This window comes from Chenopodium quinoa, unplaced genomic scaffold (genome assembly GCF_001683475.1).
Source record: "Chenopodium quinoa cultivar QQ74 unplaced genomic scaffold, ASM168347v1, whole genome shotgun sequence".
In the NCBI taxonomy this organism is placed as follows: Eukaryota; Viridiplantae; Streptophyta; class Magnoliopsida; order Caryophyllales; family Amaranthaceae; genus Chenopodium; species Chenopodium quinoa.
In genome coordinates, this window is record NW_018743292.1 from 8581779 (window position 1) to 8703674 (window position 121896).

At 35.7% G+C, this 121896-nt stretch overlaps 8 protein-coding genes and 3 pseudogenes across 10 annotated transcripts; 4 read left to right on the top strand and 7 right to left on the bottom strand.

Annotated features, from left to right (window-relative positions):
• Positions 1-12927: 12927 nt before the first annotated feature.
• Positions 12928-18274, top strand: LOC110736866 (formin-like protein 11). The gene is made up of 4 exons (XM_021917198.1): positions 12928-15529; positions 15617-15807; positions 15922-16157; positions 16233-18274. Exons 1-4 carry the CDS (start codon positions 13908-13910, stop codon positions 16959-16961), a joined length of 2778 nt encoding a protein of 925 aa, XP_021772890.1. The 5' UTR covers positions 12928-13907; the 3' UTR covers positions 16962-18274.
• A 2507-nt stretch (positions 18275-20781) lies between these two features.
• On the top strand, positions 20782-24053 carry LOC110736867 (luminal-binding protein 4-like). The gene is made up of 6 exons (XM_021917199.1): positions 20782-21051; positions 21317-21584; positions 21731-21942; positions 22124-22846; positions 22974-23211; positions 23340-24053. The coding sequence occupies exons 1-6, from the start codon at positions 20997-20999 to the stop codon at positions 23830-23832; spliced, it is 1989 nt and encodes a 662-aa protein (XP_021772891.1). The 5' UTR covers positions 20782-20996; the 3' UTR covers positions 23833-24053.
• A 295-nt stretch (positions 24054-24348) lies between these two features.
• On the bottom strand, positions 24349-32015 carry LOC110736869 (ATP-dependent DNA helicase Q-like SIM). Of its 2 annotated transcripts, none has more exons than XM_021917201.1 (8): positions 31687-32015; positions 30323-30793; positions 30017-30236; positions 29795-29905; positions 26833-27022; positions 26398-26701; positions 26060-26286; positions 24349-25799 (listed from the first exon to the last, which is right to left on the bottom strand). In XM_021917201.1, exons 2-8 carry the CDS (start codon positions 30753-30755, stop codon positions 24804-24806), a joined length of 2481 nt encoding a protein of 826 aa, XP_021772893.1. In that variant the 5' UTR covers positions 30756-30793; positions 31687-32015; the 3' UTR covers positions 24349-24803. The 2 variants fall into 2 exon arrangements, with proteins under 2 accessions (XP_021772893.1, XP_021772892.1); XM_021917200.1 differs by having other exon boundaries at positions 30323-30844.
• Positions 32016-53581: 21566 nt separating this feature from the next.
• Positions 53582-56662, bottom strand: LOC110736871 (annotated as a pseudogene).
• Positions 56663-56799: 137 nt separating this feature from the next.
• Positions 56800-60544, bottom strand: LOC110736870 (cinnamoyl-CoA reductase 1-like). Of its 2 annotated transcripts, none has more exons than XM_021917203.1 (6): positions 60036-60544; positions 59688-59857; positions 58437-58631; positions 57976-58138; positions 57693-57879; positions 56800-57599 (listed from the first exon to the last, which is right to left on the bottom strand). In XM_021917203.1, the coding sequence occupies exons 1-6, from the start codon at positions 60082-60084 to the stop codon at positions 57446-57448; spliced, it is 918 nt and encodes a 305-aa protein (XP_021772895.1). In that variant the 5' UTR covers positions 60085-60544; the 3' UTR covers positions 56800-57445. The 2 variants fall into 2 exon arrangements, with proteins under 2 accessions (XP_021772895.1, XP_021772894.1); XM_021917202.1 differs by having other exon boundaries at positions 60023-60542.
• Positions 60545-63760: 3216 nt separating this feature from the next.
• LOC110736875 lies at positions 63761-71570 on the bottom strand (annotated as a pseudogene).
• A 3024-nt stretch (positions 71571-74594) lies between these two features.
• LOC110736874 (histone H2A.1-like) lies at positions 74595-75785 on the top strand. The gene is made up of 2 exons (XM_021917207.1): positions 74595-75194; positions 75292-75785. The coding sequence occupies exons 1-2, from the start codon at positions 74988-74990 to the stop codon at positions 75523-75525; spliced, it is 441 nt and encodes a 146-aa protein (XP_021772899.1). The 5' UTR covers positions 74595-74987; the 3' UTR covers positions 75526-75785.
• A 386-nt stretch (positions 75786-76171) lies between these two features.
• On the top strand, positions 76172-84419 carry LOC110736872 (putative protease Do-like 14). Its single transcript, XM_021917205.1, has 11 exons — positions 76172-76339; positions 76463-76571; positions 77455-77559; positions 77643-77825; positions 77906-78033; positions 80956-81167; positions 81459-81540; positions 81913-82055; positions 82212-82332; positions 83737-83829; positions 83961-84419. The coding sequence occupies exons 1-11, from the start codon at positions 76325-76327 to the stop codon at positions 84075-84077; spliced, it is 1308 nt and encodes a 435-aa protein (XP_021772897.1). The 5' UTR covers positions 76172-76324; the 3' UTR covers positions 84078-84419.
• Positions 84420-84828: 409 nt separating this feature from the next.
• Positions 84829-89361, bottom strand: LOC110736873 (autophagy-related protein 18a-like). The gene is made up of 4 exons (XM_021917206.1): positions 88224-89361; positions 86974-87181; positions 86118-86244; positions 84829-85252 (listed from the first exon to the last, which is right to left on the bottom strand). Exons 1-4 carry the CDS (start codon positions 88902-88904, stop codon positions 85156-85158), a joined length of 1113 nt encoding a protein of 370 aa, XP_021772898.1. The 5' UTR covers positions 88905-89361; the 3' UTR covers positions 84829-85155.
• An 8454-nt stretch (positions 89362-97815) lies between these two features.
• Positions 97816-99678, bottom strand: LOC110736876 (annotated as a pseudogene).
• Positions 99679-100411: 733 nt separating this feature from the next.
• Positions 100412-107918, bottom strand: LOC110736877. Its single transcript, XM_021917208.1, has 3 exons — positions 106134-107918; positions 102876-103178; positions 100412-102786 (listed from the first exon to the last, which is right to left on the bottom strand). The coding sequence occupies exons 1-3, from the start codon at positions 107320-107322 to the stop codon at positions 100919-100921; spliced, it is 3360 nt and encodes a 1119-aa protein (XP_021772900.1). The 5' UTR covers positions 107323-107918; the 3' UTR covers positions 100412-100918.
• Between the last annotated feature and the right edge of the window lie 13978 nt (positions 107919-121896).

Below are 121896 nucleotides of genomic sequence, written 5' to 3' on the forward strand. Positions count from 1 at the left end.
ACAAAAAAAGTTACATATGTGGCTGGTCACACCGTGTAGTCGAGATTACTTGCTCATGAGTTACTTGTTTGGTTAAGGGTTACTCAATCGATTAGGGATTACTCGGACGGTCAGGGGTTATTCGGTCAGTGTTTGAGTGTTTCTCAGCCGGCCACACGATATGGCCAGCCACACAGAAAACGCACTGATTTTATTTTATAATTAATATAAATTTTTTGATCTAAAATAAATTGCAATTCTTTTTTTTAATTGGCTAAAATATAACATTTTCTTATGTGACGCTCTAAAATTAATCTTACGTGACATAATCCTATTGTAGCATTTTGAAATTATTAATATTACGTGGCGATCTTTTATTATAATCATACGTAGCACTTTAAAAAAAAAACTAATCTTACGTGACAAAATTCGATCGTAGCGTTTTGAAAATACTAATCCTAAGTGGCGCTTTAATAATTTTTTAAAAATTAAAATCCTAAGTGGCTTTCTAAAAATTCGGGAAAAAAAACTCCTCTATATATATATATACTAGTTTTGTGCCCCGGGCGATGCCCAAATGGTTGATAAAATTTTAAGATAACATTTTTACTTGGATGTTAAATACGGTCAAATTATTTGTTCTGATAATGTAGGATATTTGGACATACAATATCATATGGAGTGTACTTTGTATAGTTTTGTTTGTAAATAGATATCTATGTTATTATTGACTTGAAATTATTTTTATTGAACTTCAATTATTTTCGCTGAATTGAAAGTATTTTTACCAAACTAAAATTATTTTTACTAATTAAAAGTTATTTTACTGATTCTCTAATATTTTTTTAAAATAAATTAAATAACAATACATTTTGTATGCGGTTAACCACACCATCTGGCCGGACAAAGTAACCCATATAAAACTAATCGAGTAACCCCTGTAATACTAACTGAGTAAGCTCTAACACTGACTAACACTACATGAAAACAACTTGATTTTGACAGAAAAAATCAGTCGGAAACATCGGAAATTCCGTCGGAAAACGGTCTTCCGACGGAATTCCGTCGGAATCAGTCTGTCGCAAAACTCTTTGTAGGAAATTCGGCCTTTTCCGACAAAATTTCCGTCGAAAGGCTAGTTTCCGACGGATTTATTTCTGTTGGCGCTTTTTTTTTATTTTAATTGAAATTCCGTCGCAATTTTCCTACGAAAGTTTTTGTCGGAGTTGGAGAGGTTTTCGATGGAAATTTCCGTCGAAAGAGATATATTCCGACAGAAATTTTCGTCGGAAAAGTCAATAAAAAAAAAATAAAAAAAATTGTCCCACCCCTAACCCTTACCCCACCCAGATTCACCACTGCCCACACCCCTGCTCACCACCCCAACCCACCCCACCGCCACCCCCTAACCCACCAGATCCCACCTCACACTAACCTTCGCTAACCCGCATCCCAACCCACCAAAACCCCCTTTTCTGACCCACAACACCACCAGCCCACACCAGACCCCCCCAACCTAGACCTGACCCCCCACCCCACCAACCCAGACCCGACAAAACTTCCCCCACCCACCCTGACCAAACGTACCCTACCCACCCTAACCAACCACCTAACCCAACCACCAAGAAAATACAGAAAAAAAAAACCAAATTGGAAAACGTCAAACCAACCTAGATCCAGCCCCAATTCCCTAACCCACAAACCCACTACCATCGAAACCACAACCCCCAAAATCGAAACAACAACCAAAAATCGAAAAAAATAAACAAAAAAACTTGAAATCAAACAAAATAAATATACAATTATCTTCTGAAATTAATAAAATAATATTACAATTATATCAAAAATTTAATTATAATCAGAATTGTTTTTTTTTCTAAAAAAAAAAACCTAGATCTACAGTTGTTGTTGTTGTCATTGTTGCTGGGGCTGGTGTTGTTATTGTTGTTGCGGTGGTGTAGTTGCTCCTGGTGTCGTTTTTGTTGTAGTCGCTGCGTGGTGGTGTGGTTGTTGCGTTGTTGTGTCGCCGTTGAAGAGAAGAGGAGGAGAGAAGGAGGAGATCGAAGAAGAGGAGAGAAGGAGGAGATCGAAAAGATAGAGAAGGAGAATGAAAGGAGAACCAGAAGAGAGGAGAGAGAAAGAGAAGAAGAGAAGAGAGAGAACAAGAAGAGAGGCTGGGAGAGAGAAGAGGAGAGGAAAGAGAAATGAATAGGGATAGGGGAGGGGGTCTGTATATTTAGGAGTGTAGAGTTTAGTTTTTTTTTAATTTAATTTTTTTAAAATAAAATAAAATTCCGTCAGAAATTTCCGATGGAAACAAAATCCGTCGAAATTTTCCTACGGATTTTAAATCCGCATGAAATTAATATATTCCGACGGATTTTTTTTCCCTCGAAATTTACAGCTTCCGACAGAAATTTCCGTCGGAAGAAATTTTCCGAGAAAATATTCCGTCGGAAGCAGTACATTTCGAGGGAAAAAAAACCCCTCGGAATATTTCCGAGGGATTGTCCGTCGCAACTTATCTATTCCGACAGACTTTTCTGACAGACCCAAATTCCGTCGAAAAACGACGTATTTCTAGTAGTGTAAGTAACCCCTATCTATAACACTGATTGAGTAACCACTATAACACTGACCAAGTACCCCCTATAGCAGTTAGAGGTGAGCAAAAATTCCGGGTACCCGGAATTGGAATTGGAACCAGCGAGTCCGGAACCGGAATTGGACCTGGTGGTTCCAATTCCGGGTAATAAATTAAGGAACCGGTTGCAACCGGTTCCAATTCCAATTCTCATTTTTTTGGACCCAGAACTGGTTGGGTACTCGGTTACCCAATATATATTAAATTAGATATATTTTAAAAACAAAAATATGATGAATGAATCTAGTTAGTAAAATATAAAAATATATTATTAATATCTAACATATATAAAATAGCTTCATGCATATATAAATATAAGTATCAAACGCTAAAAATGAAAATGGTTTAAAAAAGTATTTAACAATTATGCACATAAGTGGGTACCCGGAACCAGAACTGGTACCCAACGGTTCCAATTTCAATTCCTAAATTTTAGAACCGGTAAAAGTGGTTCCAATTCCGATTCCGAATTTTAGAACCCGGTTTCAACCAATTCCGGGTCCGGGTCCTAAAATTTTGACCAGGTACCCGGTTTGCCCACCCCTAATAACAGTAACGTAGTAATTCTGATCTTGTAATAGTTGGTGATGCGGTTTGGCCAGCTACATATAAAAGTTTGTGATTAAATATATAATAAATGGATCTTATTTTAAAGAACTTTTTAAAACGAATTTGATGATGGAAATAGAACCGAGTTATAGGATATTTATTTAAAGTTATGATTAAGTTTGTATATATGAAATATTAGAATCTTGTCGACAATAAAACTCTATGCAACAATTTTATCTTCAAAAATCTATCCAAAAAACACTTACTTAGCATCATATGTGTCACAATAATATCTATTTATCTCCTACGTGGCGTGACACTTGGCATTCCAGTTTTTCGCCAAGTGTCGCTGTTGTCTCGTGGCCTGGCTGCGAGACCGGCTTTATTTATTAGTGACTAGTTTTGTGCCCGGGCGATGCCCAGATTGATTATAAAATTTTAGGATAAAATTTTTACTTGAATGTGAGATATGGTCATCTAATGCCTTTTGATAATGCAGGATATTTAGACTTACAATATCAAATAATAGTGTAATTTTTGTAATTTTGTTTGTAAGTAGATATCTATGTTGATGCCCGGATTGTTGATAAAATTTTAGGATAAACTTTTTGGCTTGAATGTTCAATAATACGATCATGTAATCTCTTTCGATAATACAAAATATTTAGACATACGTACGTATCATATCGCTTATTTATAGAATAATGTAAATTTTTTATTTTGTTTGTATACAAATATCTATGTTATTATGGACTTGAAATTATTGTTATTGAATTTAAATTATTTTTATTGAACTAAAAGTATATTTATCAAACCAAAATTATTTTTACTGATTCTCTAATATTTTTTAAATAAATTAAATAATAATGTATTTTGTATGCGGCTAATCACACCATCTGGCTGGACAAAGTAACCCCTATAAAACTGATTGAGTAACCCCTGTTATACTAACTGAGTAACCTTTAACAATGACTAAGTAACCCCTATGTATAACATGATTGAGTAACCACTATAACACTGATCAAGTAACCCCTATAACACTAAAGAAGTAACTCTGATATTGTAATAGTTGGTGACACGGTTTGTCCAGTTACGTATAAAAGTTTGTGATTAAATATATTATAAATGGATCTTATTTTAAAGAACTTTTTAAAATGAATTTGATGATGGAAATAGAATTAAGTTATAGGATATTTATTAAAAGTTATGATTAATTTTGTATGTATGAAATATTAAAATTTTATCGATAATAAAACACTAGTAACAATTTTATTTTAAAAAATCTATCCAAAAATCGCTTACTTAGCATGTGTCACAATAATACATGGCGAAAAATTGCGACACTTGACGCAAAACTGAAATACCAAAGTGTTGTTGTCTTGTGGTCTGGGTGCGAGACCGGCTTTATTTATTAGTGTTATATGATATGATATGATATGATATTAGATTTCTTAGTCATGCATGTCTAACACTTAGTTTATAGCTTAAAAAATTCAAAATATTTTTCACTCCGAACTTAACTTGTGGCAATAATCAATGTACGAATATTTAGTTTTGGGTGATAATCTAACACGAGAGACTTTTGAAACTTAAATGGATCTAAAACTTATCGTATTTGCGAGTGTATATTTTATTCTAATAAACGTCTACTCCGTATCATATTACTACATTAAAAGTGTTGATCCAATGAAATTTAACTTATACCTAATAATATCATAAAATAACTTAATTTAGTATATTCGAACTATTAATAAGAAAAAATTCGATCTCCACACCTACAAAATTAGACACACCACATTTTTTTAAAAAAAACTAATCAAGAATTTTACGTTCATACTTTTAATAGCTAATTAATCATTAATTACTCAAGTATTGTTTAAAATAATAATAGAGTACAGTAATGCATAATTTTGCCTAATAAAAATCAATATAGTTAATCGATATTTAGTTGTCAATTGTCATTAATAAATATTGATCTAACTTCATCCTTTATACTTATATTTCGTATATACTCCCTCCGTTTCCAGAATTTTTGACATAGTCAACATTGCAATATGTCAATTTACTAGTTTGACTTTATTTTTATAAAATTAAATATTATTAATAAAAATTATTTTTAAAAATATTTTTTGAAACTTTATATTATTATCTGAATTATTATGTTAGTAAAAAATTATGATAAAGGCTAATACATAAATAGTGAAAAAAGTCCAACGTCCCAAATATTCTGGGATAAAGGGAATATATATATATTATTTCTAATTTTTTTCACATATATAAGTTTTTTTTTTCTTTCTCTCTCTTCTTCCGTATATAAGTTGATTTAGTGAACTTTCTACTTCAAAATTCCGGCCTTCTCTGTAAGCACAATTTTTTGTGCCTAGAGGAGGGTTCGTTACAGTGAAAGTGTGGTTGGTGAGAATTCAATGTCTCAAATCTCAATGTTTAGCTTGAGACGAAAAAAGGGACGAAATGAAAAATGAAGAAAATGAGAGTTTTTTTTTTTAATAAAATTTGTTTATTACATGGGCTATTGATTTTTGGGCTTTGTTGTGAGTTTTGCCACAGATTCACATATTCTGTCATTAACCACCATACAAAATACTACTTCTGTCACATATTAGTTGCAACTTTAGAATATTTTATGTCTCATAAATAATACCTCAAATTTGCAACTAATATATAACGGAGGTAGTACGAGATTTGGATATGTCATTAATGGGTTGTTGTGAAAAGGATTTAATTTTTATAGTGTTGATGTGACAATATCATATGAATCTAATCACTAAAAATTTAATATTAAAGTTTTCAATTGGTAACTAGACAATGAAGAAAAAGAAAAAAAAAACAACTAGACAATGAATGATTGATCTTAGGTATTACATTATTACACGCAATTATTCAAAACTTAGCTTTCAACTTGGGTAAAACTAAGTTAATCAGAGTTAATACAGTAATTAGGAGTGGTTAGCAAAATCTTAAAATGTGACCTTTTATTTGTTTTGGTCTTTACATATGGATACACTAGGTATATTAAAACGTGCTAATAGTTGCCTAAATTGTTCATTTTGCAAAATTAACGAATTTATCATCAACTTCATTGACCAACTTTACGTCAACAGAACAAAAAAACACTCAGCAACGTCGCTATTATCAGCTTCGCGTGGGTGACGCCAACATAAGAAAAATTGTTCGTACACATTTTACAAACATCTTTATGCTATCAATTATTTATTGATTTTTTAAAATTATTATGATCAATGATTCATTATGAGTTGGTAATTCTCACTAAAAAAATTCATTTTAATGGTTTATAATTGTCCGGCTTCTTTCATCCTCACTCATTCATTTAAAATTACGTACTTTGTAAGGTGTGTGGACAATTTAAACATAATCTATAACTATTATACAGTATAAGATTTGACGCCGCTCATTAATTTTTAATACTAGTAATAAGCTAAGACTTGTTATGTTTTCTAAGGTGAGAAGAGTTGCTCGAAATCAATCTGGTTGTTAACCCTAAGCTAGAGAACAATAGGAAGACTGGAAGACCATTATGGTAAGAGTTCGAGCCTATCACCGACACAAAGGATAGTTTCCCTCCTCACAATTGTTAATACTGGGGATGTTATGTTATCTAAATATGTAGACATAAACAAAATACATTACGTAACGCAGGAGAAATATAGAGCACATAACACGTTGTTTCCTAGCTATTAGAGTATGGGGCCAAGGCACAACTACACTTGATCATGAAAATGACTAATTATAAACATTTCATCCATTGGAAATTTGACATTGAAATGTCTCAAGTTTTTATTGGGTCGTGTATTACGTGTGTACAACATATTATTTTAAAAACAATTAATAACTTTATTTTATTTTATTCATAATAAATGTTCGATATTTAAAATATCATAGAATTTATAATCATAAATGTTAGGATTTTTTTATTATATCTTTTAAAAAGATATAGAGTAATTATTGTAATTGTAGACACTGTATATTCATTATCAACATTAATTTTTAATCTAAAAAACAAAAGAAGTTGTCGTTTTACCCACCAAAAATGTTATCATTACCTTATAAACTAAATTAAACCATGACAAGCACATCAAATATGAATGATAATGATGCATTTTGGGATTAAGTGGGTTACAAACTAATGAATTACGAAGTACATTACATGTAATGTTCTCCATTATCCAAACATATTTTAATCTTAAACATTCAAATTAAACTAAACATGGCGCATCCACTCATAATGACATAACAGCCTACATGCCAATTAAGATAAGAGTGTGCACCTACCCAACTTCTAGAATCTAGATTGTGTCTCCTTACAAAACTTAGCTAGATCGATGACTTTGATTTGTAGCACAAGTTAGATCGTGTACCTTGTATAATAATAATAAGAGTATAATACTAATCCGTACTATAATTAGCACAATAACCAGTAACTACTTTTATAATATTTTTATGATTTTTTTTTGCCTTTAATATTTTTATTAATGGATATATATTTTATGTACTGTTTTTCAATACATAAAACAAATTATGCATACTTCGTAAATATTAAATTAACATGACGATTAATATTAAAGGAGCATACGCAGGGGTAGATCTTGGGGTGACAAGCCCTCCAAGTAGTTGAGGATTAACCCTTGCTGCCCTCCTTACTTTTTTAGCCCAAAATATGTCATATCTTCTTTTTATATATATATATATATATATATATATATATATATATATATATTTATTTATTTATTTTTGGTAAGGAGAAATGACTTATTGAGGCGGAATCTCTCACAGATCCTCCGATCTTTTTTAGCCCAAGCTATACCATATTGAGTGTATGAAGTATACGAATTCGAAGCCCGAATACCAGTACTATATGATTAAATCACATTAATAATGCATTAGAGTAGGCTACTACTTTGTACGAGTATGTTTAAGAGAAAAGGTAGTTGGAAGCAAGGGGAGGAAAAAGGCTAAAGAAAAGTCAAAGGTTACAACTCACAAACCTATTGTCTTGGAGTAGTTTTGAATTTTGATTTTGAAAAGGTCTAGAATCAAAACCATCATAAGATTCAATTATCTTGCATTCTCCCTTGTTCTTTTGATCTTTCTAATTAATTTCTTACAATTATTAATTCTAATTTGCCGTGTTCCGGCTTTTTTTCAAGTGTGATTCAAATTTTTAAAATTTATTCATCATATAAAATTTGTGCAACTAAACATTTTCAGAAGTTTATTTTTTTCTTCCAAATGGCAACTCGCTTTATACTCATCTAAGTTTAGTTATCAGAAATACTGTTTGATTCTTCTTAATAAGTACTTAATTAAATATCAAACTTTATCGTCTTTATGGAGTCTAATATTTAATTCATAATTCGAAATAATAATGATAAAAATAATGTTAAAAGAAAATGAGAAGGGTGTCATTTTGTACTGCCATTATATAGGCACAAATACTTGTTATACCTATATCAAAATCACAAAATGTATGCCTATAGGCTCAAGAACTAAAGGGTGCAATTTTTTTTGGTGCAACTTATATCAATTACAGAATCACTACATTCGTCAATCTGTTTCATTTTATTTTTCCCTTTTTATTCAAAAAGTTCTCGCAAAAAAAGTCAAATGAAATAAGAAAAAAAGGGTTGATGGAGTCATATGAGAGGTAATACTAAAGTTCATATACTGTATTTAAGACAATCAACTCTTACGTGGGTAACTCAATCTCTAAACTTAGGTAAGTATAAATCACGGATTGATGGGATTAACGCCGTAAATCTAAGGCAATTTATTTGCTTGACTTGTGTTTTTGTCGGTTGATTGCATGTTTACATATAGACTATAGGCGATTGATAACGATCTCCTTAATCACAACATCACTCATACTCATTCATAGCTCTAGTTCTCTAGCATTCTTTGCTACCTAAGAAAATGTCATTTACACTAGTACAACCTTTGTATATGTGTCTTTGTAGTCACAAGCTTTTCAAATGAACCTTCCATTGTAATATGTTACGTGCGTCCTTATAAAATAAAATTATTTGAATTTGATATCTTTGACATTCTTTTTTTACATAGTATATATTAATAGTAAGTGTTCTTTATGTTATCATATTGATTAAAAAAATTTACTTATCAACAAAGACGCAAGTTATTAAAATCAACTAATGAAAAAAAAAAAAAAATACTCCCTCAATTTCTAGTTGATCGATTGTCCTAAATATATCAAGTACATACTAAGAAATCCTAATTATATATGTATGACAAGTTCATTACTCCTAAAAAAATATTTCTATTATTCCGTAAAACATAAACCAAAATTCATAGGATGTATTTTAATACTGAATGCTTTGTATAATAATACCCAAAATTCATTTATCCACATTATTTACATCTTCATTCTTCTCACTAAATATTTATTTAAATAATATTCCATATTTTTTAAAAAAGAAAGGTACTGATGCTTTTATTAAAATTAAATAAGGTCTAGCTCCGCCAAAGTAGTGGGCTTTGGGGGAACGAGCCCAAACGTACAAGTTCCGAACTATTATTGGTTTCCCACTTAGCAACTAGGTGCACAACCGTATTACAAGAACGTTTCACATGTTTAAAGCTACAAGCATCAAAAAGCAAGCTAATATACTTCCTTTTTTTTATTAAGTTAGGAATTTATCGACAATTCACGAGTAAATTGGTGTAATAAATGTTAATTAAATGTCTATTATTTTCACTTTTAGCTTCTTATATACATGCAGCACTTAGGATTGCATATAGCTTTTTCCTTAATTGAATACGATTCTTTCTTCGCTCAACATTATAGATTCTTAACCTAGTTTTTGGAGTATTATTAAGGTTGAGTTGGGCTAATAATTTAAAGATGAATCCAGACAATTTAGTACAATCCAAGTAAAGCCAGGCGACCTTTTTGATGGATTAGCTGCGCACACCAGTTAAGAATTTGGAGTTTGTATAACCTGAGATTAGTGGTCATAATTGGTCCAATTCAATAATCCTTCTGAATTAAAAAATTATAGCTCGTAACATAATTTACGTTAATATATAATTATATATAGCAGTTGCATCTCCCGTTTTTTTTTTTTTTTTGGTTTTTTTTTTTGGTTTTTAATATGATCACACTGGAAAGTTCTAATTTTGTTCCCTTTGCCTCGAAATACTAAGTGAAGTTGAATATTGTGAGAGTTATCCATGGTTTTCTATTATCATATCATTAATGACAAATCAATCTTACGAGTATTGATTTTTTTCTATTTAATACAAAATCTATTGTTGATTGATATACCTGGGTAATGATTAATGTTTCTAAATCACATTCACCTAAATTTTTTAGAGCTTAATTTATTCGATGTAATTAACTTTGATTTTTACCTAATGTTTATACATGTTTGAATCTAATTAGTGTTAAAATTAAGGGTCAAGATTGAAAATAATTACACTGAATTTGTAGCCATTGAAAAGTCATTCTATGTTTTACACATGTTTGAATCTAATTAATCTTAAAACTTATTATTTTATATTTTTAATAAGGTGAACAAAATGTAACCTCAACTCTTAGTTTTTTCTGATAAGTATATCAAGTGACAATATTTTTAAGTACTTTTACCCTCCACGATCAAGTGACAAGTTTTCGACAATATTTTTGATGCTAAGTACTTTGATGATACTTTTACCCTCCACGTCTCAATATAATTATTGTTATTGGACTATTGACATGTTTTCCTTAATTTCCTTTGTAAAACAATAAAAAGGCCTTGATATTAATAACACGATCATTCTGGCCCTTTTGTTATATTTGCCAGCCCATTTTAAAAGCCCAAAAATTATAGAGGAGGGTGGGGTCGCTTTAGTTTACAACTTAAAAGGGAGCAAAATCCTGCTATTATGAACTCACTACTTGTATGAAAGTAGGTTGTTGAGTGTGAGGAAAATTATTAATGGCTGTGAAAGCTAGAAACGGGTAGTGAGATGATACTCATACTTTAGTACTTTACTGCACATTAGATCGAGTATTAGATTATTAGAAAGATTACTTTATGGCAATCTAGATAGAGTTTTTCCGTGTAAATATTTAATACTTATTGTGTCAGACGGTCTGACCAAATGTTTTTTATAGGATGAGTTAACTATTAATCTTTCTTCTTAGCTTTTGTTTATTATTGTTAGCATTTAAGGACATCTGTTCATGTTATTCACGTACTCGGATCGTATTGATTTCATACCAATTGATGGATTGTCTTTCCAAGACTTACTAATCACAAAAGGCCATGTGTATAACTATTAACTATACCCTTAGGCTAATGTTAATGTTGATCAATTTAACCATTAATATAGTGAGTATGAATTGAAGATGACACTATTTGATAAGCAATCACGTTACAAACTCCCTTGCTTCACAAAACAGTGTCAATTTAACATAGATACATAGTTTTATTCTAGACGAGTGAATGTGTTAACCATATCAAATAAGCTCGATACAAGGTACTCTTGTTATCAATCCCGTTAGATTATCTATTTGCCTATAAGCTCTATGAGCTATATTATAATATCTAGGCTATTCCATGGCACAACAAAATCCAAATAACGAGCAAACAATATACGAAGTACTAACCAAAAAAAAAAGTGATGGTCCATGGCAAGTGACGGCTAAGTCAAGCCAATATGCTTGTCATACAATATACTTTTATGTTAGTAATGTTTGTTTGAAGGTATGGGCTATGTATCCATCTCTCTGAGATACGTTGTTGTGTGTTTGTTAGGTAAAAGACTATGAGTGCATGTGCAAAGTGGGTAATACTCTTATGCTTACTTCATTGTCTGCCTTAAAATAGCACCAACTATCTAATTTCTAAGGCAACAATTTAATTCTCTAAATTTAGCTCAACAATTTATAGTCAATAGTGATTAATGGTGGCATTGAGCCATTCAAGTCCGAGTTTAGGTTATAGACAATTGAGGACTAAGCTAACTTACCTTTAACGCGAGTTTTGAAAGAGTCAAGCTTAGCTTTTACGTGAATTTTGAAAGAACCAACACGTAATTCACATAGTTGATATTTAACCAGACATCTTGCACTATTTGAAGATAAAGTTGTTTACAACACTTCTTGTTAGATCAACAAGTAGTGTTTACAATGTAAATTTATTCGAATTTAGTTATCAGATTATTAGTTCAAAATATTCATAATCATTACAATAATTAATTAAATCTTGACAATGAGATTATAGAGTAGTATTTCCTAAGGTAAATGAAGCAATGTTTGTTATGAAAATTGGCATCTAAACTAATAGAAATATTGTAAATACATCATGAAGGTCGAGAAAGACCAGTCATACAACACATTAGAACATAAACAACAGTAAAACACAAGTATTATAAACCATGTGCAATCACATTATTTGCGAAGATAACCAATAACAATTTATTTTCCAAACGTACCTACTCGTATTCAAAGGAAACCAACCACCAAAACTCTTTAAATTCATATTCAACAGTTGGCTTGAGTGCACCATACGCACATGAGAATTTTCTTTGCTGTGCGTGTGCCTACATAATTCAAGTCAGATGATATTAATTACCGAATACCAACCACTATATACTCGGGTGTACCAATCTAAGCACAAAGTATATAAAATGAACCGCAATACCCATTTAATTATGTTATGCTCATTTGTTGAAATAGAAAACATACAAAGTATAAATGTACTTTCATACCAATAAGGGTAACACGCAACCCAAATGCACCAAACATGTAAATTTACATTCTATACTTAATAAGGGGACGAGTCAATGTGACAACTAATAGAGTAAATGACAAAAGAACTACCCAATTTTTCCAATACACTAGTAATATGGCAGCAACGTAATCAATCAATACCCAATCTTGCCGTGATATACTGTTCCTAATGTTTCCAACCTTAATTACATGTTATTTTCAAACAAAACAAAAAAAGGTCAATTTGAAGATTCTTAAAAGGTTTTCCTCCCAACTGTAGGGCTAAATTTACCACCTTTCACTCTCCTAAAAACTTTAGGTCAGCTCCCATACAACTACAAGGTAGGCAAATTCAACCAAAAGGTGGCCCACTTAAACTTTTACGTACTCTTGATTACATTATCATGTTAACAATTGTTTTAAGAATAAGGGCAGTATCCCAACTGTGTAAGATTACGACCCATAACAAAAACCGACACTTTTTTCTAGTTTATTTATCATGATAATAATACACACACCATGCAGATAATCTTCTTAAACCATAACTTAAACCCGAAACTTCGAACGTAAAACTATTGGAATACATTATGTGAGAGATGTCGAGTTTATAACGGTTGTTATCAGCGTGCGTGTGTTAGCTTACTGGGGGTTAGGACAGTGTAATTGTCAGAGAGGAATTAATGGAAAGCAGAGAGAGAAAGACAGAAGATAAAACATGAAGAGAAATACATTAAAGATGAGGCCCAGTACAACTACAACTGCCAGGCTCAGGGGTTCCTTGGAGTAGCAATTAAGACTTTCTCTCTCCTCCATTTTTTTCTTCCTTCTTCTGCTAGATCGTCTTCACCTCCCAACCCAACAACAGTATCAGAAAAAAAAAAAAAAAAAAAAAAAAAATGTAATACAAATTAGAAATTAGTATGGTTTTTTAAGTAGAAAAGTTAGGATTCATTTCATTTCTTTGCTTTCTATTTTGAGACCAAAAAGATGAAAATGGAAAGCAGACATCATCATAAAATGTTCACCCTTACAATGATGACAATAATGGTGTTCATCATTGTTATTACATATCATAACATGGGAAGCAGCATTTTAATGGTGAATGCTTCCTGGCAAGAAGCAGAGGGTTTACGATTTTACGATGAACGAAGTGATTACAAGATCAGAGCCATTTCTAGGGAGGATAATAGTGCAGTACTGGAAAAGTTCAGGGCTTTGCTTGGTTTAAGAACCTTTAACAACAAAATGAAACGAAGAGAGTATGGTTCACCTGCACCATCTCCATCACTGAATACAATCGAAGCTGAAGCTCCAGCCCCTGCTCCGGTTCCTGCACAAGCGCCGGCTATCCATACACGCTTGCATCATCTTCACCACCATCATCATCACCAGTCACCCCGGCCTCGGCCAATGCTGCCAGTACACAAGCTTGACAATAATCAGCACCAAGGAAATGGAACAAAAAAGATAGTTACAGTTGCAGTAGTAGTTCCTACAGGAGTGGTGGTATTGGTATTTGCTCTTGGAGTTTTGCTATGGTTTAGCAAGAGAACGTATCGCCATAAGAAGGTTGCTACTGGAACGGCTTCGGTATGTAGCGACCAAGGAGGGGATAGAGAGAGATCAAAGAGCATAACAACTGAAAATTTAGCAAGGAAGGTAACCCAAGACCTTAACTCTGATTTGTTTTACATTGACACTTTAACATCTGTTCTTGAACCGCAAACATGTTTAAGAGGAAGTCCTGATTGTTTCGAGAAATCGATAATGGGAAGCAAGGGAAATACATCGTATGAGAGAAAGCATTCAGAATATGAAACTATACAGATTGAGTCCAAGGAGAGCAGTTCATTGGCTGAAGAGATTATATCAGTTCATGAGTATACAGGATCAAGTAGATACGAATCTGATGATCAGAATTCTTCGAATGCTGATACGATGGATGGCATTGATAAACATTCATCCGAGGATGAATCGTTTCATTCTTTGTGTGATTCGCACTCATCTAGTAATCGTAATATTCGGCTTTCTAATGCGTCATATGGTAGTTTTGGTGATCCGGTGGAACTTTTCTCCCCAAACCATAGTTTACCAGCAAACCCTCCTCAATTAACTATACCTGACCAAGAACAGCCAACCGATAGGATAGAAAATGCTCTAAATGGTCTGCAAGACAACACACAACCGACACCATCTCCACCGCCTCCCCCTCTAGCTCCTCCTCCTCCACCGCCACCACCTCCACCTCCGCCCCTGTTTGCACACGTTTTTCCTTCATTCAAAGATTCTAACTGTTCCAAGGTGGTACATATATCATCTTCAGAATCACAGCAGACCCGCAAAAAAGGCTTCGCTTCACCGCCAAATACTCCAGATATTCTAGATGGTCCACGAAACATTCCACCTCCACCATGTCCACCACCATACTTTAATGGAAAGGCCAGCTCATCTAAAGGTCCCCCTCCACCACCTGGGCCACCTCCTCCACTCACGCCACTAGGGAAAGATGGTGCTCCACTGCCAAAACTGAAACCACTACACTGGGACAAAGTTCGAGCTGCACCAGATCGATCTATGGTGTGGGACCAGCTACGGTGTAGCTCATTCGAGTGAGTATTATATTACTAGTCTCTCTGTCAAAGGCATTTTCTATTTATAGCACCCAATTCAGAGCTTAAAGAAGGATTTTCTTGCAGGTTGGATGAGGAGATGATAGAATCTCTATTTGGCTACAACCTAAAGAATGTACTTGACAATGATGAAGGAAAAAGCAAAAGTCTCTCACCAAGCAAACATGTCCTTGAGCCAAAAAGACTCCAGAACATAACCATACTCTCTAAAGCTCTGAATGCCACATCTGAGAAGGTTTGTGAAGCACTAAAACAAGGTATATCTACAAAATTCACATCTTTATTAAGTTGCAAAGAACAATCAATCATTAATTACTTTTATCGTACTGCATAATGACTCATTAACAAAGTCAAGTATTGTCAATAAGCAGGGGAAGGCTTGAGCTCGCAACAACTCGAGGCTCTGGTAAAGATGGCACCGACAGAAGAAGAGGAAACGAAGCTATCGAATTACAAGGGAGACATCAATGAACTTGGATCAGCAGAGAAGCTAGTTAAAGAAATACTGACAGTACCTAATGCCTTGCAAAGGATTGAAGCAATGCTTTATAGAGCCACCTTTGATGACGAGGTTGTTCACCTGAGGAATTCATTCCAAGTACTTGAGGTGAGGTTCAACTTCAAACCCTATGGTTTTCATTTCACCATTGTACCTTTAATTATTCTCCATTTTTGTCCACAGGAAGCCTGCAAAGAGCTGAGATCAAGCAGGCTCTTCTTAAAATTACTAGAGGCTGTGCTAAAAACAGGAAATAGAATGAATGTTGGAACAAGCAGAGGAGGGGCCAAAGCATTTAAGCTTGATGCACTCCTTAAGCTGGCAGATGTCAAAGGCACAGACGGGAAAACTACATTGCTCCATTTTGTGGTACAAGAGATGATACGTTCGGAGGGAATTCGAATGTCAAACAGCATTATGGGGAAGATAGACCGACACACGAAGAGCAGAACAGTAGAGGAAAAGGAAGACAGTTACAGAAGGATGGGTCTAGAACTTGTGTCAGGTCTGAGCACTGAACTTTGCAACGTGAAAAGAACAGCATCGATAGACTTGGATGTTCTAGCAACATCAGTTTCAAATCTATCAGATGGAATGTCTAAGTTGCTACAGTTGGTAAACAAAAATTTGGATCACACAGAAACAAATGGCAATTTTGTCCATGCCATGAAGGCCTTCTTAAACCATGCAGAGAATAACTTGAAGGAGTTACAAGCTGAGGAAAACAATGTCCTGATTAGTGTACGAGAGATCACAGAATACTATCATGGTGATGTGAGCAAGGATGAGGCTAACCCACTTCGAATCTTTGTTATTGTGCGGGATTTCCTGGGAATGTTAGATCAAGTATGCAAAGAGCTAAAAAGCTTGAAAATACCAAGAACCCCAAATCCTTTGGCTCCATTTCAGTAAATATAAACAGTTTGGTTTGCCTTCAGAGTTGATAGGTTATCAACAACATTTGCTTGTTAGTTAGGGGTTTGGAGTGCTTAGATATGAGTTGATTCCACCAGATTGTGTAATAATATCAATAACTAATATGACATGAGATCAACTGATCAAGTGTGTTTTTGGCTATAACTACAAAAGAAAGAAAGAAAGTAGTCTAACAGCAATGTTCAACACCAAGTAGTCTGTAAAGCAGCATCTATCAGTAGCATTTCCAATGTAGAGCAAGACATTATCTGTTGTTGTATGAAAGCAAGGCTACAACCTATAATTCACACCACTCGCTCTTTTGCTGACCAAATCCATCTGCTTGCCTTGTTTAGTTTCACAATCAATGATCAACCTTTAATGACACTGAGCACCCTTCTCACAATTTACTCTAGGACCCACCTTTTCTAATTCACCAAGAGTTTCATACACACTAGAAATATGATAGACGAGGTAAAAAGGGCAAGTCACCGAGATGCAGAATCTATATGATATACACTCATTGACCCCATATGTTCTTTGGCTATCATCCAACCAGTTACCAGTATCTCAGATATGCAATAAACTAGCTACTGCAGAAACGCGTTCATAAAGGAATAAAAGAGCTATAACTATCCTCCAATCCAACTATACATAACTACACAATTCAACAATCACCATAATTTCTCAAAATCTCAACAGAAACCTCATCAATTCCCAGTACTGAAAGCTTAAATGATACCCCAGAAAAATCTGCTTTCAAGATGACTCAACCAAGGGCAATCACAGAAATAATTAATCTCTTAATTACTTCAAAATAAACCCATTTCCAATTCCAGAATCCAAACTGCTTTACCTTGAATTCAACAAATATAGACCTATCAAAACACTTTGACAAAATACCCTCTTATAATAAACATCCCAGATCATTTATAATCCAACCAAACACTATGCACATTGCACATATCATTTTAGACCTAAATTGCACAAATATACATATCAAAATAAAATAAATCAGCACATATAAAAGAAAATGCCACCATATTATGTTGCATCAAAGAAAACCCACTAAGGCAAGAACAATTTCTGATACAACAAACCAACAAAATCACCATAAATTCATGCATGTTATTAAAAACCCAAGTTTGAATTACAAGTAAAAAAAAGGGAGAGAAACATAAAACCCCTGATTAAGAAGAAGAAAATGTTCCGGCAGGAAGCTCCTTGACAAGAGCAGCAAGAGCTTCTGGGTTGAAACCCAATTCAGAGAGGGCGATTAGGAGAGAGATTGTGTGACGATCAAGCTCTGTGTTTAAGATAGTTGACATCTGAAATACTAGCTCTAAACATTCCTTTGAATTTCTTGCTGCTTCTGAATTCATTCTGGGGTTAAATTGTGTGAGGTTTTTTTTTGGGGGTTGATTGATGATTTGCCCCCCAAAAAAAATTGATTTTGAATTTTAGGGTTTTGGAGTGAGATTTGAATTTTAGCTCCCGGCAAATTACCTTTAGGATGGCTTGTTTAAGGTTTGATTTTTAATCCCCACCTTACTAATATGAGTAATATCCAATTCTAATTGCAACCTTTTGGAATGATATGACTCGAGAATCAATTGAGGTTTGACGTAGTAATTAAGGTGTGAATTTGTTATGATAAGTAAGGAAGTTTTGAATGAGTGATTAGTAAACTTCAAATGAGCATAATTTCAATCTTGTAAAAATTTTGAGATAATTCAAATTAGAAGTGAAAGCTAATCTCTAGAGCTTTTCAATGACAAGGCATAATTTTGATGTCAATGAGGAATATGAAAGTCGTGACATTTTACGATTAACTGTTTAAACTGACACAACAGACAAAACTTCTGTGCAGCTGATGTCCAAAAGTGATCAATAGCTTCTAAATTGTTATGTTTAGGGTAGCACATTTGTGTCATCTTCAACACATCTATGTCATCTTCATCACTTCCATGTTGTCCTGCTAATGCAATATGTCAAGAGTACAAAATTATAATTACCCAATTGAGGTTATTTTGTTATTCATCCTCAAATTGAGAGAAACACATTTAAAGTTAGGGTTTTGTTTTGTAACCCTCGTGATTTAGAGTGGAAATTAGTGATGTATTCTGTATTATTATTGTAAGCACAATTAATTAGTACAATTATTCTTCTAGTTTTGGGTGGTTTTATAGTCCTTAAGTGGTTTGCTTAAAGGATTTTTCCACCTTCCACTTGCTCTAACAAAACCTCAAAGTACCCCAATTCTCATTCAATTCCCATGAGTCAAACTCCTCAGTTAATTTTCATCCATTCCTAAAACTAGGAAAATTCATGATCATTGTTTACCTTATTAACTGGTGTAGAAATAAGGGTTGAAGATATTTATTCTTATTCTAACACAATATTTGAAACATATTTAGCAATTTAGGGTTAAATATTGTAAAATATTGATCATCTCTTTTGATAATTCTAAGAGATTCTAACTATTTAGATTCATATGAAAAGAACTTTTGGAACAACATTATTATGCTAGTTCTAAATATCATGTCAAATGATTACTTAACTAGGATAAATGATGTAGACAGAATTTGATCTCAGTTATTGAGTACCACTTTTTAAAGCTTTAACCAGCTAAAATAATAGTTGATCATCCACACCTACATCTACATCTACAACTACAACTACGTAGTAAGTTGTATTGGTAGTTGAGTTTCGTGATTGGGTCTTATATTTTATTCTATGTAGAGTTGGCAAAAGCTGACATGACTTGAGTTGAATACGGAAAAAAAGGGTTAGTGTTAAGGGTTTATGCAATTTATTAAACAGTTCAACATACACTACACGTTCAATTAAATAGGTGAAGTAGGTGTTGAGATTCCCAACACAAAACTAACACAACTCAACTTCCTTATAAAAACAACTAATAATATATGAAAATGATAATGAATCTTATGAATATTGCTAACTATTTTTAATAAAGTATAACATGACACAAATCGAACTCAAAAAAGGTGGATTAGTGTGACACATTTAATTATATGGGCTGACACAATATGACACGTCATGTTTAATTAAACAAGTTGGGTTAATGTTAAGGTTCTTCAACTCATATCTTCGAACACAAACATCACACAATATAACATGATATGAGATAATATAATAAGAAACATATACCAGCTCTAACTCTATGATTTTTGAATTACTCTATTTAACTTTCAGTTTTTGATCCGATTCATTCGATTTTCTAAGCAGTTAAGTAACTACATCAAACATTCAAATCCATAATCAATTAACTATTACTTAAACAAAATATGCTGGCATCATTAAGGGATACATGTCAACTTTCTATGAAAATTTTTTCCGCCTAAACTATTTTTGACATCATCCCTTTTTTTTCCTTCTATTTTTCATGATTAAATAGATACAATACGTCAGTACTTCTCTCAAAATAAATTAATGAAATTATGATTACACTATTTTACAAATAAAAAATATTAACAACTATTTTAAACAAATAATAGCTATTTAATTCGTGTAACGTACAGCACTAAACTATTTATTACATAAAAAAAAAAGTGTGTTTTTTTTTTCTTTTTTTTGGAGGGGTGTCTCGGGTGAGTTCTCACTTTATTTTATTTATTTTAATATTGCTTTCTCTCACAGTGTCTATAGAAATCAAGAAGTTTCGGGAAATAACAAGTAACACACCAATTAAAGAAATTGCCACCATCATAATACTGACGTGTCAAATTCTAATTGGTTCCAACACTTATTTACAACAAAAGTATGACGTGCAATAAAATCACTGGGAAGAACACTCTAGCAATGTCCTAATTAACCTCGTCAAATATTAAAAAGGTCCTGAACCAACATACAATTTATGATAAGCTATAAATACTTAACGCTCTTCCAATTCTTAATTATTCTCATCATCAAAATCAACATTCAACAAATATTCTCTGTGATCTTATTATAAATTTTAGTACGAAATTTTTAACATTTTTTGCAAAGGTGACACAATTTTGATCTGTAACAATGCGGTGTTCTTCTAAGAATTTGGCATTATACTTCCTTCTTCTCTTTGTTTCAGGTCAGTTTCTCTTTTACCCTTTTAATAATTTTTTGTTACTTGTATAGAGTCGTAAATGATGTAGGCGGGATTTGATCACATCTCGGGTACAAACCCGTATAATTAATCTTTGTTATTATTATTGTTAATGTGTATTTTTCATTAATTTTTCTAAAACTAAAGTACCCATATCATCTTACTTAAATTTTTGTTAATTTATATGCATCTGATCACATTATGATATGGTTCAAGAATCTGACTTTTTATCTTTTAAAATTATTTTCAGAGTTTATGCTAGGAGTGACAGTAGCAGCAGATGATCAAACAATAAAAGGGACAGTAATTGGAATAGATTTGGGTACAACATATTCCTGTGTTGGAGTTTATAAAGATGGTCATGTTGAAATCATAGCCAATGATCAAGGTAATAGGATCACTCCTTCTTGGGTGGCTTTCACTGACACTGAACGATTAATTGGAGAAGCAGCTAAGAATCAAGCATCTCTTAACCCGGATCGAACCGTTTTCGATGTTAAGCGTCTTATTGGTAGAAAGTAAGTCATATGTTCGGAATTAATTGTCACATTGATAGTGTAATTTAAACCCGTAATGTAACGATTTTTTTTTTTTTTTTTAATTTTATTTTTGGACTTATGGTATGTAACAAAATGGGACTTACTATTTTTGGTAATTGATGTAGGTTTGATGATCCTGAGGTTCAAAGAGATATGAAAATGTTGCCTTATAAAGTTGTTAATAGAGAAGGGAAGCCTTATATTCAGGTGAAACTTAAGGATGGTGTTAAAGTGTTTAGCCCTGAAGAAATCAGTGCTATGATCTTGCAAAAGATGAAGGAGACTGCTGAGTCTTATCTGGGTAAAACAGTTAAACACGCAGTCGTCACTGTTCCAGGTAATTTCTTTCGTTTGCCTACAATATTACCTGTCGTTTAAGGTTATGCATAAGTTTTATTTAAGTATTCGTTACTGTATCAGTATTGACAAGTAATTGTACATTGATATTTTACACGAAAAGTTTAGAATGAGAATACTTCAGATGGTTTCTCATAAGATCAATGTCTTTTTTCTTGTAGCTTATTTTAACGATGCCCAAAGACAAGCCACCAAGGACGCCGGTACAATTGCCGGGCTAAATGTGGCTCGTATAATCAACGAGCCCACGGCCGCAGCAATTGCTTATGGTTTGGACAAGAAAGGAGGAGAAATGAACATTTTGGTGTATGACCTTGGTGGTGGAACATTTGATGTTAGCATCTTGACTATTGACAATGGTGTGTTTGAGGTTCTTTCCACTAGTGGAGATACCCATTTGGGAGGTGAGGACTTTGACCATAGGATCATGGATTATTTCATCAAGTTGATCAAGAAGAAGCACAACAAGGACATTAGCAAGGATAAGAAGGCGCTCGGAAAGTTGAGGAGGGAATGTGAGAGGGCTAAGAGGGCACTCAGTAGTCAGCACCAAGCTAGGGTTGAGATTGAAGCTCTTGTTGATGGGGTTGATTTCTCTGAGCCATTGACGAGGGCGAGGTTTGAGGAGTTGAACATGGACTTGTTTAAGAAGACAATGAGTCCAGTCAAGAAGGCTTTGCAAGATGCAGGGTTGAAGAAGACTGATATTAAAGAGATTGTGCTTGTTGGTGGAAGTACTAGGATCCCTAAGATTCAGCAGCTTTTGAAGGATCTCTTTGATGGTAAGGAGCCTAACAAGGGTGTAAACCCGGATGAAGCTGTCGCCTTCGGTGCTGCTGTTCAAGGTGGTGTTCTTAGTGGTGAAGGAGGTGAAGAAACTCAAGGTAAAAAAAGAATTCATAACTCTGCTTCTTTGGCCAGATTTTGCTGTATTTTAGACCTTTTCCTGTGAGTAATTCACTCACTTTGTTATTAACATTAATGGATTTTATTGCATAATGTTGAATGTAGGTCTCCTTCTTCTTGATGTGGCTCCTTTAAGTTTGGGTATTGAGACTGTTGGTGGAGTGATGACTAAATTGATTCCAAGAAATACAGTCATTCCAACAAAGAAATCTCAAATTTTCAGCACTTATCAGGACCAGCAAACCACAGTTGATATTAAGGTCTTTGAAGGTGAAAGAACCTTAACCAAGGATTGTCGTGAACTCGGAAAATTTCAACTCTCTGGCATTCCACCTGCTCCAAGGTAATCATCTCGATCAGTTTCGTGTTTAGTTTATGCTAATAAACTCCTAGATAGACGCTTTATTTTACCTGCATAGTGATTATGCCTCTTTACTGATAAACTTTTTCGTATGTGCTTACTTATTGTAGGGGAGTACCTCAAATTGAGGTGACCTTTGAGGTGGATGCCAATGGTATTCTCCATGTAACAGCAGAGGACAAGGCAGCCAAGAACAAGCAAACTATAACCATCACAAATGAAAAAGGCCGCCTAAGCCAAGAAGAGATAGACCGAATGGTGAGAGAGGCTGAGGAATTTGCCGAGGAGGATAAGAAGTTGAGGGAAAAAGTGGACGCGAGGAACAAGCTTGAGACATATATCTACAACATGAGGAGCACAGTTGATGATAAAGACAAGCTTGCTGATAAGATTGACTCTGATGACAAAGAGAAGATCGAGGCAGCCTTGAAAGAAGCACTTGAGTGGTTAGATGATAACCAAAACGCTGAGAAGGAAGACTTTGAAGAGAAGATGAAAGAAGTGGAAGCTGTTTGTAACCCTGTGATCAAACAAGCTTACGAAAAAAGTGGTGGCAAGCCTGCTGATGACTCTGAAGAAGACGAATCTCATGATGAATTATAGAGTGTATATACAAAATTAAGAGGCATCTTTTAATTCCCTTTTTGATGTTATGCTAGGATGTAATGCTCCTAATTAGGATCCAATATTGACAAAATATGTTCTTTATACGACATTGTTTGATTTAGATTAACAATCAAAGTTCTTCCCTCGATATCTTCTTCCATGTCCATAAGTTGCTCGTTTACCTAATATTGGATAATGTATTAGCATACTTTTATGAACTGCTGTGATCTGTTAGTTGCTGTTCAATTATGCCGGTTGAGATGGTACCATCCTACCGTCCTGATGCACCACAGGAACTAATTCCTTGGAACTGAATATTCAATGTTGAGTACCTGGCTAACTGCAATAAAAAAAAATAAAAAAATAAAAATAAAAACCGCAACTGTTGACTTGCAAATATAGGATAAATGTTTAGGACTCCCTGTTTTGGTATTCTGATGTCTGACTGCCTGGTGCTGAGATTTGAACAGAATTGTTAAGGCTAAGCTATGTATCAGAATTCTCCAGCTCTCCGGTAAATGGAACTGCCCAGTTTTGGGGGAAGTTTGACAGCATTTTCTTCCTCAGTCTTTCTAGTTATTTTCATACAGGTAGGAAATTTGTATACTTAAGTCAGTTTGGGAGTATTGTTCAGATATATGATATATGCCTTTCTATGAAAGATATACATTCCTAATTTTACACTAAAGTGAATACATCAACTTTATATATACAAACAAGTCTACTTTCAAGCTCGGTGCGAGCATCAAGATTCACATGTTCAGCTGAGTGCTAGCATAAATCTTTGCAGCAAACATTAAGAAGGTAATGGTTTGTTCAAATTAAATAACAAAATTTGCATTACTGACTAATGTAGAATGTACAAGTACAATTACATGGGATCACTTGGCCTTGCTCTGCTAACTGAGGCGCAAATCAAATGATCAAAGAACCAATTGAAACATCTAAAGAGATAAGTTCTAAAGTAATCATCTCTTCCATTTTGAGAGCCTAGCAGATATTCGTTCTTTGACTGTCATTGAATTTGACTGCTTTCTACTCTTTCTATTACGAGATTTTCGCGGTTTTTTAAACGCTCTCCTCCTAGCTAGACGCTGTTTGCGGATCTCAGGGTCTGCCCATCCCTTGCCCCACTCTGAGAAAGAAGAAAAAGGCTGTTGTTCTCGAGTGGCTGATAACAGCATATCAGCCTCAGGATAAGCATAAAAATCTTGCTCCATACCAGATTCAAGATATTTAAGTCCCTGATTAGTTGGCTCAGGGCATTTTATTTGAACACCAATCATGTTACCCCCCTCTCTGATAAAACCTTTGTCCTGCATAAGACGAGCAAGACCTCGCCACCATAGCTGATCACTAGCTAGAAATTGCTGAGAATGTTCCCTTATCTTTGTCACAATCAACCTTAGAGTTAGCCTCTCACTTGATCTGCTTGTCCCCATATCACCACCTATAAGATCATCATACGAATATTCTGCACCTTGCTGTTTGTAGTGGGCAGCAATAACTTGCATGAAAATATTAGCTTCAGCTTTCATATTCTGCAATTCAGGAGGTCCATTTCTGCACACATCACATGTCATACACCTCTCCTGATGGAACACCTCCCCAAAGTATTCAACCAATACTTTTGCACGGCAAATAGAAGTATTCATACCATATCTGTAGCAATCAGCTAGCATCTTGTATGCATTTTTCTTTTGTTCTTCACTTCTTTTATTAGGTAGAAGAGTTGGAATTTTAGAAAGGTTGGCATACAGAGTGCAATCTGCTAATTTCCCATCTCGTCCAGCACGCCCTGCTTCTTGATAATATGCTTCTAGACTCTGAGGCCACCCATAATGAATAATCCTTCGTACGTTTAGTTTGTCAATGCCCATTCCAAAAGCAATAGTTGCAACAACTACTTCTAGAGCATCTTCATGAAATTCCTTATGGACCCGTCTAAGATGTGACTTTGGCAACTGAGAAAAAAAGTCAAACCATTAGATCTTAGAAACTTATATGCCACATGAAAGAACATGTTTCAATAGGAAGCAAAATACGCAAGAGGAAAGGAAAATCCATATTACAAACAACTAGGCACAAGCAAAGTATGGCATGAAGATATCTTTAGGAACCTGATAAATTTGGACCTATTACTACCAATTGCACCCAATACACCACCAATATATAGTCATAAGCATATCCTTAGCTTACACATTTTAAATGAAAAAAAGATTACCGCTGCATGATAAGGCTCAGCCTTTACACCCTTTGCCCGAAGATATTTTGCTATAGCTACCGTTTGTTTTCTGGTAGGAACATATATGATGGTTGGCCCTTGTTCCAAAGAACAACTCACGTATTGAGAACTTTCTGCTGGTTGTGGAGTAGGATGTGGTAATTCAGTGGACTCGCTGAGCTGTACACCATCAACCAGAGGCGTCCCACAAAACTCACCGCAAGAAACTGCAATGACATTATAATTAATTTTTAAAAAAGAGTAAATACCATGGACGTGGTAAAGACTTAAGAGTAAACGCCAATCGAGTTTAGATGAAAAACCAAATGCAGACATACCATCGAAGTCATCTGCAGTCTGGATGTCATCAAAATCATCTTCCAGGAACTCAACTGATAACTGTCTTTCTTTTGAGGTACTGAAACCCATTTTTCTATGTGAACTCAACTCATCATCCTGTTCATCCACATTACTGGTATCAGACATGCTATCAGAGTCTTCTAACGAATCTTCAAGATCTTCCGTGACACTCCCAGTACGACCACTGCTTTCTTTTGTTGTCTTCTTGTTAGAGTATACTTTTACTAAATCTTGGAAATCCTTAACATAAGATGATGGAGATGATGTTCTACTATGCATTATCTGCATGATAACAAATCAATAAACATTAAGACCGAGAATAAAAAAGAATACATGCCCTGGGATCTAAATTGGAAATCGGCACAACCAAGAGAGATGTTACAAGACATGATCTTATAAAAGAGAAGACATACTGAGAATTTAAGGTTTGGACGGAAGAATGTTGTAAGCACAATTTTTGCATCCTTTGACAATTTAAGTGACTTAAGAATGTCTTCTCTGACATGATCAGTGGCAGTAGCAGTTAATGCCATTATTGGAATGTCAAATTTCAAGAAATCCAAGCTGCTGGAACTAAAACTTTCACGTAACACAGACATTCGCCTACAAGAACAAAGATAATTAATTGAATATATACCGTTTAACAACAAACTGATCAACTTTGGAAACATAGATATATTGATATCCCTTGCTCTACACTCATTTAACACGGAACAATATGAAGACAAAAACAGACAGCTGAGTAAAGTGAATTTCCATTAGCAAAATGACAGTGATATGGCTCTCAACTTTGTCCAGAAGAAATCTTTTGATTGACCAAGCAGAATGCAGTAAGCTCCGCAACTAGATTTCTACCAAACTACTTACTGGTAATTTGATATATAAGCCAAAGACGATCAAAAAAGGATTTTTTTTTTTTTTTCAAAAAAAAACACAGAAAAGCTTTGGGCATTATTTGTTATAGCCTTGTAGGATAGCAAGGAGACAAACACCTGCAACTCCGGCAAGCTAAATTTTTAGTTGAATGACTTGAATCTGAAGCTGGATAATTAACAATAAGAATTAAAATAAATATATCCCCAGTTTGCTAGGTCCATTGATAGTAGTTCTAACAGACAATAATCCCTAAATTGGCGTAAGTTTTGAGGGATTCCATCCAAAAATGATCCAAAATCTTAATAGTGTAATATTCCACCAACATTTACAAGATGATTATTCGGCACAACTGCACAAGGATGTCAAAAGGTATTATCAAAAACTAATAGTACCTTCCCCTATAATCTAAAGCTTCTCTTCTTAAATAACTTTCTCCATTTTTCTCCCACCAACCACCACATGTATTCTTTGCCTTCCATTTTTTTTTTAATGTAACTCACCCATCCCTCTCTTTTTCCCATCTACTCCTTTTGATCCAAATTGGAATGAGATGGCAATTGCCCAAGGCCAGTAGTTCCATTGATACATGAGAGCCTCAAAGAGTCAAAGGTGGATTATTTTAGAAACCTTGCAAGTTGATATTACTATTAGGAGATAGGGGAAAGAAACTATTGGGAGAAACGTCATTTACAATTGGGAGACTAGTCAAACATAGAATAGTTCACTTTAATTTCTTTATTCAATGGATTGTTCATTGTTGTTCTTATTTTCTTGAGAATCAAAAGTAGAAGCTTCATATGATTGAGATATTATTTAATTTTCTAAACTAAGAAGATACTGAATCCATCTCAAAGTAATATGCCATATTTGACTGTTGTGATTCAGCACAGTCAATGCAAACATTAATTTCCACTAATATACCATACTATCAACTGCAAATACTCTACTATTATATAATGAAACTCCCTCTGTCACTGTAGTATGGATCCATTTTCCTTTTTGAGATATCCCCTATAAGAATGAGTCGTGCTATTTATGGTGTGGTCCCATACAAGGAATCAAATTAATAATCCTAATTTGATCACATATGGCAGGAAGAAGCATAAGGGTAGAGTGGTAAGCCAACTGTTGAGTTAGTTTTGATGACAATCAATGCAAGAAGAATGTGTTAGCTTAACAAGGGAAATGTAGATATGTAGGAAGTGTACAATAAAAGGCAAGTTGAAGAGAGAAAAAATGCATCAGAATTTTGTAGAGATATTCAGATATAAACATTGGGAAAGATCTCCACCTCTCAAAAATGAGAAGGTAGTAATTATTTTAATTACACTAATTAAGCCAAAACAATCATTTTGCTTGCTTATTACTCTTTTTTTATTTGAGAGAAATTCTCAGGCTTTTACTCTTCTATGACTCTAATAGTGTTCATTGGTATTAAATTGTGTTTAGATGGTATTACTTTTGTACCAAAATACTTCTTTACTAATACCAACAATTTTGTTGGTATCAAATTATTAACTGAATTCTATGTTGGTATTAACTATTAAGAATGATACCATTTAAGCAATATATAATACCAACAGACATTATTAGAGGGAGAGAATCTCCTTTTATTATACCAAAAAAACAAATTAAGTACCTGAATTAATAGTGAATCCTAGCAGTCCATTACAATAATCTCTCGACAAAAAGAAATGTGGTCCCACCATTTTCCTTTTTCTTCATTTCACTCAACCAAATATACTATGAAAACTATAAAACATTGCACCAAAAAATCATGTAGCAATATAAGGAACAGAGAGTAGAAGTGTTAAAATGAAAACTACTTGAGAAGTTAAGAATTTGAGATGATTATGAAAATCTAATTCACATCATAAATCAATATAGTTTTGACAAATTTATGGTCAAGGTAAGCCACCCATGTCAAATGGAATATAAGTATGATTCTCAGACAGAAGAAGTTTTTAGGTTAAAAACAGGTGATGTTCTTTCTTGCCAACGACCCTATACATCTTTATCCATAGTAGAAAAGGAAAATGTTAGTCATAATGCCCCAATCCTACTCTCAGCAGGAACTATTTAAAGTTGCTACCATTTGCAGTTTAACTCACATTCAAAACCATTATATTTGCAAATACAGCTAAGAATTAGACCTCATTCACATGGGAGCACTTCAGCAATTAATGAGATTCAGCTAGCATGGAGAGTTAACAGCAGAACATTGAAATTTTAACGTAAATCTCAACATACATGCTTTTTTTTTAAAAAAATAAATAAATAAATAAAAATTGTGTATACTACCTCAGTACCTCCGTTTCATATTTTTTGCAACATTGGAATATTTAATATCTCACAAATAATACCCCAAAATTGCAAAAAATATGAAACGGAGGTAGTATAAAAAATAGCAATGTAATAAAACCATGCATCATGAAAAAGAAAGCTGATGAACATATAGTCATAAAAGCATCAGGCATCCAGGGTAAGCGAGAATCAAACCTGTAATCAGGTCTAAAATCATGTCCCCATTTTGAAACACAATGTACTTCATCAATGGCAAATAAAGCTATTCCAACGTTCTCTGCAAGCCTCTGAAGTGGACTTATTAATCTGCAATATAGACCTTATAAGCTGACATGATACGCTCCCACGTGATACTAGCAAGGCATTAAGAAACACTTTTAAATGAAAAGCACCGCCAGATGATGTATATTGATTTACCTTAACAATGTCTCAGGGCAAACATATATGATGGAATATATGCCATTCATTGCTTTCTTCTCAACGCTATTATCTGGTTGTCCAGATCCAAGGAAACATGCAGAGATCCCATGTTTTGCTAGCTTTAAGCACTGGTCATGCATCAAGCTTATCAATGGAGAAATCACAACCACAACCTTCCCTGTCAAAAGTGCAGGTATCTGAAAGCACAGAGACTTCCCTGCAGAAACATATAGGCAATTAGGCATAAATAGCATTGACACAAAGAATACACATTGGAAACATATAAGATGCAGAAAAATATACCAGACCCTGTTGCTGCTAGAACAAGACAATCTTGATGAGCAAACCAAGCACCAAGAGTTTCCTTTTGAAAACTTTTCAACCCGGAATACCCAAAATGTTTTCGCAGCAAGCTGTTGGCTTTCTGATCCCAATCAGGTCCGACTTCTGCTTCCTCTTCTCTTTTCTGAACTGGAGGCAAACAGTATGATGGCACAGATAATTCAAGTGTATGACTTTTTTCTGACATCTCTTCAATATGAGGCCTCTGCACTTCAGACTGTCCTTCAGGATGTCTGGCTCCAGAAGTAGTTGCCTCAGGAATATTGTCAGTTTGCCTCTTTTTCGATTTTCCCATGGGTTGAAGATGATCCAGTATGCTAGACTGTCTCAAGTGACCAAATGGATGCAGTGAAGAGATATCTCTTTTGCGCGTAGGTCTGGCATTCTTGCCCATTGTAGAACAGTTCAAACAACTTGATTCACCACTACTACCTGCATAAGAATTTGTAAACATGTGTGCAATTACATCGTTCAAAGATAAACCTGCAACTTATAATTCAGAGTTTCAGAACCCATGTCAGTAAACTTGACAACAATTGGATTAATCAAATCAACATTTCCATCCACAACACAATATTGCCCTAACAAAATGCAACATTAGGAACCCCAGAAACTCTGATCCACATCAAGATACACTACAGTGAATGTTTCAGCAACTAAAAAAATAAACAGAAGCTGGCAACCAGTCTGCAGACTGCGGCTTTGTTTTATGCTAGCAACGCAAGCTGTTAAGCATAACAATAGTCAATAACTTCTCCATTCTCAAAAAAGATTCAGTTATTCTAAGCTTGGGTGTCAAATGTAAATTGTTACAAAGAATTGTTGCCAACATTGATACTCATCTCAATTCCTACCAATTCTCTGTCTAATTCCCAGTAAATTATTCACATTATATCACATCCTCCTTCATTTCTGATGTTTGTCCTGTATTCTTCATAAATTAAAGATAATATACTTCATATTTTAAACAATTACTAATTTAAATTACTTCATTATATGAACAAGGAAATAGAAACCGCAGATCAGTGAGATCACTACAAAACTGAGTACATTCGAATCCCGTAATACATTACATGATTAAAAACGAAAAAACCATAGAAGTCAATTTTAAGCGAAACCCTAGCCAATTAATTATACACAAACATAACTAATTGAAAACGGGAAATCCCAATTTGAATTTGAATAATTATTAATTGAGCTAAACCCAATAAAAACATAAAAAAATTCATTATATTATTGGGGGAAATTGACAGCAAAACTGCAAATGTAGAGGGTATCGACGAAATTTAAGAAGGTAAAAGAGATAAAGATTGCAGATTACTTACACACCAAAAAAAATTGCTGAAAATGGTGATTATTCTGAAATTTGATAGTGAATCTTTCTACTGAGCTCTCTAATTTTTTCTCTCTAAGTTCGATTTTTGAGACCGGTGAAATGAGAAAGGGAAGCCGTCGTTTGCCGCGCAACTGGAATTTTGGATTTGGGTCGATTTGTTAGATTTCCCGCTTCACCGCGCACGGATCGCTTGAACTCGTTATTGCTTGATTTGGACCATGGACCATTGTCTGTTACAATGTTTTTTTGTTTCAAAAAAATACACTTTAATAATCCGTCCAATTTATTTTGAATAATCCTATCTTTTGATTATTTTTCAATAATCCCAACTTTAATCGGGATTACCGTTTATGTGAAAAAAAGTTTTAAAAAAATTTAAAACAATTTGTTTGATACGTGTTCCATGGTAATTGGTTCAAAAAAATAAAAATAAAGTAATTTAAATCAAAAACAAAAAAAAAATCAAAGACCACCAGCTACCAAACGCTGGTGGCCACCCTTCCCCAATCGGCAATCCCCACCCAAAACCACCCTCTTCGATCCCCTAAACCTGCATTTCCGACCTCGCCGCCTTCTCCCCACACTGGGAAAATGCCCCTCACACCGTTTGAATGTGTTTTCCGGCACATGGAGGAGAGAGAAAGGGTTTGGGTTGCGTTTTTGGTGGTTTCGGGGGTGAGGGAGGTGATTTCGACGGTTAGGATTAGTGTTACAGGTGGTTTCGGGGGTGGAGGGAGGCGAGGGGGACGATTTCGGTCAGGGTCGTTGGCTATTTCGGGGTTATGGGTGGCGATTTCGGGGCTTTGGCTATCGCTAGTTTAGGGGGTGGGGGGAGGGAGGGAGCCGGTTTTGTGGAGGTGGAGCGGTTTTAGGGGAGGTTTCGAGAGCTGGCGTTAGGGAGGGGGTGGTTCAAAGAGGGCTTGGGAGGGGAGTGCCACCACTTGTGGTTGTGGGCTAGTGGTGGCTTGGTTTTTTTGTTTTTTCCCCCCTTTTTTTCTATTAATTTTACTTTAATTTTTTTTAATTTTTTGAACGAATTATGACTTGACATGTGTCAAGTTACCTAGAATAATAGGTAGTTGACTTTTGGTTGACCGATTTGGGATTATTAGAAGAAAACACAAGTGAAAGTTGAGATTATTGTAAATCGTAGAATAATCAAAAGTTGGGATTATTAAAGTAAATCAGACAAAATTGGAATTATTAAAGTGTGTTTTTCCTTTTTTTTTTTTGTTAAGTGGAAGCTGGAGCACACATGCTGATGCAAAATTTTATAACCAGCAATATTTTTTATTATCAATTATAAAAAGTGAAATCTACTAAGATTATATTTTTTTTGGGTTTTGCTATACATAGCCCTAACAATTTCATATTATTAATGCTTTTTTTCTTTTTTCAATGGAATCAAATTTATTATTGACTTAAATAGATTAATTAATTAATTATTAACCCATTAAAACTACTGTGTTTTTTTTTTTTTAAAGGACATTAAAATTACTTTTTGTTAGAACTAACATCATATTTAAAGGGAAAAATATGGTAAAACCCACAATAAACTCCAAGCAAATCGTTTTTTCTCACTTATAAGTAGTACATAGATCTTCATTTCCCATATTCAAGCCCCATCTTTATGTAGTCCAAAATTTTTATAGACATCTTCTCTAATAAATTTCCAATTAGATAACCTGTCCAAAATTATGTATAACTAAGTTAAGTCCCGTGCCATGCACGGTCATAATTAAATTATATAACAGATAAATTATAAATAATGGTGTTAATTCAACAATAATTAATCTAAAATAATTATTTGTAACAAAATAACTTGAATTTTAGTTTATACCAATACCAGATACGTAAAGGTTATTGAATTGGATTGTATAAAAAAAATATATAATAATATAGAAATTTAGAAGCTATAAGGTTCATATAAGAAAATTAAAATATTAGCTTAGATTAGTACCCATATACAAACTCATATACATTTATCCTTAAATTGCTGACACACTTTGACGGGCATAATATGAAAATTTAGTTGATTTTATTTTACTTTACAATAATTAGTATTCCGTAATCAATTTTTTAAATATGTTTTTAGAGTGAGTAGTAGGGGATATTATTTTTTAAATAATCACGTAAATATTTAGAGTAATTAGATTAAATTTTCCAATATATGTTATGTATACTATAACAAAATGATTTTGTTCTTATAAATGTTATGCAATTTTAAGATTTATACAAAGTATGCTACCAAAATGATTTTTCTTTCTTAATTAAAATAAATTTTCTTGTCAAATAATAAAAGTTGGAGAAAAAAATTGATATTGATAATATTATAATAATCTTGGAAAATAATATACTACAATACGTTACTTTTAATCTATGTTAGTATTTTATAACTAAAAGTTTCATAGTATATAAAATATGTGTAAAAGAAAATGAGTATAATTGGATTAAATATATTTTCAAAATGAAAATAATTATTATTGTAGGTTATAAAATAAATGTCATTAAAATATGAAAAAAAAGGCGGGAAATTTTTTAACCTAGAAATGACAAGTGTCATTCCAGGTTTCGCCTTTAGTATATAGCAAGGTTAAAATCCCGTGCAATGCACGGTTGTTAAATATTTTTGACAAAATATTACAAAATATAAAGTATATAAAAGATATTAAAAAATATTTCATTTGGGTATTTATGGAATATGATTGTTTAACGGGAAAGAAAATATCATAAGATATAAATAGTTTACTTAAAGATTTTGCAAAAAAAAAAAAGAAAAAAAAAGAAAAAAAAAAGAGAGAGAAGTGATAAAGGCGGGAAAATTTTTCATAAGGTAATGACAAGTGTTATGAAAAGATTTGTTTTTAATATAGGTTAATAGACTCATAAACATTGATTAAAATAAGTCAAATAAATACTGCAAAAAGTATCAATGAGGGCACTTAAAAAATTAGATTGAGTGAATAAAAAAAGTCCAAACCGGATTGAAGAGTACGGAGTATTGGTTAGCCCACCCTAGCAGAACGGATGAACAAAGGAAGCTACTTTGTGAAGGTTAGGTTTCCGACTTTTGCGATTTCATTTATGTTTTAGGAAGTATTATATAAAATTCCTTAAGGTTTTCCTAGATACTGTGATACGGAGTATTTATTATTAATATGTAATTTGTTTAATTCCTTTAGATCAATAAAACTATTCTATTCGTTTGTCTGTGGATATTGCCAACGTTATTAGTAAACCACGTAAATTTATGTGTGTTATTAGTCATTTTTCTTTTTCCCCACATCTGTTATAACAATCCTACCGGCCTCATAATTCTTCAATAACTTGGTTTTATTGTGAAGAGATACATGAAGAAACATACAAACATGTTAGAGAATACTTTTTAACAAAAAGAATTTCAGCTAAAAGCTTAGACGTTAAAATGCCAAAATGTTAGAGATACATGTTTATAAGACCATTCTCAGCAGTGAGGAAAAAAAAAACCTCTCAATCTCTCTCTACCCACTTTCTCACTCCTCCCATACAATTTCTCTCATCAAATGTTTTTTTCACCACAGCAATGAGGAGAAAAAAAACCTCTCATCACTTTCTCCTCCACTATTTTTTAATTTATTTTTTAATTACGTTTAAAAATAATTTAATAAAAATTTATAATTACATTTAAAAATATTAATAATACTAACTAGAAATTTTTTTTATAAGAAATAATTATAATAATAATAATAACAAGAAGAAATTGGGAAAATATGTTAATTTCTCTAATTTATGGGTTTTTTTGAAAGTATATCAAAATGCATGTCTATTTATAGAGAAAAAAATTTTATGGTCGTTGGTGAATTTTTTTTTTTTAAAAAATAATTACAACGGTTATATTTCAAATACAAAATATAACCGTTGTAAAAAAACAACAAAAGCAGTGGGGGCCACATGTTACTGTTCATCACCAAAAGCCCTCAACTCTTGAGGGTTTTTATTTTCACTCATCGGTGAGTGTTTTTTCGCTCACTGATGTAGTGTTCGGATTTTTTTTACACCCTTATTTTTACTTGTGAGGGCTTTTCTCCTCACTGCTGGGAGTGCTCTAAGCAAAAACTTTAATTTACAACATTTAAGAGTCTTAAACCATTTTTTTTAATGGTAAGAAGATGGGACTCATTTGAGGTCCCAAATGAGTCCCATGATATTTAATCCTAGATCTCATGAATAAAAGACGAGAGCAATGTCACTACTCCATCACCTTGCCTCAAGAGTCTTAAACCATTACTATTGTTTTTTTATTATACATATTTGAAGGAATTGAAGTCCTTCAAAGACTCAAGGTACATACATCAGCCATCAAGTAAAATAACTTAAAAGTTAAGATGGTACAGTAGTAACATTGCTCCATGGCATTACCCCACTACAGGAGTACTAACCACAGTGCCAAAAGGCCCAAAATCACTAACACGAACACGAACCCGAACCCGAACATACCTCATGTCCACGGTAATTGTTAATCTATGTAGTATAAGTGGGGTCCTAATAATATAGGGATTTTGTTGCTTGATGATTTCAGCAGCTCTCTCCCCTTGTACTCCAACTAGCTCTGGCCACTTACGCTGTTTGTAAAATACAATAAGCAAATGTAAATTATTCGTAGAGAATCCGACTTTCACTTTCAACTAAAATACTAACAAAAAGTGTACAATAACATTGAAAGATTCTTGGATTGTAATTTAACAGCATTTACCTTGCCCCGTGGCTTCTTTGCACAATCTATAATCCTATCACATCTCATGTTTGACTAATTAGCGGATGAAGGCCGGAGATCTCACATTAGATCATCAGCCAATCAGGCTCTGTCAGAAGTTGAAAGCCGGAGACCACGCATAATTTCATCATCAGCCAATCAGGCTCGGCGCGAGCCCGGTTGACTGGTAAATAATTCCTTGACATCGCGTTCGTGATAGTCAAGGAACTTCTGATTGAGATCAGTGGGTTCTTTTTTCCCATAATCTGGGATTTGGGGTTCAGAATAAGGGTACTTGCCACTGTTATCCATGAATGAATTTGGTACTCTAAATCTCACTTCTTGATCACTATTTTTTGAGTTATTTCTCTCTTTTACTTCATTCACCTATCCTTTGAAATTGGGTGAGTTCTCTGCAGTTGGTATTTATTCTATATTTTTGAAAACATTTGGTATATATTCGATCCCAGTGTTATCTATCTATATCTATTCCATATTCCTAAGGGGGCGTTTGGTTCGCAGAGTGGTATGGGTTTAGAATCAGGAATGGGGTTAAGCTGATATCGGGTTTGAACTTGATATTAGTGTTTGGTTCAATTCTAGAATGGAATCTCTCACTATTTTCTACTTTTATTTGATACCTAAGGGAATGGAATGAGCCAAACTCACCTCCCCCCAAGACCCCATACCTCATGGATTTGAGGTATGGGTTTAAAATTCATACTTTTAACAACCAAACTTATGGTATGGGTTTTAGTCATTTTATACTCATACCTGGTACCTATATTTCGCGAACTAAACGCCCTCTAAAAGAGATTCCGAGCCCCTTTGTAAAATGAAAATGGTCTTTTTCAAGCCCGGTTCCATAATATTTCTCATGTTTTCATTGAAGGTGATAAGTGGAAACTGGAAAGTTTAGCTGCTTCTATAAGATTAGCTAGGGAGCTTCTTTGTCTCTTCTCCTATCGAGTTATGTCATGTCTACATAGAAGATTAGAAGCCAATATTGCTTCCCTTGGTCACTTCATGCAAACACGACCACACACCGAGATATTGATCCTTTTGCAAATTGAATATTTTCTACTGCTTCCTTTTCAAATTATTTGCAATGATTTAACATTACATGTGAGTAGAAAATGTCTAATTGTTACAAATAATTTGAAATGGTGATAATATTCTATTTATTCAAATATAAAGAAAGGGGATAATATAATCTTTTATCAATCATCAATGCAATGAAACCATGCAAAACATAAAGCAAATTAATCTCAACATTAGTAAGGCTGAACATCTTAATTCTACATTAAAACGGATATTATATATAGGACATATAAATGAAACTACCACTAATCCATAATTCCTTACAACTTATAATATTTAAAACACAGTAAGACTAGTAGTAAACTGATAATACTTCATTTGAAACTCCAAAAACTGAGTAAATACTTCATTGTTGTGTAGCAGGGTTGCAAAATGTAGAAATTGTAATTTTGGTCATGAAAACATACCAAACCGTTGCAACAGCCCATCACATTAATATCTCCACTGCCACTACCATCACCATCACCATCACCATCACCGTTGAAGGCGTAATTGAAATTTAGGGTTTCTTCGACACGGCCGTGTTGATCAAATGTAACCGAGGAGAATAGAGGGTGAGAATCGCGGTTGCCTGAAAAGAGAAGAAAGTGAGGGGATGAAGATTGAGAAGTGTGGAATTATTGATGGGATTTTGCGAATTATGGGGTGGAAATTGAAGAAAGCCATGATTTGGAAACGGATTTGAAGCGAATTAGAGGTTGTTTGGGTCCAATTTAGTCCAATTGGGCCTAGGCATTAAATGATCCAATTAAAAGCCCAAGGTCAAGGTTCCAACTCTCCAATTGTGCTAAAGTCAAAGGTCAGCCCTCAAAGCAAGCCAATTGGGCTAAGGCCCAACCTCTCCATGTATGAAGAGGTATAAAAGCCATCAATATTCATACATTCAGATTCATTCATAGATTCCCATACATTCTCGTATATACAAGCAAAGCCTCAAGCAACTAATTCTCTTGCATAGTGTTCTCTTTCTACACATTGTACTGACTTTAGCATCGGAGGGGTCTTCCTCGGCAACACCCCCGAGGCTAGTTTACGTGTGTTTACTGTGCAGGAAACCTTCGGCCCAGCATAACTTGGACCGAATCCAGTCTTCTCCGTTTCAGCGGACCTTCGGCAAGGTCCCATTGTTTTCACCCGAAACAATTTGGCGCCGTCTGTGGGGAAGACTTTCAAAAATCTTTAAGCCAAATTTCTAACCAAGATCATCTTGCAATTATCTTAGTAGCAATGGCTAAGAACCGCAAGAGCAAAAGCCTCCGTCAAGGAGCGGGCGAAAAGCCTAAAACCCCTACACCATCACCCTCGCCGGACCGGAACTCTCCCAAGGGTGCCAGCTCGGGGGGAGGATCATACAAGGAGGATTCCCTTTCTCCCGTAATTCATGACTCTCATTATAGGCCGAGTCACTCTCGGTCTAGCAGGGGTGAGTCCGATCATAGGACACATTCAGTGCCCCAAAGCCAACCATCGGCTGCGCGCCCTCATTCCCATACTCGGCCGAGGACCCCTTTGACGGGGCCCAGCTCGGAAGAGGTGGCAAGAGCGCTGGCAGTGCTCATGGAGGCGATGAGGGCACAAAATATGCCACCACCTCGTGATCGAACTCCTCCGCATACCCGGCATCAGCGGAGGAAGTTAGACCATGATGGTGGGAAGCTTCCTTCCTTCCGGGAACTGGAAGAGTGGGAAGAGGATTCCTGGAAAAATGAAAAAGAGAGGAAAAAGAACCCTCAATTTTTAAAAGGATCCTCATCCTCAAGACCAGAAGCGCATAAGAGCAGCAGCTCAGCTTCTCGGCCAGAATCTACTCACCGAGAACATTCGGATTGAAAAATGCGGGGGCAACCTATCAAAGGACGGTGGATCAAGTTTTCGCCGATCAAAAGGGCCGAAACATGGAAGTCTATGTTGACGATTCGATCGTCAAAAGCAAAAAACCAGAAGACCATGTAAAGGACATGGCTGAAACTTTCGCCACCTTGAGAAAGCATCAAATGAAGCTGAATCTGAAGAAGTGTGTCTTCGGCGTGAAGTCAGGGAAATTCCTTGGGTTCATAGTCAGCAAAAGGGGGATTGATGCCAATCCCTCCAAAGTCAAAGCGGCGCTCGACCTTCCTGAGCCGAAAACGAAGCGGGATGTTCAGCGGCTCACCGGAAGAATGGCAGCCCTCTCGAGGTTCATTTCCAGAGCTTCGGATAAGGGGTTACCTTTCTTCAAAGCCCTGAAACTCCCGAAAACAAAAGAGCTCGTTTGGGAGGAAGAGCAAAAAGACGCCTTTAAACAGCTTCGGGAGCATCTGGCTCAACTCCCAACGCTGGCTAGCCCAACTGAAGGAGAAACTTTGTACCTATATGTGGCCGTTAGCCCAGCCACCATCAGCGCAGTATTGCTGAAGGAAGAAAGTAAAAGTCAGCAACCGATCTACTTCGTCAGTCATACACTGACGGATGCCGAGACTCGCTATCCTCTACTCGAGAAAGTCGCTTTCGCGGTAGTAGTAGCTGCTCGGAAGCTGAGGCCCTATTTTGATTGCCATCAGATAGTGGTCTTAACTGATCAGCCGTTGGAAAAAGTTCTCGGCAAGGTTGAAAAATCTGGCAGGCTAGCCAAGTGGGCTTTTGAGCTCACCGAATTCAGCATCAGCTACCGTCCGAGGGCTTCCATTAAGGCTCAAGCTCTAGCGGATTTCTTGGCCGAATGCTCATACCAAGAAGCGCTAGACAGTGAAAAGAAAGTCTGGACCGTGTTTACGGATGGATCTTCCACCGAAAACGGTTCGGGGGCAGGAGTAGTGATAACTTCTCCCGAAGGCAAATCCTTTGAGTATGCACTAAAGTTTTCTTTTAAGGCCTCGAACAATGAAGCCGAGTATGAGGCAGCAATCGCCGGCCTAGAATTGTGCATCTTCCTTGAAGCCGATCATGTCTGCCTAAAAACAGACTCTCAGCTAGTTGCATATCAGATCAGTGGCAGCTACGAGGCCAAAGAGCCCTCCATGATAGCTTATCTTGCCAAGATCAAATCAGTCATTGCAGAGCTGAAAATTTTTGAGGTTCAGTTGATCCCAAGGGGTCAGAATACTCAAGCCGATGCACTCTCCAAACTTGCCAGTTCATCTCTTACCGAGCTGAACAGATCTGTATATGTAGAAGTGCGTCGAGAGAGAAGTGTCGACGAAGCACCTGAAGTGTGTTGCGCTGACCCAGAGCCTAGCTGGATGAACCCCATCCTAGCTTTCAAGCTTCGGGGAGAAACTCCCGAAGATAAAGCTTTGGCCTCCAAGATGAAGAGAACCAGCTCTAGGTTCATTGTCTTCAGGGGGGAACTTCTGAAAAAGTCCTTCTCAGCCCCATTGCTGAAATGCGTGGGACCAACAGATGCAGATTATATCCTACGGGAGATTCACCTCGGCATCTGTGGGAACCACATTGGGGGAAGAACCTTAGCCCACAAGGCATTGAGGGCTGGATATTACTGGCCCACCATGATCGCAGATGCTAAGGAGCTGGTTCGGAAATGCGAAAAATGTCAAAAATACGCTCCGGTTATCCATCAACCAACAAGGGATCTTCAGCCGATCCTTAATCCACTCCCGTTTGCCCAATGGGGACTGGATATACTGGGACCATTTCCAGAGGCTGTGTACCAGAAAAAATGGCTGATAGTTGGAGTTGACTACTTTAGTAAATGGATCGAGGCCGAAGCAGCCTCGAACATTACAGAGCAAACTGTCAGAAAATTTATCTGGCAGAATATCATCACTCGCTTTGGCATCCCGAGAGTATTTGTCTTCGATCATGGGAGGCAATTTGATAACTTACCGCTGAAGCGGTATACAGATCAGTTCGGCATCAAACTGGCATATTCAGCGGTATGCCACCCGCAAAGTAACGGACAAGCCGAAGCTGCAAATAAACAGATCTTAAATGCCCTCAAGAAGAGGGTGGAAGATCAAAAGTCCAAGTGGCTGGAGGAGCTCCCTGGAACCCTTTGGTCCCTTCGGACAACTGAAAAAGAGGCAACGGGTCATTCACCTTTTGAACTGGTGTATGGTGCCGAAGCCGTCCTTCCAGTGGAAATTGGCTCTGAGAGCCTTCGAGTGCACCACTTCTCGGCTGAGAATGAGCGACTGATGAGGGAATCTCTCGATTTCCTCGACGAAGTAAGAGACTCAGCCCGAGACAGAATAGCCGCCTATAAGCAGAGAATTAGCAAATTTTATAACCGAAGGGTCCATGCAAGGCCTCTCAAAATTGGAGACCTTGTCCTTCGGAATGCTGCTGCAGTTCAGAAAGGCCGAATCCATGGGAAACTCTCAGCTGCATGGGAAGGACCTTATGAAATCTATGATGAGCTTCAGCCAGGGACATACCGACTTCGGCAGTTGGATGGAACTGAGTTGAAAAATCACTGGAACGCTGATGTACTGAAAAAATACCATGTGTAAACCCTTCGGGGCAGAACAATCTTTGTAAGTACATTTTGAATTAATGAAAGGCCTTGGAGCCGCCATTTATATAAACGTTTACAACTTTTTATCCTTTCAAAGTTTTCTTCGTTCTATCTACTCTTTAAGGGTTTTTTATTCAGCCTCGTCTGAAACCTTCGCCTTCGGGTAACTGGGTTTCAGATTGCTGACAAAACTCGTCTTTTTAAAGAACACTGGTCTTTCAGCTGAAGTCAAACTTCAGTAAGACTTGTTCTCCAAAGACATGAGTCCATGGACAATTCTGGGATATTGCCTTAACTGAGCCTTGTATCCCAGAAAGCCATTATCCGAAACATTGCCTTAAGTTGGCCCTGTGTTTTGGGTATCCATTTTTCAAAGATAGACAGAAAATCAAGGATAACAGCAACAGTTGAAAATTGTTTAATCAGCCTCGTCTGAAACCTTCGCCTTCGGGTAACTGGGTTTCAGATTGTTGACAAAACTTGTCTTTTTAAAGAACATTGGTCTTTCAGCTGAATTCCAACTTCAGTAAGACTTGTTCTCCAAAGACATTAGTCCATGGACAATTCTGGAATATTGCCTTAACTGAGCCTTGTATCCCAGAAAGCCATTATCCGAAACATTGCCTTCAGTTGGCCCTGTGTTTCGGATATGCATCTTTTTAAAGAACACAAGTCTTTCAGCTGAAGTCCAACTTCAGTAAGATTTGTTCTCCAAAGTCATGAGTCCATGGACAATTCTGGGATATTGCCTTAACTGAGCCTTGTATCCCAGAAGGCTAATATCCGAAGCATTGCCTTCAGTTGGCCCTGTGTTTCGGATATCCAATTTTCAGCGGAAGTCAATCTTCAATAAGACTTGTATTCCAGAAGCACTGCCTTCAGTTGGCCCTGTGTTTCGGATACCCATTTTAAAGAAGTGAAGAAATTGTTTATTCAGCTGAAGCCATACTTCAATTTCTGGGGGGGCAAGAAGCACTATCAGTGCAAGTTTATGTTCGGCAGAATGAAAGAAACAGTAAAGCATTCAAAAACAAAGCAGCTGAAGAAAAGAGCATCAAATTAATAATTTATGCTCAGAAATTGAGCTACAAGTTCAATTAAACTGTATCGGCAGCCGCCCACAAGCGGAAAATAACAGCTGCCGAAATACGTACATAAGCAAAAAAATAAACTGTTGTACGACAAGGCAAGCTGAAGCAAAAAACAAGGCAAAAAATTCAGAAAGCGGCAAGTCTAAAGTTAAGCGCATGATGAACCGCAAGATTCTGAAGACGACTGCCCGAGTTCCTATGCTTCAGCCCGAGGATCAGACTGATCAGCTTTGTTGAGCCCCATGGTGGCCTCAGCCCCAGCAGCAGAAGAATCAGGCTTTGCACTCTGCCGAGCCTCCCTTTCCCTCTGTTCAGCCTCCAACTCCATTCTCTCAGCTTCCTCTTCAGCTTCCTCAGCCTTAAAAATTTCAGCTTCGACTGGAGTTGCATACTTCATATGAGGGTCTTCGGGATTCTGGACCCATTCAGCACATTTGGACCAGTCCAGCTTCGGCTCATCATGAAGGCAGACTCTTCGGCATACTCTGAACCCGTTTCTGAAACCCATTTCATATTCTTCCTGGGTATAGACACGGACTTTGAGTAGAGCCTCAGCATCAGCCAGCTTCTTCTGGGTCTCCTCAAAGTCTTCCTTGGATTTCTTCAGCTCATCGGCGAGCTTGGAGGAGGAACCTTTCAGCTCATTCAGCTCCTTCTGAACTTGGGAAGCCTTTGTCTGAGCCTGGGCCACTTCAAATTTTTTGGCCATCAGTTGATCCTCAGCCTCATGGAGTTTAGCTCTCTGAGCTTCAGCAGCAGCAGCAGCCTCTGAGAGTTGGACATCTCTGGCCTGGAGCAGCTCTTCAGCAGCCATTCGGCTGGCCTCAAGAGCTTCTAGTCGTTGCTGCACTTCAGCTTGTGCAGCAGCTCCTTCCTGAATACGGCTCTCAACGGCAGCCTTGAATTTGGAGACGTCCACTCCCATATGCTCCTGGAGGAATTTTTCCCCTTCCATCAGTGGGGGGAAAAACTTCCTTCTCCATAGCGTCGCAAAAGGTTTTGAGGGCTTCAGCAGCTCTTTTCTCGTACTCCTCACCCTTCTGCTGCTTCTCTTCAGCTGCTGCTTGCTTCAGCTTAGCAAGCTTTAATTCCTCCTCAGCTACCTTCTTTTCGTGCTCGGCAGCGTCTACCCTATCTTGTAGGGTATCTATCAGCTCTACAGTGAGAGTCTGATTGTGCACGAACTGAAAACAGGAGCACAAGTTAAAAAAAAATAAAATAATAAAGGTAAATAAAAATAGAGCTGAATTTTAGAGGAAATAAAGGCAAGGAAAATCACCTGCATCATCAGCAGTTGGTTAGACCTGGCTGGGTCAGGAACTGATCTGCTGGATTCGCCCATCCCAGCAGTGGCCTTCAGCGACCAGATTCTTGCCCTATCTACTTCGGACATGCCAGCAAAATCGCCGAAGTAGGCTGCAGCACCTTCACGGTTCTGACCCCATATGAGGTCCCAGATGTGATCTGGGATTGGAATTCGGGGGGCCGAGAAACCCATTTCTCTAGATTGCAGAGTCTGGAAAGAAGGAAAGGATGACGATGGAGCTTGTTTAGCTTTGGATGGCTCAGCATCATCCTTCTCAGAGGAGTCAATTACTATGACCTCCCCTTCTTCAGGGGTGAGGACGAAAGCCTCAACCTCTCTTGCAATGTCTGCCGTGAAACCCTCAGCACTGGGCATCACGGCATCCTTATTTTTGTGCTCAGCAGCACTCTCCTTAATTTCTTCTTGGACCCCTCCCTTAGATTCGGGAGCTCTCTGATCCACCTCCATCTCAGGAGGTGGCGGAGGGGTCTTTTGAGGTGATTGGGGTGGTGGTCGGGGAACCCTTGGCGATCCATTGCCTTCCTCGGGCTCCCTTATTTCAACGCCGATGGTCATCGGCCTCCGCTGAAAGTCATGAGGGCCGATGATGGCCATCCTTCGGCGCCTTTTCTGAAGAGGCTGCTCGTCCATGTCTGAGTCCGAAGACTCTTCTTGTATTTGGTCTTCGGGATGAACAGGGGTTTTCCCTTCTCTGTGTCTGTTACTCTCTTCAGACTATAACAGACAGGGGGGAGGAAGAATGTGAGTAAAAAAAAAAAAAAAAAAAAAAGAGAAAAAAGAAGAAAGACAAAGTTAAGTCTGAAAGCTCACCGAGGTCTTCAGCAAAGCCTCGTCTTCTTCAGCTACCCTAGCTGCAGCTTCTTCTTCAGCAGCTCTGGAGGACCCTTCTCCTCCTTCGCAAGCTTCGAGAACCCGTGCAACCTCTTCGGCTGTACGGGCAGCTTCAGCTTCTTCGTCCAGCAGCTGAAACCAGGGGTCTCTCTTATTCCACCAAGGCTTCTGCCTCTGATACAGAGCAACAGCCTCAATTTGGAAGTGGGAAGAGTCTAGATGAACTTCCCTATGCCTCGGTTCAGTGATAGACGGGGCCCGATCAGTTACAACTCGCTCTCGGTTGACACCAAGACGAGCGTAGTTAATGCCAACGTTGGTCTCGTCCCGCTCTGAAAAAGAAAAGGGGAAAGGTCAGTTCAGATAGGGTGGCACAGCATAAAAAAGCGAAGTGAGAGAAGAAAAAGAGATAATTAAAAAGCCTCGGCCCCAGCCGAAGAAGCTTACCATCCTTAAACTTTCGGCCGAGGCCAACAGCTGCTAGCATGTTCTCTTGGAAAACATAATGCGTATCGGGGAGCCAAGTCTCCGGGATATGCTGCATTCGGCCGCTGCCCCCCCGGTTCGGCAGCTTGCCGAAGATATGTTGTTGATCAAGGTTCGGATCCGGCCCGTTATCTGCGGGGGGACCTAGACTTCCCATGTCGGGATCAGGCTCAGCAAGGTACCGGGGGGCGCTGAAGACGCAAGGGTGGCCCGGATCTGTGGGTGCCCTAACCCAAATCCATTGACCTCTCCAGTCCTTGTCTGAAGAGTCGTTCGGCCACATGGTTAGGTACTGGGGCCGGGACTCAATCCGGTACCACCCAGAACCATGGCTTCCGTGCCCACTTTGAATATTTGGCACTAGCCGATGAAGCTTTTTGAAGCAGTGCAGGTTCGGCACATACTTGAAGAACTTGCAGACCCATAAGTATGTCATCACCCTTCGGATGCTGGTGGGAGTTAACTGACATAGGGAGATATTGTAATGGATCAGCAAGTCTCGGACGAATACGTCCAAAGGGAACCTCAACCCGTACTGAAGCTGTCTTGTGTACACCCCCACATACCCTGGGGGTGGACGATGGATTCTATCGGATGCCGCGGGCATTCGGCACCAATACCCATCAGCTTCAAAAATGCCGTAATGCAACTCAATTTGCTCGACAAACCGATATTGTTCGGCATTCTCCACCCACCATGAGTAGGGGCGGTTCTTTATCATGGCCGAAGCTACTTCGGCATTCTCCCACTCTGAAAACCCGGGGAGGATATCCCAAAGGACAGCGGGAACTTCATCGTCCCGTCCAGAAGCGCTCGGCCCCTCCGTTCTCTGAGGAGGAGCCGAGGAAATTGGAGTCGCCCTAATCCCTTCAGCAGGGTCAGACTCTGGCCTTTGTCCATTCCAGGTCCCAATCCTGTTCCTAGGATCGGGAATCAGCCTTGCTCTTCTTGGAGCACGGGCTCTACCTCTAACTCCTCTTGCCATTGATTATTTCGAAGAAAAAAGTCGAAAAAAAAGGGAAGGAGTTCGAATTCGAAGAAAAATAAACTGAAATCAAAGGAAATTACCTTAATCTGAAGCGAAAGTTGCCGATTTACGAGTTCGTAGTGGCAAGTCTCAGTTTCTAAGCTTAATGCTCGGGGAATTTGCGAAGTTTTGATGCAGGTTCTTGGTTTCTCTCGAGAATTCTGGGTTTGTGTTGGTGAATAAGTGAGGAGAGATGACGCGCCTCTGTTTATATCTCCAGGAATGGGATACGGGGAGTCCGCGTTTCAATTTCTCTTAAATACCCCACTAAGTAACCGTTAAACACACGATCTTGTGATTAAACTGCCCATTATCCGTCCAACTTCCACAATCATCCGCCTTAACCGTTGTTATCTCATTAATTACGGTTTAAATTCAAATTTTTGGATTAATTAAATCATTTACTTCCCTCCTTTTCTGAATTAAATCAAACCCGACCTGTTATCCTTCCAAATCGGGTCTGGGGGGCAAGTTGTTTGGGTCCAATTTAGTCCAATTGGGCCTAGGCATTAAATGATCCAATTAAAAGCCCAAGGTCAAGGTTCCAACTCTCCAATTGTGCTAAAGTCAAAGGTCAGCCCTCAAAGCAAGCCAATTGGGCTAAGGCCCAACCTCTCCATGTATGAAGAGGTATAAAAGCCATCAATATTCATACATTCAGATTCATTCATAGATTCCCATACATTCTCGTATATACAAGCAAAGCCTCAAGCAACTAATTCTCTTGCATAGTGTTCTCTTTCTACACATTGTACCGACTTTAGCATCGGAGGGGTCTTCCTCGGCAACACCCCCGAGGCTAGTTTACGTGTGTTTACTGTGCATTAAACCTTCGGCCCAGCATAACTTGGACCGAATCCAGTCTTCTCCGTTTCAGCGGACCTTCGGCAAGGTCCCATTGTTTTCACCCGAAACAGAGGTTTTATTGGGAGTCTTGGTAAGATTTGCTGGAAGATTATGTTGTCTGAAAGAGTAGTTTGGGTTTGGAATTTTAATTTTTGTGTCCCATTCTCCATCTTCAAAATGAATTTTAGATTGGAAGACTGAGACCTTTTTTTAAAAAAGGTGATAAACTTAAGACTTGTTATCTTCAACTTGTTTTATATACTTATTACTCATTTTTAATTTAATCAGATTAATTTAGAAACATTCAAATCAGATTAGATCAGAACATTTAATTATCATTTACTTATTGTTAAATATTGTTATTAGGTATTAAAAAAATTATGAAAATTATATATTCGAAAAGTTCATAATGAGAATTTTAATAATGTTTTTCTTTATAGATTAGTGTTAAATGCGGTCAAAGTTCAATCAGACCAGACCAGATAATAAAAATTCAGATCAGACCAGATCCGACATTAATAAAATTAGACCAGATCTATTTGTTTCAGGTGAAGAGAATAAGTTCTTATTAATGTATATTCCGTACTTGTATTTCTCATTTTACTCCAAAATGGAGGACTTTGAACCGACACTTGATAATAGAGAGAGGGGTAAAACTTGAGACTTTTTGAAGTCATAAGATGAGTTCCCACTAATTTGGTAGTAACATTTTTAATTATCAATAAATATAAATTATAACAATTGTAAATTAATAATCTATTTATTGAGACGATCTAACAAGTACCTACAAAACTACATTTTTTTCATGTAAATATCACAAATATTAGTTATAGTAATCAGGACCAATAATAAAATATAGAGGGAGTAGTGGATGTGAGAGTAAAGAATAATACAGTAATTAAAAAAAACAGTTTATCTAAACGCATGTCCATGGACAATAAAGCAGGTAATTTCCAAATGATACAACTCAAAGCAAATGATAAAATAGATAATTTGTGTGTATAGTTAAAATTGATACTTTTTCATAGAGTATTGTATAAGTGAATTAAGTTGAAATTCTTTCGTATAACATAAATTTTCTCACCTCTCTCCTCCTTCCTTTCTCCAAAACCCTAGCCTCCATTGTTAAAATTAAAGGGGCTTCCATCGGCTTTAACCGGTGGAAGCCCGAATCCTTGTTTCTTAAAGGTTTTTTAGGTTTTATAATAATGCTTCCTCCTTTTGGGAGGAACGTTACTCCCTCTAAAAAAAGGGTTTTCGATCCCCTTCAAAAGACGGGTTTTTTAACCTCCTTCGAAAGACAAGGTTTATCTCCTCTTTTTGGGGGAGAAATTTCTTAGTTTTGAATCCATGATATTAGATTTAATGGATTGTCGTGAAATTATTTCGTTGGTGAAAAAGTTATCAAGTTTTCGAATACAAACAGATGAATCAAAAGGAAAACATCCTCACGGCTACAAAAGATCGTTAGATTGCCTCTCCAACAAGGTTGTATTTTCCAGCGATATAAGCGGGAGATGTTCCATAGTGCAAGATCTACTCGATGATCGTAGTTTTTATGAAGGATAATTTTATTTGATTCAATATCTTATGTATTTGTTAACGTCGAATCTATATTGTAGATGTCATATAACTTTTAATTAATGAAATATTTTTGCTATTAAAACAATTAAAAAAAAAATTGTATAAGTGAATTGGATACCCGTTTATTCTCCAACAAACAAATAAGGTTTGATTAAATTGGTACTTCGTAAAAGAATTGCCTTTAATCCATAAGGATTAGAGTTCGAAACATACTAAGAAATTAAAGTACTTGAACTTAGGGCCTGTTCTGTTTAGCTTAATTACAGTTCAGTTCAGTTCCTAATATCCTTCTCTCATAAACAATTCATTTCAGCTCTATTCAGTTCAGTTCAGTTCTGTAAATCGGAACAGGCCCTTTGTAAGGATTCTTGTACCTCCAAAAATTGATACGAACAGAGACAAGTTTGACTTGGCTGAAAGATGAAGATGACGAAAGTTGGTGGATTTGGTAATCTTCTTCACCTTTCTTCTCCTTTTCATTCCTTATTTCTATATTCTCATTTTCGATTTCATTCTAATTTCCTAATATTATTGCATACAACATCCTAATGGATGGTTTGTGTGAAGTTAAGCGTAGCGGTGGATATTTTCACTTCTCTGCCCGCGAAGTGCTTACAACCCAATGTGATCAGTTACAATATAATTGTAAAAGGATATTGCAAAGAGGGTTTGCAGGATAAAGCTACTAAACTTGTAGAGGAAATGGAGGACAACGAATATTCCCCTAATACAACACTATTATTAAAGGAAATCTTTCTGGCAAGGATGTCAGCAAGGCGTTGGAACTAGTCAATACCATGAGAGTAAAAGGGGGTTGGTTGCGGATGCTCGCACGGCTTCTTTATTTGTCAGCTTCATAACTTATCATGCTGTTAGCGATGATTCAGACAAGGCTTTGCTTCATAAGTATTTTGAGATATGAATTGTAAGGTTTTTGGCTCTTGATAATTTTAAATTATGGTTTATGTTTATATTCTACGTCTCTGGTAATTATCTATAGTTTTATATGATATGACAACGTTACTTTTTTACTTGCATTGCATAGTGTTGAGGTTGAATTTGAACCTTACGATTATGGTTCACACTGTTTTTTTTTTTAATTTATATTAGTGGAGTGTTGCATTTGGAGGCTTGCCAATATCATATATCAATTTTTTTTATCAGTAATTGTTGCTTCAAGCTTTTAATACCTTTTGAAGTAATTGTTACATCAAGCTTAAATCAGTTTAGACTTAAGGAGTTAAATAAAGTGGACTATCTTGAATATAAACATTCCTATCTCTGGAACGAAAAATTACATGCTTATTTTAAATTTTCATTTAATTTGGTTTAAAACACGGTACAAACTAGTCTTGAATCAGACAAACTAGATGAAGCCCGTGCGATGCACGGTTTGTTTGTATTTTTTCAAATTGAATATTTTACTAAATATATATTTATCTAACAAACTTTGTGATATTCGCTTGTTACGACTTGAATTTTTTTATTATAAAATGAATTATTAACTTTGTTTCTCATATTTAGATAAAATTCGTAATATAAAAAGATAATATTTTATTTCACAAAGTTTCATATGTGGTTGATCACACTATGTGGTTGGGATTATTTGGTCGGGAGTTACTTGGTTAATCAAGGGTTACTCAATCGATCAGGGGTTACTTGGATGGTCAGAGTGTGTTTCAGCCGGCCACACGTTATGGTCAGCCACACAAAAAACGCGGATTTTATTTTTGTAATTAATATAAAAAAAATATCTAAAATAAATTGCAATTCTTTTTTTTTATTGGATTAAATATAACAATTTTCTATGTGACGCTCTAAAATTAATCTTACTTGGCGTAATCCTATTGTAGCGTTTTAAAAATATTAATCCTAGCGCTTTTAAAAAACTAATCTTACATGGCATAATCCGATTGCAGCGTTTTAAAAATAATAATCTTAAGTGGCACTCTAATAATTTTTAAAAAATTAAAATCCTACATGGCGCTCTAAAAACTCGGGAAAAAACTTCCCTTTATATATATATATATATATATATATATATATATATATATATTAGATAATTAGATTAAAAATAATTCAAAAAAACCTCAATAATTATTAATATTTTCTTCAATGTATCACTAACTTTTATATGTGGTTAGCCACACGGTGTGACCAGCCACTATGAAGTTACTTGGTTAGTGTTATATGGATTACTCAGTTAGGGTGATATATAGGGGTTACCAGGTTACTTAGTTGGTAATTTAGGGCTTGCTTGGTATTGTTTTTTGTTTTGTTGTCAATTTTCAAAATTATCATGAGTTTAATAAATTGGACTAATTTTTATTCATTATATGACATATATCATATGATTTTGAAAAACAAAAACCAAAAAATAAAAAACCACAGTGATGCCAAACGAACCCTAAATGGTTTTCTTAAAAAAAAAAAAATCCCTTTAACCTTAGTGAATTTTTAACTAACAATTTATGAAAATAACCTTCATTAAGGTCATTTGTGAGACAAAATTCTTTAATAGGGTCATTTTAAATGAGGGTCGCCAATTTAGTGTTGCAGAAATAAAGTGTTATCATTGAGAATTTGCTCTTTTTTTTTATTATTATTATTATAACTAATATATGGAGTATAAAATTAATTTAAAATGTTGTTGTGTAATATATAAAATACTACGTACTTTGATTAACAACCTAAATGTACAAAGTAATACAAGCTATTACAATTTTTTTGAGTGATTTGAGTCCATTCAAAGTTAGTAGTCATGTTGATATTAGTGACATCAATTTGGACATAAGAAAATATGTTAAAGAAATAAATGAATTCGCAAAATAGATAGAAGATTTATGTAATTATATTCGATTCAAAAATACTAATCAAATTGCAGTTGTGGATATTGGCAACTTTTCCTGACCATGTTGATCTTGTAGCTGCCTTATCTACTTGATATACTACGTTTCCTGCCTTCCTGGTTCGTGTTTTATTTCAAATTTAAATTCTGTGCTTGGTGAAAATGCTAGATTTTTTTGAAAGATGATGAAACTAAATTCAGTGATTTTGAAATGGCTATCCACCTCTTGTAAGTGTATTCGACAAACTCACACAATAATATCGTTTTTGGAAGGTTATTCAATAGCTATCGATATTTGTAGTTGTAACATTTTAAAATATTACAGTAACCTTTTATTTAAGGAACAATCTTATCCATTCATTTAGTTGACTATAAAAATGTCGAAGATATATATTTTATTAACTTAACAACCTAATAATTAATTTAATTACATGAATTTAGAAACTGTTTTTCATTTTCTGTCAAATTAACTGCATATGCCAACGCCATAGTCAAAACTCGAGTAGAGGTTAAAAATTAACACAAATCATACGACTGCTATTTTCATAATTCAGCTAAGTTAGGGTGTTCAAGCTTTGATGCTTGGCACAAACCTCACATTTAATCATATCATTACAAGAAAAGACGAAGATTAACACGAGGGTCATTGGCATTAGAAATTTTTAAAACAAACAGGAGATATGATGCAGGGTGATACTGATAACCCCTTCACATCCAGCAACTGAGCAACAACAGAATCTAAGTAACCGTCTTCCATCAAACGATCCAAACCTGCTTTAAATAGGTGAAGCCTTCCTTTGCTTCCTTTATGCTACCAGATCGTTCGGATTTCTTGTATCTCCTAGAAGCAGTTAATGAGCATGCTTTAACTCGATGATTAAACAAGAAACTCCTTAACTGTTTATGAGATGATACTTGATTGAATTTTACAGTGATCATTCAAGGTATATAAAGTAACAAAAACACTGAATTTCACAATTTGTTGTGAGACAGACATTTTATATAGCATGACAAATGGAGGTAATTGAAAAAGTGGACAGACCCGAGTCACGAGTGGCCTTGACAGTATAACCCTGCTAAAGCACAAGCTGTTAGCCTGTTAAAATGTAACCAGAACCCTTAGTTATACGCAGCATCTTCCATTCACATTCTGCCGTAAGCTCATTTTTGTTCCACTACTTATACCCTCACTTTGTTTTCTCTGTTTCATGGAATGCCTCAATGCCACAGCTTCTTGATCATTAGAAACCTTGGGGGATCACACACATACATAGATAGTGTAGCATTGCAAGGATAACGCGTGAAAACATGCTCTGGAGTCTACACCAGACAGGAAGTGATTTAACAAAGGCAATCACTCTTGCTCTTTTGGCCTGTTATATGATGTCAAAACGCATCAAACTCTGTCAGAATCAGAACTGTACTTACACTGGAGTCTCTAGGTTTAAAAATGGAAATTGCTCTGTGAAATTTCTTCAGATATCGAGTTCAACCCCATCCCCGACAATCCCCCACCCAAATATAAGGAAGTTTTGTATAGAATTGAATCCACAGGAAGTTGAAAAGGCAAGAACAGCAGCGCAAGCATGCCGATTATTTCAATATATTCATTGGATACAAGACAGAAGTTCAGCAGAGTTTAGCACTCTTAACCAATATAAACTTGCATTAACACAAGACTTTCACCTCTTAAGATCATAGTCATTTATTCATCAATAATAATTTTCAGCATACAGTGTAATGAATTAAACCGCTACTGACACTCAAAAAAATATATATATAAGAAAAATATCCCTACTGACACTCAAAGCTCGCAAAACTTGTAGTACTCTCTACCAAGATAAACTCACATTAAGACTGACTTTCACCTCTTAAGATCATGATCATTAATTTACCAATAGTACAGTATATAGTATAATGAATTAACCCTCTTGACACTCAAAAGCTTGCAAAGCCCTTCTCCTTCAAGTTTTCAATCGTCTCTTTGAGGGTTACTTTAAAGGGCATATAGTCTATGCCCAAACTTTTTACTTTCTCTTTGGAAACCTGGTATGTTGTTGCAAAAGGCTTGTCGTCTGCACACCTGGAGAAAAGGTCCACAGAAGGTTCAGAATAGTGAATGAAAGTAGGAATTTAAGGTAGATGTCTATGAAAAGTGGATTTTGATTAAAAATAAGAAGGAAACTCACTTATCCGGAAGTGGGAGTGATGGGTAGAGTTCTTGTATTATCTTCATGAGCTCGGAATAATGAACAACAGTATCGACCAAATTGTACCTTCCAGAAGCTGAAGGGACCTCAAATGCTAAGATATGTGCAGTTGCTACATCCTTAACATGGACATAACCAAAGCTTGCATTTGGATAAGTTTTTGCCCCTGTATAATACATTGAAAAACAAGAAATATGTGTACGACTTGTAAGTTAATGAAGAAATTTTACTATTAAGGACTAGTAATTTAAAGAGATACACACCATTGATTATGTTCGGAAGATGAGCTACAGATGTATTCACTATTGGTTGCAACATAGGACCTATAACCATGCCTGGGTTCATCGAGATCATGTTGATACCATTCTCTTTGGCAAATTTCCAGGCAGTATCTTCAGCCAAGGTCTTGGATAACGTATACGACATCTGCACCAGCAAAAGAGATCACATAAATCAATTATGGAGTGTAATAGAAAAACAGAACCAAAGACCATCACATAAAGGCCTCCAATAGCTGATATATGTTCTTGCAAAAGAGAGGATGAAAAGCATAGAAACTCTCTAGGAGAGATTTAAAATGCCTAAGACATGATAAAACTATATGGTCAAGTCATCAAGCATCACATGAACATATCCCAGAATTCAATGTCTTTGAAAGATAAGCGCGTAAAAATAATAAGCTAGTGCACTAAACAACATGAGAAATTGGTTCAAATTCAATATCCTACCCCTTCTTATAACACATTGATTCCCTTGTATAAGTTGCAAGTTTAACAGAAGATAGACGTACCGGTACCATATTAGTTTCCTTGCAAAACTCTGGATCAGAAAACCAACTTTCATCGATAACAACCTCAGGAGGCTTTCCAGTCCATACAACTGCAGACATTGAAGATGTCAAAACCACTCTTCTGATGGAAGAAAACTTTGTACATGAGGTAAGAACGTTGAGTGTTCCCTTGATTGCTGGATCAAGCAAATCAGCCTGCCAATTACAGAGTACTTTAAGAAAAATGTGGAATAAACAGCTTAAATATCAAATGGCGCAACCATCATAAATCACACCTTCGTATTCTATTAAGTTGAAATATAGAAGTACAAAAATAGTTATTGGATTTGTCTTTCCCCAAAAGCATGAAATATACAGGAAATAGATATATGACCTTAGACTTGATTATCAAGTCTCAATATACACATGGATGAATTCTTATTATTACTGTAGGATGATGTAGAAAAATCATGTACACCATGGTCCTTTGGAAAACAAAAGGAAGGACAACAACTTAAAATAATGAAATTTCCTAATTAGGTGAATTATTACTGTAAGGCAAGGAGAGCAATATATATTTGTGTCATCATGAACTGTTAACTATTAGACTTAGAGTTCATACTGTCTGTCACTCCTCTGAGTAGTCTATTGCCCTCATAATAAGCATGGTATAAAGAACAACCACCACCCTTCGGTGTTATTCTTGACAGTTCAAATGTATGCAACCTCATCCTTTTTACAACACCATTGTTCAATTGTTTCAAGTCTCTAATTCAATTTTTTTTAATTATCGCAACACATTCCCTTGGCACAAATATAAACAGAATAATAAGTAAGAAGAAGATAATTCTAGAGAACCTGGGGATCATTGACAACAATAGGAACAGGAGAAGCAGTATGAAAAACACCATGGCAGCCAGAGATAGCAGAATCAAAAGAACCTTCTTTGAGTAAATTTGCTTTAAATAGGTGTAGGTCTTTCTTTAGCACCTGGTAACCCCAACAAATGTTCAACCTTTGTTTGATCATCTGAAAAAACAATTTAATCAATGGCATTATTAAGAAACATATACTTCTACATTTCTGATATGAACAAGAAAGAAGAAAAGAAAAATTAAAAGATTGATCCAATTTCAACAATTAAAGTGCACCCCATGTAAAATTTCTAGTGCAAAAAAGAATTACTTGGGTCACGAACAGTTGCATGGACAGTGTAACCACGATGAAGCAAGAGTTTAACAATCCATGAAGCAATGAAGCCAGTTGCTCCTGTTACACACACGACCTGCCCGTGTCCACTCATGTTGCTCTCTGAATTCTGAATTCTCAAGTACTGATATTTATAAGGAAATTAAGTAGCAGGTAAAAGTACTTTATATACTATCAAAATCGAAATAACTAACTAAGAATAAAAATCAAAGCCTAATTGATATTGCTTGAATTGTTGAAGTAAAGTTAGACACATAACATAGTTTATTCAATATTGCTATTTATTTATTTAATGAGAAGTATGAAGTGGAGTATGTAGTAAGAGATGATGTAATATGTTACAAATAAAGACTGAGCAGTCAGGTGCACATTGTTTGACTATGCACATTTTATTAAAAGAAGGAAAAAAAAAATGCATTGAATCATAATGGCTCAAAGTTCCGAGCTGGTAAATGTGCGGGTCAAATTGGATACAGTATTTATCTTGAAACAGAGGATGTGCCGGTTTAATCATCTAGGTCTAAAAATGGAAATTGCTGCCATAAAATTCTCAGCATAGAGTTTAATCAGCTAGGTGATCAGGAAGTTAAACAAGGCAACAGAAGCACAAGCATGCCAATTATTTCAATATTGTCAGAATTCGTCACTGATACAAATACAAGACAGAAGTTCAGCAGAATTTAACAATCCAAACCAATACAGACTCAAATTAAGACAGAAATTCACCTCTTAGGATGTGTTTGGTTTGATGTAAACTATTTTCACGAAAAATGATTTTCCCATTTTTGCTTATTTGCCTTTGCTAGGTTTGTGAAGGGATATAAAATAAAAATTAAAAAAATAAAAATTAAAAAAAAAAAAAGGTTTATAAAGGGATGAAAAACAATTTTCTCAAGAGTGGAAAATTATACATTTTAATTTTCAATGGTAAAAAACCTTTTCCTTTAAAAAATATATATAGAGAGGAAAGCCACATTTTCCTCCCTCCTTACCTCTTTTTACTTTTCTTCCATCCATCCACACCTTTCCATTCATATTTTCAATTTTTCTATAACTTTTGTTGTAAAGAATCAAATAAAGGAAAACTAATTTGCAACTATTGGTTTCCTTAAGTATATGGTTTTTATGAACAATCATTTTTCATTGAAAATGTTTTACTTCAAACCAAATGGATCCTTATAAACATTTATTTATCAATAACAATTTTCAGTATACAGTGTAAGGAATTAACCCCCTACTGCCACTCAAATCTTGAAGAGCCCTTCTCCTTCAAGTTTTCAACTGTCTCTTTAAGGGTTTCTTTAAAGGGAATATAGTCTATGCCCAAACTTTTTACTTTCTCTTTGGAAACCTGGTATGTTGGTCCAAAAGGCTTGTCGTCTGCACACCTGAAGAAAACGCCCATGGAGAGTTCAGGAAAGCGGATGAAATTTGGAACTTGAAAGTAGGTAAATGTCTATGAAAAGAGGAAAGAAACTTACTTATCCGGAAGTGAGAGTGAGGGATAAAGTTCTTGTAAAATCCTCACGACCTCGGAATAATGAGCAACAGTTTCGACCAAAACATACCTCCCAGAAGCTGAAGGGATCTCAAATGCTAAGATATGTGCAGTTGCCACATCCTTAACATGGACATAACCATAGGTCGCATTTGGATAAGTTTTTGCCCCTGTATAATATAGAGAAAATAAGAAATTTGTGTAACATAATTTAGTAATTCTTACTTAAGGACTAATAATGAACCATAATATTAAGAGATACACACCATTGATTAAGTTCAGAATTGGAGCTACAGATGAGTTAAGTGTTAGTTGCAACATAGGACCTATTACCATGCCTGGGTTCATCGAAACCATGTCGATACCATTCTCTTTGGCAAATTTCCAGGCAGTACCTTCAGCCAAAGTCTTGGATATTGTATACCACATCTGCACCAGGCAAAGAGATCACATAACGCATAAGTTTCTTACAACAAAAAGGGGGTGGCTGAAGACACTCTAGGAGAGATCTAAAGTGCCTAAGGCATGAAAGAACTATATGATCACGGAAGTCAAGAATCACATGAACAAATCCCAGACTTCAATGTCTTTGAAAGATAAGCACGTAAAAATAATAAGCTAGTGCACCACGCGGCATGAGAAATTGGTTCGACTTTAATACTCTTCCCCTTCATATACGAATTAATTTCCTTGAATAAGTGGTATGTTTTACAGAAGATAGACGTACCATACTTGATTCCTTGCAAAACTCTGGATCAGAAAACCAACTTTCATCGACAACAACCTCAGGAGCTCGAGGTTTTCCAGTGAATAAAACTGCAGCAATTGAAGAAGTCAAAACCATTCTTCTGACGGAAGAAAACTTTTTACAAGAGGCAAGAACGTTGAGTGTTCCCTTGATTGCTGGATCAAGCACATCAGCCTGCCAATTACAAGTACTTACAGAAAATGAAGAATGAAATAGATTGAAATATTGAAAGTCACAAGATTAACAACCATTAGTCACACCTTCATATTCAATTATGTTGAAGTAAAGACGTACAAAAATAATGAAAGTTTTAGTCTTCCCCCAAAACATTAAATCGGATACAGGAAATAGATATACAACCTTAGACTTGAGTATTATATCTCAATTTACAATGGATGATATCTTAGCAAATATAGAGTAGTCAATAACTCAATACCAAAGGATGGTGTAGGAAAACCATGTACACCATGGTCCTTTGAAAAAACATATGGACGGACAATTACTTGTAAATTTGTAATAGTGAAATGTCCTAATTATGTGAACCATACATGTAAGTTGAGGAGAGCAATAGTTTTGTAATATTATGAACTGTTGTTAACTAATAACTATTAAAGTTAATTAGAGTTGATAAAGTCTGTCACTCTTCAAAGTGGTCTATAGTCCTTAAGCATGTTATAAAGATCAACCACCACCCTTAGATATTACTTGAGGCGATTTATATGTATGCAGCCTCATCTTTTTAATACCGCCATTTTCAAGTTACTAATATAATCATTATACAATTTAAATCAAACCATGATAAGTTGACAGAAGATAGGGTAATGTATTTCCCTGTGTATTACAGATTACTTAAAGAAAAAGGAAGTAACTATTATTAATTATTTATTCATTATCACATGAAAAATGTTGAGCCTTAAAAGTCAACCTCCATATCTACAGATCAAAAAAACTCCCTCTATGAGACCTTGGTTTGTTGGTAACCTTCCGTCAATTCGTCCACCCGGTCACAAGTTCGAGTCTCCTCTCCCAACCAGTCTAAAGCCCTGTGGGCACTGCGTAACCCAAGTTACCAATACTTCCTCTATTTACCACTAATTGCCAAGTATTTTCTTACTTGTTCACTGTTTAAGTCTTCTAGCAAAATGTTAATACTACATTTTTTTTTCCTACTAGTAATAGACTAGATAAGCAAACAGACTATAAGAAAATTCTGAAGAAATAAAAATCAACCTGAGGATCAGTAACAGCGAAAAGAACAGGAGAAGCAGTATGAAAAACACCATGACACCCAGAAATAGCAGAATCAAAAGAACCCTCTTCAATTAAATTTGCTTTAAAAAGATGAAGTCTTTCTTTTGCACCTTCTAACCCCAACAAATGTTCAACCTTTGTCTGATCATCTGAAAAAACAATTGAATCAATGGAATTATCAGAAACATATACTTCTACATTTCTAAAATCAAATTAAACAAGAAAGAAAAATTAATCAATTAATTAAAAGATTGGTCCAATTTCAACAATTACAGTGACATCCCACATGAAATTTCCAATACAAAAAGAATTACTTGGGTTACGAACAGTGGCATGGACAGTATAACCACGATGAAGCAAGAGTTTGACAATCCATGAAGCGATGAAGCCAGCTGCTCCTGTCACACACACGACCTGCCCATGTCCACTCATCTCTCCTTGATTTCTGAATTCTCAAATGCTGATTAGTATGAAGAAATGGAGTATAAGAACAACTACGGATGGGCGGTTTAAAACGCGAGATGGGAGTTTGGGAATTAAAATGTGGGAATGAGATTGAAAATTGATTGTTGGGAATATATAAAAATACGATAATATTTTGTTTGTGTGGTGGATGAGAATAGATGAGGGAATAAATAACAAAAATACAAAATTACCCTTACTAATTTTTCTCCTTCCTTCTTTTTATTAATGGCAAAAATGTCATTTTCTACTTATTTTCATTCTCATCCATTTATTACCTACCCTCAATTGGTGGGAATTCACCCCATTTATTCTCAATCACATTCCCTTCTTTATTCCCAATCCCATTTAACAAACAAGAGATTTTTGTTTTGAAAATTTAATTCTAATAATCCCACCTTTAACCGGTTCGTTGCTAATAATCCCACCTTTTGATTATTATCTAATAATCCCACCTTTGGGGGTATTCTCTTTTAATGGTCCCTTATGACCGGTAACTTGTTGTTTGGGTAAGTTTTTTTTAAAAAAAAAAATTAAAAAAAAAAAATCCTTGGCCACTAGGAGGTAAGAAAAAATATTAATTTTTTTATTTTTGTTTTCAAAACAATAAAGAAGAAGGAAAGGGAAAAAAATTTGCTTTTTAAATTATTTTTTTTAAAAAGAAATATAAAAATATTTTTAAAAAAAAAAAAAAAAAAAATCTTTGGCCACCAGGTGGTAAGGAAAAAAATTAATTTTTTTATTTTTGTTTTCAAAACGATAAGGAAGAAGGAAAGGGAAAAAAAATTACTTTTTATATTTTTTTTAAAAGAAATATAAAAAAAAATCATTGGCCACCAGGAGGTAAGAAAAAAAATTAATTTTTTTATTTTTGTTTTCAAAACAATAAGGAAGAAGGAAAGGGAAAAAAAATTACTTTTTAAATTTTTTTTTAAAAGAAATATAAAAAAATATTTCGACGAATCACAAAGTGACACGTGGCATATTAACCCATTACACCGGTCACCAACAGGTTAGGGACCATTAGAAGAGAATGCCCCCTAAAGGTGGGATTATTAGATAATAATCAAAAGGTGGGATTATTAGCAGCGAACCAGCCAAAGGTGGGATTATTAGAATCAAATTTTCCTTTTTTTAAAAAAATTTGGGATTAAAAGTCTCATTCCCACCCTCAATTCCCATTTACCAAACACCCCCGAGTACTTTATAAAAGATTTTGCTGGTCCAACATTTAATTGGAACCGGCCTTTAAAAGATTGCCTAAAGGGTTGGATTAAACAAGGGCTAAAATAGGGTAACTTTTATGAGGTTTTTTTAGGCAAAATTAGCCTAAACACTTTAACTATGGTTTGGGTGCATTTAAACATTCTGAACTTTGCGTAGTAGCCAAAATACCATAAACTAATGACTTGGGTGCAAAGTGTACCTTTAGTGAGTCAAACACCACAAAAAAAAAAAAAAAAAAAAAGGCAACAAAATAAAGATATCAGCCAGCTAAAGAAATATATCAGTCAACTGATGTTTGATATCAGCTAGCAAAAGCAACATATCAGACATTTAAAAAAAACATGTCAGCCAACAAAAATAATATATCAGCTAACAAAAGAAAGATATCAGCTAACAAATAAAACATATCAACTAACATAATAATGAAATCAATAAACAAAAGTAGCAACATATAAGCCAACAAAATAAGCATATCAAGCAACAAGAGGAACATATAATTAAGCAAACAAAATATTATCTATCGCCCAGATGTTATCCTCTATTAGTTTTATGATACCTTCTATAAGCTGGGTTGTTGTTTTTGAGGCTTGCCTCACGAAGCTATTGGTGAGGCAAGCCTCACGCAATACCTTCTCCTAAAAAAATTCCCCATATTTCGTTTTTTTCTGTCGTCAATTATCGTATTTCTTCTTGCTCGCAGCTTTCAATCTTTTTGCTCTCAGTAAATATCAGGGAAGCAACAATCTTGTTGCTAGATTCTTACCGAATTTGTCTCGATCTCGTGTGTTAGAAATTAGTAGGCTTTATACTCTTATTAAGGATCCTGACCCCTTGTTTTTTTAATACAAAGAATAGAAATTCTAGTATGTTTGATAAGGTAATTATCTTTGCGAGTACTAATAAAAACAAAAAATCAGCAAAGTTAATATTAGGGAAGCTAGTTAACTCATCGAATTAAAATCTAATACACAAATAAATCATTTTCATCACTTTTATTAGTACTCACAAAGAGAATTACCTTATTAAACATACGAGAATTCCTATCCTTTGTATTATAAAACAAGGGGTCCGGATCCTTAATAAGAGTATAAAGCCTACTAATTTCCGACACACGAAATTGAGACAAATTCGACAAGAATCTAGCAACAAGATTGTTGCTTCCCCAATATTTAGGGCAAGCAAGACGATTGAGAGCTGCGAGCAAGAAGAAATACGGCAATTGATGACACATTGTACGAATTAGGAAGAGGGGGAATTTGGGGAAATTTTTTAGGGTTTATAATTTGGGGGAAATTTGGGAAATTTTTTTCAAGGTTTTAATTTTAGTGAAGTGAGTAGTTAGGAGAATCATATATAGAGAGAGGAATTAGGATAAAAAATAAAAAATAAAAAAAATAAAAAAAAAACCTCATAAGAGTTACCCTATTTTAGCCCTTTTAAAGTTTGATCCAAACCTTTAAAGGCCCATTATTTGGTGACCCTTTAAAAGTCCAATCCATTTAAATATTGGACTCGAAAAACCCTTTTATAAACGGGCTGGTGAGGCTTTTAGTAGACTGCGAACCCATTGAACAGGTCTAGTAATAGCTTTTGGCTCTATAATATAAGGCCCTTTAAAGACCCTTTATAAGACATTTTTAACTTGTGTTTACTTCATGTGTTGCACTTTGTTTACAAAGTTTGAATGGGTTGGGATGGATTGGGCCCAATGGCACATGAACCAGTCTGGCCTATTTGAGATTAGTCTTGGCCCGACCGAGCCCATTTTATTTTAAACCCAGTCCGTTAAACAGGTCTACTTATCATCATGCGTAGTTGATCACAGTGGGGCTCAAAGTTGATATTTGAAATATTCCCTACACTACCGTACATCGAACGGGCACTAATCTAGTACTTACTAATTGTCTTCCGTTCACTTTCTGCTGTACCACTCCCCAGACTTTTAAACCTCACTTTGTTTTCTTTGTTCCGTGGAATGCCTCAATGACGCAGCTTCTTGACCGTTAGAAGCGCGCCTTGTGGGAGCACACACATATAGTTGGTGTAGCATTGCAAAGAGCCGAAGAGGGTAACATTTGAAAACATGCACCGGAGTCTAAGACAGGAGGTGTGACGAATTTGACATCAGGTAGCCAATTTAACAAAGGCAATCACTCTTGCTCTTTTGGCGTCATGTTCTTCAACTCAGTTACCAGCCTGCCAGTACCAGGACTATGTTCATACTCGTCTCTAGGTTTAAAAATGGAAATTGTTGCCATAAAATCTTTTCATATATCAAATTCAACCCCCAACACCCACCCACCCCCACCTTCCCCAAAATAAAAGGATTTATCAAACACTAGAGTAGTTTTTTCACCAGATAGTTAAAAAGGAAATAACATCAGCACAAGCTTGACGATTATTTCAGTATGGTAACTCAATACAAGACAGAAGTTCATCAGATTAGCATTGTTATTCAATATAAACTCAAATTAAGACAGACTTTCACCTCTGGAGATTATGACAGTTTATTTATCAATAATTATCAACCCCCGGTAACCCCCTACTTACACTTAAAGCTCAAAAGGCCCTTCTCCATCAAGTTTTCAACCGTCTCTTTGAGGGTTACTTCAAAGGGAATAAAGCTTATGCCCAAACTTTTAACTTTCTCTTTGGAAACCTGGTATGTTGGTGCCAAAGGTTTGTCGTCAGCACACCTGAAGATAATTTTCACGGAGGATTCAGAAGAGCGGATGACATTTGAAAGTATAGGTAAATTTCTATGATAAATCAAAAGGAAAAGGAAACTCACTTATCTGGAAGTGAGAGTGAGGGGTAGAGTTCTTGTAAAATCCTCACGATCTCAGAACAATGAGCAACAGTTTCGACCAAAACGTACCTCCCAGAAGCTGAAGGGACCTCAAATGCTAAGATATGTGCAGTTACCACATCCTTAACATGGACCAAACCAAAGGCTGCATTTGGAAATGTTTTTTCCCCTGTATAGTACAGAGAAAAACAAGAAATATGCATAAGTTAATGCAGTAATGCCTACTTTCAAGGATTAATACTGGACCGTGATATAAGGAAATACACACCGACTAAGTTGAAAATTAAAGCTACAGATCCATTAAGTGTTGGTTGCAACATAGGACCAATAACCATGCCTGGGTTCATCGAGATCAATTCGATACCATTCTCTTTGCAAAATTTCCAGGCAGCATCTTCAGCCAAGGTCTTGGAAATCCTATACCACATCGGTACGGACTGTACCAGCCAAGGAGATCACATAAATCAATTACAGAGTATATATAATAGAAAACAAAGGACTAAAGACCATCACATAAAGGCCTCCAAAAGCTAATGTAGTTGCAAAAGAGAGGAAGTAACACATAAAAACACTAGAAAAGATTTAAACTGCCTCGAAAGAGTGATATGATCAGGGCAGTCAATCATCTCATGAGCAAATCCCAGAATGCAAAATCTTTTAGCGAGCAGATATAGTTAGCAAGAGCACTCTAAACAGCATAAAATTACTAGTTTAGCTTCTACATCCTACCCCTTCAATAATGTACCACATAATTTTCCTGGAATAAGTGTTATGTTTTACGACAGATAATAGACGTACCATAATTGATTCCTTGCACAACTCTGGATCAGAAAACCAACTTTCGTCGACAACAACCTCAGGAGCTCAAGGCTTTCCAGTGAACAAAACTGCAGCCATTGAAGATGTCAAAACCACTCTTTTAACGGAAGAAAACTTTTTACAAGAGGTAAGAACGTTGATTGTTCCCTTGATTGCTGGATCAACCAAATCAGCCTGCCAATTACAAAGTACTTAGAAAAATTGAGGAATAGTCGAATAGATAGCTTAAAATATTGAAAGTCACAACCACCATAAATCACGCCTTCATATTCTATGAAATTGAAATAAAGAAGTACAAGAATAATGGAAGGATCAATCTTCCCCCAAACATAAAATCGGATACAGGAATTAGATAGACAACCTTAGACATGATTATCAAGTTTTAATTTACAACGTGAATGAAATATTAAAATATATAGTCAATATATTTTAATATTGTGCAGACCACAATCCTTTGAAAAACCAAAGCAAGGACAATTACTTTAGCTATGAAATTTCATAATTACTCCATAAGTGAATAAATTTGTAATATCATGAACTATTAGGTATCAAACTTAGAGTTCATAATATCTGTCACTCTTTGGTAACATTTGTGGCAGTTCAAATGTATGCAACCTCATCCTTAGCGCCATTTTCATGTAATGACGCCGATGATACACGTATAAACACTACTAGTCCACTTGGAAAAAAAATAAGTTGCTACAATAATCACTGTACAAATTGATAACAAACCATGATAGATTGACAAGAAATGGGGTATGCACTTCCCGGACAAAAAAAAGAACTTACTATCATTACACAAGACAAATGTTGAGATTCTAAAGTCACCTCCATATGACCATCTATGAGAACCTTTCGTTAATCCATCCACCCGGTCTCAAGTTCGAGTCTCATCCCCCACGTACACGAAATTACCAAATGCTTCCTCTATTTAACACTCATTACCTAGTATTTTCTGAGTTGCTCATTGTTTTAAGTCTTCTAAGAGTCCTAAAATTCCATCATTGATGTTAAAACTTCCTCCAATTTTTTTTTATGATCGCGACATATCTTTTTGGCACGCATACTAATTATTAAATTAGATTAAGTAAACGGACAATAAGAAAATTCTGAAGAAACAAAAAAGAACCTGGGGATCTTCGACAGCAAAAGGAACAGGAGAAGCAGTATGAAAAACACCATGACAACCAGAAATAGCAGAATCAAAAGAACCCACTTCAATTAAATTTGCTTTAAATAGGTGAAGTCTTTCTTTTGCACCTTCTAACCCCAACAAATGTTCAACCTTTGTTTGATCATCTGACAAAACAATTATATCAATGGAATTCTTAAGATACTTCTAATTTTCTAAAATCAAATTGAATAAAGAATAATTGGTTAATAATTAAAATGTTGGTCCAATTCTAACAATTTACCCCAAATGAAATGTCCAAAACAAATCATATTGAATTTACAAAATTAAAAAAAAATAATAAAAAAAAAGAATTACTTGGGTCACGAACAATGGCATGGATAGTGTAACCATGGTGAAGCAAGAGTTTGACAAGCCATGAAGCAATGAAGCCAGATGCTCCTGTTACACACACGACCTGCCCGTGTCCACTCATCTCTCTCTTTCTCTCTGATTGAATTCTTACAAGTGATGATATTAATTAAGAAAGATATTGAGTATATTCTTCTCCCGCAAAAATTCTAATATGAAACCGGGTTTACTTCGTCAGTGTTACACTCAATCAATATTACAATAGTTCTTTTACAACTGAGCACATGATAGGCCAGCCACATACAAAATACGTTATTTCTCTCAAATATTAATAAAAAGGGAAAGATACGGAATTAAAGATGGATAGAGGGTAAAATTAATATAGGGACTTGTGTGATGAGATAAAAAAATAAAATTAAAAAAATCATGTGTAAATATGGTAGTGTGAAATCTTTGTAAAACTTTTGTATAAACTCTAATAAGTAGGTGAAAACTTTAAGCGCTATTTATAGTAATAAACATTACGTATGAAGTATAAAATATTTTATATTGCTCTGTACGCGAGTATGACTATTTTACTTCATTTGTATAAACATAAATGTCACAATTACTTATACTAGGTAGGTGAAATATAACACTAACTAGATGTTTTCCTAGTCATACTCGGTTTATAAAAATTGGTATTTGAAATTCAAATGTAGAATTATCTAGAAAAATGTAGCTCAAAAGTTAATTATAATAATTAATTATCAAATAATATAGTTCCTAGACAAATTAATAATTTTACAAAAATAATATATATAAAGTAGAGTTTAGGAGGGAAAATTGCCTCTTTAAAAAACTCTATTTTAGTATAGGCATATATATATAGATATATAGATTGAGAATGCGGATGTTATAAAGAGAAAGTATTATCAAATAAAAAAATGCCAAATAATTTTACTCAATGATAAAAATAGTATTAGAGACTATACACACTTATCTAGAGGAAAAAATAGTCAAAGAAATAAAAACAGCTTTAACCTAAAAAAAAATAAAAAAATTATGATGCTATTATTTTTATTTAAACAGGAAAAATTTTCATGAGGGAGTGACATGTGTACATGTGAGGTTAGCAATAATATCAGTGGTTGTTGTTTTAGTACGGAGTATTATTTATAGATTAATACAGAGCAGCTTGTATATATCTCTATATGTGAGTATATAATTATTTTAGTTTTTTTTTTAAAACATAATTGTCACAAACACAATTACTTAATCTATAATACAGAGTACTAGGTAGGTGAGATCTAACACTGCTATTGAATTTCTGAATATGGAGTAGTTTTTATATTGCTTTATGCCTCTGTATGCTACTCCCTCCCTCCCCTAATACAAAGCCTCTTTTAGTTTTTGCTTTTAAGCTAATGATTAAAAGTACATATGTGCATGTGGGGTTAGAGAGAGATAGATTGAAAGAAAAAGTAGTTGGGAATAATTGAACAGATAGAGAGAGAAAGTGTTGGAAATTGATGTTAAAAAATACAAAAAAGTAAAGAAAAAAAGATGACAATTCAATAAAAAGAGGGTAATAATGTCAAAAAATATAACCTTTAAATAGAAAGAAGCATTGTATTTTGGTTTACCCAAAGGAAATGAGGCTTTGTATTAGGGGACGGAGGGAGTATTATATAATTATTTTATTTCATTTGTATATAAAAATAATTGTAACAATTAGGCCCTGTTTAGTTCAACCTATTTTTACTTATTTCAGAAAAATTAAGTTCAGATCAGAAAAACTAAGTTTAGATCAAATCATTTCAGAAAAAATAAGTTCGGATCAGATCATTGTTTTATGTGCAATTTTTTATCGCTAAATATCTTTAATTTCGTAATGAAAAAAATTATGAAAATTACATATTAATATAATACACATTATTATGAATCTAACAAGATCCCACTTGATATAATTTTTTCCTTACAAATTATTGTACACTTAAAGTTAAAGTTTGGTCAAATCAGAAAATAAGATCAAATCAAATTAGACCAGACCAGATCAGATCAGATCAGATCAGACCAGATCAAATAAGTCCAGATAAACAACAATAAGGGAATTAAACAGGGCCTTAATCTATAAAACAAGTAACGTTTTTCTTAATGTAATTCATTTTACAGAATAATTAACAATCTTGCATAATTCCTACAAAATATTAATTGTAATATTTCTGTCACTTCCTTATTCTATTATGCAAAATGTAACATTCTCATTCAATTCCTCCAGCAATGAGATCCAAAATTCCAAATTAAGTAGCACTGGGAATATCAATCAACTTCTTCTCCCTGAGCTTTTCAACAGTATCCTTAACACTGTCTTTAAGAGGAATATATTGAATGCCAAGGCTTTCAGCTTTAGCTTTCGAAACCCGGAATGTTTTTGCCAATGGTTCATCATCCACACACCTAATTGAAAACCAATACAATATTAAAGGTTACAAGACGTAAAATATGATAACAAATGCATCAATTTTACTACTAGTACAACTAATTAATTAAAGACACTCACTTTTCAGGAAGTTGAATAGAAGGGTAGATATCATGTAACAACTTGACTATCTCTGAGTAATGAGCCACACTTTCGACTAAAATATACCTTCCCTTGGCAGAAGGGAGCTCGAATGCACGAATGTGAGCTTCCGCGACATCTTGGATGTGCACCCATGGTAATGCCTCATTTGGATATGTTTGTGCCCCTAACAAGGAGTAATTGTTACAGGTTACAATCGTTTAGAGCTACAAAATTTAACACAATAAAACACTAACTGGATCACTAGATAAAAATTTATGCAAACCGTTGATCAAGTTGAAAATTAGAGCCACGCTTTCATTAAGATTTGGCTGCAACATAGGACCTATCACCATGCCTGGGTTCATTGTAACCAAATCAAGATCATGGTCTTTGGCAAACTTCCACGCAGCCTCTTCAGCCAAAATTTTTGAAATCAAATACCACATCTGCAAAAGCTCGAATATTTTAAAAATTAACCTAAATATTTAAAGTAATAATCAAGAAAATTTGTGTTCAGTGTACTATTATCAGTTTATCACAACACCTTTTATATGCACCCGAATGAATATAAAGGTAGCTGCACTCAAAAGTGTTTTTTTTTTGCTCATTTGATATTTAATTGAATTAGTTAGAACATACCCTTGAGTATACAATGCACCTAGTGTATATAATTTTTCTTTTCCATTATCAATAACAAGTGAATTTAATCAAGATAGAAGAATATCTTGTTGCTTTAAAAGTGGTTCAATTCTCGTTCTCATCATATAACGGGTGCAACCCAAACCCGATAATTAACAGTTAGGTAATATATGGAGAGAAAAATCAAAGAAACATACATACCATGTTAGGGAATATGCTGGTTAATTGTGGTTTAGAGAACCAACTTTCATCAACCACCACATCGGGTGCTAGCGGTATACCGGTAAATAGAACTGTTGCGAGGGAAGATGTGAAGACTACTCTTTTAACAGAAGGAACTCTTGTACAGGCATTAAGAACATTCAGGGTTCCCTTCACGGCTGGATCAAGTACTTCAACCTAATAAGTAATTTAATTTATTACCAAGCATAATTATAAATAAGAAACACACAATTCATTTTACATTATAGTTTTATGCAAATGTAAAACTAGATTATAAAGGCATGTTGGCATGTGATGCGTTCTTTTACATTTCGAAAAACATGTATGACAAACAACTCGTGCATGTTATTATTTTAATTAGTAGTAAAAGATGTTAATTTGCTTTTTTTTAAAGTAAGGATAATTTCTTTGCTAGTAGGGAGATATTGGGGAAGGAATCAAGCTCCTCTCACAAGGGTGGAAGGAGAGCCTCCAATCAACTAGCCAACTTTGATTTTTTTTTTTAGTACAAGCTATATAACCTCTCTATTGTACTAGCCAACTTTGATTTTGTATTCCCGTCAAAAAAAATAAAAACCTCTCTATTGTTAATTTGTTACTTTTATAGGCGTTGTACACATATACTTAAAAAAAAAAAAAAAAAAAAAATTGAGAATAGTTAAGTGCTTTCGCCAAATCTTCATAACATCACATGCTTCCCGTTTTTTTCAATTCTAATTAAACTACTGTATAATTATTTGGTAATGGAAACAGGAAAGTAAACTAAAGTAGGTTATAAGTAGTAAGCTCATGTTATTTTAAGTAAAAATTCTAAAAAAAATAAAGAAGAGATGGAACCTGTGGATTTTTGACATTAAAATTGACAGGAGAGGCAGTATGAAAAACACCTTGGCATCCAGAAATAGCAGAATCAAAGGAACCCTCTTCTATTAAATCTGCTTTAAATAAGTGAAGCCTCTCTTTTGCTCCCTCTAATTCCATCAAATGTTTCACCTTTTTTGAATCATCTACATATACGAGTACAAATGACGAAATATATTACTACGTATAATAAATACCATCCTTATTGTCAATAAAAAAAATAAAATAAAAAAAATACCATCCTAATCTCCTATCAAAATACTTCATATAAATTAATTTTCATTTTTGGATCTACGGAACTGCTAGTCCTATCCTATAAACCATGACCCGTGACTTCAGAAAGTCACAAGTTCAAACTCCTATCATTCTTAATTAACACGCTTTAATCAGTTTAATGCATATTAATATTTACAAGTACATGCCACTATAAATATATGATATGATACATATACGTTCATATGTATATGAAAATCAAGCGAAGAGAACAACCATATGTAGCTAAAAAAAGGCGCTAATTGTATGTAGATAAGAGAGTACGCGTACATACTTAGATCACGAACAGTAGTATGGACAGTGTAACCATGGTGAAGCAAGAGTTTAACAAGCCATGAAGCAATGTAACCAGAAGCTCCTGTTACACACACCGTCTTGTGTTTCCCTCCTCCTTCACTACTCATCTTCTTTATTTTTCTCTCTTTCTCTCTCAAATAATGGTCTTCTAATTTTGTAATTTAATATTTTTTGCTTTCCTTAGCCTTATATATGTATACTTCGTATATTGTTTCGCTGTTTTAATTTGACTCTAGTGCAATTTTAAAATATATACTGGTACAATATTACCTAATGTGGCCCATTAATCCATTAATCAGTATATAATATTATCTAGTGTTCGATTTTTGTCCGATTTTGAAGCAGTAGTCCAACTTGACATGCATCCAAATAGCATGCTTCCTTCGTAACACGGAGTAGATTTCTTGATTTATGTGCACTTAATGTTGTATGGGTAGAGAGAGGTGTAAGAAACAAACCTGATGTGATCCGAAATAACTCGAAAAATATTTGATTTAGATTTCGACTCGCGTGCACATAATAATTCAATATGACTCAACTTTAAAAATTGATCCGACTTGACTCGACCCGATTTTATTAGTCCCAATCTGAACACCTTAATTGACACCTCTTGTATCCAATTCCTTTTGTTTTGAATTTAATAATAAGCATTTCACAAAGATTTAAGAAAACCAAGTAATATAAAGTATATTTAGTGAAAATATATTTAATTGTTAGTGGGAAATTTTTTTTAAAAAAAAAAACTCTGTGTATTTGAGTTTAGTGGGAGAGAGAACTAATAAAACTCCTCCTTTTAAAGTGGAATATTAAGCGATGAGTATGAAAACGACCTATGTTGCATCTATACTTCAAGCCCAAATGTTAAGGGGCGTGATTGAATTTAAAACTATATTTGGGTCTCAACAATCAGCTTAAGTTTTTTGTTGAGTTGATCTTCTAACATGGTATCAGGAGCCAGCGTGATACAAAGGTCACATTCATATTCTCATCCACCCCCAACTTTCAAGTGGAATGTCATATCCACACTTCGGTTCCCATGTAAGGGAGCGTGATAGAGTATATTAATTAATCATGGACGTCAACCATCAGCAACTAATTGTACCTGGCAATTTTGCAAATATATGAAAACTGAAAATATCACCGTAGTCTTGTTTGGCAATTGGTTAGTTGTCGGTTGTCAACTATTCAACTTAGCTTGAAATTGATTGGCTATTTGCATTGGTTGTTTGACTATTGATTGTTTATACTGATGTTCGGTAAAAATCAGTAGCTGGCTATTGGTTGAAATAGTTGTAATTAAAATGATCTTTAAGGACAATATGAACAGTGAATTATTTATTATGTTTAAAGTTGATGATTAATTATTAATAATAATCTACTACATTTTAATTACTCCCTCCATTATTGAATAGTCACTTTTGGTGGTTTACATGGTTATTAAGGAAATTAAGGTAGTGAAAAATTAAAACATTTTGTCATTATTATCAAGTATTGAGGCATTAACACGTTGAGAAATATTGTTGTACTAATGTATTGTGATTAAAATCGAACTAAACTCTAATTAGTATGCGCAGTTGGCATAATCCATGTGAATATAAATCACCCAGTCAAAACACTTTATTTATTTTAATGAATGAAATGTATACAAATTGCTCATGTCAATCTATTAAAATAAATTGTAGAAATGGGCATTTTGCCATTAAAGGTTATAAAAGTACACAAATTGCTCATATCAATCTGATAAAATAAATTATAGAAATGGACATTTTTCCATTAAAGGTTAGGGGAATACAATGAATATAATAAGGTAAGGCTCAGTTCACTTCATATTTAAATAATAATATTTTGTAAAAATAAATTTAGTACAGTAAAAATCAGTTACTCCAAAAAAGAAATATAATAGAGAATTAATAAGAATAATTTTAGTTTTTTAAAAATAAAGTGGAGTAAACTGGACCTTGATGGAGGAGATTATTAGGAAAATTTAGGGATCAAATAGGTATGAAAATTAAAATAGTTAAAACGTACATTAAAAAGAACGGCTATTTCACCAAATGTCACTAAGTAATTGCGAAATTCACCAAATGCCATCCAACTTTTCAAAATTCACCAAATGTCATTAATGACTAACGGCTGTTAGTTGACCCACCCCTTGCCACATGTCACTTTCTGATTGATCCGTTTAAAAAAAAAATAAAATTAAAAACCAAAAATATTTTTAATAAAAAGTTACAAAAAAAAAAAAAAAAAAAACCCACAAACCCCAAACCCCAGCAACCACCAGCCCACCCACGAAACCCTAGCCAGCCACCACTTGCCGGAGCAAAATCCGACCAGAACAACGAAAGGGGAATATTTTCGTTCGTACAAGGGGAAGAACAACGAAATTTTGATCTTCAATTCGACAAGTTGTGTCGAAATTGATTGAGGGCTTTGTTTTCTTTTGATTTCAATTGCAAAATCATGTAAATAATTGTTATTTTCGTTTTGAAATCAAAGAGTTTGATTCAAAATTTTAAAAACCCTAATTTTTTCCCCAATTTGATTTTGAATGAAAATCATCAAATTAATTCAATAAGATTGATAATTGATACCAAAATCTTGTTTTGGGATTAAAATCGAACATCAAACCGTAAGAAAATCATGATTTTATTCGAAATTGTTCGAATTTTGGGTCGCATCGTTCTTGTTCGTCGCGGCACCGTGGCGTGGTTGCGTTTGGTGGCTGGAAGTTGTTCCTGGCTGCTGCGTTGGAACCCACTGACGTTTCGGCTCGCTGCGTTGGCTCGCGTTTTTCCTGCGATCGTTGGTTGCTGCGTTGTCTGGAAATTCAGCCACCTGCTGCTGCGATTGTTCTTGGTTGTTGCCTGCTGCTACGCTTCTGCTGCTGCGTTGGCTGGACCTTGATCTGGCTGACGTGGCAGCATGTTTTATTAAATATTTTTTTTAAAAAATTTAAAAATAAAAATATTTTTGGTTTTTATTTTTTTTTAAAAACGGACCAATCAGAAGGTGACACGTGGCAAGGGGGTGGGTCAACTAACGGTCAACTAACAACCGTTAGTTATTAATGACATTTGGTGAATTTTCTTAAAACTCGGTGACATTTAATGAATTTTGAAAAGTTGGATGACAGTTGGTCAATTTCGCAATTATTCAGTGACATTTAGTGAAATAGCCGGAAAAAAAGACACTTAAAATGACTAGCGTGATAGTTTTTCCAAAACCGAAAGATTAGTGAAAAGAATCTGAATTGATACGACTATAGAGTAAACATTACTCGGTTACTCCGTATAATTTTACAGTTTCGACCGTCCTTTTTAACCCAACCAAAACTTCCCTTCAATTTTCCCAACTCCCCACAACTCGTCCTCCAAAACCTTCCCATCCCAACCTCAAATCCCACTGGCTAAAACCTCTCCCACACGGATCGCCAGCGTGTCATCCTCCCAACCGTCAGATCAAACCCCACACAACCCACAACCATCCGATCCCACCCGCTCAATTCCCCCCCAAAAATCAACCTCATTTCTCCCCACCTATACATACCACCTCATTCACTCCTCCCACCATTCCCAATTTCCCACCTCCTCATTTTCTCTCTCCTTCATTAACAAAAAAAAACCTTCAATTTCTTCATCAATGGAGTCCTCCAAAACCACCACCAAAGGCGCCGGTGGCCGCCGCGGCGGTGAGCGTAAGAAAGCCGTCCGTCAATCCGTTAAAGCCGGCCTTCAATTCCCCGTCGGTCGAATCGGTCGTTTCCTCAAAAAAGGCCGTTACGCTCAACGTCTTAGCTCTGCTTCCCCCGTTTACCTCGCTGCTGTTCTCGAATACCTTGCTGCTGAGGTACATTCAAAATTTCCCCCCTGTTTTTTCCCATTTTTTTTTGGGGTTGTTTGATCTGAAATGGAGGTTGAAATAATGAAATTGTTGTTGGTTGCAGGTGTTGGAGTTAGCAGGGAATGCGGCACGTGACAACAAGAAGAGCAGGATAATACCTCGGCACGTGCTGTTGGCAGTAAGGAATGATGATGAACTCGGGAAGCTTCTACAAGGTGTGACGATTGCGCACGGGGGTGTTCTTCCTAATATAAACCCCGTGTTGTTGCCGAAGAAGGTTGATAAGAAGGAAACTCCTCCTTCTCCCAAGGCTGCTAAGTCTCCCAAGAAGGCCTAATTATTATTATCATTAATAATGATTGGGTTTATTTTATTAACATTAGTTATGAATATTAATGTATGGATGATGGATGTACATTTTGGGATTATATAATATGGTACCAAATCTTCTAATCTTAGGGTTAAGGTTAATTTTGGGTATGTAAATCGGAAGTAAGGTAGTGCAGTTAGTTTATGAGGAATTATGGGTTTAATTTCTCCCTCCTATTTTGCTGAACAAATGTTATGATAAACGAATTAGTAGTTTTAATATGCACATTTTCTATCTTAATTACTGATTTTACTCCATGATATTTTTGCATTTATTGTGCTTCATTCAATTTGATTGAGTATTTATGAGATTTTTTAGTCGACCTTAAGTCGAATATTCAAATGTATGGGCAGAAAATGAGAAAACTATGGTACAAAGTTTCTCATATTCGGATAATTATAGTATGAACACAAAACAATTTAAATACAGAGTAATGATAAATTACTAAAATTAGTACGAATACTAAACAATGAGGAGTTGACGAATAGCGAGCGATATAATCTTAAACGAGACCCAATAACTTTAGTTATGAGGCCTATTGGACTAAATGGATTGGGCCATTACTCCGGCCCAAATTATACTAAGTTGGGCTGAATTGGGCTTATGTTTTCGTTTTCACCAAGCAAACCAAAGCACTTTCTCTTCCGTCTGAAAAATTCGGAAGTTTCTGGGTTTTGAAGGGGTTTAGCTTTACAGTTTAAGCAGCTGAGAGAATTTCCAACCAAGTGAAGGAATTTGTTAGATTCAAGCTTACAAGCTGGTGAAAATGAGGAATTTGCTGGTATTTTTCTCACTTTTTTTTTTTTTTTTTTTTTTTTTGGTAATTATAAATTTCTTGGGATATTAATATATTATATAACTGAGTGTATATGATAGTGAATTAGTGATGAATTTGTTTATACAGAGGAAATTGCCAATCCTTGGTAAGAATTCATTGCTGTTACATGCCGCGGCGACTGCTGCTTTGGGTTCTGGGGTTTTATATGCAAATGCTGCTCCTGATTCTAACTCCAGTTGAGTTTCCCATCAATTTTTGGTGTAATTTTTTCCAATAATGTGATTCGCAATGATATTTTCCTCGCGTTGAATCATTATATTTTCGTTTGTGACTTTGTGTATTGGAAGTTAGAACAACACAATTGTGATGATATTGAGCTACTCCTTAATTTCGGACCTTGAATTTTTGTCAGTAAAATTGCTATGAAGATTGAGGAGTGCATTTGATTGAATAAAGTTGATTCAAGTGTGGCTTTTACAATTTGAACTTTGTGAAAAATCATCGAATAAGACGAGTTTACAATTATTTGGTCTTTTGTAGGATTGTAACATCAGTTTAGGTTTAGATTTCCAGTCAGTCAGGTTGCTTTATGTAAGATATCTGCAAGTATGATCTTAATTTTGGATTGGGTTTCAATGTTTGACGCTGTATCCAATTCCTGATACTGAATTTCTAAAGAACGTGTATGTGTTGTAGCCGAATGAAATTAGTAGTTAACTGCATGGTTTAACAAGGACCCTAAAAATTCTGAATGTTTTTTTTCTGGTTCTCGGAAAAATGCAGGTTGCCAATTAAGGATTTTATGGTATGTTTAGAAGAGCGTAATATAAAGTACTTTGTAATAAAATTCTTTAATCCATGCCTGACGAATTTAATATCAATCATTAGATTGGTAGTCGTTGAGTTATATATGTATACCCTATCAATTTCTGTGTGCCACATGTATAATACGAAGTAATTGTTAGTACTAATTTGGGATGCATTGCTTTTCTGTCATCTGGTTCTTCCGTGCTATTGCCAGTGGTTTTCTTTTTTCTTTTCACTTATGAATGTTATGATATGGTTAGTTAAGCCCTTTTCAGTACCTTGCAAGTGTGTTGACTTTCCCTAAAATACAGGATTTCAAGTTTCTTTATCTCTTCCAACAAGAGGTGACTTATTATCAGTGCCATGGCGAGTTCCATTGTTTACTCTTGGCCCCTCGATGCCTGATAAACCTACAGGTTTAGAATATCTATCATACTCTAGCCTATATTGTTTTTCAATAGTAATACCTTTTTCTCATCTTTGTACCCCTATTGTCTAGCTGTGGGAAATGATCCCTATCCGCTGCATTTTTCTAGAGTTTCACCTGATCCTCCAGCAGATACAAAAAACCAACCCTCTACTGATGGTTCTTCTCATTGTTCAAACTGTTTCACTAGAGACACCATTGCCAATGCAGCTGCCAAGGTTAGCCCAGCTGTTGTCAATCTGTCTGTACCAAAGGGTAAATTCATGGTTTCTCTATGCTCTATATAGAGTTCCTCTACACTATTGAAAATTTGATTGTAATATTGATTATTGTAGGAATCTATGGATTGACTATGGGAAGGAGCATCGGCTCAGGAACCATTATTGATTCTGATGGTACTATTTTAACTTGTGCCCATGTGGTCGTGGACTTTCAGGGGGTGAAAGCATCTTCAAAAGGGAATGTGAGTAATCTCTATCTTTTTTCTTTTTAAAATTCTGTACAATAGGTCTGATATGGCTCTTTTTATTTAAGCTGTGTCCCCTCCCCCTCTTGATTTGGATATAGTATTATAGTAGGTGTTTGAAGTTTAAATGCTGTTTGCAATTTTAATCTGGCAAGTTTTTGGCCTATTTTTATGTGTCAATGTGTTGTGGCTTGTGGTTGTTCTTTTGACATAGCACTAGAGACTTTAGAGTCTCTCAGATTTAGTTATTCTAAATGATTTTTTGTGCTCATAACTTTATGTCTGTATTTGATGTGCTGTTGTACGACTGATGTAGAGAATTATTTGTCTTGTAAGTTGACATAATGGAGGGCCATGAAGAAGTTAAGTTTGTTAGTCATCATATTAGAATTTATACTGCAGCATAGAAGGGTAAAATTAAGTTGAATTTTTAAAACAAGATTGGGACAGACTCACCCTGTCATGATGCCTGTAATAGTGTAATTCATCCCACCCAAGGTCGGTGTTTGAGTTAGGAGGATGTGTTTGAAAGGATTGTGAATTCAACATCAACACTACCTGGATGCCTGTAAGTATCTTCCATTAGGAAAGAGTGAGGTCAGATGCTGAAGATACATAATTTGAATAATTAACATCTTTTCTAATTTAAATCTTAAGTGAAAGCTTGAATTTGACATGGAACCCTTGGCTTCCTTAAATGGGTGAAAGTTCTTAGAAATAAACTACCGTCAAACAAATCCTAATCTATATCATGTATGCACTTTGACCTTGTGATAATCAGGAGGCTTTCTAATACACACTTGATCCAAAACGGACAGCCATGTATCACTTTATATTAAATATAAAGCAGAGTGCTCAACAAGCCATTTGATTTCTTCCATAGTTATAGAAATCTAAACATTCTAGCTCCATTGGAGATGGTTTTTAATTTCCTCAACATTAAAAATAAAATAAATAGTAAATACTACATCTGTTTCATATTATGTGCAACAAATGAGCTTGCACGGACTCCTAGGCAAAATTTCTTTGTGAGTGTTGACTGGAGAGAGAAATAATAATGCATGTGATGAGGAGAGAGATAGAGAGAGATGACAAGTTTAAAAGGAAAGAAAACATTTGTTGCACATAATGTGTAAAAACCATTTTTGGTAGATGTTGCACATAATATGAAATGGAGGTAGTACAAGGTTTAACTCTAGCTGATTTTTTAAGTTCTCCAAGTCTTGTTCCAGTCACTCACCCAATTGCCCATGTGCTAGAAATTAATATATCTAAGTCTCTAAGGTATGGATTTAAAGAACAACGTTAACAGACACCACACCAAATTATAAGATCAAATTTTTGGATTTGATTGGAGGTTTGCTTAACTCAATTACTGATGATATTATATCATTTAATTTGTATATTCACATTTCCAAGGCATCTCTTTATAAAGGAAACTTGGAAGAGTTCTCATCCAGCAATTATTGTTCAGAAACAAAATTAGAATATTGTTGGAAATGACTTCTGGAGACGAGTCAGTATCAAGCTTTTGTTTGCTTCCTACTCTAGCAAGGGGCTCAAATTTGACAATTTGCTTGTTTTAAGCAAGACCAATGTGTCAAGAGGCTTCTTGTGTATAGCTAGCATCATCTGGCTATTCTTCTCACCAAGCAGACCTCATTTTAGAGGAAGTTGTTTGCTTTGAAATTATATCTGTCCAATGACATGAACATGCTGTAAATCTGTTCTCATATTCTTGTATTGTGACTGATGTTCTCACCATCTATCGGTAAACAATCCCTCTTGTTGTATTTTCGACAATTTAAAATGACATGAGCATATGCAAAGTTGTTGAGATATAAGCTACTTACTGCTGCTAAAAACTGGACTTGCAGAATGCTTAGCGACCAACCGTCTTAACTTGAGTCAAAGCTTGTGCTCAGATAAATTGACTCACTTTGAATCTTATAAGATTCCGATGTTAAGACTCTTTCTCAATGTGTGTAAATCAGCGGAAATCAATCACTTATTGAAAACTGGACTTGCAGAACGCTTAGCGACCAACCGTCTTAACTTGAGTCAAAGCTTGTGCTCAGATAAATTGACTCACTTTGAATCTTATAAGATTCCGATGTTAAGACTCTTTCTCAAATGTGTGTAAATCAGCGGAAATCAATCACTTATTGAAAACTGTAAAACAAGGAACTTAATGGATGTGAACAAAATATGGGGGTAGAAGGGTTTTGACTTTGTGTATTCAGTCAGCGGTGTACATGGACATGTATGTGCATTACAAGCTGAATGGTTCCTACTCAACACAAACTACTTTTTGGTTGAAAGTCGACTCATTGCAATGGTGCAAGCTTGCTTTATTATCTGTTGTTGAATGGCTCACATTCAGGGCTTATAATATTTACTACTTTGGGTAGTTATTAGGTAAATTTGGCCTGATTTAGTGTTTACTTTGACTTTGGTAGGAGAATAGGATTATTCTTATCAGATAAATTTAATTTCTGAATGGTCAGAGTCTGGTATTTTATAACCTTCTGGTCTAATTTGAGTGTCCTAGTGCCATGTTGTTATGAAATATTCAATATCAGGATAATTAATTGGTATGAAGGAAATTAGAATGATGAGCTTGAGAAGGATATGATCTTGTGGGAGACTGTATAGCAGACTGATGGAACTGACTATTAAGTTTAATAAAGTTCTAGTACTGCAATACTTGCTGCATAGATGTATTCAATTTTAATGTCATTTGTAGTTATTGGCCTTTTAACTGTGTCTTCTCTCAAGTTTTTTCTTGTAGACACTTATGCTGCTTTGTAAGACTCATGACTGGGTTTTAGTGTGACTTTTTTTATTTTTTATTTTTTTTGTTTGTGATGGTGTGAGACTTATATTTGATTAAGTGATAATAGTTGGTAACTTTTGCAGATTGAGGTGACCATGCAAGATGGTAGAACATTTGAGGGCACAGTATTGAATGCTGATTTACATTCTGATATTGCAATTGTAAAGGTCAAAACAAAGTCACCACTACCAGCTGCAAAACTTGGCTTGTCAAATAAACTTCGTCCTGGAGACTGGGTGATAGCAATGGGCTGTCCTCTTTCCCTCCAAAATACCGTGACAGCTGGTATTGTAAGGTAAAGTTCAAAAATAAAAAGCTGTGTTGTTACTTCATGGTTGTAAATATGTCACTGCAAAGTAAGTGGTCCAATAGTTTAAGTAATACTGGTAATAAATCATACTTTGTAAAAAGTATTGCTGTTATTATTACATTTTATTGTCAGCCACTTCACAGTTGTAACTTGTTTGGAGAAGTTATCACTTTATGATCATGTGTGTTTGGCATTATATTGCTTAGGCTTGTATCCTGCTGATGCATTTCTTATTTTGGGTTTTAACTGTTTGCTTTCTGCATGGGGAATATGCAGCTGTATTGACAGAAAAAGCAGTGATCTGGGTCTTGGTGGAATGAGAAGAGAATACTTGCAGACGGATTGTCCCATTAATGTGGTAGGATTGACTCTCTCCTGCTAGTGTTATCCAATAAACACTCCTGACTTTTCTTGACAAGGAATTAAAGAGAATCAGGCATTGCATGTCCAAGTTGAATTCACTATTTCAGTGATTAATTGGTCCATGAACCTCTTGAAAAAAATAAATAAAATAAATTATATTCATTGCCACAGCATTTTTAGTTTATCTTTTATCAAATATATGGAAATATAACAAAGAGCCTAGCCTCTTGTGCTTGGTTATTGCTGCATGCATCTCATCAGATCCACTTTCACAGGAGTCTTGATTGGATGTGGTGGCTGTTAATATATTTGTTTTATTCCTTTGGTTACATTAAATTCTTTTATGCTGTTCTTATTCTTATATTAGGGAAATTCAGGAGGCCCTCTTGTTAATATGGATGGTGAGGTGGTTGGGGTTAATAACATGAAAGTGCTAGTAGCTGATGGATTGAGCTTTGCTGTGCCAATCGACTCTGTCTCTAAAATCATTGACCAATTCAAGAAAAGAGGGTATTGCATAAAATTCTTGAACTTATCTTACAAGCACCCCCTCAGGCCAAATGAAAATTTGCTAGCTATTCTCTAATGTTTAGTCATACTTATCTTGCATTATCGTTGCTATTAATATCTCAGGATGATGTGCCACTGAATTTACTGATGGTGCAGGAGAGTTGTTCGACCTTGGCTTGGACTCAAAATGATTGATCTCAATGACATGATCATATCTCAGCTTAAAGAGAGAGATCCAGTTTTTCCTAATGTTAACAGAGGCGTACTTGTCCCAATGGTAGGTTCAGGTTTCCTTTTCCTGAAGCTTTATTTTTGCCCCATCCATTTTCCTTTGAAACAAATTCATGCTTGCTGAGCTGGGATAAAAAACCTCATGCTAATGCGCCCGTGAAAAAATGTACTTATTGAGGTTGGGATGAAAGTTACATTATGCAACATTTGCAAATTTGATTAGATATTTTATTTGATAGATAACCTTACAAGTAGCAATTGGGGCAAAAGTGTAAGCCATGTTTAAATGAGGTTGTCAATTTGTCAGTCTTGAAGATTAAGAACCGAGTAGAATTGCATCAAGCTTGATCAGGCTCCTCATGGATGAGGATTAAATATTAGGTTTCCTTGCAGTTAAGAATATATACTACATATGAGGAAGAACAACTTGTTCAGGATTAGAGTCTATGAACAGATGGCTGCTTGATCCATTTTCCAGTGTCACATTTTTTATACATGTGCCAATGTTTTATACTTCATGACGTTCATGTAATTGGTAGTAAAGGAATGTAGGATAGAGTCGCTATATGTTTGTTCTTATATATAGAGAGAAATTTAGAATATTCACTCTCATTTGTAATAGTCAAAAGATTCCAAAGGGAAGATCATTGTGAAATGGAGAGATTATAACATTATGAACTATCATGACGTGGAATCTAGCTCCCATTTTCCGCAAATCTTTGCTGTTAAGTTGTGCATTTTGTGTTATAGCTGTGTTTCAAAATAGGGTCTTTGAAAACTTTTTGTTACTTGTCCTTGATGTACTAAACTGGATCATTGTATGTTCTTATGCATGGTATATCTCTCTTTTTGAGGCCCCCTCCTCTTGAATATAGGTGTGTAATGCAAGTACAGATTTCCAGTGAAATTTATATAGAGAATCCTATGCTGATTTCCAGCAATTCTGAACTTTTTATTTATTTATTTTTGTAATTTTTTTTTTTTATATCTCAATCACAGAACTTTTTTGCGCTTGCATATTTGACAATTTCTTACTTTTACCCATCTCCTCTCCTCGTTTGGTCATTTGATCTCTAAAATTGGAGAATATTTTCTATCATTGGGAATAATTTACAACTTTACCAAGTTTAAAGGTTAGGTGATTAGATGCATCAAGGTTTTAGTGCAGATCTGGAACAAGGGAATAAAACATGAGGAAAAGTGTTACATTATCTCTGGATGGATCCTGGTTCAGAGTCGATAGCTTATGACAGCTGCAAAACTCTTGGTTGTTTTTAAGTCTCTGTGCCTATATGTGCACTTGCATGTGTTTTTTGCTAGCTTCTTGGTTGAGCAATTCGATTTTTATAGCATTATTATTAGTCTCATATATTAGGCAGTGTTTTCATTTGCTTGTGGTATGATGTTTGAAAATTTAAACTGTAATCTGTGGTCTTCATATCTGAGACAGGTTACTCCAGGCTCTCCTGGAGATCATGCTGGATTCCGGCCAGGAGATGTTGTCACTGAATTTGATGGAAAACCTGTTGGAAGCATTAAAGAGGTACTGCTCTCAGGCCTTTATAGCTCTACTTGAAGCAGTAACATGTTTTCTTCTTTTTTTTTTTTTTTTTAATAACAAGCCTGAAGAGCTGCTGAACAGTAAGTTGATTATTGTTCTTTGCACTATAACAGATTATTGACTTAATGGACGATAAAGTGGGAAAGCCAGTAAAGGTGGTTGTGAAGAGGGCAAACAATGCTGAGGCAACCTTAACCGTGACCCCTGAGGAAGCGAATCCAGATATGTAACTCTGACAGAGCACAATCACCAGCTTCTTCCAGGAAAAAGTAAAGATTCAAAAGAAAGAAGTAACTGTTGAAAATGGTGCATGTTCTACAGCGTTTTTGTTCTAGAGTGAGTGTAATTCCTGAGGTAGTTGGATTTATTTCCAACATCCAAGTGCAAAATTAAAAATCGTCTATCCCAGCCTTTTTCACTGCAGTATCAATTAAATCACTAAGGAAGGAGAGCATATATATTTCTGTAAAGATTTTCTAGAAAAATTTCAATCAACTGTATCATACTACCATAGTACCATGTACGAAGTAATTCATATTACAATGATTCAAAAAACCTTTTGTTTTTCAGTACATGTTTCTGCTTTGTCCAATTGAAGAATCTTAGTAGGGTTGGAATCTGCTAATTTCTCCACATGAACCCAACACAGCACTTGCTACCTAGCCCGTTGAGAGACGGTTAGCACTGCTGGACTGTTAGTTCAACCATTAAGGCTATGCTCAGTATAATTTTGTTCAATCAAATAATTGCTTGGTTTAGAAATTAACCAACCAGATTAAATTCGACCATACTTCGTACTTTTTTTTTTTTTTAAATATTTTATTTGCATTCACTTATTTCTAATTTATTTTCCCTATAATAAAAAATTATGAAATTACATATTTGAAAATGTACTCATTAACATCTCATTCAATATTTTTTTTCCCTTCCCCTCCTCTTTTTGGCATAGCAAAGTGAAGCAAAAAGATATTAGTTCATCACTTCCATGCAAGCACCAAGGATCCCAATTCTGGGAGGCTTTTGTAAATTGTAATCATACAAAGGCTAGTTTTATCAAATTGTGACCACACTACATAAAATAAGTATATTTCTCTGTCACGACTAATTATTAAGTTATTGCACTTTAAATATACAAAGCGATGAACTAATCGCCGACAAGTGACAACAAACTTGTATACATATTTACATTTTATCTAATATGAACCATTTAAGATAAGATAGTAGGAACGAGAACAGGAGAAGGAAGAAGATGTGAAAGAGAAACATGAACACGTGAGATTCAATTATTAGGAGTAAGCATCTCTAACGTCAACTTTCAGAGGTCTGTTCTGGCTTCAGAAAGTCACGATATTCCAGCTGCCTCATCTCTCCTCCAGATTCAGGATCAAATTCACATCGGTAAAAGCTGAATTCAAAGAAGTCCACCACTTAGAATACAGTAATTGCAAAGAGTAAAATCAAACAGTACAAACACAATCATCTTAACATTCCCAGCAATAGCAGCTATAAACTATTCCGCAATTCCATCAATGATATCAGCTAGTTCCATCTATAACATGCACAATGCAATTCAGTTATGAATAAATTTCAAATTAAAGCAAACAAATTTAGTTTGATGCCAATTCCAGCAGCCATATGTTTTTATTACTACCAGTATAAGATAAGACCGAAACTACCATATCTGACTTAGTAAACGATTAAAAAGAGCAATAAAACAGACAAGGGGCAAAAAGGCTGCTTTACATTAACTCCCTTGCTCAAATAACCATAATGGCATAATGGTAAAATCCTTATCTACCTACAACCCCTTGAAAGATTATAAGTGTGCTCAAATTCACAGTGTTGGACATTATGATGTCTGTCTGTCTTCTCTTATCATTTAGGAAATCTAAAATCCTACTACCAACGACATTGAACAGCTAGGGGATCTAGCAAAATCTTAATAAAACGGCTTGCGGAGTTTCAAATAGTCAAGCAATAACGTATCTAACTACTACAAATAGAATATAAAGGAATTTTCTTTTTAAAACAAGTAACTTTGACCAAGAGACTACCAGAAAGCTCTAATTTCTTGATGTGGAAGCCATATTATGAAATACAACATCAGGATAGTAATATGTCACAAATGGAGGACAAAATAACCTCTCTTGTTACTTTTACAGGGAAAACGGAACTTAGAGGCAATAGGCAACATACTGGCCAGGCTCTGCAGTGAAGTTAAGTATTCAGAATAAAAAGATGATGAAGAAAAAAATCATTTAATAATTTACCTTCCATCCATTCCTACTATCACAACTGTGTTCTCTTGTTGGCCAAAGGAAACAATGTACTGAGTACCTTCTTGCAAGTGAAACTGGGCCATTGACCACTCTGAACTAAAATATTTAGGCAATACACCTGCAAAAAGAGATAAATCAAAAACACTCAGGAAAATCTTTCCAAAAAAAAAAAAAAAAACACTCAGGAAAAAATATGTAAGATCATACATTTAATCATTTATACATCCCTTGATAACTCATGCAGCTCCTCCAAAATGCACAGGTAGTCTAAGTCAATTCAATGTTCAAATGTCTGCAATATTTTCCAGTTTGATATTGATGGTGAATGCCTTATCTAACTAACTGCTCCTGTTTTTGCTCAAAAATACTATTCCCTCTTTCCCTAGACCCTATAATTCATCTTAGTTTGGCTTGGCGCAAACATATAAGGAAAATCACTAAAAGTGCATACAAATATTGAGAATGGATAAAGAAATAAACAAGAGTAAATAATGAAATGGGAACAAGAAGGGTTTATAAAATGAAAAATCAAATTTTACTTGAAACAGAAGAGCGGATCACTTTAAGACATCCAAAAGAGAAAACGTCATAAGTATTCAGGCAATGTGTGTAAATGTACACTAAATTTACATGAAATATCTTATTCCTTGTATAATGGCTGACCACATTTGTTACTACAAACTTTTTTAATATGCAATTTAACAAGCCAACAGCATATTCAATTTAGTGGCTCTCAACACCATGTAGGGGACATGGATTAGAAGAGAAGATGGTACCCGGAGATTCTGGTTCAAGCTTCAGGTTAAAAACATATAAAAGAAGATTAGCACCAAGGAGAAGATAGTACCTTTCATAAAGGAGATGGATGATATAGGGGAACGTGGAGAGCTTGGTTGCTCAGGTGGACTCTGCAAACCACTGTTTCCAGGAGATCCTGGTTCAAGTTTCAGGTTAAAAACATGAATGGTCCCCCTGTCACTTGATGCTGCTAGCCATCGTGCATTAGAAGAGAAAGCTAAGCTCTGTATCTCTGCTCTATCAGTTCCCCTTCTTACCTACATAACAGATTCCACGATACAAGTTCAGAACTAATGATTCTATAGTCTGTAAACACCTTTTTGCGTATGTATGCAAAAGAGGCTTTCTGATAAATTGATAATAGTCACACATGCTAATATAAATAGAAAGAGATGAAAAAAGCTAACTTGTACGTGTGACACTTGTAAATTTAAAGCAATAAAATGCAGGCAGATAAACTTAAAAGTAACTCAAACTTACTGCAGCTCTCAATTCCTTATCATCCCCAATGCCCTCTCCCATCTCAACCCCCAATTATTCCTTATTAACAAGCCCACTATTAACTATGTCAGTCTGATAAGTGAATGAATGATAGATAATTCTTAACTGACCAATATCACTATACCACAAATCTAATGGCTAATGTCTTAAACGCACAGATATCCTAACATACCAAAGTAATCAAACATCACTTATTAATGATTTGCAGAACACTATAAGTCATACCAATGGGTTATCATATACAAACAAATAGCCAAAATCACCTTTGCCAAGAACCATGCTGCACCAAATAAGCACTAGTTTACCCAGGTGCAATTGAACGACAACACCACACAGGCAACTAATAAGGCATCATAATTTGACCCTTTAAAGAATTTCTAAAATAATCTTATGGCTAAAACCAACAGGCATTTGATGTATACTGGAGATGAAGCACGACTACATTTCTTGGATATGACCAAGACAAATAAATCGTCAGCTACATTACTGCATAAAACCTACCAACTCAACTGAAAATCATGATGTATCATCACATTCACAGTGCACAGAATATCAAAAATGATCTTACTTCCAAACAAGTATCAGGCATTGACTATCACTAATCGCAGCAAAATATAGATGACAGCCAGCTAAGCTAGTTAAATTCTACACATGAATCAAATCCCGCCTACATCATTGCCCTTCACGAGTACACCAATCAATCAATCAATCAAGACAACAAATGACAAATCTACCAAAAACAAAAGCACAATCAAGCTGAGATAATCAAGGCAACAAATTAAAAAAAGGGGAAAATACCTCTTGCAACAAAGAACCATCCAAAGTATTGAAAACCCTAACCAAAGTACCCTTACTACTAGCAGTAGCAACCAACCTCCCATCCTGAGTCAAAGCCATAGAAGCAATCCTGGAATCATGAGCCATAACAAACTTAGTCCTCTTAGACCCATAATGCTCAACCCGAATCTGACCCTTCTGCAACCCAGGACAAACAAGAACAATCGAATTCGACAAACACGAAACCTCACACAAACCCTTAGGGTTAGCCACCGTTTCAATCTGATGCAACAGCTTCAAATCAGCAAAATTATAGACAAAAATCTTATGCAAAAGCACAACAACAATCCGATCACGACGAAGTCGAACAGACTTAACATCAGATCGAAAGGAAAGCTCGCCGATGCAGCAGCAACGATGATCATCCCAAAGCATGACTTTGTGAGGTGGGAAGTTGGGGTGGGGCCCACCACCGACTAAGGCGAGGATGTTGCAGCGAAAGAGCATGTGAACGAGGGAGAGAGAGTGGGAGAAGGTGCGGTTGAAGATGGGGCGAAAAGGGTGGGTGTTGAAGATGAGGAAGCCGGAGTTGGTGGCGGCGGAGAAGCAGGTGGAGTCTTGGTTGAAGGAGAGAGAGAGGAGTTGAGGTGGGGTGGAGGAGGAGGAGGGTGGTTGAGGTGGGGGTGGAGGAGAGGAGGGCATGGTGGGGAAGAAGGGGAGAGAGAGGAGGAAGGAGGAGAGGAGAGAGAGAATGTGGTGGGTGAAGCGGTAGTAGAGGAGGATGAACAATGCTATTTTTTCTGGGTTTTTTGAGGTTGCTTCAAGAAGATAACAATGGCGGTTGAGGTGGTGTTGGTTTGGTGGGTTGAAGGAGGAGGAGAGATGAGAAGGAAATTTAGATTGGAGGAAACTTGGAGGTGAAGGTGAAGGTGAAGGTGAAGGTATTGAGTCCCACTTATGTTGATTGCACGTATTCTGGTTTTTTTTTTTTTCAAGATGATTGAATTTAATTGCAAGTATGAGTCAAATTATACGAGCAAAACCGGGTTTCTCACGGTCTCACCTTGATGAAGGGCTAAATTGGTCATTTTTATTACATATGTGAGGGTATGTTCGTTCATTTATTTTTAAGTATATCGCATTACCTAGTAAAATGCGAACGTTATTTAGCTTCTTACTTTAGTAATTCTAGGATATAGATGTCATTTGACTAAAATTTCTCAACCATCGATACTTTAAGTGTCGCATAGAAAATTCAAACCTTTTAGAAATTATAATTGTTGATTATAACAAGTTTATTGAATCAATTTTCTACCAAAAAGCCAAAATAGTGAATCACAAACTATTGGGTGCGGCTACTATTTGTGCGACACTCCTTTTTCTTTTCCCTTCTCTTTCTCTCTCCTTCTCTTCCTTTCTCTTTCTCTCTCCTCTGCTCCTCCTATTTTCCAATCAAAATAAAAAATTCACAATTGCATAAAACTATCACAATTAATCAAAGGGGGGGGGTATTGTTTCGAAGTTTGCTATTGAATCGAAATTGATGATTTGCTCTGTTTGAAAGCAGATGACAGATGCGGAGGTTTGGCGAAGGAGGAGGCGTTCGCTGGTGGTGGGGCGTTATCGTTCGCTGGTGGTGGAAGCGTTGTTAGGTTGTTGGTTTGCGTGGTTGGGCTGGGCTCCGGCGTGGCTGCGATAGGATGAAGAGAGAGTGTGGTGGTGGTTGTGTTGGTGGTTGGTGGGGGCTGCGACAGGAAGGAGAGAAGTGTGGTGGTGCATGGTTGTGTTGGTGGTGGGTGGGGGTTGCGGCAGGAAGCAGAGATACTGTGGTGGTGTCGTGGTGATTGTATTGGCGATGATAGGATTAGAAGAGAGAGAAAGAAATCTTGGCTAATTTTGGGCTCTTGGCTGATATGATTTTGCCCATTATTTTGTGAAGAAGAGTGAGGAGTAGAGAGAAAGTAGGAAGGAAGTAAAAAATATATTATACATGTTAATCATATTAGCCAATAAATAACGCATATTAGCCATTAAAATTGACAGTCAATTGATGTATGATATTAGTCAACATTAGGGACATAACAGACAGTAATAAACACGTATTAGCCATCAAAAGGAATATATCAGCCAATAAAAGATATATATCAGCCAATAAAATGTACTTATCAGCCAATAGAAGGAACATATCAGCCAACAAATGAAGCATATTAGCCAACAAAAGGATGAAATCAGCAAACAAAAGCAATATGTAAGCCAACAAAATAAACATATTAGCCAACAAAATAAACATATTAGCCAACAAAATGAAACATATAAGCCAACAATTAAAATATTCATATCAGCCAACAAAACAAAGATATGTATAAGCCAACTAAAGAAACATATAAGCCAACTGATGTCTGATAGCAGCCAACAAAAGGAACATATCAATTTTTTTTAAAAAAAATACATATCAGCCAACAAAAGGAATATATTAGCCAACACAAAAACCATATCAGCTAACAAATGAAACATATCATCCAACACATGAAACTCAGCCAACAAGTGAAATGTATCAGCCAACTTGCTGCACGCAAATTTTCGTGTGGCAGTGCGCACCCAATACCTTCTCATAGTGAATTTATATAGCCAACCCTCTACGTTATTCAATTCATCAAAAGATTCAAAACCCTCCTTACAAAACCGAACTTAAATTAATGGAATAATATTTGAATTGTTGTGTTCTAAGTTTCCAGCTATTCATTGTCCCTCTATGTACTTGTTACTTTGTTAGGCTTGTTCAATTTCGGATATCGAATTCAATCCATAATTTGGATATTCAAAAATTAGGGGTTGGAGGGATCACCTGGTTTTCAGATCAGGTCGTTGAAATTCACAAAAAAAAAAAAGAAATTGGGTTGGATTATCGAATTTTCGAATCAGATATTTTTAAACGCCCATACCTACGAACTTCAATTTATTTTTTTTTTTTTTTTTTTTTTTTTTTTTTTGTTTTTTTAATAAACACAACATCATGTTCGTCTTTAGAATCCAAACCTTACATGTTAGAATCAAAGATGAAGTCAATGGGCTTAGCCACTTTCTTAACTTTCTTCTATCACTCGGACTTTTCTTTTGGGCTTTTCATTGGTCGTCAAACACTCAAAACAAACCATCATCAAACAGTCAATCTCAATCTGTCACTCTGTCAGTGTCAATCAATACTCCCCTTGTTCCTCATTTCTTCCATTTGCCTCTAAATCTCTAATTATACGCAATTACTACTCCCTAATTACAAATTAATAAGTTTTTATTTACTACAATTCTCTAATAAGGTACAGTCTTTCTTCTGTATAATTTCTTTTTTATTTGAATGATTGCAATTTTTGTTACTCCGTATTTTTCTTGCAAATGGGTTTTATTGTTAATTGTTCAATTTTATGAAATGTACTCAAAATTATTAAATTAATCATCAATAATTTAATTTCAGAATTGTGGAAGAAATTATCAATAATTTCACTGTATACATTTATCAGTGATTTTCAATTTTTTTTTTATATTTATTTTACTCATTTGATTCATGCATGCTGCACAAATTATATACAAGTTCGTACAGATTAATGCTTGCATGATTAGGAAATGGCTAAGCTAGCTTTATTTAACCTACTGCGTAAATTATCCTACATTTTAAATAGTTAAGCTTCAAATTAAACTTAATCAACTTCTTAAAGGACCTTTACTTCTGTGGATATAGTGTTAGTTATGAAGGACTCTGTCTTCACCTGTGGTGCCCAACTCAACACTAACTTCAAATGTACAGTATAAAGTATTGAAGACTATGTTTGTGTTACGAAGAATTGATAATGGGATCCACATATATGCCCCAGTAAATATTCTGTCTTATGATTTGGCCAAAAGCATGGTTGAATCATCATTATGTAAGCGGGAAGGATCTCAAATTTTTTTGTGGCATCCCTTTGTGTCCAATATTGAAAACTAAAGTGATAACATGTAAACAGCCAATAGAAAGGCATGATTATTAGATGTAAGCTATGTACTTCTGTTGTAGGCCGTGCAGGCGTTGTGGCTCCCCCCTTGATGCATATTAAGAACTCTAATTACTTATGAAAAAGGAATACCTCCTGATTTTATAAGGAATTTCAGAGAGAAGACTCCAAAGAAAGTAATCTTGAAAAACTTAAAAGGAGAAGTTTGGAATGTGGATCTGGAAAAGGAAGGAGGCAAGTTACTTATGAAAAAGGGTTGGGAAGACTTTGTGACAGGCAATTCAGTAGCGCGAGGAGATTATTGATGTTTTGTTTTAGTTTTTAGCTGGTCTTATTGATGTTTGGTTGAATAGTAAAAAGAGTTCTATTCGCTTTGTCTGGGGAAACTCCATGTTTTAAATGTTCATTACCTCAAAATCATTAATACCCCCGAGACAATCTCCCCCACAATACAAGTATACAACCCAACGACTAGTGAAAAGGTTCATCACAGTTATGAATTGGGCAAGGTTCTTTCTATCATGTCCCTTTGTGTTTACCTGTATCATCATTTCCTCTATTTTCTCAAAGATTGCTCTTCTTTTACCAAATGTAATACTCGTATATAGGTGTATACTGTCCGAAGATTTGAAATGAATACAGCTTTTGTAATATCTGATAACATTGGTCTGAGGACTGTAAATATCTGATTTAATGCATTTGTATGTGCAGAACATTCCTGCAGGTATCTTCACGGAGTACAACATAGAACGGCCCAAACCAAATAGACCAGAAATGGTACTTCTGAAGTACCAGAGAGGGGTTTCGCAGACAGTGAAGATCTGTCGGGAATGTTACTGTGTTCAGGTCACTACTGGGTGGAGAGAATTTCAGTTGAAGAACAAATTGATTGAGGGAGATGAGTGTGATTTTGAGATTAGTCTTGGTGAAGGAAGAAAGATCAAAGAGATTGAGCTGTTGCAAATTCGCCCTAGGACAACAATCACTCGTGTGATTTAAGATAAATCCGAGGCCTAAGAACGAGTGAATGTATATTATCTACATATGGACCAAAACATAAGCATTTGTAGCTTCTGATGGGTATGTTAGAAAGTTTGCTAGAATGCTGGGATTGAAACCAGTTTCAACCGGCACAGGACGGGAGGTTCAGTGATAGTTTTTTCCTGTTAGCATTCCCACATTATCTGAGAGTATTATTAGTTTATTACTCCGTACTAGGTTGGTACTCGACGTTGCATGATTTATAATAAAAAAAATATTTTTTTTCCCAATAAAATATTACTCCCTCTCTCTTTTTAATTTTTATATTTAAATTTTTTTTGAGAGAAAAATGATCAAAGTGTAGAAAATATATAAAAAAAAAGACTGAAGGAGTATAAAGTATAAACTACAAAGGAGTAGTTGATTTTGCAACAAATTATACAGAGTACAACTTTAAGTAAAAAAGGGTTTTTTGGGAAAAGTATAGTCATTAATGCGTTTTTGGTTGAATGATATTCACACTTTTATTTATTTCAAAGAATTATTTCTCAAATCAAATCGGCAATAGTTATTGTTAAATAAAAACACTCCCTTCATTTTTTTTTAACGAGTAATTTTTTTATTGCAATGAATACTCATATTACCAATCTTTTAACCCTCATCCGCTCAAAACAATACTCACTTCGTTATTTTTTAATTGCAACAAATACTCATATTACCAACTTTATAACTTTCTGTCAATGCCTGATGATGGTAAAAATACAAGTTTGACTTGAAACAAGCAATAGTATGTTGGAACAATAGGAGTAACGAATCAACAAGATTGGTTAAAACATTTGATGTGACCTATTAGTGAGAAAAAAGAATGTACTGAATTATCCATCTTAACAGTCCATTTAATATAATTTGATACTCCGTACGATTTGATGTACTTTGCTCAGGCTAACGACAAAAAAGCTGTTATTAATATACCAAAGATTATGTCATATTGTTAGTTTGTTACTGTAATTAACTACTTCTAGCTTTTGGCGCTCTTTCTTCCATTTCCTTTCCGCAGACTTTTTTGTCTGGTGTTTTCAGCTGCATTTCTTGCATACCCTTTAATTTTACAATAAATTTCATTTCTTGCATTACATTTCATTTCTCTCTTCCTCTGTTTCTCTCTCTTGGACAAGTAAAGTGCTGCTCAACCCCTCTTCCGTTCCCACTGCGCACCGGAGTTCGGACGTCTGCAGTTTCCAGCACCCTCAGTCTGTCCGAGTTTCCGACCGCACCTTTCAATTTTAAGATTCAGGTAACTCGTTAAAGTTTTCAATTTCTTATTCTCCATGACTTGTTGTTGGGTTGATTTTGTGCTTAGATTAGTTGTTTTTCTTATTTAATTTATCGTATTAGTGTAGGTGTTGCTTGAAATTCAGGGGAAGTTTTTTTTTTTTTTTGGAGGGATCATGGGAAGTTGTTTCATTTGGCATTTTTTATTTTTTAGTTAGAAATTGATATTATAATGGGCATTTTAATTCTTTGCCAAAATTGAGAATTGTTGAATTTAACTAAATCAGTTTAATGCTCTGTTTTAAAGTTAAGTTTAATTAATTGTGCACTGTGTTATTATTTGACGGGAATTTTTTTATTTGATCATAATGTGTGATATTAGAGTTGTTAAGTTATTTCTAATTATACAGGTTGAGTAGGAATTTTTGGTTTCGATTAAGATTTTAAGTGTTACTCTCTCCGTTTCTTAAAGATTGTCTTGACTTGACTTGACCCTACTCCAAAATTGACTAGAAACAATATAATGGCGAAACGAGAACAAGGAACGTCTTCTTACTCTGATGAAACAAAAGATTCGCAACCTCGTTCTGAGCCGAAAGTTGTGGATGGAACAATGTTGAAGCCAAAAAGAGGAAGGCCCTTTAAGATGAATGATTTGCGGTATTTACCGGGATTCTTCAAGATTTATCTGCCAGAATACAACTCAAAGGAATTGGTAAAACTTTTTTCTTTTTATAACTTAAATTTTTACATTTTGCAATAGTTCTAGTATTGGCTGTTTTACATCCATAAGTGGTTTGAATTCATGTATGAGTAGATTAGATTGAGAACAAATTTGTCCATTTTCATTATGTTGTGTTGTGGATCTAAAATTAGGCTCAGATAAGACAAATTTTATGTTCTGTAAGGCAAATTTCGTCACTTTACGTTCTAGAAAGTACACAAGACATTTAAAACTTTGCCTTCGGTGTAGCTATCTGCTATATCTAGGCCGGATTTATGTATGAAATTTGGCAGCTTACAAGAAAATATTATATCACCACGACTTTAAGGAATCGACTTTTTTTCATTATCTAGGTGTTATTTGTTGTTAGAAGTTGAGAAGAAAAAAAATTGGCATTATAATTGTTCACAATGTCCATAGAGCTTAGTACATTCTGTTAGAATTTTGTGATATTGGTGCCTGAATATTGACCTTTTCTTGTGCTACTTAATTTGTCTGATCCTAACCGCTTGAAGTAGACTAGAGGCTTCCTTAGGTGTGAAAATACTTTGTGATGTAATTTTAAAACTGAGAAAGCAAGACATGATTACTAGAAGTAAACGACTGTGTTTCTTCTCTGCTTTTTGGTTGTGTTGTAGCTTCCTCTCCTTGATTAAGCGAAAAAAGAGGAACTATGACGTGCATATGCAAAGTTGTTGAGAATATAAGTATATAAGCTACTTACTGCTGCTAAAAACTGGACTTGCAGAACACTTGAGTCAAAGCTTGTGCTCAGAAAAATCTTGTTTGAATCCTATAAGATTTCAGTGTGAAGACTTTTTCTCATATCTTGCAGGTGATACCTCGCGATTTTGTAAGGAATTTTAGTGGGAAGATTGACAAGAATGTCAACTTGAGAAACCTACAAGGAAAAACTTGGAAAATGGAGTTGGAACAGGCTGGATGCAAATTGCTTCTGAAAAAGGGTTGGGAAGACTGTGATAGAAAACTCATTAACGCGAGGAGATTTCTTGACCTTTAGCTACAATGGTAATGCCACATTCACTGTTGAAATATTCGGTGTCAATGGATGCAAGAAGGAAGAAGCTACTGCCACCAATGGTCAGCCTCATGTGGATGCAAGAGGCACGAAGACAAAGTCTCAAGGTTAGCTCTTTGAACAAGCCTAACTTTTTTTCAAACTCCTCATTATATTAATCATACTATTCCTGATTTGTCATGTCTGCATATTCGCGTGAAGTAACAACGAATGTTCGGAGAAGAACCATTCCATTGAACAATATACGATTCAGAAGAGTTTATGAAGGATGCCTTTATGATTTGGTAACTTTTCTTACTATGTGCTGGTATTATACTGCCTTTTTCTGATCATGTTACTTTACTGTTCTGTCTGAAATTTTACATCAGTATATCTCATTGTCCAGCAACAAAATTTATCATGTAAGTATGCTTTAGAATTTCTTACAAATTATATATAAAAAATCTTAAAGCTTTAGCAAACTTATAGATATATGAATACTATACCGGAAAGATATCAAAATTAGGAGCCCGTGTTTCCTGATCTTGAGTTGTTAAGAATTGAGGCGGGTTAAGCCTAAAATTTCTAAGCTTAAGCTCAATTTATGTTTGAGTTGGTATGAGCCAAGCTAGCTACTACAAGCTCAGATCAGCTTGTTGGCACCCTAATTACATTACACCACTTTTGCATTGGCCTATTTTTGTTTTCCGTTTTTTTTTTCTTGACATCACTTTTCTAAGATAAATTGAACACTCTTCTAAGAAGCATTATTGTCCGAAAGCAAGTTTTCATTAGATCAGGCTGTTTTGACATAGATCATCTGTAATTGTTAGACTATAGTTATTAGGGAACTAATTGTTAAAATCTGAAATGTAACTTTGTAAGTTATTCCTGTGTGCAGTTCATTCCTGCAGGTATCTTCAAGACTTATAACATAGTAGCCCCCAAACCGAATCATTCAGGAACGATTCTTCTACGGAATCAGAGAGGGTATTCACTGGAAGTGAAGTTCTGGAAGAGGGTTGACCGTTTTGCGCTCAGTCATGGATGGAGAGAATTTCAGATCAACAGCGACATAGATAAGGGAGACGAGTGTGAATTCGAAGTTATTCTTGGTGAAGGGAGAAAGATCAAGGAGATAATATTGCTGCAAGTTCGCCCCACAAATTCTTCTTAGGCTAAAAAACAGGTTAATGAGTATTTTTATGCACAGATGCTATGCACCCTAACATATGAACGTGTTATGTAAGATTAATTGCAAGACAAAGGCTAGAATGGATGTGGATCGACGATATCACACCTTGATATTTAAGCATTCTCATGAAATCCTCCTTTAATCATACTAATGTTCTTTTTTCAGTTCTGTATACTGGAATTATATGTTGTATGACCCTCTTGTTGTAGCCTGCAGGGATGAGTGAAATTGCGTTACATTAGCAGTTAGTAATTTACTACGCATATATCTTGGTTAACTCGGTTGTTTAAGGCTATATTGATTTAGGCTGTACATAGTACTAAATTAGTATATCTCAAACATAACTTTGAACTTAAACCGAAATTTTGGTTAAACGATAGAATTAGTAACCAATTTTTTTGGTTTAGCTTCGAAATTCAGGTCATCATGACCTAGATGTTCTCTATATCTTGGAGAAAAAAAGAATGTAGTTTCAATGTTTGTTAATCAATAGTTATGAAAATTACATTTTCCACTAGAACTAGGTGGGATTTTCGATGAGGATGTTAAGGGTATGGTTATGCCATATGTAGTTCCTTATACCGTAGTTTGTTTTGTTTGTTATATTTCCTTTAGTATTTTTTTTTTTTTTTTTGTTTTTTCTGTTTTTTTTTCCAGGTTTTGTACCGTTGATTTGCAAATATTGGCGTATTGCAACAAAAAAATAAAAAAAATAAAAAGAATACATGTCTCATATCAATGAAAAATAAAGTCCTTGAAATTTTCAGCTATTTTTTTCAGAGGCAATAAATTACCAAAATTAATGTCATTACAAAAGGTATTTCCATTTCCAACATATATCTGTAATTGAGTCATGCAAGTGAAAATGTATCTTGTCTGGTTGGAGTTGTTTCTTAATATTCTGAAATATATTTAACTTGGGACTGTTGGGAGATACTCAGTTTTTGTTTTTAATCATTAATAATTGTCATGTCAACCATCAAAAAAATAAAAATATAGTCAACATTAACTAACTTCCCCCATACCACTATTTTATAAAATCTCCATTTGAATAAAACAGCTAATAATCAAATGAGTCATCATAGGCTAGTGAATCAGCAACATCATCAACCAACAACCCACCCAACAACCCGGCCCCAATACCCGCCGCAGCCCCTAGCCCGAATTTGCTCTTTTTCGGTTTTTGCATATAACCCGTCAGTGCTTGTCCTGCGTAACCATACCCTCCCGGAAACCCGTACCCATATCCCACATGAGGATTAGGGAATGGTTGAGGGGTATATTGGGGTTGATATCCATATCCGCATCTATATCCATACCCATGCCCGTAACCTTGTGGCGGATATCCAGGTTGAGGTGCACCATGACAATTGGCCCCACCTATATTTGGGCTTGGATATATAGAAGTAGGTTCAGATTTTGATGTGGGTCCAGAGTTTGGGGAAGTGCCATATCCTTGTACAATACTTGTACCCATCACCCCAGGACTTGGACCCACCGCAGGATATGCTATGACCGGATCATCCAATTTTCGTTCGACACTTTGACTATAATTTTTACCAAATTTAAATGAAAACTCCAATTTACCCTTAAATTTACTCTTAAATTTACCCGTGGGGGTTTGGACTTGGTATAACACATTCTTTTCTTGATCGATAATCTCATTATCGGATCTCTCATCTTCAACTTCGGAACTAAATGTATCAAATAGCTCCTTTAGAGGTACATATACCCGACCCACTTCCTTATCCCCAAGGGTCCGGTCGGACATAATTTGAAAAACCAACCCAAGCCGGTTCATTCGAGCGGCCGCCTCATCAAATGTAAATTTCATTTCATGGTTCCATTTCGGGTTTGTCCCACCATCTTTGTCAACCGTGGTTCGCTATATGGATCGTGGGTCTCCGGAAACAGAACCGATTACGTAGACATCCATCTTAGAAAATATATTTACATCCTTTAAATCCTTTGCATTGAGTAACTTCACCTCAATTGGTCGATGCTCCATTGTTATTATTAATATTAGTATTTTTCTTCAAAATGAGATTTTCTTCCCCCTAATGTGGGGTTTGAGGAGGAGTTATTGGGGGAAAATCAAATAGACTTTGAGGAGAGAGAAATTGAAAGAGTAAGATGATTGTATAAAGGAGATAATGGTTGGATGAGAGGAAATTATGGCAATTTAAGATGGAAAAACATCTAGGAAAGTGGTTGAGAATTTTGTAATAACAAAGTTTAAGTAGAAAGGCTACTTTAGAGGGTTCCAAATGAATTGGAGCCATTGTTAGTGTGATTCCTTTTAAAAGAGATTTCATGCCTTTAAGGATAAAATTGGCGTGTTACAAATTACTCGTGACAATTTGGCATTGATACTATGGAGTACCATATTAAGGAATAAGAAAAACGCGTTACTTTCTTTATACCTAAAATTCCTAGCTTATTGCTAATTAAGTAATTATATGGAAAGGAGAGATAAAAAGTAACAGATCAAGATATTCTCCAATAACTAGACAAGAAATTTTGGATATATATCATATGTTTCTTTATTTGTGTTTCATATAATTTGTTGTGTTGCGCTCTTTATAGTACTACTCAGTAGTAGTTTATGCGCAACTTTGTCAAACATATGTTACATGGGTTTGCCCAAGAAAATATTCTTTGAAGATCAAATTTAAAGCAAACACCACATATTAATGCTAATTGAATATTTGAATTCGCATAAGTAATCTTTCAGACTAAAACCAATTGATGGAAACTTAATCGTCAGGTCAATTCTAACGCAAATTAACCACGAACCCAAGCTTACGGATACTTATAATCAACAATATTCAGCAATATTTAGTACGGAGTAATCTGTTGCCTGTTCTTACTTACGAAACGGTCTACAAGGTAAAATTATTTTGTGAGGGTCTAAGTTTACTTCTGTTGCTTGTTCTTACTTCTTATGCAACGGGTCTGAAGAGCATAATATTTTTGTGATGGGTCTATGCTTACTCTCACTCCATGAGGCTGCGCACAGAATGGACCAAAATATTTTGCAGAACATGCAAGTTTAAACTCAATTAACCCAAAAATTTTAAAGACCGAAAGCACAAACATGCAGCCATGTGATGAAAAGGGAGAGGGAGGGAGAGGGAGGGAGAGAGTGATCCACAGCCTCGAATCAGGTACACATTATATGTTCCCGTACCACGAGCTACACAAATATTCAAGCTCTCGAGTACAATTCAGGTGATATCAAGTCCCCTTGACCCCATGGTCCTCCTAGAACCCCTCCCCTCCTACCCAAAACAAAACCCCTAACGACTAACCACCCAAGCAACAATTTTGTACAAACAATTGTGCCGTTGCAGCTATTTGCTCTAATAACAGGGTTTCCTAGGCAGCCCATTTCGCACCCACTGGCCTCTCACTGGAGCTGAAATGTCTGTCCTTTACAATGCAACATATTCCGGCGAGTATCAGTCCTCCAGATGGAAAGGTGGGCCCTTGATGATGTGGTGGTCCAACGTATTTCAACATATATGCACCTTCATTTTCTCATAGAGGATGGTACGGCACATAGCCTAACATGCTCTTAACGTTGGTCACCACATCATGGCACCTTGTCAAGAGGTTCATCATCTGCTGTGAGATGTCTCTGGTGGGCTGTGGACCCTGTGGTGGTACTTGATTTTCAACAGAAGTTTGTGGAGGAACTACCCTCGGATTATCATGCAAATTATTTCTCGGAGATAATTCAACTGTATCATGTAGGTGATTTATCGGAGGCCTAATAAAATGGGGAGGATGGGGAAGGAGAGGGGGTTGCAATGGATGTGAAGAAACTGTGAACCTTTGATTGTTACTAACATCCATAGCAATAGACGACGATGAAGAACCTTCATAAGATGACAACATCGAATTCCTAGACTCCATCTTTTGGCCTTCAAGACCTCCCCTATTATCAGTACTACCTTTGACCTCACCCATGTTGAATCTCACCCGGGTTGTTCTTGCACTGCTTCCACCATTGTTGGGCACACCAGTCTCATCGCCTCCAGAAGGTTTCTTCAAGCAGGACTTCAGCTGCTGCACCGGCTGCTGTGGGGTTGCAGTGGTGATTACAGGTTTTGACTCTATTGTTGATGAATCCCGGTTTGCTGCAGATTCATTCTGCAAGTCTTCAACCCTGCTGCTGCTTGGCTGCTGAGGTTCAGCTGCTGCCACAGGCTTCACTATGAGCTTCACGTTTGCAAACACAGATTTGCTTCCTGTAGCATAGCGTTGAGCAATTTGTGCATGTTCTTCATAGAGGAAAGCAACACGACAGGTGTTTGTTTTGTAGAAGACCCGGCTGAGTGATGTGTCCATTGGGCCGAATCGGGCAAATCTTGCCTTCAGCTCTACCAGGGAAGGGAGTGAGGAGCCAGATGGGTATTTCATAATGAGATAATGGGGATCCACCACCTTTGGAGGCCGGTCCAATTTCTTTTGACGCTGTTCTGACTTTATGGGTTTTACTTGCGGGCTTTGTGTGGCAGCTGCCTTAGCTTTTCCCTCAGCTCGCTGCAGCATCTCTGGGTTCTTTAGCAGGGTTCGCTTTACAGAACTAGAGGATTTTGCTTCAGTTATTTTCTTAGCCTTCTTTGCAGCTTTTTCCTCCTGACGCTCAGATGGCCTCCGTTTCCGCCCTTTCCCGGGATCCTCATGTCTGGTAGAGAGCTTCTGCAGTTTTACAGAAGATGCAGCTTTACTGTTCTCAACTGAAGGTTTCTCAGTAGATTCAGATGCAGGGGTAGATTTGATGTCCCGACCCTCCCTGAGTTCAGATTCGGCAGCAGCTGAAGCACTGGAGCTCTTCAGAAAAACAGAGGAGCGAAACTTCAGGAAAAACTGTCGTGTAATTGCAGGCCCATTTCTTTCCATACCATGGACAGGGTTCAGGGCAAGACCTCGCAAATCAGCCAACAACTGTGCAAGATCAGCCTCATTGCCTCTAGCTTCTTCCGATGACGCAAACCCCACTTGTGACGGAACAGAATTAATTGCATCATTGTCCTTCCTTCTCTGACTTACTTGAGAGTCCTCTCTGGACAAGGCAGCAATCTCAGTAGGCATCCCAGCAGACAAAACCAAATCCTTCTTCACATGCTCTATGCTCCTTTGACCATCTATTTTCCTCACTTTCTTCATCTTCTTCTCTGGACGATCAGATTTCTCAGAGATCATTTCGCCTACAGGGCATTTAGCAGTTTTTTTCTTCTTCTTTATCATGCCATCTCTCACAGCAAGTTGGTTAACATCAATAGAAGTAGGGCTACTGATGTGACTGTCTGGAACCTTAACATGCAGACTGCCTGAATCAGCTACCACCACACCACTAGATTCCAATTCTTGTGACGCAGATGGCACCATCACACCAATACCTGTAGAACAGAATATCAAATGTTAAAATGACACAGCAACAATATCATCCATTTCCCTGTAAGAAAAGATTTAAAAATGAGTTCATTGCCTGCAGTTGAAGCATCTTTTGTGGTTCCAGCATGAGCCAAAGCGTCATCTGACACAGGCAAATCCCTTTTCTGGAGCACAAAAGCAGCTGCAGCTGAATCAGATGCTCCATCCTCACATGCAGAAGATGAAGAGGAGCTTGCATGACCTTGAACAGTCTTAACTTTCCTCAAATCGCCAGCTTCATCTCTACGCTTAAACAGGTATCTATCCTTTTTGGACAGCTCCTTTGTTTTAAAAGCTTTAGTGGAGCTCTTCCGACTACCAAGAGTATCCGCCATGACTAATGGGCCACTTAAAGGAGCTGGACAATACACAAGACCAAACATCAGCTCCAACAGATTAAGTCAACAATTCAACAGATATTAACATAGCTAACAAACAGAAGCAGAATGTCTCTAGAGATCGATAAAAGATTCAACTATAAATAGAGATTACTAAGTCAACTATAAATAGAGATTACTAAGTCATACATATGGACATATTTCCTTACAGGAACATATGAAAGTATAAGATTAATCCCTCATAAACATCGACAGAGACAGGTAAGACATTCTTGAAAGAAATGAGCAGTGATTGCCAGTAGTCTAGTAGAAAAATTAAAAGCAAGAAAGATTGAACTTATAACTTCTTAAAGCAAAAATTTATGTTAAATCTCATATCAGGCAACCTCAGCAAAATCTAATGAGTAGTTTCAGAATTTATCTAATTATAGTTCTTCCACTCATAAATCCTTCCACACAATATTCTCCCCTTCACTTGCATCACTTCAGTTGTACCACAAAGGATTTCAGACTTGCATCATGTTAGCTGTACCAAACACAATATTAGCCTTCCATCATCTTAGCTGTACCACAAAGGATATCAGACTTGAACCAAGCTAGTATAAAGGTATTTATAGATAAAATGAAAAAAAATAATAAAAAAATCACTGATATCTGAAAATTCACCATCCACAAACCCCCAACTCTTCCACAAAGTATAAAGTACATGATAGTGTCGAGTGGAAAATGACACCTAACATCCACCAGATCACCATAAACAGATCAAACCTATTTTTAAAGTACATTACAACCTTCAAATATAACAGAGTAAAGAGTGTTCGTTGTTATCAATCAAATCAGCAAATCTAAAGGTTGTTTTTCAGACATTTATCATTGCAAAAGCCAAACCATTTCTTTTTTTTTTTTTTTTTTTTTTGGGGGGGGGGGGTTTGACTGAATACAAACATCTTGGTGAGGTAGTAACAAGTTTTGTTTAACTGTTAAATAGGTTGACATAAAGCTCAATTATCATTGCAAAAGCCAAACCCTTTTTTTTTTTTTTTTTTTTTTTGGGGGGGGGGGGGGGAGAGAGAGAGAGAGAGATTTGGCTGAATACAAACATCTTGGTGAGGTACTAAAAGGTTTTGTTTAAATGTTAAAATAGGTTGACATAAAACTCGATTTCAATACTGTAGCTTAATTACCACAAATTGTGAGCTGACTTAACCACAAAAAAGATGTTAGATCTGTATCTTGGGTCATCCAAACTCTCAGCGACTCAATGTCATCTTCCTTATTGCTTTCAGCTATGTAGCATGCTAAATGCAAGAAAAATTCTAGGTTGAATAAAGGGTAGTACATCAATAACTAGGCAGGAGTGCCTACTTCCATATCTCCTCTTTCTAGGTGTCGATTTTACAATAGAAGGTTCAGGTAGACATGCCAGGTTAAACTAAGTAAAGATGCTCCATTTATCTAAAAGTCAAATATGATTCGCGCTGAAAAGGTAAGGCCAATACTATTAACCTTTCATAAATTGAGTGTGCCCAAAAACAGGAAGTTCTCATAATCAAAATTTTCTTTGAAGAGGTATACCTTACCTGAAAGAAGTGATTCAAAAGCGAGGAAATACCAATTGTTTACAAATCTTAGGAGATTTCGACATCAAAAATTCGAAACTCAGCAAACAATGCTAATATCCTTTTTGTGGGGTAGGGGGGTGAAAGGGAACTAAATGACTCACAAAAGCATATGCAATTACATTATTTCTAATTGGACTGTCATAATAATACAAAAGGCATCAGCATTCTACAAGTCAAATCACAGTTACAAAAAGGTAAAACTAAGATGTAAAGTTTGTAATTCATTAAAGGTGTCAATTTTTTGCAGTGCTACCACTCATTTGCAGTATCAGCCTGCAAAGCACACTGATAGGTAACAAAAAATCAAATGCCAGTACATAAAATGATAAAAGTAGGTAACAAAAAGGTCAACGGAGACAGAACAAGACTTTGGAGGGGTTCTAGTCCCAGCATATAGGGCATTCAAATGCTATCAATTGCTACAAACTAGCTCAATAACAGACAGGAAAATAAATCATTTGACATTGGCACTTAATTGACTCTCAAGACTAAAACAATGAAAAGGTGTCATCTTCTAGCAAAAGCACAAATATCTGCTGATCTGCAGACTCACTCTCATCATTTGCCACATGAACTATCTTTTTGCAAAGTTCATCAAAGGATAAGAACATAAATGGCAAAAATCTAATGATACAAATTCTTATGGTGCAAGAAACCCCTCATCCAAGTTAGACATGGTCAAAGTGATTCAAAAATCTTTCAGCAAGAAAGCAACAAACAATAGAACGCAAAATTATAATTAAAATATGAACAAGGTAGCCCCTTGAATTCAGGTCAGAAAAGCACCAAGAACAACTGAACAGATCATCAATAGACATGAATATTAAAGGCTATATGTCCATAAATAGTTCCACACATAATGCTTGAGTAACGCCAGCATGCACTTTATGACACAGATAAATTTCCCAGCATTGTTGAAGGTCATTCTAAAGCAATTTAGGAGCTTCTTCTGTATTCAATGTAATATAATAAAAACAAATTTACTGGAGGCCAGTCATAACAACCGCCATTTGGCAAGCATTGAGGGGGTGAGGGGGTTCACCACTCATACAGTAAATAGTTACAAACACACCAAAAAAACTGACCCCAAAGTGTCAAGCCAACCAGCAAACATTCTCAGACAACACCAAGAACACATTGATATCACTTCTTTTAATTGTTTACTATAAAGGATACTGAAAAAGTCCGCATCATATTATAAAATTACACACACATTTATCAGAAAGTTAGATTTACAAGCTAATGCATGATACTAAAATCCCTACTTCACCTTCAGAAAGATATCATTTCAACTTTGGTAAAATAAAACTCAGAAATTACTTCACAAGAAAGAAGGCTGAAGGCAACTAATACCTCGAGATGGCACTTTATCCAATGCTGGCAACTGGGAAGTTCGTACTGGAGACTGACTAAAAGCTTGAGCATAAGTCTCATCAAACTCTTCAAATATAGATCTGCGATACGCAAGGGTGGTAGCTTTGTTTTTAATAAAATCAAGGTTTTTAATTTCTCCACTCATTGGTGCCACAGCCAACTGCTTTATGAACGAAAGAGCATCAAGCGGCCGGAAACTGTCTCTTGCCTTCCGAATTTGACTCAGTGAATAAATAGCACCAGGTTCATAATCTACAACATCAACAGCCACATAACCAGGCACATTTGCTGGACGGAAGTTATTTGGATTCCGACAGTAACAACTTAAACCTAGAGCACTCCTCCGACTGGCCTCATCAATAGATTCCTCCACAGCCCTAACAAAATTCCTCGAAGCTGTCTGCTGCAATTTTTCTGCAAAATGAGGGTCATACGGAACAAGTTCCGTAGTGTCAAACCACCCATAACTACTATCACCAAAGAATGCAACCAACAAATGTCCATGCCTCCTTGTTCGTCGAACTGAAGAAGTAGCAAAAGCTTCATTAAACAGATGGCCCGGCCACCACGGATGAGACTTCACCTTGCCCCAAACCATATCACCCATTTCAAACCCGGAATCCAAAACGAATCCACTTCTCATTTCATCATCCCCATCACTAACACTCACATCTTTACTCACCGAAGCCTGCAAATCACCACGATTCTCTAACCTAAACTCACCATCCTTACTATCTCTCTCTGAATCCTCATCGTCAAGAACATCCTCCCGCTTCATTTCATGAACACCCACATTCCCAACACCATTTAAACTACGAGTAATCCCCCCACCCTCGTCTTCTCCCTCTCTAGAAACCATTCCCTGACCCTTAACCTCAATTTCTCCATCACCCTCCTCCCCATCATACCCCACTAAATTCCCAGAATCGCCATTTAAACGATAACCCGTATTCGAATCCATATCCGTTTCTGTGTCCCCGCCCAAAACCCTAACTTCATCCATTTCCCATTCAGGCCTCTCTAAAACCCCTTTTTCATCAATCTCACTAATCCGAGAACCTAAATCTATCCCAGAAGAAACCCTAATTTCCGAATTTAAATGCGAATCACTAACCCCTTCATCTGTATTTCTCTCCAAATCGAAATCGTTGTTCATTACTGATACCATAGTATATATAAATATAAATAATATCAACTAACCTCTAATTCAACCAAAATCAATACAAAAAATTACAGAAATTGCTAAACAAACGCACCTTTAATCAATGCAGTAATACCAACATATCACGCGATAAATTGAGAAACTAAAAAAAAAATTAAAAATTCTACAGCAAATGAAACTAATCTAAGTAAGCTGAAATTTGAAGAAAAATGGAGTTTGGTGCAAAAATTGAGTGAAATAAAACTTGGAAGTTGTGGGAGGAGAGAGAAAATGGGGGATTTTCTAGGGTATACAAGATTACATTACTGAGAGAAAGAGAGACTTGTTTCTGGTAATGGTTTGGTATTATCTGAGGGGTAATTTTGTAATTCATATCTCATCTAGTTGCTAAGTGGCAATGCCACTCTACTCGATCACATTTTTCAAATCGACACCACACTTCATTTTTTTTTTAAAGTAATTTAATGACAAAACTAATTTCGGGTTCGGATGATATCTTGAGTTATTAGTTTATTATACAATTTACAAATTACAATGTGTGCTTGTGTGCATTGTTGAATTTAACATTATAAAGATATGAAATTTGTTTATTAAATTGTCATTTGTTAGTATAAAACTTGTGTAGTATGACCACATTTTGGCCATATCGACTATATTTTGTTTTGGATGTTAGACATGGTCAAAGTGATTCAAAAATTTGGATTCTGGGATCAGTTCTAGGTAGTTAAGTTTCAATCCCTTTCTAATTGTTGTTGTGGCCTGTGGGGAATCGAACACCAGATCCTCCCTACCAAGTATAGTCTTAATCACCAATTGGTTATATGATTTGTCTTATTTTAAGTTTGGGATGAAAAAGTTGAGATAAAAACAAAACACGCAAAAGTTGACAAATTGTCACACCACGTCCAGTCGTGACACACGATGATTTTGTAACAAAACACGTAAAAATCGATGGAAACCCCCCCCCCCATGCTCCAACTATTCTTGATATTTTTTTTCAATTTCTAGTTATAATTTTATAAACACAAAACTTAAATTTAAAATTTGTAGACACCTACTTTTGGCCTCATGTCCCGACGGGAAGTGCGATGATGTTATAAAAACTTGTTCTTCATGCTAGATCAAAGTTGAAGTGTTTATGGACTCTGAAATGCATTATGAAGTAAGTTAGAACCTGTATTTGAGATCAAATTATCTTAGAGTCTAGTCCGATTACTAATTAGGCTTAAAACGTGTTCATAAATGTTTAATCTTGATTAATAACGGACCTAAATGCGTCAAATGCAATGATTGGATCAAATGGATCTTACATTGTTGAAAATCGAGCCAACCAGAACATTTAACCACCCAATATTCTTTCAAGGCCTATACAGTTGGATAGCCCTTTCAAAGAGATTTCCAACGGTATAGCTCAATTCCTAGTTAAAACAAAGAAGCTATCATCAAAATACTAAACCGGGCCCTAAAATCGACACCGTTGCACTCAAACGGCCATATCTTTTGATTCATAACAGATTTTAACCTAATTCCAACGGCATTGGAAGATAGAAATTCAGAGATTTCCAATGATATATTATTTGCCTCAATCTAACTTTGCAATCAAAAGTTATAAAAGTTTTAAAAACGCATTTTTGTATAAGGCAAACCGCATCGCGCGCAAGTATTAGAGTTGCGCGCGCCACCTGACGCCGCGGCTCTAAAACCTAAACCTATAGTATTCTTTCGTTAAAAAAGACTAAAATTGGACAAATTAATTGATTGTTTTATCACTTAAGCCAAGGCGAATCTTGTTTATTTTGTTCTTTCACAAACTTGGACTAAATAAGAATAACGACATTCGTTGTAATGTAATACTTATGTGATTAACGTGTGTAAATAAAATCAACTAACTTACTTTTAGGTATCACATTGAATATATTGTTTGGTGATGAAATTGTGAAAAAAGGAAGAGCTAGTAGAGGCCGCATTAGGGCTAAGATAGCAATTCCCCACTAAAGGGAACGTTATTTTAGTACCTTCGCTCCCGAACTCATTTCTAATACAAGTAAACCAATTTGGGCATGGGTAAACTTATGATTCATGCTAAATATCCCTTGAACTCTACTTGAGAGAAAGACATGAACGAGATATATGAGTTTTCCTAAAACTCATTGGCGACTCCTTATTAGTTTCTTACAAAAAAGCATAATGATAGAATCAATTCTAATTCAAGGTCCCCCAACACAGTCAAGACGGAATTCAAATCCTAACACACCTTCAAAAGTGTAAAGTTCTAGGTTTTTAAAGGGTCATGGGCATAGAGGAAGTGGGATCCCCAACGACGGGCTACCCTCCTCACAAAATTAAAATCATTTTTTTAAAAAAAAAGTAAATTGTAAAATTATAATAAAAATCGTATCAATCACAATGCAACACGTCTCCCAAAATTGTATTATTTTGAGATAATCAAAAAGTTGTTTTATTTTTAGAAGATCGGCCAAATGTTGTATTTTTCTTGACAATTTTTTTCTTCTTTAAAACTAACTATATAATGGGTAATATGGATTTTTTAGGGGGACACTATCACCTCCGCTAGACCATTAAGTTAATAATACTTGTAGAAAATTTAAACATACGAAGTACTAAGGGTGTGTTCTATTCACCTGATTTTCACTAATTTGAACTTAACTAAACTTATCTGTGATAAGGATTGACATACTCAAAGTCAAACCTTCCATACTTATGTTCCTTGATCATAGTGATGTGATTGTATATTCTAGCCTTCATTTTAGGGATATTATTCAATCTTCTAGCTGTAAGCTATTTATGATATTATCTTCCATAATTGTTGTGATTTAATTGTATAGCTTAAGCCTCATTGTAACAGTATAAATCTTTATGAGTAAATCAATAATACAACAACTTCTCCTAATCTCTTCTCTATATGGTATCAGACTAACGATCCATTTCCAACTTATACCTTTTTGCTTCCTTTGTCCCATGGCAGTGATAAACCTCACTCCTACCAAACCTTTTATCTCTTTTAACATCAACAACACTATCAATTTAAATAATTCCTCCTCCAACCACTCCTCCACCTCCCAATGGCTCCTTGATAGTGGTGCCTTTCACCACGTCACAACATACCTCAACAATCTCTACTTACACACTCCTTACGATGGCACAGACGAATTAATCGTTGGTGATGGTACGGGCCTCAAAATTACACACTTTGGCTCTATTTCTTTCTCAAATTCTCTTAAACTTAATAATGTTCTTGTTGTCCCCGCCATGTCTAAAAATATAATTTCTGTTTCTCAACTATGTCAAGATAACAATATCTCTCAAATTCTTTTCTCATAAAGGATCTCACAACAGATGGGCATCTATGAAATTCAACCTCATTATCCTAGAGTCTACACAAACACAAAATCCACTTCTCTTGATTGACATCATCGTTTAGGGCATTCGTCTCAAAATATTTTTCGACAACTTATCTCAAAAAATAAACTCAATGTTTCTAGTATTTCTACTCTAGATTGCAATGCATGTGCTTGCAATAAAAGTCATCGTCTTCCATTTTCTATTTCTTCTATTAAGTCTACTGCTCCCCTTGAGTATGTCTATACTGACCTGTGGACATCTCCAATTTATTCTCATGATGGTTTCAAATACTTTCTAATATTTATTGATCATTACACAAAATATATCTGGTTATATAACCTTAAAAAAAAATCAGACACTAAAAATATATTCATATTTTCAATTACCCCTCAAAACTCTCTACTCGAACAATGGAGGCGAGTATGAATCCCTCCACAATTTTTTGTCCATCGATGGAATATCCCATCTAACTACTCTTCCGCACACACCTCAACACAATGGCTATTCGAAACGTCGTCATAGACACATTGTTGAAATTTTTCTATCTTTACTAACTTATGCCAATATGCCACTAGAATATTGGACCCATGCTTGCTCCACTGCCGTCTATCTCATCAACCGCTTACCAACTCCGACTCTAAATAATGTCTCACTCAATTCAAAATTATTTGGCATTCAACCCAACTACAATAAAATAAAGAGCTTTGGGTGTCTTTGTTAGCCTTGGCTCAAACCTTATAATTCCCATAAATTGGAACCAAAATCAAAACCGTGTATATTTATAGGATATTCACCAACACAAAGTGCATATTATTGTCTAGAATTAGAGTCTTTTCCCTTCTGTGAGAAAAATATCAAACTGCCTTCCTTATCAACCTTAATTGATGAACGGGCCCCTCTAACTCACCCTATTTTGTCGCATTCCCCTCATCAAACACATCCACTCCACCTACTTGTTCTGCTGCATCACCAGAAACACAACACATCCCACCTCCTACTCCAAACGCTTCCGAATCCATCACATCATCTCCTACTCCAAACACAACCGACTCCACCACATCATCTCCACAAAATCAAAACCAAACTGATTCCTTATCCCCACAATGACTACCCGACTTCAACATGGCATTAGGAACCAATTAACAAGTTGAACCTACATGTAGAAGTTTATGAGGTTGAGGTACCTAATAACATCACTCAAGCTCTCAAGAGTCCAGTTTGACGGAAAGTAATGGTGAAGAAATCAGTGCTTTGGTAAAAAATAAAACTTCGTCACTTGTTCCTTCCTCTCCTTCACAAAATGTAGTTGGGTGCAAATGGATTTTTTGTATGATTGTATGTTCTAGACTTCATTTAGGGATATTATTCAATCTTCTAGCTGTAAGCTATTTATGATTTTATCTTCCATAATTGTAGGGATTTGATTGTATAACTTAAGCCTCATTGTAACAGTATAAATCTTCATGAGTAAATCAATAATACAACAACTTCTCCTAATCTCTTCTCTATAATCTAATCTTATCTTAACTTAACTTAACTTATTATCTGAACTTATTAAAACTTATTTTAGTTGTAATTTGAACTTGGGTAACCCTTATCAAAACTTTTTTTTTTTCCTGAACTTAACTTATTTGAACATATTTTTCTTGAACTGAACTTATCTGAACCTATCTAAACTTATTAAACCTGAAATAAATGAAAATAAGGTGAATAGTGCAGGCTCTAAGTATTTGCACCAAACAAGCACTTATATTTCTGTTATCAAAAGAGCTAGCGATCGAGTACGTACAATCCGCGCCCCCTTTATATCGTTGTTTTAGTCAATATTTTACAAGTTTGTAATCTTTGTATACTTCCTAGCTTGTTGCACAACCATTTAGAGTAGCTATTTGGTGAGAAGATGCCTGAAGCAGGATTAAAAGCATCAAACATTGATTCAAGGCTATCTTATTTGAAGAAAAGGTTTAATGAATTGTTGAATATCAAGCATAAAGGTAGTGGTTTCGGCTGGGATGAGTCGGATGAAACTTTGAAAATGGTCACGGGTGATCGTACTTTGTTTGAAAGATGGGCTAAGGTAAATTTTCTTGTTTTACTGAAATAATGTTCCGTTTTTTGAAATAATGTTCTGTTGGTTGATGTTGATTGAGTATTTATTTGCGTTCTGAATCATTGAATTGGTACCTAAGGTTGATCCTTAAATTTGTACTAGTAGTTCTCCTCTCTGCTTTGATGTATGATGGTTTATCTCATCAAAGTTAGAATGTTATTATAAATATTGGCAAACTTGTGCAAACATGTCACTATCTCTTGTCTCTCCAGTTTCTTCTATATTTTCTGTATACATGTATAGGGAAAAAACGGTAAAATAGTTTGGATTCTGAACTATTGCCTTTTTGAACTTTAATGCTTGGTTTTATTGAAATGTACTAGTTCATTGTTTTCTAAGGATGGACAGAAGATGTTTATACCTCCAAATTAGCTTTTCCTTTCATAACAGTCCAATCTAAAATAGAGCTCAATAGTTTGGATAATGGGGTTACTTGAAAGTCAATGAGTTTTTCTGGGTTTATGTTTGGTTCTGCCATGATTGAAATGAAAGAAGTAAAACAAACCAGAGGAAAATAAAGGAAATTTTCAGAAGTTTGTTAGTAATGTGTAATGTTTTTGATAAGTTAGTTACAGAGTATAATAGACAGTATGAGAGGTGAAAAGGGTATTTTTATAGTTAGGCTAACTGCCAAATTATGAATAAGCTCAATTTAATGGATTTTGACTAATATTTACTTATTTATAGATATTATAATGATTGAAGGCATGATAATATAGCAATAGTTCGATTGAATTGGATAATTTGATGAACAAAGATTGGCTATGAACAAGTTTGGTTAGGGGTTTGACTAGTTCATAGGACGACAACTCGACTTGGTACCAAGCATGTTTACTAGAAGTTTGGGGTTTAACCCTAGCATCACTATTTTAGAAAAACTGATAACCAGACCTGCAAATTTATCAGCTTGCAGAATAAAGAATGAAGGGGAAAAAAAATATTTCAAGCTACCCCACGTGCCTGCACTTGAACTGCCCCCTCACTGCACTACCCCCTCCCTGCACTACCCCTCTCCCACCCCCCTGCACCCCCTGCCTGAAGCTGCCCTCCACCTCCCTGCACCTGCACGCATTCCCTGAACTTGCACCTCTTCCCTGCACAGCCCTTCTCTTATTCCCTGCACCCCCTGCCTGAAGATGCTATGAGTCTATGACTGTGTTTGATTTATCTTCTAACTTAACAATAACGTTCTAACTTTGAGTTTGTTTTTGTTCTATTTTCTACCATAAATTTACAAAGTCACAAAGAAGCAAAGGGCTTGTATCGAAAACCATTCCTATTGTTTGACGATCTTGAGGAAGTATTTGCAAAAGATAGAGCAATTGGAGTGAAGGCTGCAATGCCTCTTGATAGAGATGATCAAGTGAATGTCCAAGACATCACCCAAGATGAAGCTACATCATCAAAAAAGTCTGCTGAAGTATGATCTACAAACCACGATGATGATGTGTTGACTGAAGGGTCTAGTAAGAGGACTATAGATGAGGGTTCATCCAAGAAGCCAACTAAGAAAAAGTTGCGAACAACCAACAAAGAAATTCAAAATGTTCAAAAAAAATTGGAGTCGATGATGGGAAAGATGTTGGAGAATAGCAATGCTCAGATTGATAAGTTGGTGAGTATTCTCCAAGGGCCAAAAAATATCAAGGTTGGATTGCGTGAAGAATTAGGAAAAGTTCCTGGTATTTCTACGGCTAAGCTCTTCCTTTGTGTGTTAAGATGACTGAAGATGAGATTGTGATATTTCGAGACTTGGTGGATGATGACGAGAAATATGATTTTCTAACTATGATTTTAGAGAAGTAAGGGTAGTCTTTGGGAATCAATGTTGCTAATACATCAAGCTTGAGCTTAAAAATTTGTTAATTTTGACATATGTACTAATAATGTCGATGCTACTTTTTAGCTAATTGTCTATTTGACTATTTCAAGGTACTTAATTACTAATTATGAATTTATTTTCTTAGCTTTTTAATGTTTATTTTCTAAAATAATTTTACATATTGGGAAAATAAAATCTCATAAAAGAAACGTTAGAAAAATAAAATGAAAAAAGGGCATCTCTTTCAACATTAAAAAAAAAAGGTACTACCATTATTACAAATATTACTTAAGTTGCCTTGAATATATAGTAGGGGAATATAGCCAAACTAGGTAATGGGCTGGAATTTACAAACCCATTAAAACTCCCAAACCTGATAAATATTAGCTCTTGAAAACTTTGTCCACCACATCTCTCCCCCCCTGAATAGTTAGTGCATGAATATCTACCCCCCTAATGATTACTTGTAATCCAGGCATCCCCTCAAGGTATATATGTTCTAAGAGTTTTGGTGCGTATCCTCTTACACTTTACGTGATTTACCAATTTAACTCGTGATGACTCTAACCAATAAATCAAGAATAAACATTGCAACAATCAACGCATACTTTCAATTCATTCTTGAATTAATTAGTGAGCACAAACTATTTATTTTAATTAAGGTTCATTGCCTAGTTTTGTGCACAAAATCGCACGATTACTGCCTTGGTGCATAAAATGCACTACTAAACTTCCTTGACTCGAACTCAACTTACATGAGCGAGTAAATAAATAAATTAACTTCTTAACTCAACACCAATAATAAATGGGTGAAAATAAATTCATGAATCATGATCAATAATTCTAATTTTAGTTCTTTTAAACATGCATAAGCCTTGCTTATTAAATTCATGCTTTCTTGATACTTGAAAGTAAAACATACTTCCATGATTCATACATATTTAACTTGTATCATGCCTTAAATAACATATTCACATGCTTGCATAACAATTCATGCTCAACCAACATCAAATCCAAGCATATGATCAACCAAACATGCTACTAATTCATCACTTAAATCATACTTTACAATTCTAGCATGATACTACGCATACACAAATATTCTTGTGCACATACCTTAAATAGTGCTTAAACTCGGCCACACTCGCTAGAATTCATCTAGCTCAAATTAAGCTTCCTACAAATAAGAATACATAACTATAATTAATCCACTATTCTCATAAATTTTCAGCAACTATAATACACTTTAAACCTTACTAATCAACCAAATTTAATAACATAGAAGCCATAAAACCTTTTCTTTAAGTGGGTACTTTAAATCCTTTAAAAAAGACTTAATTTTTATGACTTAAATAAAATTCCAGCGCACTTATTTAATATAAAACATCACTAATAAATTAGAAAATTATATTTAAATCATTAAACCTTTTCCCTTTTATGGGTAATCAAACCCTAACACAATAATTAAAAAGTAGTGTGTATAATTAAATTCATGCATTAATTTGAGGGCTATAAGCTCATTAAAAACATGTTTAAACCATTAATTAAACAACAACAACAACCTAGGATCAAACCCTAACCATAAACAATAAATTCCCAAATTCTACGGTTTATAAATTAGGGTTTTTGATTAAATAAAAATCTGAAATTTATATGGATAATTTAATAACATCAAATACCCAAAATCAATATCAAAACATAAACAAAATCATGCTTTAAATTAATAAAACAACTAGAATTAAATTAGGAAGAGAGAAGAGTTTTTTTTTTTCATTTTATTTCTTTTGTACCAAACCGAAAAGAGGGAAGGAGGAGAGTGAAGACGGTGGTCGGCTGGTTGCGCCGGTTGCTACTGCTGTCCGCCGGTAATCAGTGGTCAGTGGTGGCGCCGGTTGTCCGCCGATGGGAGAGAAAAAGAGGAGAGAGAGGCGTGGGAAAAAGAGAGGAAAAAGAGAGAGAAAATAAAGAGAAAACATTTGGGGTTTTTGTGAAATATGACAATTATGATTTTAGAGTGAAAAACTTTGAGGTTTTAAAGTATTTATACTCCCCTTTTAAAACAAAAACTCATAATTACAAGACTGACATTACTAAATCAAACTCCCCCTTAACTTCTTCCGTTGGGGCCAACTTGTTGGGCTCTTAAGTGTCCTCAATTTCCCAACAAGTTGATCCAACTATTTAATTAAGGATGACCCAATTCAAAATACTTTTATTGCCTCAATTAATGACTCATATTATTTTATACACGCTTTCATAATATTTAAATAATTAATTTCTTTTAAAATGAAATGAATCATTTTAATTTATAAAAATAAATAATTTATATACATGAAAATATTATAAAAATATGGAGTATTACAGTACTTCTTACTCTAAGTTATTCTAAAATGTTTTCTTGTTTGTGATGATCGATTAGGGTGTAATAGTAGTGATGGTGTTTGTCCAAGTCCAAGCCACCGCGAAAGATGCTAATCTAACATCATATCGGGGTTATAAGCTACCACAAATGCGGATGCCACCTTCCATCCAAATCTATTTGCCCCTTGGTGAGTAAAATTTACTTGTTGATATAATAATCTGCGTCTTAAATTCTTACTACAAACCTGTGTTCAATTAACCTGATTTGATTTTTATATTTGACTATGTCAGGAATATGCCTTGAATCGATGACCGAGTAGGTACACGATCATGTAGTCCATTGTACACGATCGTGTAGTCAGTGTTATTATGTACTCTTCAATATACACGACCATGTGGTTATTGGTACATGGTCGTGTAGTTCCACTACTGCAAGACTTGTCACTCGATCGTGTGGTTTAGGGTACACGGCCGTGTGGCTGGACGTGCTATTTGACTGTGCGATATACACGACCGTGTGGGTTAAGGTGCACGACCGTGTGGTTTTGGTCCGTGTAGTTATTATTTGGGCTTTGGCCCAAATTCAGTTTTAGCTTTGAAGAGTTCTACATATACCCCTTAGGGTTACTCTTAGCCGAATCAGTTGAGTGGTTATTCAGAAATATGAGAGTCTTGTGTTTATTTCTCATCTGTGAGATCTGAGAGAGATAACATTAGAAATCTGAGAGACAATTAATCTGTTTTCTGTGATTGGTCTCAAATCTGTAATATGTTTTTCCCTAAGATCAATAAAACTATTATTCTCGTCTACCCGTGGACGTAGCTAACATATTGTTGGTGAACCACGTAAACCTGTGTGTGTTTTTCTTGTTAATTTTACATTCAATATTTGTTCTTTCTTGCATCCGTTATAACAAACTGGTATCAAGAGCTTAGGTTCGGGGCATAGGGTTTAATTCTGGTGAGAAAAATGGCGGCTTTGAATGTGAAAATCGACAAATTCACGGGGAGGAATAGTTTTTAGTCTGTGGTAGATCAAGATGTGGGCTTTGTTGAGGTAACAAGGGCTATATGCGCCGTTGAATAAGAAGTCATCGGATCTGGTAAACGCTGAGATGGCAATCTTGGAGGAGAATGCATACTCAACAATCATGTTGTGTGTGGCAGACAGTTTTATCACCGAGGTTGCGGAATAGGAAACCGCATCGGGTCTGTGGTTGAAGTTGGAGAGTCTATACATGACGAAGTCTTTAACCAACAAGTTTCTATTGAAGCAACGTCTGTTCGGTCTGCGAATGTCTAAAGGTACATCCCTTAAAGAACACCTAAATCAATTGAATACTATTCTGTTAGAATTGTGTAATATTGATGTTAAGGTTGAGGATGAGGATGCTGCCTTAATTCTATTAGTGTCTTTGCCAGTGTCATATGAGAACTTTGTAGTATTATTGGTAAAGAAACAGTGTCTCTAGGGAGGTCAGATCTGCTCTCCATACTAGAGAGTTGCGTCATAAGGCGTCTGGTACAGGTACAGATGATTAGGCTGCTAGATTAATAGCCAGTGAAGGTAATGGACAGAGGAATTCAGGGAGAAAATCCAGGAAACCGTATTCTAGGGGTCCTAAACCTAGTGATGTCTATAATTACTGTAAGGAGAAGGGGCATTGGAAATCTGAATGTCCTAAGAAGGTGAGACAACCGAAAAATTATGAGTCTGCAAATATTGCAGATGGAGACACTCGTTCAAAAGAGGATTATGTCTTGATTGCTGATGAACATGCGCATCACTCTGATGTGTAGGTTCTAGATTTGGGGGCGTCTTATCATATGTGTTAACGTAGGGAGTGGTATACGAATTACAAGCAGGTTGATGGAGGTATTACTATGGCCAACAACGAAATATGCAGAACAGTTGGTATAGGGTCCATTAGAGTTTGGACACATGATGGTAAATTCTGTATGCTGAACAATGTAAGGAATGTTCCACAGGTCACGAGGAATCTGATTTCGCTTAGTCTTCTAGACAAAAAAGGGTTCAGTTTCAAAGGTGAAGGTGGAGGGTTATATGTCTACAAGGGTTCAAAGGTAGTTTTGAAGGGTGTTAAACGGGAGACATTATATGAGTTGCAAGGGTCTACGTTATCAGGTTATGAGTCTGGTATTGTCACATTGTTTGTTTGTGGTAATGTTAAGAAACAGGTGGAGCATAGAGTCATTCTAGGTGGGGGTGGTGGTCTACGTCCGGGAAAGATCAGTCAACACTCACAATCTAAGTCCGAATATGAAGCACCGCAGTTTTTGCTGTTGAAATCGGGTCAGCCTATTTTGGCTCTTGGTCGGCATGTAAGCTTTGGGAACTCTCCCCAAAGGCACGGTTGGGAAGACAAGGTGGCTTTTGCATTATCTGTTGGAGAGGTGGATATATCTAAGTCGTTTAAGGGAGGTGTCGCTCGTGCTAGGAAGAAGCATTGGCAAGCCGTCTGTTCGAATCTGGTTCCGCAGTGTAAGTCCGAAGGTTGCTTGGACTTACAAATTATTTGAAGCTGTTAGTTGGCCCTTTGGGCAAATCTGGTGCCCGACGAGGCAAATCTAGTCTGGTGCTCGACGGAGCAAATCTGGTGCCTATCGGAGGTAAATCTGAGCAAGGAGAGTTTGTTTCTAGTTATCTGTTTTTTTTTGTTATATCCGTCTGCTTTTTGGTACATCTAGCGTCGCGTTCGATCTGGTACATCTCACATTGTGATCAATGCGTCTGGTACATCTATTTTATTGTGAGGGGATTCAAGTTAAGGTGGAGATTTGTACGGACGGAAGATGGTCGTCGTCGTCAGAAGCTGGTGTCGTCGTGGACAGACGAAAGCTAGTCGTCGACGTCGGAAGCTGGTGTCGTCGTCGACGGACGGAAGCTAGTCGTCGACGTCAGAAGCTGGTGTCGTCATCGACAGACGGAAGCTCGTGTCGTCGACGACGGACGAAAACTGGTCGCCGACATTAGAAAGTGTTTGTGGATGTCGAACGCTAGTCGTGAAAATGGTCACGACGTTGGTCAGAGATTGTCAAAAACTAGTAAACTGGCAACAAGGCCAAAATAGGTGATTCGGGTGCTAAGACCATTCAAGAATTGAAAGTGACGACGTCCGTGTAGTTTGTGCACTGGCGATGATGTCAAATCTCAAACGTCGTTACATAGGTTGAATACTTGGACAATTAGATGATCGAGAAAAACTTTAAATATGGACAAAGAAATATAAGACAATAAATATACTTACTTTTGATCCTGCATCAACATATGTTAGAAGATAATATAATAATTCATTAACATGAAAGACATTAGGTTAAGCCGAACCTGTTGATGATCGTAATGTTACTTTAAGGTTGCTTAATCCAACACTAGAGCAATTGAATCATCTCGACACAGTATCATGTCAATAACCACGAATATTAAATAAACGATGACATGTTAGATCTTTGTCATGACACATGGTGTCGAACCCATTTGGGTGACAAAAACTCTTTTCAATGTGGTGTCTGGCGGCGAGCCACATATGTAGTTTGAATGTAATCGATAAAGATTTTCTTAATGTGTTAACTCATTTTCTGGCGTTAAAGCCAATCGGAGAACTTTGTTACGACGTCCGACGCTAAGATCATTAAAAGTATTTAATGTTCACATTTGGTGTCACAACCAAGTGGAATTCTTGTTACAAATTCTGGCGTCAGGGCCATTAACAGTTTGAAACATTGTCATTGTACGGAGATAACATCTGATAGCTTTGTCTTGCGCTTAAAGCACAAAATATTTATCATATGTGATAACTTTGGTGACATCGTTGAGAACAAAGACTTGTGAACGAATATAATCATTGTATGACTTAGTATCGGAGGACAAACTCTAATGAAATTAAAGACCTGCCGACATTGGGCATTATGTGTCTATGTTACGGATGAAGATGTCATCGAGAAAACCAAATTAAATTAAAGGACGAAGAATAAAATGTTTCACAGATAAAATATTTAGGACAATGTAAATGCGTAAAAGGATTTTTTCTAAAACGATTTTTACCGACACTAACAATACTCTATATGCTTATGACACTTTGTAGGTTTAAGACACTATATTTACTTTAGGACTTGTACTCTTTGCGGTGTTTCGTTTGTCAGTGTGATCAATCGTTACAATCAATCCTTTCAATGTACTTTTGAAGAATAACTTTGAAAAAAGTTATACTATTGTTATATGGCCATCGTTGTGCGCCAATACCCCTTGCGTCCTGGCATCCGACGCTGAACACAGAGGATTAAACTGCTAGTTCAGGTTTCGGGTGTTTTGCGTCTGACGCTAAGGTCTATTATGCATAGGCTTCGTTTTGTTACAATGTTTTATTGAGCAGCAATTTTCCTCATCCCTTTTGGGGATGTCAGTGTAACCGACGCCTTTGTGTTTTATGACTAACTGTTGTTCGGATCTTTAGTCATGACCTTTTTCCCTTTGACATCGTCGTTCATTGCATTCTGCAAGATAGAGGATAAAACAATGGCTATTCTTTCGACACCTTGGTTAGTGCTTATCGTAAGCATATGAAGTATGTTGTTAAAATAATCGCTATTTCTGAGAATAACATATATCATTAATAGTGTGACATAACAAGAATGATAAAGAACATGATGACCAAATCAAATATATTTGAATGAGTTAGAGTTTACTTTTGTGTCGTCATGACCCTTGATCATGATCATTTGATGTATCGATCCCTTGTCAATGTCGCTACAATTTGCTAGCGTGACCCTTGGTCGTCATCACCGTGACATTGAGGAGTCGTCTCCACACATGTCGTCATGATCCTTGATTACACCATCATTTTCATGGCGTCGAGGTATATGATGTTATCATACATAATATTGAAATCATTACGCTTAACTTCTA

Excerpts from the sequence above, each read along its gene's own strand:
- LOC110736873 (XM_021917206.1), bottom strand. The coding sequence starts at position 88,904 with ATGCCCTCCTCTCCTCCACCCCCACCTCAACCACCCTCCTCCTCCTCC. Across the intron at positions 87,182-88,223 it reads ATGGTTCTTTGTTGCAAGAG|GTAAGAAGGGGAACTGATAG; the intron begins GTATTTTCCCCT and ends TCTGTTATGTAG. Across the intron at positions 86,245-86,973 it reads ATCCATCTCCTTTATGAAAG|GTGTATTGCCTAAATATTTT; the intron begins GTACTATCTTCT and ends CTCTTTTTGCAG.
- LOC110736870 (XM_021917202.1), bottom strand. The coding sequence starts at position 60,140 with ATGAGTGGACATGGGCAGGTCGTGTGTGTGACAGGAGCAGCTGGCTTC. Across the intron at positions 59,858-60,022 it reads TGCCACTGTTCGTAACCCAA|ATGATCAGACAAAGGTTGAA; the intron begins GTAATTCTTTTT and ends TTGTTTTTTCAG. Across the intron at positions 58,139-58,436 it reads TTTGCAAGGAATCAAGTATG|ATGTGGTATACAATATCCAA; the intron begins GTACGTCTATCT and ends TGCCTGGTGCAG.
- LOC110736872 (XM_021917205.1), top strand. Across the intron at positions 76,572-77,454 it reads TGCTCCTGATTCTAACTCCA|GATTTCAAGTTTCTTTATCT; the intron begins GTTGAGTTTCCC and ends CCTAAAATACAG. Across the intron at positions 82,056-82,211 it reads GACCAATTCAAGAAAAGAGG|GAGAGTTGTTCGACCTTGGC; the intron begins GTATTGCATAAA and ends CTGATGGTGCAG.
- LOC110736866 (XM_021917198.1), top strand. The coding sequence starts at position 13,908 with ATGAAAATGGAAAGCAGACATCATCATAAAATGTTCACCCTTACAATG. Across the intron at positions 15,808-15,921 it reads TTGTGAAGCACTAAAACAAG|GGGAAGGCTTGAGCTCGCAA; the intron begins GTATATCTACAA and ends GTCAATAAGCAG. Across the intron at positions 16,158-16,232 it reads ATTCATTCCAAGTACTTGAG|GAAGCCTGCAAAGAGCTGAG; the intron begins GTGAGGTTCAAC and ends TTTTGTCCACAG.
- LOC110736874 (XM_021917207.1), top strand. The coding sequence starts at position 74,988 with ATGGAGTCCTCCAAAACCACCACCAAAGGCGCCGGTGGCCGCCGCGGC. Across the intron at positions 75,195-75,291 it reads TCGAATACCTTGCTGCTGAG|GTGTTGGAGTTAGCAGGGAA; the intron begins GTACATTCAAAA and ends TGTTGGTTGCAG.
- LOC110736867 (XM_021917199.1), top strand. The coding sequence starts at position 20,997 with ATGCGGTGTTCTTCTAAGAATTTGGCATTATACTTCCTTCTTCTCTTT. Across the intron at positions 21,052-21,316 it reads CCTTCTTCTCTTTGTTTCAG|AGTTTATGCTAGGAGTGACA; the intron begins GTCAGTTTCTCT and ends AATTATTTTCAG. Across the intron at positions 21,943-22,123 it reads CGCAGTCGTCACTGTTCCAG|CTTATTTTAACGATGCCCAA; the intron begins GTAATTTCTTTC and ends TTTTTCTTGTAG.
- LOC110736869 (XM_021917200.1), bottom strand. The coding sequence starts at position 30,815 with ATGTTTACAAATTCTTATGCAGGTAGTAGTGGTGAATCAAGTTGTTTG. Across the intron at positions 29,906-30,016 it reads TGCCCTGAGACATTGTTAAG|ATTAATAAGTCCACTTCAGA; the intron begins GTAAATCAATAT and ends TCTATATTGCAG. Across the intron at positions 25,800-26,059 it reads CTGAGCCTTATCATGCAGCG|TTGCCAAAGTCACATCTTAG; the intron begins GTAATCTTTTTT and ends TTTTTTTCTCAG.
- LOC110736877 (XM_021917208.1), bottom strand. The coding sequence starts at position 107,322 with ATGGTATCAGTAATGAACAACGATTTCGATTTGGAGAGAAATACAGAT. Across the intron at positions 103,179-106,133 it reads GGATAAAGTGCCATCTCGAG|CTCCTTTAAGTGGCCCATTA; the intron begins GTATTAGTTGCC and ends TGTATTGTCCAG. Across the intron at positions 102,787-102,875 it reads AAAAGATGCTTCAACTGCAG|GTATTGGTGTGATGGTGCCA; the intron begins GCAATGAACTCA and ends TCTGTTCTACAG.